This window comes from Pimephales promelas, chromosome 8 (genome assembly GCF_988280905.1).
Source record: "Pimephales promelas chromosome 8, fPimPro1.hap1.1, whole genome shotgun sequence".
Lineage (NCBI taxonomy): Eukaryota > Metazoa > Chordata > Actinopteri > Cypriniformes > Leuciscidae > Pimephales > Pimephales promelas.
The window spans coordinates 10383616-10527794 of NC_142776.1; the positions used below are offsets into that span (position 1 = coordinate 10383616).

The window sequence follows — 144179 nt, forward strand, 5'->3', positions numbered from 1 at the left end:
CATGAAGTCTGCTGTGCTGCTTGGACACTTCTGGTCTTGAAGCTCTCTTTTTCATTTAGCCACTTTTTCAAATAGATATAGGATTATGTTTATTTTCTTCTAATAGGTTTGAAAAATAAGCAGATCTAGCAGCTTTTAAAGCATCTCTTTATGCGATCAAGCTCCCCTTCCATGAAATACAAAATACCTCTAGTTTAGTTTTCTTCCAGCTATGCTCCATTTTTCTGGCTGATCTCTCAAGGGCCTGAGTGTGCTTGTTGTACCACGGCATTGGAATATTCTCTTTAATCTTCTTTAAGCGCAACGGAGCAACTGCGTCTAAAGTGCTGGAAAAGAGAGAGTTAAAAGATTCTGTCACAATATCGAGTTTTTCTAAGCTATCCGGGATGCTGAGCTGATGAAACTGATCAGGAAGATTATTGATAAACCAATCTTTAGTGGCAGAAGACATAGGTCTAACATATTTATATCACGGAGTCGGCTTTGCAGCCTTGGCTAAGTGAAGTTTACACGAGACTAGATAATGATCTGAGATGTCATCGCTCTGCTGCAGAATTTCAACGGTATCAACATCTATTCCATGTGATAGTATTAGATCTAAAGTGTGATTACGACAATGAGTAGGTCCTGACATGTGTTGTCTAACTCCAATTGAGTTTATAATGTCTTCAAATGCCAATCCCAAAGCATCTTTTTCATTATCTACATATTAAAGTCACCAACTATTTGTACTTTATCTGCAGCCAAGACTAACTCTGACAGAAAGTCCGCAAATTCTTTGATAAAATCTTTATGGTGCTCTGGTGGCATATATAGTAGACAGCAGAATTCTCAAATATGATTTATCATTTACACTATACAGGGGTTGGACAAAAAAACTGAAACACCTGGTTTTACTACACAATAATTTGTTAGAATGGTGAGGGCCTCATTTTGCATCCAAATACAGCACCAATTGACAGATAGAAGTCCTTCACAGTGACCAGAGGGATTATGAGCTGTTCCTCTTCCAGAACATTGTCCAGGTCACTATATGATGCTGGTGGACTCGCTCCTCCAAAACACCTCAATAATATTCAGATCTGGTGACTGTGAATGTTCAACGTCACTTTCATCTTCATCAAACCCTTCTGTCACAAGTCTTGCTGTGTGTGTTGGTGCATGATCATACACGGTTTGAGCATCAGGTGCTCATGATCCTCCAGAAGGGTTTGGTAGTCCTCGGCAGTGTCGTGTCCATCAAATACAATCAGGATTGTCATGATATTGGAGCTCAAACCATCACTGATCCACCCGTGCTTCACTCTGAAGATTGGCCGCCAGGCATATAGATGTGAAACCTCCAACATTGGCCAGTGTTTCAGTTTCATTGTCCAACCCCTGTATATTTCTACACTAAGCACCAATACTTCAATAGAAGTATATTTAAAGGAGCATTTCACCCATTGCAACATTAATCTTTATTGAAAGTGGATCATATATGTAGTCAAAATGTAAAATAATTTTTTAATTTGGTGCCCTCTTGACCGAGAAAAGACTAACCAAGGGGCGCATTTGTGTTAAAACTACAGTACCCAGAATGCCACTGCAATGGACAGCTCCGCAAGCCACACCCACTAACCCACCCATCCACCGGAACTGCGCAAACAGAGAATTCACTCTTCCGTCTACAACGCTAACATTAGTGCGCGAGGCCGGTGGCGTGAGTGATAATGAAAGACACCTGTAAGGCGCGCGCCGGTGCGTCTCACGAAGGAGCGAATGCATAAAATGGGGAGCGACGACGGCAGATCGAGAGAGAAACAGGCCTGATTTTATGTTTATTTGTTTCTGTTGTGTGTAACGCTGGCTTACTTTCGTTTTGTATTTGTTCATTTTACTATGAACTGTAATAGGCCTGTGGGTGAGTGGGTGCCACACCCTTGAATAATAATGAGCTAATCATAGTAGTCTGTTGACATTTCAATGAAATGTGACTTCCTGCTTATCGTGACGCAAAATGACGATTTTTACGTCACGATAAGCAGGAAATAAAACACTTAAATCCTTATTTCTCCCATCTCGGGGGGAAATAAGGGGATAAACCATGACCATTCAAAAATATGACTGGGTTTCTAAAGATACAAAGCTTAATGCAAATGGGTGAAGTGACCCTTTAAACTGCTCAATTCATGTGGATTTATTTTTTATCATCTCTTTGTGAACATTTTTGAAGTGTGAGTTTTGGGTGAATATACTTTCAATGGAGGAACATAAATATCTCAGATTTCATTTAAAATATCTTCACTTGCCATGAAGATGAACGAAAGTCTTACGGGTTTAGAACGACATGTGAGTGAGTAGATTACAGAAATCTTTTAATTTTTGGTGATTTGAAGTCTCCGGCTCACAGAACCTTATTTCACCAAGTGCAACATGTTCCTGAATCAGCATTCCAATCAGGATTTGAAGGAAAGTTTACAGTTTATATCAAGCCTGGGTTAGGTGCTTCAATATCAGTGTAATTCACCTATTATTTCGCTCTTACTTTAGGGATAACTTATGGATAGGGTTAAGTTTAAAGGTAGGGATATGGTTATGATTAAATTTTCGGACTGGAATGTTGTTCCAGGATCAAAAAAATATATATGTTTACACAGGAACATGTCTAACTCAGCAAAATCAGGACGTGCCTCTGACTCTGGCCTTGAATGTTTTCTATTCTCTTCACACAGCAAATGAGCTGGAAGCCAGGCCTAAATCACAGATCGCAGTGTCGCAGTCCAAGGCTAAACAGTTTCTATCAGCTCTTCACAGGACTAAGAGAAACGTATGGGACCGAAGCCGTCCCGATGTCCAGCAGTGGATCCAGCAATTCATGAACATGGGCTATGATGAGGCAGTGAGTAAAACAGTAATCACACAAATGATGTCAAATAGCATATGTCAATTGTCATTACGCTATCAAATGCAGTCTGCCTCATCGTTTTGCATTAAATAAAGTGCATTAAATATTCACACTGAATATTTTTTTTTGATATAACCACTGGATGTCTAGTAGCTAAATGTCAGCAAATTTCAAATGAAGCTGAGCCTAAATATAGTTATAATAAGAACAGGGTGATGTCTCAGATAAACCTAGTGTGCTTTGAACACTGTACTGTGTGATTAGTGCAGTGCCGCTGACTACTGATGCAAACTAAAACACTAACTAAACGGATGACTGTAAGTGATAAACTGATTGACTATTCATGTTGAACATTCATGTTGGTGGCCTAACCACACATTTTTTAATAATTTACTTATTTTATTTTCTGATGGGCCATTTACACAACAGTTTTCAACTAAAAACTGAAAACTTTTTTTTTGTTTTGGCCATTCAAGTTTTCTGCAAGTTTTTGAAAACGATAACTTTATCATCGTAGTGTTAACTACAAAAATATGAATTTGTGAAAGGGTGACGTCATGCGCATGCGTATCGTGCTCAGTCTATATGAGCATAGTGTTTCTTTACAAGGTGACATCGCCAATTACTGGTCTACCATAATGTTTTTAGTCGTTTTCATGGATATGTGTGAACTGTGATTGTTTTGACAACTTTTCATCTGAACGCATTTTTCGTATAAACGTACCCTAATACAATTAAAATTGTTCCCCACAAAAGACTATTGGATTCAATCAGAAGACCTGGAATTAAAGTTCTGTTATGCTGTTTTTAAGGTTGCTAATTTTGTATTAGAGGTCTCCAATGATAGGTTTACAAGGCCACATAAAAATGTAATTTTCTCAAAATATACAGCATCACCTCTTTTCTCAGTGTCTAAAAATGAATTGATAAAGTATTCGGTTTTTTCTAAACCCCTTCTTTCCAAGAACGTACTCTGCACTGATTAGTCAAATGACCAAGTCTGTTGTGATTGGTCTACCGCTTACAGCAAGCGTTGATACTGTACCATATCTGAAGCTCTGGATGCTTCCTCAGCACTTGTATACACAGTAATATAAAGAGTATGATTGCAACAGTTTTACTATATCAATTCGAGCCCAAGTCCTTATCCTTGAAGTGCATGGAAAGTGCAGAAAACAGTGTGTGTCTTATCCACTGCGCCATCACCCCCCCAGCATGTCAACAGCATGCACCAATTTCTTCCAGGCATCAGCTCCGGAACTAACTTTTGAGGGTGGGTCAAAGTATATAATGTTTCGCTGGAAGCCAATGAAGACCATAGATTGTTATTATGCACAATTGTTACAACCCATAGATTCATGGAGAAAGACTGAAATTACCAACACTATCTCACGACCAATTCGTACGAATTTGACGCATGATTAAAAAGTGTCTAATTCGTACTAATTCGTACGACCTCACTCGTACTAATTCCTACGATTTGTCTAAACCCACGTGATGGTTAGGTTTAGGGGCGGGGTCAGGGGTAGGTCATTCGTACGAATTCATACGAATTGGCCAATTCGTAAAATATGTACGATTTAGCAAAATCGTATTAATTCGTACGTGTGAGGTCGTATGAATTGTTACGAATTAGCCATTTTTTAATCATTCGTCGAATTCGCACGACTTGGTCGTGAGATCGGGTTGAAATTACTGACAAGTTCAATTTCAGGCATTTCAGAATCGGTAATTTCTTTTAGGAGACAACGACTCCAAATTAGACATTTAGATTTGTGATTTCATTTTTGACACTGAGTGTGAGTCTGGTCTGCAATGTGTACTCATTCATTTGCTGTCCATCTCTGTTGTGTCTGCACAAAAAAACAAAAAAAACCAAAAACAAATGTAACCTAAATCTTTTCCCATACAGTGCAATATCCGCTCTCATGCAACATTTATGTATTTCCAGAGACTTGAGACTGATCTTTCCTATTGGATGGACCAGGCCAGATCAAATGACCAGGGCCGGCAGCATCATCATGATGAGAATGCACCTATGAGCCAACAGGACCCTGGTTCCTACAGACACGGGGCCAATGTCAATTACGATTACTATTAAAACACCTCATAAACTATCTTGAACCTAACATTCGCTGTGAGCAATGTACATACCACACAACCTAATGTCCCTTATATGATGTGTATTTTTTTTTAAATCAATAAATCACATTTGTGTGAGAGGAAGCACATCAAGATTGAATTGTAGAGAGTGGAATGAATGCACATTGAATACATTTTTTTTCTTGTTTGCATGCTTGATTGCATTACATCCTGACTGTGTTGTAAATATAATGGAAGTTTGAAGTGGCTACATCTTGAATAAAACTTCAATGAGGTGACAGCCAACAGACTTGCATAAGCATGTACAAAAAAGGATATTGAATTAAGTTGAATTAAGATAAGCATGACTCATTTAACTGCAAAATGGATGGACTCAGACATAATGATTTCATAACTCGATTCATACAAAGGCCGCAACATCTGAGGCTAAGAGCAACATAAACCTCCTTTACAAACTACCAATGAATAGAGGACAATAGACTCCTGGACTCAGTTAGTCAAAAGAGGTTTTCAGAATTCTTATAGCATGTTCTTTATTTTTTTAAACCAGACAAGAAATGCATTTTAAATATTACATGAGTGGTGTTCCAAATATTATCACTGTGGTAATTCACAGCCATGCTAATACTGGGACCACCAGCACAATTTTGAGTGAATGTGATAATTTTAAGTTAAATAAACAAATAGTATTGTTTTTTTTTTTTTTTTTTTTTTTTTTTTTACAAAATACCAATTACTTTGTTTGTTTTAGTTGCTCCATCAGCAAAAATATATTCAAACAATGTCAAAGCAGAATCTACAATTGAGCAACACAAAATAGTGAGCTTTCCATCCATCCATCTGTTTTGTGGCACACTGGTCAAATATTGTGCTGGTGGAAAATGTCTAATGTTTTACAATTAAGAATAACCAAGAAAATACCTTTTTTATTTAGTTTTGTAAGCCGAAAAGCTTACAGGGCTTTTGAAAGTTATGTTCAGATTTGTTGATGTCTGGTTGGAATGTAACCTGAGGGTAAAAATCAAAGCCCAAGTCTGTCAGGGCAGAGACACAGAAAAAAATAGAGTTCTTTCTGAGGGTTATGTCTGAAACTGGACTTTTTTAACAAACAAATCTGGATTTTTACCTTTTCAGCAAAAGAGTAAACAGGGGAAATGCTATACAGATGTTTCAAGCAAGTGAATGCTTTATTTACAATTACATTTTCCATGTGGCAGATGGTGATTAATGTTTCTCACAGATTTTGTTACACCAGAGCAAAGAGCAGACATGGTAAAAAGCAGACTAGCATAATACTGAATGTTCTCACCTTTTATGAAAAATGTTATCTGTGAGCTGTCACATCTGTCATTGCAGTAATTTTCCTGGTAAATGCATATCGCCTACAACATAGTATAATGAGAGAGTGATTAGGTCTTTCAGTGCTTTATCACTGTGTATAAATGAAAAACAAACAGTGTTTGTGTGGTAATGTCTGTGTGAGCGTGCAGGGGTGAAGTGCAAGACTACAGTGGATCAGAGCTGTGGTTTAGCCATCACCCTGATGTTATTGCTTCACAATCCCTCATTTATGTCCAGCTCTGTAAACTAATACTGTAGGTTTCTATCTTTAGCACTGAGAGATTTGTTATATAATACCAGTACGTTTGAAGATCAAACACACCTGTGGAAAACCTTTTCTATCGCTATAGACAATATTTCGAACAGAAATACTGTTTAGATGGTATTTATTATATCCAGAAGTGAAGCATTACTCTGTCATGTACTCTTTTTATCATGTTGAGCATTCATCTTTCCCTTATTGTATGTCTTCATTTCACTTGGTATTCCTCTCAATGGGCTTTTAATAATGTTTTTTTTTAATAAAAACTAAACCCCAAAAGGTAAAAGAACGTTTCACAAGGGTTTTTTGCACTGCACATAACCCTGGGTTATTGTTCTAAAGCCCACTTTTAAACCTAGGTAAAGGAATGTTGGTAACACTTTACAATACGTGTGCACTAATAAGCATTAATTGATGCTTAACTAATGCACAGATAATACTGAATTAATGTGTATATGATTATTTAAGCTATTCATTAATGATTACCACATTAGGAACTAGGGCTGTGCAAAAGTTAATTGCGATTAATCGCATCCAAAATAAAAGTCTGTGTTTACATAATATATTTGTGTGCACTGTATATAATTATTTTGTATATATAAATACCCATGCATGCATGTATATATTTAAGAATTATTTGCGCTTAAATTCTGTATATATTTATAAATACATAATCTATATTATATAAATATAAATATTTTATATATGAATAACACATTTTCTTAAATATATACATGCATGTGTGTGTATTTATATATACAAAATAATTATATACAGCACACACAGATATATTATGTAAACACAGACTTTTATTTTGGATGCGATTAATCGCAATTAACTTTTGCACAGCCCTATTAGGAACTAATTAAGAGTCTGTAAGGTTAATGTATTAATTCATACATTAATTGTTATTAATTAAATATTTAATTGTGGATTAATTCCATAATAACTAATTTTTTTAACTAATAGTGTTAATTACCAGAATGAGCCAAAGCCTTGTATTTCAACTTCCAAGTAAAATGACAGGTACACTAATATGCATTAATTCATGATTAATTACTTCATTGTTAATGCAAATTCATGTGCAAATTACTATAATTACTAAATGCCTAGTTAATAATGATGTGCCTCAACAAGTAAAGTCATAACATAATGATACCTTTGCAAATCATTAGCTAATGATTAATTAAAGCAGACAAGTGGAAGTTGAAGTGCATAGCTTTGACTAATTGTGATAATTAACACATTCATTTACACTATTAGTTAAGAAAATATGTTATTAAGGAATTAATACACAATGACACATTTAATTAATAGCAATTCATCTATTACTTAATCTAGTAATCATATTGACTCTTTATTAGTTGCTGATGCAGTAATGATAAATTAATGGTTTAGTTCTTCATTAGTTATACATTAACTCATGATTATCTGTGCATTAGTTAAGGATGAATTAATGCACATTAGTGCACCCGTATTGTAAAGTGTTACCGGAATGTTACATACTTGTAATGCTAAAATGCGACAATTGGTGTAAAGAGGAGACCATTTCATTCTTACCTTTATTGTTCTACAGTAAGACAGAACTGTGGTCATTTGCATGGCATAGGGCAGGGTTTGCTAACCTTCGACAGTGTAACAATGATCGCAGACAATTGATAACAGCTTAGGGGCAGTGATAGCCAACATGGCTCATTAGTGTTCTCTGCATTGTGCTGGAAACAATTCCTGTCAACTCACACCCACGGCATGTCTGATCTACTCAAATGCTCCTGAAGACATTAATGAAACTGAGAGCTTCATTAATGAAACTGAGACAACAGCTTGTAATCTCCTACAGCTGTCTGAAATGCATCACAGTAACTCTGCAGAATGCACATCCTACTGGGCAAAGTAAGAGATCCTGTGGTCTGGTTTAATTTTAAAGCACTTCTTGCCTCCTCTCACATCTTGAGATCAGAGGAATATCTGACACCCAGGCTGAGAGAAGTCTCTGGAGCCAGGCAAAAGTTGTGTATGGAACTGACAAAGAAAAGCATTAAATTATACAATATGCTTTAATGAATTCCCCCTGTGACGAGTTCATTTATATTGATATAATTTTGGTATATATATATATATATATATATATATATATATATATATCAAATCTTAATCGCACTTACAGTGGGTTTAAAAAAATCTACAGTTTTACTCAATAAAAAAAAAAACTGGAATAATTAACTGCATAATTGTGCAAACCTCTGATCTAATACTTGTTGAATAGTTGAAGCAGCCTTTGATTTTATTACAGGAATTTTTCTGTTTTGACATGTGTCTTATAAGTTTGGCATATCTTGACTTGGGAATATTTTGCCAAAAACGTGCAAAAACGTTCCAGATGTGTTAAATTGTGAGGGTAGCTGAATGATTTTGAGGAAAAGATGATATATCTGAACTTGAATAATTACACATCAGAAATCAATGACCACAGATCAGGCATTAGAATAAACATGGTTACTTAAAGGTTTGTGGTGTTGCTGGTAGATTCATATCTAAAAATCTGTTTGCAAAGCCTGCATCAAAATTGCGACTACCAAATAATCCATTGTGAAATGCAATGAATACAAACGCACTGCTGAGACATTCACATTGTTGATAGGATCGTTTGGAAATTGATCCTGTGTCGATCTTTACTCGTTCTCATGTCACAATTCACTAACGATCCAGTGGCCGCTGCCAACGACGTGGTGATGTAGACGTAGGTATTGATTGATATTACTTTATTAATGTCACTTATTATAAAGTGTTACCAATTAGTACCAACTATTTTTAATGAATATTCATGGAAAAGTTTTCCTCAGTTTAATCAATTTTATTTTTTGAGTGCAGTAAGCTAGGAACTACTCACACTAGAAATACTTCCCCCAAATGCTAGTGTGAAGAATAACAGGTCCTCTCAGTAATGCAAAAGCCATGTTCTAGATCCCCCACTGATACTAGACATGACAGCATGTCACCATTTCTGGCCTATAGATGGGAGAGAGACTCGTGAAAAGGAAACAGTTGATAGAAAGACACTGGCATTTCTCTCAGTGAGCTTGTCACAGGTCAACATGCAGTAGGTCAACTCCAACTGTCTTATCTCTCATGTACTGATAATGTCAGCGACAGTGTGAATCAATCGCTTTACATTTCCTCAAAAAAATAACTTTTCCTCTTTTGTAAAAAAAAGCCTTAAACTGAGTAACGTATCTTTTTCTCTCACAGCATAGATAAAAAACACAATGACTGTGTCCAGCATAGAAGTAACAGATACATGTTTCTGTGAGTGACTTGACTGTAGCACACAGAAAAGAAACACAGAGTATATATGATGAACCAGCACAGGACTGAAACCACAAGGAGAATAAATAGGGGGAGCAAACAAAGCAGGCAATGAGGAAGGACAGATGGGCAAATAAATCAATAATCAGGTCACTAGATGGGAGGGGCTAGACAATCAACAGGAGAGCACATACATGGTAGAAATCCATAATAAAGGCTATATATCTTATGACGTCTCTATCGTCCTCAACGGTGGCCATGTTGTTGTCACAAGCAAGCTTTCTGGCAGGCTCTGTAGTATACCTGATGTAAGATGAGTGATCAGCACGAACACAAATACAATCATCTCGTTGAAATCTTGACGGATTTACAAACGGTTTGAACGTTATTAACATAGCTAGTATAATTCTGGATGAATAATAATTTATACACTTATTACGCAGTGTCATAACTACATCTCTGATGTAACAAACCAACCCGTTAATATTTAGCAAGTTATGGTTATTTAAAAAGTACATGCACCATTAAAACACAACGTTACGATTGAGAAAGCTGCCTGTGACAAGATGGCCGCCAGGTGCGGACGTCAACCTCCATTGGCCAGCAGCGCGGATGAGAAATCTAGCCTTTATTATGGATATCTATGCATGGTACAAGGACAGCCCATTCTCACTCCCAAGGCGTCACCTAACTGACGCCTTGGGAAGCATTTGGACATGCTTCAATATCTGACGCTTTAGGCGCCCTTTAGCGTCAGTTAGATGACGCCCTAGGATCGCGTGTACCCTACCCCCACCCCACACCTAAACCTAACCGCGTCCTCTAACTGACGCTTTCCTTTAGCGTCAGTTAGATGACGCCGTAGGATCGCGTCATGTAAGTGACGCTAAAGGGCGCCTAAAACGTCAAATATTGAAGCATGGTCAAAGGTGACGCCTTGGGGTGAGAATGCGTTGACAAGGAAACATAACATGACAAAACTAGCACATGGCCAGTAAAACAAATCATAAGCCATGTCCTCACACAAAACAAGGCATGAACATGCAGCTAATGAGAACACTCATAAGCCACGTGTTCACACAAATTATGACAACATAAAAGCACACAGCTAGTGAAAACACAATCTGCTTGCTACACAGCACAAGACAAAACATGACATGAAAGTACATAACAAGGCACACAGACGAGACAAAACAGGAGTGTCATGGCTCTGTCACAACCAAGAAATAGACTAGAAAGAAGTGACAGAAGCCTGACATTCTGAGATGACGTATGCTATTATGTAGTAGAATTCACTGTTGTCAACACTGTTTACATTACATGAATGTAACTAATGTAAATAAACATATCTACATAAAGTAACTAAACATAAGTTACCTATTTTATTTCTCCATTAGTACTGTTGATAAATTAAGGAACATTTGTGTTGGATAAAAAGCGAGTTAACACATCAGCAACCGCCTCAACATTTAAATGTAGTATTGAGCAAATAAATCAGGTCAATGTTGTTTGGATGTTACACGGACAGATGAGCACACACGTGTTTATTGAGCACATAAATCACAGAGAAAATGGGAATCTTTTTTGGATGTTATAGGGACAGATGAGCACACATGCAAACTTATCTGGTGAAGAATGAATGCTGCCATTAAAGGCGTTGAGTGAGTATACTACAGAAATAAATAAAAAAAATCTATATCTTAACCTTCAAATGGTCTTCGTTTCCTGTTTACACTTCTGGGCTTATACAACCCCAACAACTGATTGAGTAATTGTACAAATAATATATCATTTTTTTTGTTTACTTCTCATCTATTCATTAATGCTGTGTTTTTGGAGATATAAAGTACGTTTGTATCCACCACACAATTCCTCAACTGCACCATTAGCTTTAGCATTAGTAAATTAAATATAATTTTTTTATGATACATTACATTTATGCTCTTGTACTAGACCTTTTCTGTGTAAAAAATTTCAGATTTCTGCTGGATTTTTTTTTTTTTTTTTTTGACACATGAAGAAAATATAATTCGTTTTTTTTTTTTTTTTCACATTTCCCTTTCATTTCAATGTGGGGTCATATTGACCCCAAAGACCAGAAGTGTAACTTTTTTTTTACATACCTTCAGAACAACCGAATCAAGCCCAGTTTGTGTGTGTGTGTGTGTGTGTGTGTGTATAGATAGATAATGTATGAAAAATCACAAAATCTTATTCCACTGAGATGAAGGGAACTTTTAATACTTTTTATTAAGTAAAATTTGATTGGGGTTGTATAGACCCCATGACCCCATGGCTACGTTGTGGTTTATTTTAATTACTGTAATTTCAAACAAAGCTATTACAGCACTTTTTAGATTCTGGATTTCTTTGCATTTTCTGCAGAGCTGTTGTGGTGGACTATGGCTTGCAATGCGGCGGCATTTGTGAAAAAAGGGGAAAACCTGAAACAAAAGTCTTAAGTAAGATCATTGTGTTACTTCTAATCAAATGACATTGTGATATTAAAATGACTTCTTTTGTATTGTGTTTGTGCATTTTTGTAGAATAAAATGTCAGCAGACTAGATGGAGAGCAATCACAGTAGCATCCTGGAAATGGTATTGTGCCAGGGATGAAGCCCTCCATCACTCCACCTGCCCTTATTGTCTCAAGTGACTTTCTCAAGGACACACTTGTGGTGGAGGCTGTAGAAATCGAACCAGCAACCTTCTGCGTATCAGTTCAGTGGTTTAACCAACAACACCAACAACAACCAACAACAACACAAGTTATTAATTTAGTCCATTTATATACTGTATATAGCCACTCTGGAGAAAACCATGATTTCATCATCCATATAATTGTGTCAATGCAGGCAGATCAGTAGTATTGTTGGATATTTAATGTCCCCAACTAATCAAGACAAAAGCCAAAGGCGACAAAGGCAACAGTGGCAAGGAACCAAAACTCCATCAGGTGGCAGAATGGAGAAAAAACCTTGGGAGAAACCAGGCTCAGTCAGGGGGCCAACGAACAAACATTATTATGATTCAGGCAGCATTATAGGCCAGACGTCAGAATGGATCGGAACATTAAGAATATTTATCCAGTTCCATCTGGTTGAAGACCGAAGTCATCACGTGGCCGAGTGTGAAGACGGGTTTGTTGAGGATCAGTGCCGATGGCTGTCATGTCGATGAGGCCTTCAGTGTATTTGACAATCTCTGCTGACACTTCAGGGAGGCGTTGTGGCCGTGTCTAGGCGCAGGTCCTCCATCTGATTTAGATACGTTATAGCAATAACAAAAAATAGCATGAATGTAATTGTAAAAATATTAAACATTTTAACCTGTGTAAATCTTTGCAGGAGGAGTAGTTACACGAATGTTTGGAGCAGACACAGGGGCAGCCAGATTGTCCTGCACACGTTCTCCCACTCTTGCTGGTTGCGGGGTTCAGGAGGGGCAATCATCATGGTCTTCCTCATCCTCTGACCTCAACGATGTCCCCATTGAGAAGAGCGAGATTGTGAAGCACAGCGCAGCACGCTACAACCTCAGGAAACAAAGGCATGGCTCACCTCTGGCCGTGAAGAAAATAAAGCACCAGTGTGTTTTCAGCATACCAAAGGCTCTGTGCTTTGCACATTGGAATGCTTGCTGTTGAAATGAGCCTGCACAGGGTTCTGTACAGGCTCTCTATGTGGAGTGATAAGGCATTGGACTGCAGCAATGAGCAAGACATGCGAAGGAGGGCCCGTTGGTCAGTTGATTCATCCAAATAAAGCACAGCTGTGTTGAGAAGGCAGTATGTAGGATTCACCGCCTAAATACGTAATTGTTAGAACAATAATTTTGAATAAAGCTTTGTTTCATGTGTTGTTGACTTGCATATGTATGTATTATTTTTACTTTATTCATTCTAATACTCATTTATTTCCTGTTGTTGTCAATAAATTCAATATTATTCTTTTTTTAGCCTAATTTATGCATTATGCATCATTACTTGACTGAAAATTGAGATGTATTCACCTCGGCTGCGTTTATTTACTGTGTATTAATGCATAGCTTTCCAAACAACAACAACAACAACAAAACATTACATTTTGTTTGTTTTACTAAAAAAAGGAATATAATTAAGTATTTCTCAGTATTAATCATTATTATTGTACGTAAGTGTTGGGGTGGGCTAGCAATGCAATTTAGTAAATCTTATTATTTAAGTATAGTGATACTTAAATTTTTTGAGTATAAAATCAACAGTCTTCTTCAAAGGTGAGATCTTTGAGCTGCACGACATCTCCTTTGTGCAGACATTACAAACGCTGAGGAAAACCCTATAGGGTTGTTGAGTTACTGATGTTGTGAGGTGTTCACTCATATCTTTTTATTATTATTATTGCAGAACTTATCAAATCAGTGAAAGTTACCATGTTTGTATCTTTAAAAGAGAACAATCATAATGACAAAAAAAGAGAAAAAGAACAAACATCATGGGTTTGCATACATCAAAGTAAGAGATTATATACACAGATAAATAGCAAAATGACAAGGTTAAATATTTTTGAATAATTAATCATAATGCATAGACAAATGCTTTTTTGTTATTTATAGGATGAAATGAGAGTTAAATTCAACAAGGAAAATAGGCAAACAAAATAGATTTAAGCCGCTTTTGCTTGTGGTGAGCATTTTTGTATATAAATAAAGAAATTAACAATATATTCAAGAGATAAAGATTTTGGGTTTTCATAATAAAAATAATATTTTTAAGGATAAAACTGTGGGTCACATTAGTATCAAGATATTTACAGATAGATGAATTTAACCTGTCGCTTATTACGTTTAAGTTGTTGCGCTTGTGACAAAGTTGTAGGTCAATAAACGTTAACATGGCGGTTGATTTATACGTCATGCTTTCAGGCTATATATTACATACTCTTTAAAAGGTTAGTTCACCCAAAAATGAAAATTCTGTCAGTATTTACTCACCCTCATGTTGTTCCAACCCCGTAAGACATTCGTTCATCTTCGGAACACAAATTAAGATATTTAAGATATTAAGATCGCTCCTGCATACTAGTCCATAGGCTTCTTGAGGGAATGACTCTTGCTGGCATCGAAAAGTCATTAAAGACATTGTTAAAATAGTCCAAGTGACTACAGTGGCTCAATTTTAACTTTATCAAACGACGAGAATACTTTTTGTGCACAAAATCAAACAAAAATAACGATTTTTTTTCAACTATTCACTTCCTTCTCCATGAGCCTGTAGTCAGTTAACGTAGTGTGATTGCGTAAAGCTACGTCACACGTAGGCTCACTATTGGCCGACGCTGGTCATGTGTGTGATGCGTGTGACGTACAATAACAGAAGCTTACGCTATTATAGTAACCTGACTCGCGCAGAGGGAGAAATAAACGAATAGTTGAAATAAAGTCGTTATTTTTGTTGTTTTTTTGAGCACAAAAGTGTTCTCGTCGTTTGATAAACTTAAGATTGAGCCACTGTAGTCACTTGGACTATTTTAACGATGTCTTTAATGACTTTTCGAGGACAGCAAGTCATTCCCTCAAGAAGCCTATGGACTTGTATGCAGGAGCGATCTTAATATCTTTAATATCTTAATTTGTGTTCCGAAGATGAACGAAGGTCTTACGGGGTTGGAACAACATGAGGGTGAGTAAATACTGACAGAATTTTCATTTTTGGGTGAACTAACCCTTTAAGCGCTCTTTAATGTACTCATTGAAATTAAGTATCTACTGAGTATGCGGTTTCGAGGCGTTCCATCTTTGACAACATTACATTCAACAGCCACAATGTATAGTAAGCCAACATGCTTACAACTGCTTCTTCTTTTGGTATGTTAAAAGTAAAAAACATCTGTACAATACTGTTTAAAATTAGGCAACACTTGGGATCAAACATGGGATATGTTTGATTTCTCAGTTGAGCTTTGATTTATATTTTCAAATATGGACACTGGATTTAGAGATGCCTATAAATTATTAAAATAATTTATCACACAGTCACTGAAAGCTAATATTTTATTAACAGACCAATATTTGCCTGAGGAGATATAGCACATGTGGGATAGCTACATTCACTTCAGGCCAAGTTACATGATGCACATGTCCATTACAGCAGAGCTAAAAAATGTATCACCAGACACCGTGATGAAATGGAAGAATTTGAAATCCATTATATTTGTCAAGATGAGACTTATCAAAGTCACCTTGTCAAAACAAGAGTGAGAAACCATAAATATCTTCAAGCTGGATGCATCTTGGCAGTGTTTTGAGGAAAGTAAGAGGCAAAAAATGACGCGTCGCAAAGCTCAATTAAAGCTCATCCTACTCCCTGCAGCTGGATGGCTCCGAAAGTGCTAGTGTGGGGGCAAGAGGAACAGAGGTGGATGTGGAAGCGGGGGATCGGCTGTATGGATCACTGTGTTGTATAATATCTCTCAGACTCAGCAAGCAGCCACAAAATTGCTTTCCACCATGCCATCACCTCACACCCACGTCCACCATTGTGTGCCAATAAGGGCTACTGTTACTTGTATTGTTTGTATCTATTGGTGTTCACTGATTCCTTGAGGAAAGATTTTAACTGACCTCTTCTGTAACAGCAAACTACTAATAACAATTTTAAAATTGACTTTTTTTTCACAGAGTTTACATAGTTTAAACAATAGTGTTTAAATATGTAAACTGTCAGGGAAAGTTATTGCTTCCTCTATCTGGAAATCTGCTGAAACAGCACTCAAACAGTATCTATTTTAGTGCATTGAGCAATATCCGTATACCAGCACTTCAGAATTTTTCAATTGGGAAATTATCTTCCCAGGAGTTGCAGAGGCCAAAGTGCACGGGAGCTTAGAGAACTTTTGGCTTGTCTTACGGTGGCTGAGAGAGCTCAACACACTGCAACTGAAGAAAACACATGTAAATAGTAAAAACACCCACAAATTAAGAAAACATCTTCATCAGTTTCACAAAACACGTGTGCTCCATGAACCTGACTGGGACGTGCTTACAGCTCAAATGTTTTTGTTTTTTTTAAACATACAGAGATGGCATGTTTTGGACATACAACTTTGTATACAATATACAAAATTAGTAAGAACAATGAGCTGAAAGCTAAAATAAACAAATAAGATGGGAAAGTTATTATTCTATACATCAGTTACATTGTACAATTTGTGTCATGTTTAAATAAGTTTTATACGAAATGTTAGGTATTGCAGGGTCTAAAGATGAGACGGCAAGTTTTAAAGTTGAGACACTCACATACAGATTTTTAACACATATTTTAAAACTTTTTTTGTTTAAATTTGATGATATCTGCAAGGATTTTCAATCAGGATTTAGACCGTACCATAGTACTGAGACAGCTCTCATCAGAGTCACAAATGATTTGATCTTATCATCCGATCGTGGTTGTATTTCTCCATTTGTGGTACTTGATCTTAGTACTGCATTTGACACAATTGACCACAACATTCTTATAAATTGACTTTAAAACTATGTTGGCATTAGTGGAATTGTATTAACATGGTTTAAATCATACCTTATCTCACCGTTATCAGTTTGTAGCAGCAAATGAAGAGATGTCTTATCGATCACAAGTTCATTATGGCATACCACAAGGCTCAGTACTAGGACGGCTGCTGTTCACTCATTGGAAACATGGAATTAGCTTTCACTGTTATGCCGATGACACTCTGTATATTTCTTCAAAAACTACCAATTCACAAAATTAACGGAATGCATTGCTGATATATAAAAAAATGGATGACTAGTAATTTCCTACTACTAGATTCTGAAAAAAACTCAAAAAACAAACAAAAAAAAACCCAGAGATTCGACTTATTGGACAAAAAAAAAAAAAAAAACTTCCATATGCAATAAACTAGAATACTGTCACTTGATGGCTGCTCTGTTACTGTCTTCATGGTAAGTTAGGAATCTGCTCTTTGTGCTCTTTGATACCAATCTTTTATTTGTAAAATTACGTGCCTAGTATCTGTAAAACTGCATTTTTCCATCTTAAAAAATTGAAATGGTTGATAATACCTAGAATATCAAAATCGACTGCTGGCGGTAGATCCTTTTCCAATTTAGCACCAAAACTCTGGAACAATCTTCCAAACATTGTCTGAGGAAGCAGACACACTCTGTCACTTCAAATCTAGACTAAAAACATATCTCTTTGACCTAGCACATAACACACTATAGCCTTTTATAATTCAGATCAGCCGGAACCGGGAACATGTCCTGTAAATCCTGATGTACTTGGTATGTACTTGATGGTCTCTCTGTTTATCTGAAGTGCCAGCCTCATTAGCCATGTGAAGGCCTCATTGACACGACAGCCATCGGCACTGATCTTCAACAACTCGTTACCATACCGACGTGGTTACGTCGACATCAACCAGATGGAAATGGATAAATACTCTAAATGTTCCGATCCAATTTGACTTGTAATGCTGCCCGAATCACACTGTTCCTTCGTTGGACAGAGGAGAACTGGCCCTCCGACTGAGTCTGGTTTCTCCTAAGGTTTTTTTCTCCATTTTGTCTCCTGATGGAGTCTTGGTTCCTTGCCACTGTTGCCTTGGCTTTTTGCTTGCATAGTTGGGGACATTTAATATTCAACAATATTATTTATCTGCCTTACTTAAGGTGGACGTTGACGCAATTTTCATCTAGAAACAAACTTTGTTGTATTATTTTCATGTAATCACTGTAAAGCTGTTTTGATACAATATGTTAGTGCTATATAAATAAAGGTAACTTTACTTGACTAAAATGTATATTTATTTGCAATAGTTATGTTAACAGGAATGATAAGATATTTCTGGTAATAACAGCTATTCAGCTGATGGGCTGATGCCGCATTGTCATGGGAACAACCCAGGAGAAAATAATGAGAAAATTATGTTGTCTTTCTTTGCTCCCTTCAGCAAGTGTGTTCCAAACTGCAACATAATGGCACACAAATTACCTGATCACTCCAAAGTCTCACTTCAAGGGCTCTGCTGTCTGCCCTTTGAAGGGAGTAGGATATAGTGATGCTCTATATTGCTCACATTGCTCACGAGCAATAAGCATGTCCCAGCTGGGTTCGTCACTTTTGGGTTCGGAAAGTTTTCTGTTGTGATCTGTGCTATTCGCAGCACGTTTCTCTACTTGGTTGTGTTGTGAACTTTTGCAGCATGTTTCTGTGTTTGGTTGTGTTGTGAGTATTTGGAGCACACATGTGTTGTGAAACTGATAAAGAAGTTTTCTTAATTTGTGGGTGTTTTTCTACTTTCATGTGTTTTCTTCAGTAGAAGCGCGTTGAGCTCTTAGTATTATCTACAGGTTTAAAGCACCAGGAGGGACCGTGTGTGTGTGTGTTCAGTCCAACTGAGCGTAACATTCTGGGGCGGCACCCAGCTGTATCCCCCAAGCAGTTGAATTAATTAGCCAACATATTTCTGCTCTTGCTCTTCTGAAAAAAAAAAAAAAAATGTATGTGCCATTTTAACCCAAAACTATGTGCTTAGTTATTGCTTATTTTCTTATTTAAAAAAAGATATACTGTATATATATATATATATATATATATATATATAATATTTAAAATATATATGCCCTCCGCACATAGTATATCTTCATCAAATACTTTCACTTCAAACTCACTAAATCCCAGCCTCAACCCATTCAGAAATGCGGGTACTTGGGTATAAACCTATACATAGGAGCCTGATGAAAATGTTAATCTTAAAGGGATAGTTCACTTTGACATTAAATTGTTGATATGTTTTATCTTACCTCAAGGGCATCCAAGATGTAGGTGTCTTTGTTTCCACAGTATTTTCAATTTTGACATTTTTCGGTCAAACCGTTGTTGTCTGTCAGTCATATAATTTCGATTTTCATTTAGCTTTGAAGAATGCCGCGTCTGACGTTGGTTCAACGTTAATTCGATGAGCAAAATCAACGTTGTTTCGATGTCATGAGACGATCGTTTCCACGTTGATTCAATGTCAGTTTGCTGTCTGGGTTTAAAGAAAAACTTTAGACGGACTTAGAGGCTTTTGCATCTGAAGTCTTGTATATATATACGTATATATATATATATATATGTATATATATATATATATATTATTTCAGATTTTCAGAAATTCTGGCTTGTATTGTTAACGTGAAAATCAAGTGACTAATGACAAATGAGGCCTCTGTTTGTGTGGATACGTCTTCGATTAGGTCTGAGTGTCGCTTCCAGGTAAAGGGGGGTTGAAACTCGTGCCACCTTCTGAGTTTTGTCAGGAGTAGTAGAAGCAGGTGTAGTAATGTCAGAGAGTCAGAGAGTTAGAGAACTACTCTCATTGTCATTGTCGTTATTGTGTCATATACAGTATGTGTTAGGGCTGTATATTATTACATTATATCAAGTATATAAACAAATACTTCGAGTATTGTTCTTATTAATTATAGTAGCTATTATAGTCTTGTTATATTATTTAGATTAGATTATTTGGATTGCTTTGGATTTTTGAATCTGGTCTGGACTGATTTTTGTTTTGCCTTTTTTGTTTGCTTTTTGCGATTCTTCCTTTTTCTGGTAATGGAGCCAGCAAGAATGAGGAGATTCCTCCCCCGTCTGGGCTCAACAGAAGCATCAATATCCTCATTTATACCAGCTGGCACTGGCCTTTTTATGTTCCCCTGAATCCTCTGTTCCTTGTGAAATGATCTTTTCCAAGGCTAGAGAGGTTTTGTCCAAGAAGAGGAGGAATCGTCTAAACCCCAAACACACTTGAAAAACTTCTGTTTCTCAATACAAATCTATTGTAATATGTATTGTAATATTGATTTGTTTTTGTTTTGTTTTTTTGTTGTTTTTTTGTTGTTGCAAATTAAAGGTTTATTTTAATAAAGAATCAACAAAGAAACAAAATATTTGTGAAATGAGATACTAGTAACAGCCTGGTGCAGCCAAAACACTCACTGTAAAAAATATTGTTGGTTTAACTTAAAAAAAGTAAGTAACCCGGTTGCCTTAAAATTTTATGTTCATTGAACTGGAAAAAGTGAGTTAATACAATAAAGGTGAATGATTAAATCATCAGAAACTCAAAATTATATGTTATCTGAACTAAATAAATTATTTAAGTTGATTTGACAAAAGAAAAAATGTTGTGATTACTAATCATGAAAAGATTTTTTTGCGCCCATAGCTAGACGATTTAGCTGACTAAAGGCCATTGCACACTGAGTCCGAAATTCGCATCCGAAATTTTCGCACGTTAAAAAAAAAAATCGATGTTATGTCAATCACGTTACGTCAATCTCACCTCACGTTATGTCAATCACGCTTGCACACCGCCTCCGAAACTTTCGTCTGTCATAAAAAAATTCGGATCGGGTTCGATTTTCTGCGTTTTTCGCATCCACAGCCAGCATTTTTAACTGAGCAGAAACAAAAAAAAAACAGAGTTTTTTTTGACAATTCAGGGCCGGGGGGAGCTCGTTTACTGTCTATAGAGCTCGTTCCGCACATCATTGCACATATGCACAGTACTTTCAGTTTCGGTTTTCAATTCGATCAAGTATGTTCTCTTCTCTCGATTGGATTATGAAAGGAATAAACCTTCCCTTTCAATCAGATTGAAATTTCGGATCGAATAAGGTGTGATTGAGCAGCCAATTTGATAATGTATTATTTGGGTACAATATATAACAGCCTATACAGCTGTTCTGTCTGCCCAGCGCTTCCACCGGGCCACGCGTGTGTTTGTCCTGTCCATACCTTAGACACACTGCCAGTCTCTGTTCAGGATCGATTGGTTCACGGAAATTGATGGTCTTGTTTTTAAAATGTGGCTCCAGAATCGCAAGCAAAGCATCAAACTGTTCCACTGACATTCTGTGGTAAATTCTGAATCGCTCGGGATAAATTCGCAACTCATTGATAAGGAGGTGCTTCCTCTCGGCGCAATTTCAGGATTGGATGGACGTAATATTTTCTCTTCTCTTTTCAATAAGAGAGAGGACAACAAAATCATCCTCACTGCTTGAGGAATCCATTTTGTATTTTTGCGTTTTTTCCCGCAAAGGTTTAATAAATACGCATCGGACTCAGTGTGCAAGGTTTCTGTGCGTGACGAATTTTTAGGCTGACGAACACGGAAAAAACGTATACGAAAATTTCGTACTCAGTGTGCAATGGCCTTAAAGCTTTGGTGGACATGCGTCCTAACTCAGAGAGACCCTTTTAAAAAGGCCAAGCCCCTCCTACTTGGACGAAACCATTTCAAAATTAAAGGTAATAAAGAAATTTAAGAAAGATAAAAACGAATATTTAACATTAACAAAGAGATTATATAATCATAATAATACAAAACTATATACACATTGGGAATAAAACAACCTTGATTAACATGATTACTGGTCTTCACCAGTATTGACATTCAACAGAGCAATATATACCATTCAATACAATTTAGAGTGTGTTTAGTGTGTTTTAAAGTACAAAAAAAGCTCTTTGTAAAGCAAAGGTTTGTGTGCAAAGGTATGCAGTGCAAGAACCTGGAGTATACCGTAGAATAATTTCTGTCGTGGTTTATGATAAGATATGCAACAAGGAGTTAAGTATGCGTTACAGTGTGTTAAGGGTTCTGATTGCCTGTAGGTAAAAGCTGTTCTTCCATCTGCTGGTTCTGGATTTAATACTCCTGTACCGTCTGCCTGATGGCAGTTTGTTAAAAGGATTGTGTGCTGGGTGACTGGGGTCAGCAATAGTTTTGCGAGCCTTCCTCGTGTGGAAGAAGTCCTGTAAATTTAGGGAGTCTGGTATCTATAATGATCTCAGCTGCTCTCACAACTCTCTGAAGGGCCGTTCGATCGCTGATAGCACAGCTTCCATACCAGACAATCAGGCACCCTGTCAGAATGCTCTCAATGGTGCATCTGTAGAAGTTTGTGAGGATTTTGGGGGGAGGCCAAACTTCTTGAGCCTCCGTATGAAGTAGAGTCGCTGATGAACAGACTTCACTTCTGAGTACAGGGAGTACAGTAAGGGGCTGAGAATGTAACCCCGTGGAGCAGCCATGCAACAGAGTTCATGTGGAAGACCTAGTTACCAATTCTCACCACTTGGGGTCTGTTCGTCAGAAAATCTAAAATCCAGTTGCATTATTGTCTGTTCAATTCTAAGTCTTCAAACTTTATGCATCAATTCATGTTTAGGGATAAACTAAATCAATCAGGCTCTGTAAGAATAAATAGGAAGTGATCTAAATTTGAACTAAACAAATGATTTAATACTGCCATAATTTAAACTGTAATATCATAATCTGCCATCTGCAGCTTTGTGACAAATAATTAGAATGGTACATGATTATTTAACCAATAATCACCCCATATCTGTCTAAATAAATGTGGAAAATAGACTAACAACTTCCACTAATAAATTTAATTTGATCAAAACTGTTTTCTGATTTTTAAGGCCTTTAGTAATAGCTAATATATATGTTTAGTAATAGCTACTTTTCTTCCCAGAATGACAGTATGTAGGGTTTGTTTCTGATGGGAAATTCATTAGTGGCACACTCGGTTCTCGCTTGGCATATTATTTGTGTTCCTATGTTAATTCTGGCATTTTAATCTCATAAAGGTTGACTGCTTTGATAAACAAATTTAATAATTAAAGACATGTCTGCATGTGGTGTATTTGGGAGTTTTCAGGAGGTTATGTACAGTAATTAACAATTTTTTGTTGTTTAAATGTATATGCTTCAATTAGCATTATCTTATAGCTTATGTCCATTTTACATGTAAGCATGCATGTTTCTTTACAGGTATGGGCTTTCTTTTAAGTACATACTGTATATGTTTAATTGTATAAATACTGTTTTGCACATAGGTGTAAAGGAATATGGATGGCACTCTTATTGTATATGTTTATTCATATTTTAGTTAATGATTTGTAAGTGCATCATTGTGTCATGACTTAACTTGAGGGGGCACATCATAATTAATCAATTATTAACTATTCCACATGGTGCAGGGACAACAACCTCCTGCTGAATGTCAGCAAAACTAAGGAGATTATTGTTGACTTCCGGAGAGGCCACACCCAACACCTGCCACTGACCATCAACGGTGCTGTGGCTGCCCCTTCATCTAATATCTCCTCTCACTCGCGTCCTCTGTCTACTCACTAACAGTGTTTCCCAACCCTGTTCCTGGCGGCACACCAACACTGCGCATATTCTTTGTCTCCCTAATCAAACACACCTGATTCAACTCATCAGCTCATTAAACCATCTGATTATGAGCTGATGAGTTGAATCAGGTGTGTTTAAGGGACACAAAGAATACGCACAGTGTTGGTGTGCCGCCAGGAACACGGTTGGGAAACACTGCACTAGAAGACCACATTTATATAAACCAAGCATGTCGTGACAAACTGAGGCTATGGTTAACATTTCTTAAACAGTGGAATGGCCTTTCCTTTTTCTACAGCAACCTTGTTTTATTCCCCACTGACATCCAATTGTTCACAGATGCCGCCCCCTCAATCGGGTTCGGGGGATTTTATCAAGGTCGTTGGTTTGCGCCTTCGTGGCCACTTCAGCTCCAGGACATAACTCAATCCTCAGCTTTATTCGAGCTTTACCCTCAAATATTATTTTGCAGCTTTCCTGTGTTTTTCCATACCAGTCAATTCTGGCATATTTGCAATGGAGAAGTTCCCAGGCAAAATCTCCCCTTCCAGAACCCCTGTTTTTAGAAGAAACCAAAAAAGAACCTGTGACACGTTTTTGGTTCTGTGACACGTTCAGGCCAGCTTATGCCGCATCGGGGCAGCAACTTCAGCAGCCCAAAAAGGCCTTTCCCAACAGCAGATTCAAGCCCTTGCAAGGTCCACCAAGCATCGGTCTCACAGCCGACGGAATGAGAGCTTTCCCAGTGGAACACTTACATTTTCTCTCTCATCATGCAAGCATTTGGTCTCACAGCGGATGCAGTGTGAGAAAATCTCATTTGCAAGCCCTCATTTTCTCTCTTTTCAGGTTTTCTATTTCCGTCCAGCGAGGATCGGTCTCACAGCGGATGAAGTGTAAGAAAATCTCCTGGGCAAGCACTCATTTTCCTCTTTCTGTCCAGCGAGCATTGGTCTCACAGCGGACAGAGTGAGAGCTTTACCAGTAGAGCACTTACATTTTCTCTTTCATCCAGCGAGCATTTGGTCTCACAGCGGATGCAGTGTGAGAAAATCTCCTGGGCAAGCACTCATTTTTTCCTCTTTTCAGTTTTCCTCTTTACATCCAGTGAGCATTGGTCTCACGGTGGATGGAGCAAGAACATTCCCGGTAGAGCACCCACATTTTCTCTTTCATTTCAGCGAGCATTTGGTCTCAAAGCGGATGCAGTGTGAAAATCTGGGCAAGTACACTACAACCGCTCCTCGTTCGCAGACAAACAGGGGCCGTCAGTCCAAGCTGTGAGCCATCATCACGGGCCTCCTGATCAAGCATCCAGGCCACTTCTCGTGTTGCCAGCCTGCCAATCTCGGCACTCATTTGGGGGTCTTTAGTCTGGCGGCTGTCCTCTGCTCGTTAGCCTATTGGGGGGGCCTACCTCGATCCATTGACAGTTTGCAACATCCACCTCTTCTCCACACTCCTAGTTTTCCACACTCCTAAATGCTTAACGTCATGTGAGCGCCCAGTTTGGCATAGTTATGATGCCACTCAACGGCGTATTTATGCGGGTTGATGTAAATGACAACTTTTCTGAAAATGATGTTGTGTGCACAATGTTTTTATTGAAAACGGAGGGGGGTAAATATTATTTTCTCTAAATGCCCGGTTATGTGTAAATGTGACCTAGTTTGATGGGAGGGAGAACATCACAAAATATATTAGGACCTTTTAAGTTAAATTAGTGTATTTGGTATTTTCTATGTTTGATAATGAGGATCAGTGACATGAATGACAAACTAATGTGCCTTTCAATAATGTTTATGACAAAGCTGCTGACGTACAACCAGTATAAGCGCTGCACAGTTACACAACGTGAACTATCTCGAGGCCCACAGAGAAGGAAATGTATAGTTGAATAAAGTTTGTTGAAAAATGTTTGTTTTTTGCACACAAAAAGTATTCTCGTCGCTTGATAAACTTAAGATTGAGCCACTATAGTCACTTGGACTATTTTAACGAGGTCTTTAACTTTTCTGGGCTGGCACATTTCGATCCCTTAGAAGCCTATGAAGGAGTGATCCAGCTCTCAGATTTAATTAAAAAATATCTTAATTTCTGTTCCAAAGATGAACGAAAGTCTTACGGGGTTGGAACAACATGAGGATGAGTAATTACTGTCGGAATTTTAATTTTGGGGTGGACTAACCCCTTAAATGTGTGTGTATAGACAGCAATGACAGCCATGTATATATAATATATATCAACTTTCGTGACTGCCTTCATCAATAATTTACCTAACTTTTAGCCTTCCAGTGTTCCAAAACGGAAACAAGGGAACATGATGTGAGTAGCATATAGTCTGACACACCAGATTTGGTCTTAGGCTTTATCTTTGGTCTTATGTTATTGTCAGCAGACAGATATCCATAAGAAATGCAAAATCTGCTGACCAGGACATGCAGTGGGTCTGGAACTCAGCAGGGTTCTCTGGAGCTGTCTGGAATTATCTCTGCTCTGCTCACATCTAGATGATGTGATTGACAGCCATGCCAGAAAACATCAGTCAAATTATCATACTGGACTAATGATAGTGCTCAAGCGATGGAAATGGTCCCCTGGCCAGGGAGCTAATGATGAATGTGCGAAAGACAAGTTTATGGGTGTAATAAAATGTTCTTGATTGTAATTAGGGACGGAAAGAAAGAGTTTATGTTTCTGATTATCACACAATGGTTTGCCATGATGATTGATTCGTTATCCCTATTAGAGCTTGAAATGGAGAACCAGGACTAAATAGATACAGAAGATTATACAGTACACAACTGACTGGATAGTGTTTCTAATCAACATACACCATGAGATGCTAAACCACAAACATTGCAATGCAAGCATCTACTGTATAGCCAAATACCCCACAGGGTCTGGATAACTTAGCTGATTCTGTCCTTTTAAATGCTTTTGCTCACACTCAACTCATCCAGCCAAACATATTTATGTTTATGAAGAAAGTATGCTTAAAATAATATTGGTTTAATGGCTGGTACTATCAAGAGTTTTGCCAATACAAATTGCAAAAATGGATTTTAGTTTTTCTAAATCTTCAAGATAATACATTAATTTTGGCCAATTCAACAGTATTTTAGTATTTTTGTGTATATATATATATATATATATATATATATATATATATATATATGAAGAGTTCAGATGCAAAAGCCTCTAAGTGCCATTTGAAATTTTCTTCTAGAATGATAATTTTTATCAAGCTTGTATATTTAAGTTCAGTAATTTCACTTAAATGGCAATGAAGATTACCTATTAATTGTTATTTAAGTAAAATTACTGAACTTAAATATACAAGTTTTATAAAAAAACATCATTAAAGAAGAAAATTTCAAATGGCATTTAGAGGGTTTTGCATCTGAACTCTTCATATATATATATATATATATATATATATATATATATATATATATATATATATATAGATACAAAAATACTATACATACTACATATATATATATATATATATATATAGAATACTGCAATTATCAGATGACAATAACAGTACATGGTTCATTTTCATTTTACTTTGTATAACAACTTCTCATTTAATTTCATTTAATTTAATTAAACATAACATCCCATGAAAATTATAATAATTTATGAGAATTAATATTAACTTTGATATTGAACTAGACCATAATGTGCTAAGAGTCATATACAGGAGGATGTAAGCAAACGTGACGATCATGGCACGTGTGAATCATCCTCTTACCAGCATTATAATAGCATTAGCGTACTAGCCTCAAGGAGTGAAAAAAAAAAAAACGATGCTACATATTTACTTCAATTAATCGCAGAAATTACAACTGCATCTGTTTCACACAACTGTCAATGAAGAACATGCTAGAGATAAAACACATCCATGTGATGGGTGAAGAAAACCAGGAAAAATCAAGGTAAATACAACATATTTTGTACCATATTTTATCATATTTTGTTACATTTGTGCATAATTTCCAATCAATCTGTTATTTTGTGTGACAAAATAGTGCACACTGTGAGATTAGCCATGGCAAGACAAAAATAATTCAGCCATTGTATTCTAAAAATGTTAATGTCATTTCCATAACAGAATGCCGTTAAACATAAAAAAACTAAACAAAGTAAGGCATGTGCAATATGAGCAAGAACATATATTGGTAGTTGTGTGATATCGGAAAGATGCTTGTATTATGCTTGATCATTTGAGTTTTTATTTTATTTTTACATTACCAGTAACTACTGTTTTGTAAAACACAGCTCTGATTTACATCATCTTGATCTCTGGCTGTCTCTTGCTTTTAAGAACCAGAGAAATATTTATGTGTGATTCATCCATGAAAAGATGATTTTTACTGAGGCTGATAAAGGATTTACTGCATTCAGAGGAATTTCCTTAAACCCTCATGAGTGCAACAACAAAATGCACTAAACATTTGTTATACTGGCAAACAACTTAATAGGAAACAGACAAATTCTTTATAAAATCGTTTATGCAAAAAACAGATTGATTATTTCTTAAGTGTATAATGGTGTCCTCAGCTGTGTTGCCCTAAGGAGTTGTACCCTCTTGAATGACGGCTAATTAAACACTAACATGATTGATGATTTGTTATCCTCGTCAGCGACTGATACTGTTTATGAATGCGCTTAACCTGAAGAACACACTAAGCAGGAGGTATTCGGAACAGATGCCTATAGAATCAACCTATAGATCTCTATAAGCTCTGGTTGTAGCAAGCATTACATTCATTTTTGCACTTCTTTATTTGAGTTATAAAAAATAAATCTCTCCAAGTGTCACCACAACTCCAGAGCAAACTCTTAAAACCCCAAGCACAATTAAGCACGTGTTCTTGAAAGCTTGTCTTGGGATCCCCATAAAACATGTAAAGACAATAATACAGTATAAAAGTCAGAAATTGACTTTTATAGTGTATCATAAGAAACTGCAAGACAAGTCTCTCTGAAACATATGCTGCATCAACAAATTAGGATGGCTGTTTGCAGTCCAGGTGGTTTTGGATAAGACCACCAGGTGTGACCTAGTTTTTCCTTTAGTTATTTTGATAGGCCAAAGAACAAGGATCAAAGGAGCAGAAATATTTCCTTAAATAACCTCTTGCTATTACCACTTCAAGACATTTGCATCTTCCTCTCTGCCCGCTGGCAACGTTCTGCTCCCAACATCCTGCCAAGTCTACTGCCTCAGGTTCTCAATATGTTTCGCTTTATGTAGAATCAACCTATTGGTCTGTATAAGCTCTGGTTGTAGCAAGCATTACATTAATCTTTGCACTTCTATAATTATTTGAGCTATACAAATAAATCTCTCAGAGTGCCACCACAACTCCTGAGCAAACTGCTAAAACCCCAAGCACAATTAAAGCTGCAAGCAGCGATGGGCGGGCCCTCGCACCTGTAGCGCGTCGGGGTGTGAGGTGGCCGCATTACATATTTTGCAGTTCAGCTGTTGTGGCTGTGAATTTGCCACACTGCTTCGTTAAAGGCCACTTCCTGTTGCCAGCAGGTGGCGCTATGACTGTGGGTGAATGTCGGCATGTAGATTTGTTCAGGGCGGGACTCTTGTCAAATGTGTTAAATTTCGTGCAGATCTGGGCATTTACAGCCAAGTTACTACAACTTCCTGTTTCATGGCGAATCATCGACGCCACGGACACGCCCATCGACGAAAACGCGCAGGTAGCACAACTTTTCATCGTCAATGCCTTTAGAAGGCACAGCAGAAATTTGAAGGCGATCCGACTAAAGCCCTAGGAGGAGTTAGTTAAAGTACGTAATGAGTAAATCATCCAAAAATGGCGGTAAAATTAGAAATGGCTGACTTCCTGTTGAGTTTAGGGCATCGCTCCAAGAGACTTTTCTGTGCGTCTGGACATGGTAGATGTACCACAGAAATTTCGTACATGTCGGTCAAACATGCGACGGGGGATGCTTCGTTAAATGTCACTTCCTCTTGCCACTAGGTGGCGCTATGAATGTGGGTGAATGTCGGCATGTAGATTTGTTTAGGGCGGGACTCTTGTCAAATGTGTAAAATTTCGTGTAGATCTGGGCATTTACAGCCAAGTTACTACAACTTCCTGTTTCATGGCGAATCATCGACGCCACGGACACGCCCATCGACGAAAACCCGCAGATAGCACAACTTTACATCGTCAATGCCTTTAGAAGGTACAGCAGAAATTTGAAGTTGATCCGACTAAATCCCTAGGAGGAGTTCGTTAAAGTACGGAGTGTGTAAATCATCCCAAATCGGTCGCCGAATTCAAAATGGCGGACTTCCTGTCGAGTTTAGGGTATGGGTTCTTGAGGCTTTTTTGTGCGTCTGGTCATGATAGATGTACCACAGAAATTTCGTACATGTCGGTCAAACAAGCGGCGGGGGCTGCTTCGTTAAAGGTCACTTCCTGTTGCCAGCAGGTGGCGCTATGACTGTGGGTGAATGTCGGCATGTAGATTAGTTCAGGGCGTGACTCTTGTCAAATGTGTAAAATTTCGTGCAGATCTGGGCATTTACAGCCAAGTTACTACAACTTCCTGTTTCATGGCGAATCTTCGACGCCACGGACACGCCCATCGACGAAAACGCGCAGATAGCACAACTTTACATCGTCAATGCCTTTAGAAGGCACAGCAGAAATTTTAAGTCGATCCGACTAAATCCCTAGGAGGAGTTCGTTAAAGTACGGAGTCTGTAAATCGTCCAAAAATGGCCGCCAAATTCAAAATGGCGGACCTCCTGTCGAGTTTAGGGTATGGGTTTCATGAGGCTTTTTTGTGCGTCTTGATATGATACACGTCCCCACCAAATTTCGTGCATGTAGGTTGAACGTGGACGAGGGGCTAATTTTTTCCAATTTTCTAGGTGGCGCTAGCGTGCCATTTTGCCCCGCCCATCTGCGAAACCCACAAAATACGAAATTTTTCACCAGTCCTGACATGCGTGCCAAATTTGGTGAGTTTTTGAGCATGTTGCGGCCCCGAAAATGGCACTTACTTTGCAGAAAAAAGAAGAAAAAAAAAAAAAAAAAAATTAAAGCTGCAAGCAGCGATGGGCGGGCCCTCGCACCTGTAGCGCGTCGGGGTGTGAGGCGGCTGCGTTGCATATTCTGCAGCTCAGCCAGTGCGGCTGTGCATTTGCTACGCTGCTTCGTTAAAGGTCACTTCCTGTTGCCAGCAGGTGGCACTATGACTGTGGGTGAATGTCGGCATGTAGATTTGTTCAACGCGGGACTCTTGTCAAATGTGTTAAATTTCGTGCAGATCTGGGCATTTACAGCCAAGTTACTACAACTTCCTGTTTCATGGCGAATCTTCGACGCCACGGACACGCCCATCGACGAAAACGCACAGATAGCACAACTTTACATCGTCAATGCCTTTAGAAGGCACATCAGAAATGTGATGTCGATCCGACTAAAGCCCTAGGAGGAGTTCGTTAAAGTACGGAGTGAGTAAATCATCCAAAAATGGCGGTAAAATTAGAAATGGCTGACTTCCTGTTGAGTTTAGGGCATCGCTCCAAGAGACTTTTCTGTGCGTCTGGACATGGTAGATGTACCACAGAAATTTCGTACATGTCGGTCAAACATGCGACGGGGGCTGCTTCGTTAAATGTCACTTCCTCTTGCCACTAGGTGGCGCTATGAATGTGGGTGAATGTCGGCATGTAGATTTGATCAGGGCGGGACTCTTGTCAAATGTGTAAAATTTCGTGCAGATCTGGGCATTTACTGCCAAGTTACTACAACTTCCTGTTTCATGGCGAATCTTCGACGCCACGGACACGCCCATCGACGAAAACGCGCAGATAGCACAACTTTACATCGTCAATGCCTTTAGAAGGTACAACAGAAATTTGAAGTTGATCCGACTAAATCCCTAGGAGAAGTTCGTTAAAGTACGGAGTGTGTAAATCGTCCCAAATCGGTCGCCGAATTCAAAATGGCGGACTTCCTGTCGAGTTTAGGGTATGGGTTCTTGAGGCTTTTTTGTGCGTCTGGTCATGGTAGATGTACCACAGAAATTTCGTACATGTCGGTCAAACAAGCGGCGGGGGCTGCTTCGTTAAAGGTCACTTCCTGTTGCCAGCAGGTGGCGCTATGACTGTGGGTGAATGTCGGCATGTAGATTTGTTCAGGGCGGGACTCTTGTCAAATGTGTAAAATTTCGTGCAGATCTGGGCATTTACAGCCAAGTTACTACAACTTCCTGTTTCATGGCGAATCTTCGACGCCACGGACACGCCCATCGACGAAAACGCGCAGATAGCACAACTTTACATCGTCAATGCCTTTAGAAGGCACAGCAGAAATTTTAAGTCGATCTGACTAAATCCCTAGGAGGAGTTCGTTAAAGTACGGAGTCTGTAAATCGTCCAAAAATGGCCGCCAAATTCAAAATGGCGGACCTCCTGTCGAGTTTAGGGTATGGGTTCTTGAGGCTTTTTTGTGCGTCTTGACATGATACACGTCCCCACCAAATTTCGTGCATGTAGGTTGAACGTGGACGAGGGGCTAATTTTTTCCAATTTTCTAGGTGGCGCTAGCGTGCCATTTTGCCCCGCCCATCTGCGAAACCCACAAAATACGAAATTTTTCACCAGTCCTGACATGCGTGCCAAATTTGGTGAGTTTTTGAGCATGTTGCGGCCCCGAAAATGGCACTTACTTTGCAGAAAAAAGAAAAAAATAAAAAAAAAATAAAAAAAAAAATAACCCTAACAGTTTCAATAGGGTCCTCGCACTGTTAGTGCTCGGGCCCTAATTAAGAATTATAAAAAATATTGAGTAACTGCAAATATATATGGGCATTTCTTCAACTAGGGGCATTTTTAGCATTGTGCATTTAGCAAGTTGAATAAAAAAACTTGTTCAAAAGTCACACAGTCTGTAATTATAATTATCAATATATTTGTCAATGAGATTACTAAATGCCCTAAGCACCAAATGCTGGACAGTACACCTGTCACCCACAGAAATGTAATATTGGTTTGGGTACATGCTGACTTTTTGAGTTAATCCCCAGAGTTAAATAAGTCCATACATACCTTTTTCATCTTTTTGCTTTCTGTAACTCTGTCTGACACACCCACTGCTAGCCTAGCTTAGCACAATGACTGAAAGTAAATGGCTCCAGCAAGCATTCTACTCCCAATTAGTGACAAAATAACGCCAATATTTTTCTATTTATATGTTGTGATTTGTACAGTCACGGAGTGTAGAAATAACAAGTTCATATGGGACACAGCCATCTTTTAACTATATTCTCTGAAGGCGAAGCACTGCTACTTGGGTGGAGTGATTAGTGCAACACTCTGAGTGAACTCTCTGCTCCTCACAACTGGGCTCATGAGCCCCACTTGAGGCAGGAACCCTCCACCAACCTGAAGCGGGCAAACCATCCTTTTCCAACTCAGAACCATGGCCTCGGACTTGGAGGTGCTGATTCACACTCGGCTGCAAACCTTGGTCTGATGAGGCCAACATGACAACATGATCCACAAAAAGCAGAGATACAATCGTGTGGTCCCCAAACCAGACAACCTCCGGCCCCTGGCTGTGCCTAGATATCCTGTCCGTGATATCCTGATTTAAAAATTATGAATAGAACCGGTGACAAAGAGCAGGCTCCAGACAGCACATAGGGTAACCGGTTCCCATACTACCAGAGCACCCTCCACAGGACTTTGCGAGGGACACAGTGGAATGCCCTCTCCAAATCCACATGTGGATTAGTTGGGCAAACTCCCATGCACCCTCCAGCACCCAGGAGAGGGTATAGAGCTGGTCCAGTGTTCCATGACCTGGACGAAAACCGCACTGTTCCTCCTGAATTCGAGGTTTTACTATCAGCCGACTTCTCCTCTCCAGTTATGGGAGAGTCCACCTCTGAGCCCTCGGCCTCTGCTTCCTAAATGGAAGATGTGTCGGTGGGATTGAGAAGATCCTCAAAGTATTCCTTCCACCATCCGACGATATCCCCAGTTGGGATCAACAGTTGCCCACCTTCACTGTAAAAAGTGTTGGTGCGGCACTGCTTCCGCCTCCTGAGGCACCATCTCTTCGAGGCCAACTGATAGTCTTTCTGCATGGCCTCACCGAACTCCTACCAGTGCCATATAGCCCGGGACAAGATTTCCATTACACGAGAGTAGATGTTAAAACTTCATGCTGATTTATACTTGGCTTTCGCCAAGGTAAGCTAAGACGTAGCTTTACAGTAACCTATGCTTCTCCATCCATTTACGCTTCTTTCCATATGGTGGTGTGACTCCCCTTCTGTCCGGCGTTAGCGGCTGCAGTGTACTTGCCATGTCAGTGCACACGACAGCTGCAACTACAGTGTGGTCTCCCTAGTGGACCACCACGATAACCGTCTGGATTGAGCCGAGTAGGGGGCATCTCTAGGGTCTTCAAGTGGGCACCTTCCGTCTGTCCTGTTTCGTCGACTAGCCCACGACACCTCAAGAGGGCTCGACAGTGACCCTGGCGTCCCAGAGTCCCCCCCCCTCCGTCCCCCACTCAACTCAGCCCAGCTTACTGACCCCTACAGAGACCTAACCACAATCACGCGCAACCCAACCATACGCGCCAACCCATTTGATAATGGCTGTCGAGCCCCACTGGTGCGTTATAAAGCAGTTTCAGTGGCAAAGGGTTCCGTATGGCATACCAACTACCGCAAACCACAATATCTGGCCAACCACCGTCATTCAAACAATATACACAGGAACGTAATGACTGTAATTTTAGTGCAACCTATACAAACAGACTTTTCAAGAATTCTACGAAACCGTCGCATGGTGGCCTGTACATAGCCAGCTAGAATCTTTCCTTCTCAACCACAGCCAGTTGCTGCTCCTTTCTGCTGCTTCAGATTAGTTCTTTACTGTGCGACGCAACTCTTGGCCACTGAATCCGACATCTCTGAGGAACCGGGTTGTACAAAGTGTGTACAAACCGGAGTGTTCCACAAAACCTCAACAACCCACTTCCACTGGAAAAACTTGGACTCTCCATCCTCGCTGCTCTGCCTTAGTGGCCAGATGAGCATACCACAATATCTTCCTCTCATATGCTTCATCTACCACATCCTCCCATGGCACTGTTAGCTCTATCAGCTGAACAATGCGTGCTGATCCAGACCACAAAACAATCTCAGCAATCTCTGTTGGAAAAATAAGCCGTTGATCAGCCAACATCTTCCAGTCCCTAGCAGTTTCCAGTTGTCCTGGGCGAGAATTGGTGTTAACACCTTTTCTTGTTGGTTGCTCACCTGGGCGGAGGAATATTGTCTTCTGCGTGTAATGTTTTGCAGACGGCAACTTATTGGTCATACTACGCTTGCCCTCCAATGCTAACATCGCAGAACTTGGTCATGGCGCCAAGCCATCACAGTACTTGGTCATGGCGCCAAGTAAACCGACCTTGGCTAAGAGCCACCTTACATCCTGTCAGAATGTGCCTTAATGTGGCAGATGATGAACACAAAGGACAAGAGGGATCCTCTCCTACCCAGAGGTTTAGGTTCTGTGGTTATGGGAGGACATATCCATTGTTGAGGAAGTATAGCGTCCATGGGAAGTCCGAAACACAGAAGACCTGACAGCTGCGTGAACAACACACTCGACGAGTCGACGTGCCTCAGAAATATACGCATGCCATTTTCTGTATATTCTGAAGGAGGGGTTGATGCAAATGTGCGGGTTAGTGACGTACCATAACCCAGCTGTAGTCCCAGTCGAGTCGTTTTTGTAGGCAATTATACTTCCTGATTTTTAAAAAAGACGATATCTCTGCTTACATTGAACTTTCAGCGCTGCAACTTTGCAGATACTGTTCATGCACCAACAGCAACATTACACACGATTTAAAATCAAAAAAGTGAAATCGCAGTCAACCCGCCCTTTAAGTCCCACTTCAGTCAGCACTTAAGAATCAGTCTTATGCTGTAACTGAGAGGCTAAGGACTGTAAGGTGCTAGCTGTTGCTACTAAGATGAAGCTGATACGGGTGTGCCGGTTAGAACACCAAAGTTGGAGAAGGAATCCAGTTCAACAAATTTATTTGAAGATCCTATCAGGTTGAGTTAAACAATGCTCTCTGTGCACATTTCACTGACACTCTGTATCGTCTCGTGCTTTATGTCCTTAGAAGTGAATCAGCATATGTGTGTGGTCTGTAACAAACAAATAAAAGATATGCTCAAACAAACAATGGTTTTTCATTATCTCTATCACATTCATGACAACATAAATAGCATTAAAACTACTGGCTTCCCTCAAACTTCAACACAGTGTTTCTTTTAAATACAGAAGAACATAAACCATAAAGCTACACAGCTTACATGATTACACCATACTGGATGATAACTCAAATACTGCTATAACGTAGACTCACTGTATTCCGGACATCACGGTATTCCAGACCTTTTTTTGCAAATTTTATAAATAAACACTTTCAGGTCACGCCATATATACATACCGTGTCATCGTTGCCTCCTCCTCTTTCGATTCCGACCAACCTTATGCTTCCAGAGCCAGTCGTTTCATAGAAATCAACGCGAGTTTCTAACGTACACCATTGACTGTTCAGAAAATGATGAGGGGAAGGTTTTCCGGCAGGACAAATGGACGAGGGGATAATATACCTCAATAGAAAACGGCTCTTAAAAGACGATCACCCACCAGAAAATTACGGGAAAAAAACAACATTCTTATGGTCTTATAAAATAATTATGAGTTACAATTTGCAAATATTTGTACTTTAAGGGATTCAAAAAAATAATAATATTTAAAATTCTTAAATATAACTTTAGAATATAATGCTCAAATGAGCAATTGTCGATTAAAAGAGTGTATAGACGCTTATACAACAAAGTTATGAAGATTAATATGATTACTTTACCAACTTATAGTTGTTAAAATGTATGCGTTTTATATTAGAAATGACTGTCCGAAACACAGCGAGTAGAAATTTTCAGCTGTCCGGAACACTGTGACTCCTCATGGTAATTCGACACTGCGTCTCCAAGCAGTTTTTTCAAGATTTCTCTAAAATGATTAGCTCAAAATGTGTCAAACAAACTTTGAAACGTGTGGAAGGCGTGTCCCCAGAGACAGACGAGCAATCAGGTTTATCTTTCAGCAGGTTGATATCTTAAAGGACGTTTTACTGTGCAAAGTGTCCGGAATACAGTGAGTCTACGTTACTTCACATTAGCATCCATTTGTGTCGTCACTCTCTTAACTTCTCTATACAGTAAACAACAATCAACTTAACTCGAGTAACATAGTGAAATTTACAAACTCACTTTCTCTCTGGACGCACACAACTTCATCACTCGAAGGAACACAACGACGATCTTAAAACGGTGTTCTGACAATTCATGCTACCCATCGAGATTTGCTACTTACCGGTTATGCGCAGACTCACAGATTTTTTTCTTCTTTTTTTACAAAAGGTACATTTTCCTGTTATAATATATAATTTCCCTTTAAAAAATGCTTACTACCATATGAATATTTGTACGGTCAGCCAGCTGAAAAAGAATAACTGAAATTTTCAGTTACTATGAGGAAAGGTGTACTTTGACAAGTCAAAGATGAATATTTTATGATAATTTTTACTTTTAACACCGTTTTAAAAGTAAAAATAGTCGTCTACAGTATACAGTAGCTAGAATTGTATTATAATTGTATTTCATACGACTTTAATCGGCATTCTGTGATCAATTCGCGCTACGGTAGCATTTTTCGATAAGGCAGCAAAAATCGACAGAACAACGGCATTCAGTAGGGGAATTTCACGCGCACTGCGCTCTGAGGTAATCCACCGAACGAGCTGTATTCCGCCAAAATAAGAGTCCCCTCGAACGGGAATAGAAAGCTCTTATATATTCATTTCATAAATCAGTGTCATTAGTGAGACTTTCTCACATATGCTTTACTGAAAGTTGCTTTTAGCTGCTTTATAAATGTCTCCTACTCTTAGAAAAATCTTACTAAGTCTTTTCTGACACTTAAGTCAAAGCTTAAGACTATTCTAATGAGCAAAGGTCCATGAACGAAGCGAATCGATAATAATCAACATTTATTCAGCAACAGTTTGAAATGTTAAGATCGGGTTAATATAAGATATTAAGGGAACTCGATTGAAACTATGCTCAGCGTGAAATGTTGATGCTAGACTTACCTCAAGTTCACCGTGACCATGTGACACAGAACAGGATCGAAAAGGGATGATTCCAAGTCAGGAATCATGGCGGTGAGTTTCACCCAAAGTTGTCCACACGTCACTCCAATGATGAGCTGCATGTGTGCTGACGCTTTCTGTGATCCACCATTGTTAAACGAGTCAAAGTTAACAAAGTTGTATGCCTTCAGGTGGCAATTAAAGTGACTTGGCCTAATTGCGGTTGCCAATGCTCAGCCGTGACTGCCATCAACATGACTGCAGTGCGAGTGTCACCTATAGCGGCCGGCCAAAACAGGGCTACTAGAAGTAGACTGACTCCATCTCGACAGACCCTCTCCAGAACTCCCGGGAGCAGATCGAGCGATCGGGGAATACCAAGTTCAGATCAAGTTCAGCCTTGGCCTGCATACAAGTGCAGTGGGGCTGGATGTGAGAGGGAAATGGGGAAATGTGTGTCCCCTCCCGTAATCTAGGGCATCTATCTTGTGCAGGGGTGCACACATCTCCTGAATTGTTCACTCGCCATAACAAGATTCTCTTGATACGTGACAAACAACACCAAATAGAACAGACAACAACAGAGAGCGTTTGCTGAACAGCGAAAGCTAATGCGTGTATGCTGGCGTCACTTTATCCTTCCGGGTATGCCGTCACATGTTACGTCATGACACAACACCAGTCAGGATTGGAATAGTTTCATTCATACTTCAGAGACGTATGCTTTGGGAGCATCCCCAAATAGTTGTTTCTAACGACGCAGTGCGAGTTTCCTCAAAAGGGAACTTGAATTTAAGTATTTTTCAAGGACTTTTTATTATAAAATAAATGTTCTGCTTTTAAATTATTAAAAGTGGGGTCATCTGACCATAACATAGATCATGACAACATCTTGTGATGAATTTGTCTGAAAATTTTTATGTAATTGTGTCTACATTTTCTGGCATAACACTTCTTTACAAACATTTCATATAGTATATAGCCCAGTTCAAACTATCCACAAGTTTCCGAGGGGCGCTCCTGTTAAAAATAAAGTGGGTGAAACTTCCGGTAAGGCAGCGGAAGTAGCATTCCAATGGTTTTTTGTGTGTTAGATAGCGAAGCTGTTTTTCGGAGAATTATTTTACTATTAAAAGACGCAAATCTTTATGAGAGATGTCGTTACGGAGCTCAGAGACAACATGCTGTTCGTGGTTGTATGTATAAGCAGACTAAACTAATTCAGTGGCTTAAACGTGATTGTTTTGAACATAAGCCGAAAACGAAATCAGAGTGATCCTGCCAACGACTGTAACGTTAGTTTCCATCACCTCCCAAAAGACGATGAATCTTCCTGTGTACATTTGTTTAAATGCTTAATATTCCATATTCCATATTCCACACCTAAACTCAGGATCAAAGCCTGAGTTGACAGAATACCAAATGTGCCAGTTAATGTATAAGTAGCACATTCATTTATAATTTTGAATAAACTCCAAAGCACAATGACTAAGTGTGTATTTTTTATTTTAATTGTTTGTCAGCTCACACAACCGTCTGTCACCATGCCTTGATGAGAATTGATTATTAATAATGTTATTAATACAGGCAATTGGTTGAGAACACATTGATCAAAATTAAGATTTTTATATTAAACAAAAATCTTTTAAAAAGAGTCTTTCTACAAAACAAAACACAATGAAGTGAGTGGTTAAAATCATGTCTCTCATGATGCATCTTTCTCATGCTGCATGCTCACTTTCATAATCAACATTGATTAAATTAAAAAAAAAAAACATTAGTCTATAATATTTAAACAAATATGATACTAAATATATTTACTTTATTGGCTACAACACGTAACGTATACTGTACAGAGAAATTACATGTTTTTTGTCATAATGACATCATATTTTTCAACCCAGCCCTCAGCTCCCCTCACCTGAAACAGCTTCCCACGCGCCTGAGTACCTGCGGAGGGTAAAGGTACTGTTATTTCACCCTTTTTAATTTCGTTGAGGTTGTGTTCCCACATCGTTAGCTAGTTTGGATCGCTATAACTTGAATGACTGTCAACTGTTGAATGAACGAGTGTGAAGTATGTCAAGTTGCGCTTTGTTTACTTCGAACTGGAAGACGCGCCCACTTTTGACGCAAGGCCTCATGGGGCGTAGGAAACTTGTGGATAGTTGGGTCAGCTAGAGTTCATGGTCATCTGTGACTGCCTGTATATGATTCATTGTTTTTCCTATAGTAGTGTAAATATTTGTTTGTTTGCTGGTCTCTCAAGGGAAACAGATCCCTCCCTGAGCTTTTGTAATCCATTGAATATCCCAAAGAGATTAATTTTAATCAGCCTTCAATGGGTCAATGAGCCACATGGGTCACTGAGTCCCTAAAGATTTGGATGCAAACCTTGTTACTCATACTGATACAAAAATGTCCTTTATTCATTCAATATAAAACATAGTCATCTAAAAGAGATGTACTGAATGTTTGGAAAATCCTAAAAAAAAAAAAAAAGTCTAATTTTGTGCAATTTGATTATAATAAATGTCTACATCTAGCCTGGCTGCGCCCTCCTACGCACTTCCGCTCAATTTCATTTTTCTTCAGTACCATGTATGGGACTGCTGTATATTCTTAGGTTTCCAGGCAGAAAAACATTTTTTTTTTAGGACCAATCAGCGAATTACGGAAGCCCTGAACCGCAACCTAAAAAAAAAAAAGTCAGTGAAAAAAAAAAAAAAATCTGTAAAAAAAAAAATCCAGCATTTCGAGATTAAAGTCGAAATGTTTCGAGATTAAAGTCGAAACATTGTGCATTCATAACATTGCGGGTCCACTGGCTCAGAGCGCGCGCACGCGTGTGTGTGTTTGTGTGAAGTCGAACTGCCATGGATAAACACAAAATAGTAGCTTTTTACTTTTATCTGGGCTTTCAACAAAATTCTACACACGTCACACGTGCTAGTGGCAGTGTTTCTGAGGTGTTTTCGTGCTCGTCTAGTCAACACTATCTGGGTCGAGACTCGAGAACACAACAGTAACTGCTCGGTCTCCCTCTTCACCGTAAATACGCTCTGGATACATTTTAAGTGCATCATTCTGTATCCAATCATTTGGCCGGATCCTGTGATTTCCTAAGATTTAATAACCACTTATGGTTGAGGAGAGATTCTCTGATATGATTGTAAAGCACTTTGAGTGTAGGCATATATGAAAGCGCTATCCACAAGTTTCCGAGGGGCGCTCCTGTAAAAAATAAAGTGGGTGAAACTTCCGGTGAGGCGGCGGAAGTAGCATTCCAATGGTATTTTGTGTGTTAGTTAGCGAAGAGGCTAGCTGGTTTTCGGAGAATTATTTTACTATTTAAAGACGCAAATCTTTATGAGAGATGTCGTTATGGAGCTCAGGGACAACATGTGCTGTTTGCGGTTGTATGTATTGTTTTGAATATAAGCTGAAAACGAAATCAGAGTGATCCTGCCAACGACTGTAGTTTCCATCACCTCCCAAAAGACGACGAATCTTCCTGTGTACATTTGTTTAAATTCTTAATATTCTATAAACTCTATCAGCATGTGATTGGCTGTTCGCTACTGATGTTACACCTAAACTCAGGATCAAAGCCTGAATTGACAGAATACCAAATGTGCCAGTTAATGTATTCAAGAAGCACATTCATTTATAATTTTGAATAAACTGAAAAGCACAATGACTAAGTGTGTATTTTTTATTTTAATTGTTTGTCAGCTCGCACAACTGTCTGTCACCTTGCCTTGATGAGTATTGATTATTAATAATGTTATTATAATATTAATACTCCCAATCAACTACTGCGGAGGGTAAAGGTACTGTTATTTCACCCTTTTTCATTTTGTTGAGGTTATGTTCCCACATCGTTAGCTAGTTTGGATCGCTATAACTGACTGTCAACTGTTGAATGAACGAGTGTCAAGCATGTCAAGTCACGCTTTGTTTACTTCCAACCGGAAGTCGCGCCCACTTTTGACGCAAGGCCTTATGGGGCGTAGGAAACTTGTGGATATAAATGCCCTATTCATTCATTCATTCATAAAGCTGGATTTCTCCATCCAGTCTGAAAAGTGTTTTCCGTGTTGGTTTTCCTATAGGCTAAAGTCTATTCCGGCGCAGTATATTTTATAACGTCCTATAATGGTAGCCTGCTGGTAGATTGGCACCTGTTGAAGTTCCTTTGATGAAACAAAACACACACACTCACACAGTGTGAAACTCGCTATTGGCCATTATGAATGCCTGTGTGTGCGGCAATGTGAGACAATGGAATGGAAAGCACACACGCGCAGCTTCTACGGAAGACTGTATTCTCGTACTCTCGTCTCTCGAAATGTTTCAACTTTAATCTCGTAATATTTCAACTTTAATCTCGAAATGTTTCAACTTTAATCTCGAAATGCTAGATAGGTTGCGGTTCAGGGCTTCCGCAGCGAATAGAGGAAGTGGCTGAGAACGATGACGTTGATGTAGCGCGTCAGATTAAGTAGCAATATCTAACAACATTTTACTGTCAGCGTTAATAAAAAATAAAAAAAGTTAATAGGCAAAATGTAATTGCATAAAGCTACCACATTCGGTAAGCACAATGATCATCGTGGTTATCTGTAAGAAAATGTAGGCTATAACACTACCAAAAACAATAGCATGTAAACTACACGCGACGCGATAAAATTCCAGCGACAGCAAGTGTGTCTGTCCATACTAGATGCGACGCGACTGTGAGACGCCACACGTCAAAAAAAAACAAAAAAAACACAGCCATTCAAAACAGCGTGAAAGCGCACTGCTGGCCCGCAATCGCATTGGAAATGGGTAAGGACATAATCAAATCAAGAAATAACATTATTAAAAATCAAAACATTAACAAAATATACTCATTTACTAATTTTGTTATGAAGTACAGTTGTATGTTTGCATAGAATTCATTTTGAACGCTATATTATATGCTTTCAAAATCTGAGGTAAATTATCCGTTATCGCTTGTGGCACAGTGACCTATTTTTAACTAAAAATAAATAATGTGTACTCATAACCAGTGTAATTTCTTGATTCTGTCAGTGTAATTTCTTCATTCTGTCAGCCGCGACGTCGCAGAAATAGGAACCGTTTCTAAATTAGAAACTTCGCGTGTCGCCGTCGCGTCTGGTTAGGACAAAAACTCTAATTAACATGGAAAAGATACCTTTTATCGAGTGTCGCAGCGTTGCATCGCGTGTAGTTAGGACAGTGTATTTCTGCGACGTCGCGGCTGACAGAATGAAGAAATTACACTGGTTATGAGTATACATTATTTATTTTTAGTTATAAATAGGCCACTGTGCCACAAGATAACGGATAATTTACCTCAGATTTTGAAAGCATGTAATATAGCGTTCAAAATGAATTCTATGCAAACATACAACTGTACTTCATAACAAAATTAGTCAATGAGTATATTTTGTTCATGTTTTGATTTTTAATAATGTTATTTCTTGATTTGATTATGTCCTTACCCATTTCCAATGCGAGTGCGGGCCAACAGTACGCTTTCACAGAGAGACTCTGCTCACACCATAGGCTCACACGCTGTTCTGATGTGTGGCATCTCACAGTCGCGTTGCATCTAATGTGGACAGACACACTTGCTGTCGCTGGAATTTTATCGCGTCGCGTGTAGTTAGGACACGGTGTTAATGTCTTTTATTAATTGATTTCTTTAGTTGTACATTTATGGTATTGACTACATTTTGCTTTCCTTATCTTTATTTACTATATATCTCTATATATAATTGTTTTCCCTACTAATTTGTAATGGGCCCATCCTTTCCTCAAGTTGTTGCTTGTTCATTTGAGCAGGTCAGTTTTAGTTTATTTGGTTGGGTTTTGTTTGTTTTTTGACAGTATTTTCTGTTTGTTTGTTTGTTTTATTTTTGTTTCAAGAAATGTATGAGTTTGTAAAGTTGATTTTTTGGGGGGTTCAAATAAAGACCCATTTTTGATAAAAAGCTTGTGTTCCTTGTTCCTGACTCCCGGTCCCTCACACTCCTGTTCATGAGACCACTGCAGTGGTGGCTGGGGACCAAGGGGTTTTCTCAGAGGGGAAATCTGTTTCGCATGATCAAGGTCACAAGGTGATTGATAAGGTCACTACGTGCCTTAGACATGTGGAACAAACCTTGGTTCCTGGCCCAAGGCCCAGTGTTGGGGGATTCTTGACGACATGTAGCTATCGACGGATGCTTCCCTCACAGGTTGGGGGGCGATCGTGAGTGGTTGCTCGGCGAAAGGTCTTTGGCAAAATCTACTTTCTTGGCACACAAATCGGCTAGAAATGATGGCGGTGTTTTGATCTCTCTCTTTCTCTCTCTGTAGCACTTCCTGCCAGACCTGAGAGGTCACCATGTGCTTGTCTGCATGGACAACACATCAGTGGTCTCTTACATAATCCAGGAGCAGGAGCCCAGGGAACGGAGACTCCACCCCGAGGTGTTGGAGCACCAATGAAAAACTTTGGTTCGAGCAGAACCTTTTCGCATCTTAGAGAACACACTTTCCACTATGGTTCTCACTCAGTCAGCCAGCTCCTCTGGGGCTGGACGCTACGATGCAGAAGGGGCCGAGGTCACGTCTGTGCGCATTTTCCCCGATCTCTCTGCTCTAGGGAGTTCTGGAGAGAGTTCGACAGTACGGGGCCCATCTTCTGTTATTAGTCCCATGTTGGCAGGCCGAGTATGGTTCTTGGACTTAGAGTCTCTCCTTGAGCTTCTCGAGCTATACTAGGTACCAGTCTTGTGAGACTGGTTCCTTAAGTAGTCTCAGCTGTAGTCATCTTGGGATAAGACAGATGTAAGGACAGTGATTATCTTGAAAAGGCTTAGAAAAAAGAGGTCCTGAGGCCAATGGCACCAGACCTATGAGGGGCGTTCTTCTTCTGGGGAAAGTGGTTAACACCTCATTATATGTTGTCCATTTCTCTTCTGTGCCCTCCAGCGAGCATATATCTCAGGGTTTACCCGGAAACATAGTGTTCCTGGGACTCTCAGAGCAGTCAGTTTGGTCGGCTTGTCGTTACAGGGCGTTGGGCTGATTGCACAACAAAAAACCGAAGCTAGGCTGATACTACTAGTATAATTTTTGGCAGCATGGAAGCTACTGCCAAATGTTTCTCGTTGGATCCTGCAGACCATAGAAAAGGGCAGTTCTGGTAATGGAACAGTGAAAACCCCATTGGAGAAAGGGGCCATAGAACATGTACCCCCCTCCAACAGGGAAACCAGATTCTACAGTCGGTATTTCATAGTTCCAAGAAGGATGGGGGGCTGCGTCCCATTTTGGATTTGAGTTCTGAACGAGTCAGTCATGCAGCTAAAGTTCAAAATGTTAACTTTGAGACAAATCCTGTCCATCCTTCCATATCACAGGAAGTTCCTGAGGTTTGCTTCTAGGAGAAAAGCATACCAATATTGAGTTCTTCCATTCGGCACTATCAAGCACTATCACCCCGCACTTTCACAAAATATGTAGATGCAGCTCTGGCGCCTCTGCGCCTGCAGGGTATTCGCATCATAAATTACATCGACGATTGGTTGATTCTGGCTCAGTGACATCAGTTGGCGATCAAGCATCGAGATGTCGTTCTCATCCACATGAAAGAATTGGGGTTACAGCGAAACGCCAAAAAATGTGTGCTTTCTCCAGTACAGAGGACCACTTTTCTAGCCGTGGTTTTGGAGTCAATGTTGATGCAGGTAGCTCGGGACCAAAGGGTTTTTTCAGGGGGGCAACCCCTTATGCATGATTAGGGTCATCATCAAGTGATGCGCACGTGCCCTATAGTTATGTGGAAGAAGCCTTTGTTCTTGTCTCAGGGTCCTGTCCTGGGAGCTTTTTGTCCTTGTAATGCTTACGACTGATGCTTCCCTCACTGGCTGGGGAGCGATCATGGATGGTTGCTCTGTGTGTGTTGACGGGTCATCATCTCACCTGGCAATCGCCTGGTGATGATGGCTTTAGCTCTACATCCCTGGGCATCAGATTCAGGGAGCAGACATCCTGTTGAGGCAGGGGCTGAGTCCCAGGGAAGGGAGACTCCAACCCAAGGTGCTGAAGCAGTTTCAGACGTGACTGTGCTGCATCTGTACATGTTTCTGTATCCCTACAAGAGATCTATGGTGTGGTGGGCTGTTCCTATCTGCCCACACTCGTCGGGTTTATAACCTAGATTTGGGCTTCACCTCTGGGTCCCAGGTGATTCTGTCTTTATTGTATTCACTGAGACAGTGCCTGATCACTATGGTGGTGTTGATTTAGATATTCTCACAGCGTCAATCTCGATGCAATGCAAGTTCCCTTGAAAGGGAATGCCTCAGCCGTCAGTGTTATTCATCTATCATTTACATAATTTCCCTCTAAATTTTGGGGATAACTTATGGGTAGGGTTAGGTTTAGCATACAATTTTCCAGGCTCAACAAAATTTGCTGACCCAGGAACACTTCCATCTCTTCAAAATCAGGATGTGCTTCTTACTACACAATACTTTCTTTAGTTTCTCATTTACATTGAATATACTATTAAATCCTGCTAGTCTTTTGAGATTTGTGACTTTTGGCCTGTTTTACATTTCTTTCAGATACGTGATGCCAGTTACTCCACACGATCCAAAGTGCTGCAGATAGACTCATTAATGGACCTGTGTATTAGCTCAAATGCCAAGCTTTTTATAATATAAGATCATTGTCATTGTCACGGGTGTGGTGGAAGTGCAGGTAAACGAAGAAGACAGGTGAGCCAGATACTCCAATTCAAACACTTTACTTAAACTTTAACATCCAACGGAACCAAAAACAGACAGTAAGACTCTCACAAGCAGATGACATGGGTACACGGGTACATTCACATTCAACGATCGACAAAGACTGAAGGAAACTGAGGGAACTAAATACACAGGGGAATCAAACATAATGAGGTGCAAACAGGTGAAAATGATGAACAGACGAGGAACAGGTGGCTGATGAGGGAGTGAGTTCGGGAGTAGAGACAATAGGATCCTGGGAAGTGTAGTGCAGATGATGAGACAGACTGGTGCAGACGACAGATTGTGACAGTCATATTGTGCCTTTTCAGAGGCCGATGAGTCATGGCCCTGAGGAATCTTAAGAGCTTAGTTTCATGTGCAGAAACCCTTTCTTTAATGTGCTGTATACATCCGTAAAATTGAAAGAATATTGGATCTTAAAGTGAGAGCATTTTTATTATGTTGCAATAAATAGACATGGATGGGTAGATATTCGAATAATTCTTTTGATACAGAGGTCCTGTTGGAAACCTTACTGCCTAAGTGATGGTGACGGGACTATAGTTACTACATATGTATGGATGTACTGTACTGATGTCTGGATGTCAGACAGTGGGAAGACATGAAACAAGGTTAATCAATGCATTATGAATTTACAGTCCTTTGAACAGTCCTTCAGCAAAAGAGTTTAGCCTTAAATATTGAAATACTTGCCAGACCATGACTAAACAGACAGGGTCTTGGTGAGCATAAATCCATGCATTAAAATATCTCGTATTCAAGTGGTTGGACAAGGTCAGAGAACTTGTGTTGGAATACATTTTTCCTTGTATGCAGAATATCAAGAGGCTTTACAATTGTACAGAAGAAGCAACTTCAATATCTAATCAGTTTTTAATCTCCCTAATAATTGTGCATTAACTAACTAACAAGCAAAAATAAATAATACAGTGCCCCTGCTAACAGAGTAGCATAACATAATCCGAATCCATTTTAAAGGAGTAGTTCACTTTAAAAAAAAAAAAAAACTTTTGCTGATAATTTACTCACCCCCATGTCATCCAAGATGTCCATGTCTTTCTTTCTTCAGTCGAAAAGAAATTAGGGTTTTTGATGAAAACATTCCAGGATATTTCTCCACATAATGGACTTTAATGGGAACCAAACGGTTCAAGGTCCAAAGACACTTTCAGTTCAGCTTCGAAGGGCTTTAAATGACACCAGACGATGAATAAGGGTCTTATCTAGTAGCCTACCCTTCGAGTCATGACTCGAAAAAAGATTTGCTCATTTTGATGAACGAGTTCGAACAGGAGAGTCACGAACGCGCATCACAGAACAGAGCAAGGCGAGCATTTGTGCAAATAAAACTTAAACTTTTGTATTTATTTTTTAAATGGTCAGCCATTTAAAAAAATAAATACAAAAGTTTAAGTTTTATTTTCGCTAGATAAGACCCTTATTCATCATCTGGTGTCGTTTAAAGCCCTTTGAAGCTGCACTGAAACTCTCATTTGGACCTTGAACCCATTTGGTTCCCATTGAAGTCCATTATATGGAGAAAATCCTGGAATGTTTTCATCAAAAACCTTAATTTCTTTTCAACTGAAGAAAAAAAAAAGACATGGACATCTTGGATGACATGGGGGTGAGTAAATTATCAGAAAAAGTGTTTTGAAAAGTGAACTACTCCTTTAAGTCAGTACAAAATACATCATTCACTCTAAGTATTATTGTCCATTTCAGGTGATCTGATCATGTGGACATTGAGTAGTCAGGTCCAAAACAATTTCTGATCACCACTATAGGAGATGAGAATGAGATTGTTTGGCCAATGTTTCTCGCAAACTTTCTGCATCAACAGACCAAACTGTGAATGACCACATAGTCACCTGTCAATCTTTAAGCCATCCACAGCCAGGTGCAAAAGTAGTTTTAAAGTACACTTTTTTTGTTGTTACACCTCTTTGGTCTTTTTCTACCTCTTTGGGGTAAATTAGTAACTAAATAGTAGTACTTAAATGTATAATTAGTAATTTCAGTATAATTACGAAACCTTAAAATAGGTGTAGCCAAAAAAATGTTATGTAATTCATTCATTATAATCTGTGCTGTTCTTTGGACGTTAATATTTGTGATCGTTACCATTAACGTTTTGCACTTTAAAAATTGAATAACCTATTCAAATATTAAACTCAGCGTCTAGATAACATATTTCAGTAGCTTTAACAGGACTGTCTATTAGCCCTTCGTGCAAATAGTCCGCCGTGTCCAACATGAAAATGTAATGCATAGGCTACTTATGATGAGCTACTTTGGAGTGTCGACGTCACTCTCAAGGCTTCTTCCACACACAAATGTGCACTCACGCTCTCAAAGTGCTCTGAAGAGGTGGCAAACTCGAGATGTGAGCGCCTCGACGTTTAGCAGCAGGAAAAACAAGGATGTGAAAACCGTCACTGTTTATTTTACTCAGCATTTCAAGATACTATTAACTTCCTTTTGTCGACTTTTGGCTGCATCTACTGTATGTAACTAGGCTATAACCAATTTGAGAATCTGCTTTACATTTAGCAGGGGCAGACTTGAATGTAGGCTATAACACGTTGCGACAGCGGCATATCCTCCGAAATGACCAACGAAGCTTATCACACACGCTTAACCTACATAGCCTATTTGTTTGTGATGGACTGTGAGGCTTTTTATGTGGGCTGCTGAGCCCAGCAACTTTATTCTCGCGCTGTGTGAGGATTTAGATGAAGCATGGATTGCGATTCTTCAAAGAACTTGTAAATGGCAAGGTCTACGCTCAGGTGTGTGGAAGCTCCGGAAGAATTTACTCCATGTATCAAGCATGCAATAAAAGTGATATCAGCTGAACTGAGTAAAGCAAAGATGTTTTCGGAAGAAGCCAATTTCAGTTACACTTCGAACGGCACGGATGATGATGAAACGCTGTCCACGTTAGATCAAGATTGGAGCGACTCTCCTGCTGAGAAACTGTCACGGACGGGACATAACGTGGTCGCCGTTATTTTGGGATCTATTCTGGTATTCGGGATCCTAAACAATTTAATCGTCCTCGTTCTGTTTTGTAAATTCAAGACCCTACGGACTCCTGTGAACATGCTTCTGCTCAACATCAGTGTGAGTGACATGCTTGTATGTCTGTTCGGCACCACGCTCAGCTTCGCGGCCAGTATCCGCGGCCGGTGGCTGGTGGGGAGACACGGGTGCATGTGGTACGGATTTGTAAACTCGTGCTTTGGTGAGTAAGAAACAATCTAGCTAGTTAAACATCCTTTAAACCATTAATTCAAAAACGTATTCATTAAGGAACTAAACGCAACTAATGTGTGTTGACTGCAACAGTTTGCTTGCTTGGTTTGTTTATCCTATATGAGCAAAACTAGTTACACAGTTTTAGAGCTGCATGATACATTTTTGGCATGATGGATACATTGATTTTTTTTATTTATTTTTTTTGTAGTTGCTTAAAATAGAGATCAATATTCTCTAAAGAAAAAAAAAAATGTCAGTCATTGCTCTCTACAAAACCTGAATCTAAAGATAGCTACTGAACAAAACATGTAGGCTAATTTACCAAAGGTTCTGAGAAAATCTTATTTTTCAGTCCAAGTAAATATATATATTTTAAATATTTTAGTGAAATATTTTAATTAAAATTTTACATAAAATATTTAGCTTCCTAGCAAGTTAGTTTGCCACAACTTAAGAGAATCAGGGAAGAGACGATTCAAACTGATGTACTAATTTTATTTTATTTTTTTTTGTTGAAATATTTTTTAACAAATTGATTAAATCAATTGATTAAATCAATGACTCACTCTTAAAGACATTGTTCCTGATTAAATTAGCATTTTTGAATTAATTTCAGAGATTTTTTAGAAAATGCAACTTGCAATGCAACTTTGACCGACCAAGAACGTTTTGTGATACAATTTCCCCCCAAAAAATAATATGAATAAAATCATGTAGCCTATTGTTAAAAATTAAACATGATTATAGTAAATAAAAGTGGGAAAATAAAATGTGTTTGCTGAACATCTAAATTTGTTTAGACATGTGAGTAAATCCAACACGTTTTTTTGTTTTTCCAATTTTATTTACTACAATCGTATAATTAAAGATAGGCTACATTATTGTATTTATTATTATTATTATTTGGAAATTGCATCATTTGGTTCAACAAGTTCGTACTCAGTTTGAATGGGTATGATGCTTCAGTGGTGCACATGTCCCATAAATAATATGATTTAGGATGATGAAATGATATGATCTTTCATAACATCTCTGTCTTGTTCTATTGCATTTGTGCTATAATGTAATTTCTTCAATGTCGTTGCTTTATTGTTTTTGATCCGCAAAGGAAAATGAGATGATTGAGTTGAACAAATGTATAACAAATGTCAGTGAGGAAGTAATGTTATCAGTCCAGGTGGCTGTTATGGATGACATACAACACTGCACAGAAGAAATGCAAAAGTAGTTTAAGTTCCCAGTTTTTTGCCAATAAGAGTGTTGAGTCTTAAACCTTGGGTCAGGTGCTGATGATTTGTAACATTGTATTAGTCTTGTTACTGTAGGGGTGAACTGGAAAGATCAAATGATGTACTGAAAAGATGCAAACAAATACAAAGTTTTTTTTATGCTAACATTAACTCATTCACTAACCGATTTTTTGTTTAAAAAACAATAACAAAAAAACTGTTGTACTCAGTCTACTGCCTTCTGTCATCTGATTAATAGTTTACTTCTTTTGCAAGAAAGGTACCTTTTAAAATAATTCCAAAAAATATTCACCTTCACAGCACAGGTCGTGTACATGCCTTTTTTGCTATGGAATTCTAACAGATTAAGAGAATAACTTTTGTATTCTTAGACAGTCATATTTCAAGATGAACAATGTCCTGGACTGAAGCAACGCATGTTTATCAATATAACACTTTTTAGAAATCATGTTAAAATGTGATGCATTGCATTTTCTTTTGCCCCCACAAAAACTAAACAAAAGCTTTGATCATAAAACTAAGAATTTTTATTTTATCTTATCTTTTAATGATTTTAATATCATCTTATCTTACAACATATTATTGGATCTAGATTGACAACTGATATATGTATAAGGTAATCTGATATAGCCTATCCCCCTGTTATACAGATCTCAATGATATACATTACAAAATATCAGAACTTTAAATGTTTTGGTCATATAAATATAAGCCACTGCACCAAATTGGAGATTTTTACTCAGTTGGTAACTCTGAATATTTTTTTTTCTTCTTGAGTATGAGCTCCATATTCTCTTATTTCATGTATGAGCCATAAAAGCCTGATATAAAAACTTTTTTTGGGGGACTGTCCATAAATAATGATGTTTATACTGTAAAAAACTATATTCTAGCCATTAACCCTAAACCTTTCCATCACAGCAAATCTTAATTTTTACATTTTCATAAAACTTTGCTGATGACTTTTAGTCCCCATGAGGATGAGCTTTAGTCCCTACAAGGGCAAGGATTTAGGATATGGCCATCTTTCTGGGGATATTTTAGCCCATAACATAGGGTTTACAACACGCACGCACGCGCACACACACACACACACACACACACACACACACACACACACACACACACACACGCACACACACACACACACGCACACACGCACACACACACACACACACACACACACACACACACACACACACACACACACACACACACACACACACACACACACACACACACACACACACACAAACATACAGAGAGAGAGAGAGAGAGAGAGAGAGAGAGAGAGAGAGAGAGAGAGAGAGACAGCTAGACTGCAGTTGTTATATTAAATGTCAGTTGAGCATTGTTATTTAGAACTTTATTTATTTTTATAAATCCCCATGTAAATCAGACTGCAATCTTTGAAAAGAATTTTTAAGTTTCACATGTATAAGTGATGCCATTTAAATCATGTAGTAACTAATATATTTTGAATTATTTTCTGGGAGTTAATCCCTGGAGTGCTTTAAATACTCTATAAAACATTTATTTTGTTAGGTGAAAAATATACTTCATGTTTAATTTCATCACAGTCCCCTGGAAGTTGGACAAGAAAGTTTTAAAGCATGAGAAAAGCAGCAGCCAACGTATAATTGTAGAACACAAGACTGCAGATGGAATTAAATTAGCAGGTAAATAACTTTGTAACATTTATTTAAACACACAGTTGTGTTGTGTTGTTTCACTCTCCCCCTTTTCCTTCCAAGTTGACCCCAAAAAGGCTTTTATAAATGTCAAGATGTTTTTCTCATAATCTGCCAGTCCAGTCTTAATTCACAGGTGATGCTGTAAGCATGTATTTGCAAATGCATGTAGATGATGTCTTGCATGCAGGGCTTGACATTAACTTTTTTGCTCACTAGCCAATTTGGGTAGTGGTTTTCCAAAATTACTAGCCACGCATCATTTTTACTAGCCACATTTTTGTTGTTGGAAAATTACGTTTATATGATTAATGTTGACAAAGGGGCTTAAAACGTGCTAAAATGTACTAATATTATCAATAGCTCTGTTAAGGTTTTTTGAAAACATGTTGTCTATTAAGATACACATAAAATAGTTTCTTACATATTTTTTTTTTTAACAGAAGTAAATACTGTAATACAGAGTAGAATAATTATCTGCATTAGAAACAATGAGCCAAGAATAATTTTTTTTTTTTTTAGAAAAAATCCACAATTAAGGCAACAGGATTGCAACTTCATATGGGCCTAAATGACAGTTTTGGGGACTTTGAATTGTTTGTTTTGCATTAGCATTTCCTCAGAATTCTAACTTAATAATATCATCAACTGGAGACATGTCCACCTGAAACAAGTATACAGTAGGTCTTTATTAACCAGATTATTCCCACAAACACATCTCCTGTTTTTTTCATGGCATGATTCATTTTATTAAAACATTAAATTAACTCTGGAAAGATGACGTGGCATAAGGGCTGCCCTGCTAGTAGTTACACCATGTCCCTTAATCACGAAGATATATTTTTTTCTTTAGGCTATATCGACCACACACACTCACGAATGTGTATGTGCACGCGACCAGTTGCATGTGATGATGGACATGCCTATGTTCTGGATTCTCCTGCTATTAAAAAAGATCGCTATATCATCACATTAAGTAGATAATTAAACACAGACTAAAACAGCCCTCAGTTCTACGGCCAGCCCGCGAGTTTAATCTTCTCTAATTGCAATTTGTTTGTTATGTCAGATGTCTTTTGACAAGACTACAATTTTTCAACACGCCAAAGTGGCCAGTGGGATTGACTGTGTTACCCGCCACGGGTGAAATCCACCCGCATTTGGCGGGTTGGCGGGTGTTAATGTCAAGCCCTGCTTGCATGTACAGTCAGGTCCATAAATATTGGGACATTGACACAATTCTAATCTTTTTGGCTCTATACACCACCACAATGGATTTGAAAAGAAACGAACAAGATGTGCTTTAACTGCAGACTTTCAGCTTTAATTTGAGGGTATTTACATCCAAATCAGGTGAACGGTGTAGGAATTACAACACTTTGTAAATGTGCCTGCCACTTTTTAAGGGACCAAAAGTAATGGGACAATTGGCTTCTCAGCTGTTCCATGGCCAGATGTGTGCTATTCCCTCATTATCCCATATACAAGGAGCAGATACAAGGTCCAGAGTTCATTTCAAGTGTGCTATTTGCATTTGGAATCTGTTGCTGTCAACTCTCAATATGAGATCGAAAGAGCTGTCACTATCAGTGAAGCAAGCCATCATCAGGCTGAAAAAACAAAACAAATCCATCAGAGAGATAGCAAAAATATTAGGTGTCGCCAAATCAACTGTTTGGAACATTCTTAAAAAGAAAGAACGCACCGGTGAGCTCAGCAACACCAAAAGACCCGGAAGACCACGGAAAACAACTGTGCTGGATGACCGAAGAATTCTCTCCCTGGTGAAGAAAACACCCTTCACAACAGTTAACCAGATCAAGAACACTCTCCAGGAGGTAGGTGTTTGTGTGTCAAAGTCAACAATCAAGAGAAGACTTCACCAGAGTAAATACAGAGGGTTCACCACAAGATGTAAACCATTGGTGAGCCTCAAAAACAGGAAGGCCAGATTACAGTTTGCCAAACAACATATAAAAAAGCCGCCACAGTTCTGGAACAACATCCTATGGACAGATGAGACAAAGATCAACTTGCACCAGAGTGATGGGAAGAGAAGAGGAAAGGAACTGCTCATGACCCAAAGCATACCACCTCATCAGTGAAGCATGGTCGTAGTGTCATGGCTTGGGCATGTACGGCTGCCAATGGAACTGGTTCTCTTGTATTTATTGATGATGTGACTGCTGACAAAAGCAGCAGGATGAATTCTGAAGTGTTTCGGGCAATATTATCTGCTCATATTCAGCCCAATGCTTCAGAACTCATTGGACGGCGCTTCACAGTGCAGATGGACAATGACCCGAAGCATACTGCGAAAGAGTTTTTTAAGCGAAAGAAGTGGAATGTTATGCAATGGCCAAGTCAATCACCTGGCCTGAATCCGACTGAGCATGCATTTCACTACCTGAAGACAAAACTGAAGGGAAAATGCCCCAAGAACAAGCAGGAACTGAAGACAGTTGCAATAGAGGCCTGGCAGAGCATCTCCAGGGATGAAACCCAGCATCTGGTGATGTCTATGCGTTCCAGACTTCAGGCTGTAATTGACTGAAAAGGATTCGCAACCAAATATTAAAAAGTGAAAGTTTAATTTATGATTGTTAATCTGTCCCATTACTTTTGGTCACTTAAAAAGTGGCAGGCACATTTACAAAGTGTTGTAATTCCTACAGCGTTCACCTGATTTGGATGTAAATACCCTCAAATTAAAGCTGAAAGTCTGCAGTTAAAGCACATCTTGTTCGTTTCTTTTCAAATCCATTGTGGTGGTGTATAGAGCCAAAAAGATTAGAATTGTGTCAATGTCCCAATATTTATGGACCTGACTGTATTTAATAATTAATACATTTCCCCCATGTTGCATTATTAAGGGCGGTCCTCTGTCATGTGGAAGTAATAAAATACAACACGACTACCACAATGAGTGACAGACTCTATAATTAGAATACACATTTCTTTGTCTCACTTTATTTAATGTCTTTAAATACTATGCACTAACATGAATAATTTTGCAACAAAGATTTTGTGACGCTGGTGGTGCGGTTGAGGCAAGGATAAGGCTGGATCCAAGTGCAGCACACGCTTTATTTAAAATACAAACTCAAACAGACTAGATACAAGACTCTAACTCAGAAACAGGATAAACTCAGAACCCCCCCCCCCCCAAAAAAAAAAACACACAAAAAGTTCAGCAGGGCGGTGAAGCGGAGACGGTCCTGGGAGAGGGACAGAGGGCCAGGCCTGTGCAGGAGAACGGGACCAGGAGGTTGCCAAGGCAGGCCTGGGCCGCAGAGCGTGGACAGAGCAGGGGGAGGCGAAGGCCAGGGCGGAGCAGGACGAGGCGAAGGCCAGGGCGGAGCAGGACAAACTGAAGGCCAGGGCGGAGCAGGACGATGCGAGGTCCATGTCTGTATCGCCTCCATGGCCCTCACAGGGTACCTACTGCCCCCCTCCCCCCAAAAAAATACTTGGGGAAATCCACAGGGATTTGAAGGGCACAACTTGAACAGAGCTTGAAGGGCACAGGCAGGGCGAGGCGCAGAGGCGGGGCACAGAGGCGGGGCCGGCAGGGCGAGGAGTCCTGGTACGCTCACCGAAGCCTGGCGAACCGAACGAATCCTCCTTCTCCTCTTGCGGCGGCGTCTCACTTGAACTGAAGACTCACTCACATGAACTGAAGACTCATCACTCACATGAACTGGAGACTCATCATCACTCACTTGAACTGGAGACTCATCATCACTCACTTGAACTGGAGACTCATCACTCACTTGAACTGGAGACTCATCACTCACTTGAACTGGAGACTCATCAATCACTTGAACTGGAGATTCATCATCACTCACATGAACTGGAGATTAATCACTCACATGAACTGGAGATTCATCACTCACTTGAACTGGAGATTCATCACTCACAGGGCTTGAGTGAAGTGCATGCTCGTCGGGGCTCACGTGAAGCGCGGGCTCGGCTGGGCTGACATGAGTTGCGGGCTCGGCTGGGCTGACGAGAAGTGCGGGCTCGGCTGGGCTGACGTGAGTCGCGGGCTCGGCTGGGCTGACGCAAAGTGCAGACTCTCGCTGCTTGCTCTCCTCCGTGCCCACAGTAACGCAGAGCCGCTCCACAACAGGGCCAGGTCAATATACCACTCTAAAGACCTGTGCGGATCAGGTTCAGGCATCAGAGACCGGAGTGGTTCCTTTAATCCCCCGCGGAAAAAGATCTTCAAGCACTGGGTGCTCATTTGCGCGAGATGAGCCAGTTCAAGAAACTCCGTGACGTACTGTTCTATGGTCCGATTCTCTTGACGGAGACGAAGAATCTGGACGTCTGGACTCCAGAGAGGCATGGCTGCTGGATCACGATGCGGTGAGTTCTTCTGTGACGCTGGTGGTGCAGTTGAGGCAAGGATAAGGCTGGATCCAAGTGCAGCACACGCTTTTGCTCGTCGGGGCTCACGTGAAGTGTTAGAACGACGGGATTCACACGTTGTGTGGATTCAGAGGACCCTTATCGTAGCGCTGTTTCAACTGGGCTTTCATGTAGCGCAAACTCGGCGGAGCACGTGTTTCGTCGTGAAAAATGCCGAATCGTCGGGTCCTCTGTGAAGCGAAAGTTCCAAAAAATCCACAGTAAAAAGCGAACCGCTCATGGAAAAGGCCAGATCAATATATTAGGAAAGAGTACAGCTTAAACTCGGAAACAGTATAGCAGAGCCGAGCGGTTCAGACAGTCCTCCCCGAAAGAACATCATTAAACAAAAATCATCCAAGTAGGACTGACGAGAGAGCTTCAAAAAATCCATCACAAAAACCTTGAGAGGACATTCTCCTTGGCGGAGGCTTACGATCTGTGCTGTGGGATCCATTACGGGGTCCGTGTTCCTCTCAGCCGCTGGATCAGTAATAGTGGCTCAGTATTCTGTCATGAAACTGCACATGGAACAGGGACAGGTGATCCAAACGCAGGCTTTATCAAAGCCAGGTTAGCAGTCCAGATCAGCAAACACACGATGCAGGGAATAGGCTAACGGGAAGACCAGAAACAATAGCACTCCAATGCTAAGACCAGAAACAGGCAGGGAGTCCAGAAACCGTGAAACTCGGAAACAAGAAACCAGGAAAACGCTCGAAGCAGTCATACACTAACAATACTGAGCCCCGAACAAAGGGAAAACTCAGGCTTAAATCAGGGATCTCAAACTAAAACAGGTGCAACAAATAAACCATAATCAGTCCAGGGTAAAAGGCCCTCTAAGGAGCGGCTTCCAGACGCTCCCAAAACGATCCAGGCGGGAGGCAGAGCGAAGGCGATCCTGGGGGAGAGACGGAGGGCCAGGCCCATGCAGGGGAACAGGACCAGGACACAGGCAAGGATAAGGCTGGATCCAAGTGCAGCACACGCTTTATTTAATATACAAACTCAAACAGACTAGATACAAGACTCTAACTCAGAAACAGGATACATGAACAACCGACATCAACCATCTGACATTAAACAAGAACAAGTCTACGAGTCTGTTAGATCACAACACTAGAGTAGAGTCAGCGCACTATAATTGTTCTTCATGCGTACAGTAGCCTAACTGAAATTTAAAACTGTTAAAAGAAAAGGCTGAATAAACTATTGCATAGATACTGTATAATACACTATGCATCGATATGTCTTTCTCTTTCCTTGGTGCTTTTAACTTTTCAATGCGGCAGACTCGAAGAGCTGCGCACCACCCTGTGACTCCGTGTTGCTTCAAGCGCATCATTCAGTGCTTGCGGTGCACATAGGCGCTGTGTTCAGCACTATTTTGGAGTCTTTCACAATCATGTCATAATACTTTTGCGCAATGAAAGCTTATTAATAGCCTTTCTTGTTCTGTCCTATCTATTATATGTTGCTGCCTCACTAAACAGCCGTGCTTTACATTTAAAACAGCTGTGCATCTTATTTTTACGTTGTTATTTTACAACAATACAAAGAGCAATGTGTACCGTTTTACCAAATTTAGTGCTACACTTCTTGTCTCTTATTTGTTCCCCACTAAGAATGTTTTTTTTTCACTAAATGTTCAGATTTTATACAATTATTGTGCACTTGTGATTTTTCTAGGCTAAGTTTTGCTGAGTTATCCACTAATCTTGTTTACAATAGAATTTTTGTCATAGGTTATGGTCATATATATATTTTATTTGTTGTTTTTCTTTATAATAAAGTTGTCTGTATTAAGTAGATTGTTTAACACACAAAATAGTGATTATCAGATCAATGAGGCCTCTCCCTGCTCACCACAAACCTGATTTAGGGTTTTATTTAGTTATAATAAACAAAACAAAAAAATAAATATAATTTTTATCCGATTAATCGATTAATCGGACGATTATTTTTTCCGATTAATCGGATAAAAATTATTTTTAATTTTATTATCAAAATAATCGTCAGTTTGGGTGACTTATGTGAATCGTGCAGATCCAAAGAGATTTTTTTAGAGGGGGGGGGGGGTCTGATTATAATTTCACCAACAGTTATTTGGATTGCCTCCACCAAACAAAACAATAAGCAAATCAGAACACTGCGCGCCAAAACAGCAGTATGCGCACAAGAGTGAACCAGTAACGTTAGTGTTTCTTCGCGTGAGGATGCCATCGGGCGCGCTCACTGTGCAGAAATGCGCCCGCGCGTGGATGGCATTCTGCCCGTGTATACAGTTTTTTTGCTCTCGTATCCTGTGCGCGAGTTTTGAGACTAAATAACCGCTCCCACCACGCGCATCACGCGCTGTGCGTAGGGCTCCAAGTGCTGAGGGGACGCTAAAAATAGCCTAATGAAAAATCAATCATCAATCTTCTTGTTATAATCAGCGCGTTCTTCATCTTCAATCCGCAGCGACGCCGAGCAGAGAGCACATCAGAAACAGAGGACAGGGTGTGTGTGTGTGTGTGTGTGTGTGTGTGTTCTGAGCCTCATTGGCCTGTCACTGCTCGTCAATGTCAGAATATTTGAGATGACCAATCAAATCAAAGTAGGCGGGCTTTATGTTCACAGACGCTGAGCGCGAATTTTAACAGTGCAACTCGACGCTTCAGTGTACGGTCAAGTGCGAGATAAGATGTAAGTAAGTAGCTAAAATTACATTTATATATTTGATAGTTTTTTTTTAGGTCATAAATGACAATAAATAATTAGGCAAACTAATATAGTTTTGTCTAATTTCGCCATTTTGAACTGAAAATAGGCCTATTATGTAACGTAGGCACAGGATTAATAATGAATGTGTACATATTGAGAATAAAATATAAATTGTAGCCTTTAGTAAATTAAAAAAAGCCAACTTTAGGAGGGCAAGATAAAAACAGAGAAAAGAGTGTGATGCTGATGAGGAGAGAAAAATAATCAGCTCACTGACATGGCTTTAAAGCTGTTGATATCGATTTTTTTTTTTCTTTTTTTTGCCTTCACAATATCTTAAAATGCACATCTGTAGTTTAGAGAAATCCAAAATTTTCTCGGGGAAACCCCGAACCCCCCTAGCTGCCCTGCCTCAAATTTGGGACCATAGTGATTATAAAACCATGTATTTACTTTAGTAACTACAATTACTGGGTAATAACTAGTACTAACCCTGGCCTACCCCTAAACCTACCCCTGTTCCATGTACTCACGTTATATTAGCCAGTACTTTCTAGGTAAGTACACTGTAAGTATACTGTAAGTACTGTAAAAGGAAGCGTTACCCATCCGTTAGCTACTAAAACTTCTTTGTCGTTGTGGAGAGCGCAGTGCATAGATGCTTAGCAACAACACAGACGGCACGGGAAAATGGGACCGGATTTTACTATTAATAAAAGATAAGCTTTTAGACTCACTCTTTTTATAAAAAATGATTTAAATGCTGAAATATTGGAGGTTTATCTTTTTATAACACATTTTGTTTCTGTGAAAAATGATTTAAAGGCTGAAATATGTGAGGTTTGTTTTTATAAAACCCTTTTTTGTGTGTGAAAAATGGTTTAAAGGCTGAAACATATTTACTATATGCCTAGGGGTGGGCCGGGGATAGCAGGGGTTGGTGGCAATATATGTATCTGGATATTTTCCGCGGACGAGGGTTTCGATTACCTATCTCTTTTTTGACCATACATGTGTTTGCATCCCTGATTTTTACTGTATCTGCATCTCATATAGAGGCTAAAAAGGGTGCCATGTGCGTTGGATGTCTACGCTTTGACAAAAGCGTCGTATATGACGCCTTGGGATGATAACATTGTCTAATAGTTGTCATTCTTACAGTATATTGTGATAGCTCATTTGTATGTGTGAGAGACCCGGTCAGAGAGCTGCATACAGTGTATCCATGTTAATCTCAAATTGTGCTTATTTCTTGTCTTCACTCAAGCATGTTGGGACTAAATCCATATGAGAAGATCATCTTAAGCACAGATAAACATGATTAAACAGCTTTAAAGATTAGAACATGCTGTCCTGTGAGAAGAGAGGCCTGAGAAGCGATTTGAGAACATTAGGGAATTGATTGCATAACTCATAACGCATAACCTTCCTACATAAAGCCAAGACTGAGGAACTTCAGATCTAAGGCCAAGAAGAAGCTCAGGATCGGCACTGGTGACAAGAGCATTTATGAATATGTGAATCCACCTGTCTCCACCGTTTAATTAGAAATTGATTAAATCAGGTGATTAATGCTGTTAGAATTTTCCTCACCAGAATTATAATAATGACAATTACAGTATCATCTTCAATAGATGACATTATGTATTATCATGACACCCACATGGTTTCCATGGTTTCTGATCAGTCTCTCTTATTATAACTATAATGGGCAGGGTATCAGTTTTGATTTTCCAGGCCTTTGTAATTACTCGAATGAAAGAATGTTCCCCTGTCACAAATGAGAAATGAGTCAAATTCTCTGTCCAGACCTATTCACCTTATTTTTCAATGTGAAAGCTATATCCTGTGAATAAGCACGATTTACTATTCATTAGCCACCATAGGTGAATTACAAAAAGTGCAGTAAACATAAAACTATATACGATTTTGAAAATAAAGTAAAATAATATGATAGCAAATACCCGTTTGCAACTTCAAGCAGCAAAATAGACTTTTTTTGTACAGTTCTGTACAGACTGTTTTGTAATATTGGAAGTGTCTGACACTGTAAGCCTTGCACATTCAAGTAAAAACATAGCAGTGTCTGCTCTTATGTTAAATAGAAAGTGCATAAAGTGCGTTAGTATGTATTTGTAGATTGAGTACTTCTGAAAGGTCCCTGAACTATCCAAGGGAGGTACTGTGTCCTCAGGAGAAAAAAAAAGAACTGGTTGAGAAAATTATCGATATTACACAAAATAAAACAATGCAAGTATTAAAAAAATTACATTAAAAGTGTAAAAGTCACTTTTTTATATAATGTAACAGTGTCAAACAGAAACACCTGCAGATAGTTACAGCGGCAGTGTATAGTGCCTCCTCTGCTTCCATTGACTGCTGCCAAAACAGACTTCATTCAGCCTGAATGAAGACAATGATGGCATTTATGGGAAGACTAATTAAAAAGTAAGTAAACAACTTAGAAAAACTTAGATATCACTGCTTTGTCACATCAAAATCAAACTTGAAATTACCTGAAACTAAGATAGGGAACGAGACGATGCTTCGATGACGCCTTGGGAACGCCTCCAACGTGAGTCCAATGGAAAGAATGAGCGTCACGGGTGGGTGACATCATGACCAAGAAGAGATAAAGTGCATCCGGTGCAAACCGGCATTAGCTTCGAAAATTGTCAAAGCAAGTTGATCGCAGAGATGAAGGAAGTATGGCAGGGCGATGCATTGTCTCATTCCCTATCTCAGGGAACTATGGTTATAGACATAACCTGAGATGTTCCCTTTCGAGGGAACTCGCGATGCGCCAATGAAGCTTTGGGATCGTGAATACCCAGATCGCCAAACTTTCAAGTACCTGAGTGTCAGCCTGTTGTCAACTAAGCACTAAGCACCTGAGACCCTGGAGCAGCATCCAGATCTATGCTGTAAAACCTCATGAATGTGAGAGGAGAAGACCAGCCTGCCACATCACAAACGTCTTGGAGAGACGGTTTTGGTTTTCGAAACCCCAAACAATAAGGCTTTAGAGGCTGTCATAATCCTCATAGAGTGAGCTCTGACTGCCAAAGGCCATGGCTGGTCAGAGGACTCATAAGCAAGTTAAATAGCCTCGACTGTCCACTTGCCAACCATCTGTTTATAAGCAGGAAGAACTGTCTTTGGTGCTCCAAAACAATCAAATAGCTGGTCAGAACTTCTCCACAGAGAAGTCCGATGAACATAATACACAAGAAGTTAAGCTTTTCCTGGTCCGAAGAGGTAAAAGGAGGAGGACAAAAAGCCTGTTGCCCAATAGGCCTCAGAATCATGGTCGGCACCTTAGGGACGTATCCCTGGATATAAGAATGCCTTGACCATCCCTGGTGCAAACTCAAGGCAAGTGGGAGAAACCGAAAGGGCATGAAGGTCTACGACTCTTTTGAGGGACAAAATTGCTAGCAGAAAGATGGTCTTAAAAGTAAGACATTTTTCTGAAACCGAATCTAGGAAACGTGGGACCAGGGGGTCTCGACACAACAATGCCACCACGTATGCCTTGGGCGTGGATGGACATAAACCTGACGTAAAGCACTCTTGCAGAAACTCAAGTACTGTGTTCACTAAACAGTTAACTTTTAAATACAGTTAATACATACATAAGAATAATAATACAAATACATAAGGAATTGCCACTTTTCATATAGTGAAAAAAGTGACAAAATATTTTCTAATATATCATAATGTATGTAATTTAATATTCAGAAATATTCATAATTTCAAGCTAGTTAAAAAAAGCACAAGCACACCTGCATGTACTTAGGTATTTAGCCAAGATACTATCACTGTGCTGAGGAGCGCACAGCCATTAACTTTACAAATCTCAAGTCTTTTTTTGTGACATTGGGTTGCACAGTTTTCATTTAGGGCACTTTTTTCATACACGCACACATACAAATCATAAGCACGCACACATACACATGCATACACCACATGTGAAGATATGTGAAAGAGTAACAGCCACCCGCCTCCCAAGTTTCATTAAAAATCATCCGAATCCCCTCTTCTGCTGTCTACCACTTCTTTCAGCAGTTCGGTACACAGGTTTACGTCGGTGGGCGTGACGTAAACAGTCTTTGGCTTGACGGGCGTGACGTAAATAGTCTCTGGCTCGGCGGGCGTGACATGACGCACAGGCTCAGGAAGGGATTGTTATGAAGTGCAGGCTCATCAGGACTGCTGTAAAGAAGCTCAGGCTCGGCAGGACTGACGTGAAGAAGCTCAGGCTCGGCGCGGCTGAGCTCAGGCTCAGTTGATATGAAGTGAAGAATCATGAGTTATAACAGAGACTGATAATGAAAGACACCTGTGAGACACGCGCCGGTCCCGCGGCTCTCTCGGAGAAGCGAAAGCATAAAACGGGGAGCGAAGACGGCAGAGAGAGAAACAGGCCTGATTTTATGAAGTTTTGTTTCTGTTGTGTGTAACGTTACAGCAGTCGTCAATGAGGGGCCGCTGGCTTTGGCTTATACTTTCGTTTTGTATTTGTTCATTTTACTATTAAAATGTTTAAATGTTCGCCGGTTCCTGCCTCCTTCTTCCCACAAGAACAAACCCCGTTCACGTTACATTGGCAAACTTTAGGTGAATTACTCCTTGTTTCTATTTATTTCTGTTTGGTGAATTATTGCATGTTACCTGGATGTTTAGTCAGGCGAAACTATCACAACACAAACGTCCGTGTGCTCGTCTGATTCAGAGATTTCCTCCAGGAGAAATTGCCATCGTTGAAATTCTATGCAGCAGACGGACTCTAGTTTGTTTTTCACTCTAGTAGTTTATGGCCATACACTCCCCTTCAGTGAGAGCAGTCAATTTCCTTGTCTTGTGTGTATAGATCGCAGTCCTACTGGCAAAGGATGCGATACAGCCAGTCTCTCCAGCCGGAGTGAGGTCAGGACACTGCAGTCCCTACTAAGTTTTGAATAGGAGTCTTCACAAGCTACCATTTTCGATTGCATCCGTCCCCGAGATAGGTTTGCAACAATCAACGCGTTCTTTCATGTCTCGATTCTTCCTCTACACAGCCGTTTCTGCGTTTTGCGTTTGAGGGTCAAGCATATCAGTACAGTTGCATCTTAAGATCAACTGGGAAAAGAGAAAAATTACCCCGTGAAGAGCGTCTTACAGAGGAACGCCTCACAGTCGGTGCTGAACTGCTTGAACACATTTAAAGGCAAGACGGCGGTCCCACTGAACATTTGTCAGAGACTCCTGGGGCATATCCTCGTGACAGTCCCTCCCCCGGCCTATTCTCCTGAGGAAAGATATTTTGACTCCTGGACGGGGCACCCCATGGCACCCATGTCCGGACTTCTGGAAATGTCTGGTCTATAGACGGGACGTGGAGGTTCTAGGTGCCTTACCCCCAGAGGTACTTAACACCATCACTTCTGCACGGGCATCGTCCACGAGATGTGTGTGTGTATGCCCCGATGTGGAACCTGTTCGTCAAGTGGTGTTCTTCTCGCCGAGAAGACCCTCGAAGATGTCTGTGCTTTCCTTCTTGCAGCAAGGGTTTGAGCGAAGGCTGTCTCCCTCCACCCTCAATGTACATGCTACAGGTATTTCAGCATATCATGACCACATAGATGGCAAAAGACTAGGAAAGCATGACCTGGTCATCAGGTTTCTTTGGGGCGCAAGATGATTAAATCCTCCTCGACCCCCAAGCTTCTTTCCATGAAGACTTTGCTGCTGGTTGCACTGGCCTCTGTTAAGAGGGTAAGGGACCTGCAGGCATTTTCGGTCTGCGAATCTGCGAACCTAGAGTTCGAGCCGGGTGATAACCACATAAGACTGAGACCCTGGTCTGGATATGTGCCAAAGGTTCCTACCACTCCCTTCAAGGACCAGGTATTGATCCTGCAATCAATGCCCCTGGAGGAGGCAGACCCAGCCCTGACTTTGTTCTGTCGTAGACAGAACCCAAAGTCTCAGGACCTCAGACCAGCTCTTTGTCTGTTACGGAAGTCAGCAGAAGGTAAAGGCTGTCTCCATGCAGCAGATGGCCCACTGGACAGTGGATGGCATCGCCTTGGCTTACCAAGCACAAGGTGTGACCTACCCACTCAGGTTGCATGCACACTCCATGAGAGGCGTTGCATCCTCCTGGGCGCTGGCATGTGGCTCCTCGCTAACAGATATCTGTAGAGCTGCAGGCTGGGCGACACCTAACATGTTCGCTAGAAACTATAGCCTACGTGTAGAGCCAGTCTGCTCCCGAGTAGAAGCACTGAGAGGCCTGGCTCTATCAGCTTGCTGCAAACTTCTGTGCACGCTTATTGCTCCAGAGTGAAAAACCGGTTGAGTCCTCTAAACACCTTTGACCCAGACATAGCGGAGCGTCTGGCGCCAGGCCTTTATCCACTGAATTCTTAAGAACCGGGTCTAGGCTGGGTCTCATATGTGTGACACTACGGGGATCCCATATGTGTTTATTTCTCCACTGCTACTCCTAGCGGAAGCCTGTGTCTTTCTCTTGGGCTAAGTCACCCACTATTCATATGTAGTACAGCCTTCGGGGCTATTCCATATGTATTCTCCACATAACTCCTTGAAGAAAGTCGCTTCCCCAGCATTCTCCTTCCTAACAGATGGGCACGCTTTTCCAGTGTTATTCAATAATCTAACTGTATGGGTTATCACAGAACAACTGTGACAGATACACTCTGTGTAAGCCTCCTCCAATTGTCCTTCCAGGCAAGAAGGGTTAGAGGCTTGCACAGGGCGCTAGATGAGGTGCAGCAGCTGTGGCTCTTTGGTAAGGATTCCTATTCGTCGGTCACAGTGTACGTCATAGTGAACGACTGATAGGGAACATCTCGGTTATATGGTAACCCTCGTTCCCTGAAGGAGGTAATGGAGACGCACGTCCCATCACCACATCCGCTGCTGCCCGCTGGGGCAGACATCTCATCAGGCTTGGCTCCTCAGGAAAAAAACTGATGTGCAATTGCACCTCCTGCTCATTATATACCCACGCTGCAAGGCTGAGCAGCTGATGCAAATGATTGCATGGCTTGTGCATTGGCTTGTTTAGTTTCACTCGAAGTAGATTGGCCTCTCTAGCGAGATTCCTATTCGTCGGTCACGACGTACTCATTCGTTCCATCCTTCAGGGAACAAGGGTAACCTATATGTGACCAACGCTTGACTGGACTGCTTGGATGCTTGCTTAGTACTGCAGGGGTTAAGGCCAATAAACACTTTTTGAATTTTTTCAAAAGTTATTTAGGATGTTCAGGCAATAAATCAAGGCAATGAGGCCTATGAGGAGTGGATGAGGAGAGCAATGAGGAGAGCAACAGCAGTGGTAAGGTCTCGCACATTATCCAGCACAACTAGCTCCTCTTAAACTAGAGATCGGCACCTAGAGTAAAATTTGGGTTGGAATGGATGGTGGCAACATTGTCTTTTACTATGCTTAAGATTCCCATCTTCATTGCCTTTGTGTAATTGTCTATTCTGTGTACTTGAGTAAAGCCATTATTTATTGATTGAATTCTGTGCATTTGTTAAGTATCTTCTCACACACACTTCCTACACAATACATCAACTGGTATTTAGTTGATAGCACTGAATTCCAATGTTAACAACAGCTCTGTGTTGAAAATGACTTTTTAATAAGCGGGGTTAGAGTAGAATTATGACTGGTTCAAGTATCTCTGAATGCAACATGTCAAAACTTAAAGAGGATAACTTACAGCAGCAGATGTCTGATCTGGGCATTACTAGTGCTTTGCATATCTCATAGTTGTTTCTGAAAATTCAGTTAATATGAGGATCTGTCGGTGAATAACTAGGTGTGGATGAGGGGAGTCTACCCCTCATAGCTTGCAGAGATGAGACTACCCCTCATAGCTCTGCATAGTGTAACCCAGGGAAAAATTCTGTCCAAAATTTAATTAATTTTGCCCGGTCACCTGAACACACCCTTCATTTAGATTTTTCATGCAAGAGTCACATGATAGTTCAGTGAGCGCTTCAACCAATCCTAGCACTCAAGCGCGGGTTTAGAAGCTGCGGTGAGTTCCCCAATCAGTAGTATGAAGGGGAAGCCACCGGAGCAGCTGCACTCGGTACGTCTGCACAAATAATGTTATTTTCCATCTTAAAGGCTCGGTTGACTCTAGCGTGCGATTTTGTATTTGTAGTGTCCATTACCGTTGTTTAGAAGCCGACTGGTGCCGCGGGGTGTCAATTATCTGCGGGAATTGGTGAGTCTGTTTGTTGCTGTGTCCGATAGCATGTTGTTGTTAGCATTTGGCATTACTGTGTATGTGTTCACTGGGATTCTCCGCTAGCTTAATGCTAATAGCATTAGTCATGCTATGCATCTTGTTAGTGAAGTTCTGCTGGTTTAATGCTAACAGCATTTATCTTTGAATGTATTTCTATGGGCTGTTGTAGCTGGTAGTATTAGGTTCCCAATTGTTCCTTTGGAGTTCTTTTGGGTTCAATGAATTATGTAAATCATAAACCATGCACTTTATTCAATGTTAAGTATTTAAAGGCGATTAAAGGTCTTAAGTATTTAAAGGCGTTATTTATATTCTGAATGACAAATTGGATTGAGTGAAATGTAAATAATCCTAAATATGTGTGTTATTTATATGCATTTCAGTTTGTATTATTTTTGTCATTTAATATATTTATGACAATTATTTATGCAGTATTTGAATACTATTGTATTGTGTACACAAGATATATATTATTATAAACCTAGCTAGTAGATCAATTTTATGAGTAGTGACTAAATCATGGGTCCTGTTTATTTAATACAGGCCAGGTGTGACCAGTTGCGGGCCAGTTGATGGCGAGCCATTATTTACCTGGAACAGAACCGGCCCAGTAACATCATTGCCTTGTGGGGTTGGTAGGAGGCTGTTGTAGTCTGCTCACCCCTTCTACTCTTATTCGTACACACACACTACTACACACTTAGAGCCATTAGATGAATTCTGGCTCATGGACTATTGCATCCTATGGACAATACTTGTGCGTTGTGGACCGTTTTTTTTATATGAATATGTTCTCCAGTTATGAGTAATATTTTGCCTGGGGTTCTATGAATTGTTGAACCTTTCTGCATGATTGGAAAATTTTGGGTATTGCGTTGTCGTTGTAGTTTTGTCTTTGTGTTCACTTAATATATGGTACCAACACCAAACTGAACTGATCTGTTTGTGTCCTTATTTACTCTCTCAATGCCTCCTTGAGACGAACCCTTATCTTCTGTAGCCCAATCTTTATTTACCACCTTCTATAGCGATAGAAATGGTTATGCAATAATACACATTTCCCTACGGGAATATGTTACAATAGCTTGCAGAGATGAGAAAAACTCAGTTTTGTAAAATCAGAGTTATGAATGGGTGTCATTTTCCACAGCTGTGTCACAGCTATACATTGCTCTCTAAGGCAATTTAGACAAAAATAATTGGATAGTGAATTAATTTTGTGCATTTACAGCTATAGATATGTTGATATGTACAATATGTTGCATTGTTTTGTCAAACTGCATGGGGGTTTAGCAATGATCTAATTCAGATTAATATTAGCAAGTTTTTTTTAGTGTGAAAAAAATCCCTAGATGCTAGATGTAATGAGCATGTACTAATCAAGAAGACATTTTAGAACCTCTTTCCAGCTGACTGAATCTTGTCCCTTTTGAAGAAGAATTGCTAGAACAGGTACTTCATAATGGAATATGAAGATAAGCTAAACTTTTATTTAATATTAAACACCTTTTTTGAGGGTTCACATTGGTGGTCAGTTGAAGTGGTTTGTGCAATGTTTAAACTCCAGTCCTCCCATTTATTTTATAGAGCTTCTAAAGTGAGTTACTAGCACACATATGCTATTACAGTATTATGCTATTATCCCCTCGCTAGCTTTGTGTATGCTGTATGCAAGTATGTCGAAAATCCCAAAGGGGTACAGAAGGACCAATAATAGAACTGAAAAAGAAAACATTAAGAAAATATTAAGAGTATTAAGGGTATCATTCCAAGAGTTTAGTCCACTGGGACTTTTCATAGTTTGTGCTTGTCTGCATGTGCATGTTCCATACAGTATACGCTGACTGTCTGTGCATTAATGGTGGGGATTTTTCATTGACTCTTACTTTATTACACCAGTAACTAGTCTTTATGAACAAGTCCCTGAATCATTCACTACAAAAAGTAGTGTAATAGCACACTAAAAATTATGCATTATGTCATAATTGGAAGTGGAAGTGGAAGAGAAGGAAGAGGAGGAGGTGGAAGATACAGAGGAGGAGGAGGAGAAGGAAAAGACAGAGAAGGAGGAGAAGACAGAGGAGGAGGTGGAAGATACAGAGGAGGAAGAGACAGAGTAGGAGGAGGAAGAGACAGAGGAGGAGGAGGAAGAACAAGAGCCATAATTTCCAATGAAATTAGAGCAACAATCATACACCATGTTCTGGTTAATGGAATGAGTATGAGGGAAGCAGGACTACGTGTTCAACCAAATATAAGCAGGTTCTCTGTGGCCTCCATTGTCAGGACATTCAGAGAACAGAACCGGTAAGTGTACTATCATTTGTAGTCTCTCAAACTTATAGTACAGTATGTACAGTTGTGGAACGTCTCAGTAAATTACTGTAACATCTCTAAAAGTTGGCCCTTTTCTTACAGTATTACAGTAAAACTAATAATAGTAATAAAATATATATGTTATGTATTGTACATATTTGGTGACATTGCTTTAGTAAGCCTGTCTGTACAATTCTAACAAGAGATGTTATTTGCTAGAATTGAAAGACTGCCACATGCCGGTGGAAGGAGAGGTATATTCTCACAACAGCAGGAGACCATTGTCAATATGGTCCTTCAAAATAATCTCATTCGTCTGTGTGAAATACAACAGCGAGTTAAAGAAGACAACAAGAATAACTTTTAAGGAATCAAAAGTGTGAGTCTCCACAATTGACCGTGTCCTGAAACGCAACCCGATAAGTCTCAAATAAGCCTACAGAGTACAATTTGAGAGAAATTCTGAGAGGGTAAAAGAGCTACGATATCAATATGTACAAGTAATCATGTTCAGAGATTATACAGCACTATTGAGTAACTGTACATCTTTACTGTGTTGAAGTCAATGCTGCACATGTATACAGAGTCATGAAGCCTCATTTACATAATATCAAAAAATTAACTTTTTTTTTATTTCTATAGAGAATGTTTCAACTGGATTCCATGGAGAGGCCTCATGAGTGCATCTTCTTGGATGAAGCTGGCTTCAATCTCACCAAGAGGAGAAGGAGAGGCCGCAAAATTATTGGTCAACGAGCCATTTTAGAGTTGCCAGGGCAGCGTGGTGGCAACGTTACCATATGTGCTGCCATCAGCAGCTACGGGGTTATTCACCGCCATGTGACTTTAGGACTTTATAACACTGCCCATCATATAACGTTTCTGTATGCTCTACAGGAAGCATTACTGAGACGTGAATAGAGAGTTGATGATCAGGCAGAGCAACCCATGTACGTTGTAATCTGGGACAATGTGAACTTTCACCGTGTTCCTAGAATATGTGAGTGGTTTGAAAATAACCCACGGTTTATAAATGTGTGCCTCCCACCATACTCGTCCTTCCTTAATCCCATTGAAGAATTTTTTTTCTGCATGGAGGTCTATGACAGAAATCCTTATGAGTCAATTGAGTCAAGTTAAGTTCAAGTTCAGTTAGTTGATGCAGCATGTGACAACATTGGAGTGAAATCGATTCAAGGTTGGATTTGTCATACTAAAGGATTCTTTCCCCATTGTTTAGCAAGGGACAGGATTGCCTGTGACGTTGATGAGGTCCTGTGGCATGACCATGCCCAGAGGCATGATGCTGAGCCAGAATGATTCCAAGACATTGCTATCGATCTGCTGCATATTTTGTTTGTGACGATATTTGTGTGCCGGATTGTGCAAGTACTTCATAATAAATTTATTTTTTTCCCCCTGCTCTGCCTTTAGTGCAGTGTTTTGCATTTATCTCTGTAGTGTGTAATGACTGCTGTGTAGTGTTTATGCATTAGCTGGATGTGTGTGATATCTGAAAACAGTGTTTGGTTTTGGGTAAAGATAACATAGTTCTGAAGCAATTGTTTGATATAGCAAGACGAGTCAAAGGTTTTGACAGTGTAGCTTAAGTTTGGTGATTGGTGTTATAAGAAAGCGAAAGAAATTTTCAAAAAATGTGTTTTAGCAACTCAGAAATACTGTAATAGCTTCGTTGTGTTCCCCGGACATTTCGACCATGTCCATAAAAGAGGGCTTTTATACACTTGCTGGTAAGACGAAGAGCTCTTTTCCAAAACGCGATAAACCATTAAACAAAAAAATTAGTTTGTCATGTCATTTTGCTGTGTACTGAACCTATTCACCGCTCCATCAACGTTTCATAACAAATTGCTATATTTCCCTGTTTAAAATGTACTGCAAGATGCAGTTCCTTTCCAAAACGTGATAAGCGCCAAACCAGCCTAAACGCGATATATCCTCTCGACTAATCACAATTCGGTGCTCAGAGGCGGTATCCTGAGGCGACCGCTGAACCTAAACAAAGGTTTGTTTATGTTCATTCATTCCTTAAAATGATAACTTTAAACTTTATTAACACCTTTGATGGCATTGATGAGCCAGTAAGACCTACACCTGGGGGTAGAAAACAACGACTGGAGAAAGAAAATCAGGTGGCACGTTAATCTCAACAGTGGGATGTCAACACAAAGCTGCTGCCAAATGTTTCTGTCAGGATGAGAGGCTTTCGCCGGATGATCTGATGATAAATTTCAACTATTTTTATGAAAAAAACCCAAAAAAAAACCAAGGTTGACCAGGACCAGGCCATACTTCATCTCTTTGACATCACTCAAGTGACAAGGAGCTTCCGAAAATCCAGGACGTAAACAAAAAACAAAAAAAAAACAGGGCGTATCTGTTAAGTACAGTCTTTTGTCCAACAGTCATCCGGAGAAGGTTCCCGTTTGCAAGGTGACCTTTGTAAAAGTGTTTGGTGAGTACAACTTTTGTTTAAGAATAGGCTAGTTTAATATCATTTTGTTGGTTTCACCCTCGTAATAAATATATGTTCCTGTTAAGAAGCCTGCTAACGTGACATGGAAAGTACTGAATAGATCTACTAGCCTACTGATAGATAGACTGACTTTTGATACTGTAACCATGATAAAGTGCTGTCTTAGATTGTGTGTAGTCATGGTAGTGCCTAAGTACAATATGTAGCCAGTAAACAGTGCAGGGATATGTGCAATGCTGTGCTTGTTACATATGATTGGACATGTGCTTGTTGTTACATGGTATGTTCATTGCTATATAGCATGGTTTGGGGAGCTGTAAAGGAGAGAAAGATAGGGAGAGAGAGAGAGAGAGAGAGAGAGAGAGAGAGAGAGAGAGAGAGAGAGAGAGAGAGCGAGAGAGAGAGAGAGATGTGTGTGAAAGGTGATATGTTAAGCAAAAGATGTTCCTAAGGCCTGCTAAGGAGAAAACTGAAATGGGGGAGGGAGTAATACCAAGTTAGTTGTGTGTAATTCTGTTTATTTTATACTGGCTCCAATGTATATGACAATCTAAATAATTTATTTTCACAGGCATCAGCAAAGACCGTGTCTGGTGAAGCTCAGAGGCTCGCCCAGACTGCAGAGGCTCGCCCAGAGAGAAGAGGTGGTGCACGACACAGTGAGGAGCATACACAGTGATATTGATTGCTTCTGCGCTAAATGATTGCCTCAAGGTTCAACCTAAGGACAAAGTCAGAAGATCTGGGGGGCTTCGGCTGTTCAGAGACTCTTGTTTTGATCAGAATAAGAACATGAGCATGGTGTCCATGCTGATGGAACTTCAGCAGGTTTTCCCCAACCTTGGCATAGAGCACACCTTTCCAGTATGGGGATTCTGTTACAACACAATTCTGTTACAACAGGAATAGGCTACCACTCCATCCTGCAGCACTTCGGCAATGTTCATGTTTATGGCACAGAATGGGGAGTATTGTTTTCATAGTGTGTTAAAGCGGGGCAAGCGGTGGGCTGACGTGAAACCTGAGGTCGCAAAAAAAGAGATGTGCTGGCACTATTAGGAGTGATAGGTGTGTCTGACAATGCAGGTCTGAGTGATGAAGAGTGATTCAAGCAAGTGATGAAGAATGTTTTTTTTTTATTTATGTATAGCAGACAATGGTCCTTTTACATGTTAACAGGTTCAACACTTTACTGTGTGCCTTACTGAATGTATTGCACTATTGAATGCATTATTGAATATTGGATATTTTTCATGGACAAATTGGTCCTCACTCACTCACTCTCTCACACATACTCTCCCACTCTCTGTTCTCTCACATACTCAAAGGACATCTCATACACACACACTATGTGATGTGTTTTAATGTAAAGCGGACAATGGTTCTACTTTTTATGGGTTTGACCCTTTACTGAATGCCAATGTTTTTATTTATTTAATTGATTAATCAATTTATTTCATTGGTCCTACTTGTTACAGGTTTGACACTAATAAAAATGAAAAATGAATATTGTTATCATTATTATCATTACTTTTTTCAGGCTCGACACCGAATGACTATTAGCCTAAATGTATTATTAAAGGAGCTGTATGTTAAAATAAATTTATTTCAATTAATCATGCATTTTCCCTGATATGTCACTAGACATTAAGAAATCTTGTTCATTTCAAATACTTATATCACTGACAACAGTAGTCAGGCCAGGATATTGTCATTTAAAAAGTGAAGTCGCAGGCCTTTTTACTGATGTTGATGTTGTCAAGTTCCCTATCGAGGGAACTCCAACTGCATCAAATGACACTTTGGGGGAAGCCCCTCAGCGTAGTGCGTCTGAAGCATGAATGAAAACTAAGCCAATCTCCGATTGGAGAGCGTAATGACGTAATGTGTGACGACATGTAAGCGGAAGCTATATAAGGACCCGCCACACATGAGATGTCAGCTTTCTGTTCTTCAGCAAGTGCTATCTGTTGTGTGAGTCTTATTTATTGTTTTCTGTCTAAGCCACAAAAGTGAAAAGAAATATCATGGCGAGTGAAGCGAGTTTCAGGAGATGTGTGCACCTTTGCCCTCGTTTTATCATTGGCGGGGACACACATCAACTGTGCACGCACTGTTTAGGGATGCAGCACGCGCAGGCAGCACTCAAGGGGGCTGCTTGCGAGCATTGTGAGAGATTAACGCTCCGCGTGCTGCGTTCCCGGCTTGCCATTTTCAATGATGATGGCCAGCCTCGCGAGCCCCGTGGTGCGGGACCCGCACCGCGCTCTGAGACGCTCTGGATCTGTCCAGGGATCTCGAGGCTGCTGAGGCACCTTCTCGGGTTTCCTCGGGCAGTTCCGATGTTCTCGATCCTCGCGTGGGAGCCTGCTCCGTGGCTTCTTCCGCACGAGACGAAGACCCGATGCTTGAGCTGTCTGCCTCTAAGGAGGTGGATGTGCTCAGCATCGAGGGCGGGAATTTCGGGGATGACTCGCCCCCCCGTGTCCCCGTGTCTGAGGAGCTGGTTAAGGTTGTTTCTCGTGCTGTGGCTCGTCTTTATATCAGTTGGCCAAACGAAAAAAAGGAAGCGCAGTCTAAAAGTAAGCTTGATAAGCTCAGCACAGAGAGCAACCTCATCAGCGGGGCGTAACGTTTTTTTCCTGATTTACATAACGAGTTTTTTGGAGAAACTCCAGTACTGAAGCCATGATGTCCGAGAACCGTACTCGGGCCGGCCAAAACGGGGCTTCTAAAAGAAGGCTGGCCCCGTCTCTACGGACTCTCTCCAGAACAGCTGGGAGCAGAGTGATTAGGGGAAAGGCGTACAGACGCAGCCTCGGTGTCGTCTCTCGAGACGCAAATTAGTCCACTTCCACTGGGCCGAACCTCTCGCATAGTCTCCATTCCCGGGCCTTAGCCCCTGCCTTGACAGCATGTCTGCTCCCTGGTCCTGGTCCCCCGGGACATACATCGCCTTGAGAGATGACAGTCTCCGCTGGGAACACTGCAGGAGGATCTGATGCGCCAATGTGCACAGAGGGCGCGACCTCAGACCCACCTGGCGGTTTAAAAAGGACACCTCTGACGCATTGTCGTTTCTCACTAGAACATGGCAACCTTGGAGGTCTGGCAGAAAACTCCTCATAGCTCAGAACACCGCCAACATTTCTAGGCAAATTTATGTGCCAAGAAAAATGATGGTCCTGCCAGAGAACTCTCGAAAAGCGTCCGTCCATGACCGCGCCCAAGCCCGTGAGGGAAGCATCTGTCGAAACAGAAACTCGGTGACATAATGCTCCCAATTTGGGACCCTAGGACAGGAACCAAGGCTTCTTCCAGATTGAAAGGGAACGAAGGCATCTACGCGTAACCATTATCAAGTGGAACCCTTGGCTTTCAACCACCACTGCAAGCGTATGTAGCAGGCCGGAAGGTATCACGCTGGATGCTGTGCCATGAAACCCAACACTCTCTGAAAGTGTTCGACAGTGATGGCCTGGCCTAGCTTCATCCTGGTCACTGTGGTCAGGATAGACTCGAGCAGGAGACAGCTGTGCCCGCATCGTGACCGAGACCCACACCACTCCCAGGAATGTGGTTCTCTGGGCTGGTGTCAACACACTCTTTTTTGTGTTGAGTTTCAACCCCAGGCTCTGGATGTGAGCGAGGACGTCATCTCGATGCCGAATCGCAAGCTCTCTCGACTGGGCCAATATTAACCAGTCGTCGATGTAGTTGAGCACCCTGATGCCCTTGAGCCTCAGGGGTGCCAGGGCTGCATCCATACACTTGGTAAAGGTACGAGGGGAGAGTGCTAGGCCGAATGGAAGAACCCGATATCGGTAAGCGTCGCCCACAAAATGAAACCTCAGGAACTTCCTGTGAGGTGGAATGATGGACATGTGAAAATAGGTGTCTTTTAGATCTATCGTGACAAACCAATTCTAAAATTGGATTTGACTCACGATGATGGGAATAGTGAGCATCTTGAACCTGAATCTCCTCAGAGACCGATTCAGATGCCTCAGATCTAAAATTGGACGCAACCCTCCATCCTTCTTTGGAACTATGAACTACCGGCTGTAGAACCCGGACTACCTGACTGGTGGGGGAACATGCTCTATGACCCCTTTTTCCAGCAGCGAGTTGACTTCCTGTTCCAACACCAGACCTTGCTCTGGGTGCACTGCCGTCCAAACCACCCCATTGAATTTTGGTGGGCGGACCCGGAACTGCAGTCTGTACCCAATTTCTACAGTGCGCAGGACCCATGGAGAAATATTTGTGAGGTTGTGCCATGCCTCTACGCCCTCTGGGCTGGTGTCCAGTGTTTTGTGCGAGTCCTTGACGGCACCCTGAAGCGGATGACCGGCAGGGGAAAACCGACAACGACACACAGTGTGCGAAATCAAACGCTGTTTGACTGCAGGCCTTCGGGGCAGAAAAAGCAGCGTGTGCTCGCTGGAAGCTGCCGCGAACCGAAGCGTCAGAGACGGCGGGATATCGACGCAAGCTTGCTGAGGGCCTGAGGGCCCGAGGAGAGATGGGACCTCGGTCACTCTCTCTCCGGGGGGTGGACCTCGGAGGTCTCACAGGAGTTAGGACCTCTTTCCTTTCGCCTTCCTGGACTGGATGATGGTTCTTAGATCCGTCTTCTCAGGAGGCTGAGGTTTAGAACGCTGCCTAGAGTCCCAAGCTCTTTGAGGGGGACCTCTAGAAGCGACACTCCCTTTATGACTTTGACGGTAGGAGCTGGATGACGGCTGTGACTGTCTCTCTTTAGCAGCCGATTTCCTAGACCTCGGCGAGGGTCTGCTTCATGCAGATCACCCTCTGCGATGTTGAGCACGTCTAATTCCTCGGAATCAGACAGCTGCAACACTGGATCTACATCCCGAACGGGAGAAGCCGCTGAGCGGGCTCCCGAACGGGGGATAGGGGAATCTGAGCTTTCAGATGAGGATTGGGAAAGTGCCTCAGCAGTCCAGATCCCCTCTGAAAGCTCTCTTTGCGAACCCCACAATCTAAGCCGCCACATCGCCTCGACGGATGGGGGACCTGAACAGCGGGGAGCACGCATCTGACCATCTTCATTAAATAAGGCCAGGCAGGAACGCGGAACTCTTATAGACAGAGATTCACCCCTCGAGAGCTGCTTGGGCGTGCTGCATTCCCAGACATGACACACACATCTTGTGTGTGTCCCCCACCATGATAAAATGAGGGCATGGGAACACACACTGTTGAAATTGCTCACTCTCCATGATAACAAGGCAATAGTAGAGACAAACAATACCAAATAGGATGAACTGATTCAAACAACACAGAGCGATTGCTGAATAGCAAATAACTGACTTTGCTTGTGCCGGCGTGCCTTTATACACATCCGTGTATGCCGTCACACGCTACGTCATCACGCAACACCAATAGGATTGGATTCAGTTTCATTCATAAATTCAGAGGCGCTACGCTGAAGGGCGTTTCCCCTAGTAAAGATGATAATTCCGTGAATAACTGCAATTGCAGATTTCGAACAGAGATGGTGACAAAGAGGAAAAGTTGCGGACTGCAGCTTTAACATTCTTCAGAATGTAAGCTGCAGTGTCTTACAATGTTCAACAACACACGCAGAATATGAAAATTACCCTGTGATCCTCTTCTGTGTCTTTCTGCAGTGCAAACATGTTCGGCTCTATTCTTGTGTGCTGTTTCTTGCATACAAAGTCACAAATGCGACAGCCTAAGATTCTGTCAACAGACTTCTGTCAACAGTTAATGTTCCCTTCATATTCTGGTGAATATCTGGTGAATTATTGTCCATAATGAATTTTGATATCTGAATGTTGGAGAAGAATCTGTTTTGGCATGATATGAATGAACTTAGCTGCAGTGTCTGACAATGTTCAACAACACACTCAGAATATGAAAATCACCCTGTAATCCTCTTCTGTGTGTTTCTGGAGTGCAAACATGTTCGGCTCTTCTCTTGTGTGCTGTTTCTTGCGCACACAGTCACAACAGCCTAAGATTCCATCAACAGACTCAAAAGATCTTTATTAACACAGGCTTTTACATTATTAAAGGGTGAAAACAAAGTAACAGTTAATGTTCCCTTCATATTCTGGTGAATTTCTGGTGAATTAATGTCCATAATGAATTTTGATATCTGAATGTTGGAGAAGAATCTGTTTTGGCATGATACGAATGATCTTATTTACATACAAATGTTTGGAAGGTATGTCTCATCACCCAGTCTGAAATATTCCACACTTGCCCTTTGAAGAACATCAGTGAATGAGTGTTGCTTAAAGGCATTTTCATTAATATGTAAAAGCAACAAAATGGGTCTGTATTTTTCCCACTTTATGCTTGAAATAGTCCACTTTGTTTCTTAAAATAGCTATGTACATGGGAGTCATTTCTAAGTAGGTATTGTTTCTTAAATCATAACATCACTTTGAGATTAAGTTATTTTTTGGACGCCAACGTGAATAGAAGGCAGATTGTATTTTATTCCCTGCAATTATTCCCAATTACTTAACATGTCACAACACACCCAAATATTTTATTATATAATGTTTGCTTTTTTTCAGGCTTTTTTTTTAATTAAATATTCAAATATTCTTTATTTTATGAATTTTTATGATGTACATAAATGCAGATAAATACCGGTAGACATTTAAACTAAATTGCTTTTATTAAAAGACTGGTGCTGATTTTATCTTCCTGATCATTTATTATCCTAAAGTTCAAGTGGTGGGTGAATTAAAATAGAGGTTTCACTTCAGGGTGCTCAGTGGGTTTGGGGTTATTTATTTTAGGGGATTTTTTTAACCCTCCTGTTACCCTCAAATCTGATAACACTTTTTACCCTCTGGGGTCAATTTGACCCCAGTAATTTAAACCTCCACAATATGTGTATTTTTTTTTACAAAGTTTTGTCTTAGTTAATTTATGTCTTTGTTGACTACTTAAGTAACGTTTTAATATTTCAATATTTGACGCTTTAGGCGCCCTTTAAAGGAAAGCGTCAGTTAGAGCAGGAGTTCTCAAACATTTTGGTGCCAGGGACCCCTTTCAGGGGAAAAAAATTTCCAAGGACCCCCCTCATATTTATAACCGTTATTAAGCACAAAGTTTATGTCTGAGTGGCTAATAAAATATTCTTGCACAAAATGAATGGTCTCCACCCAGGGTACTATGCAGGAATTTCTAAATAGCCTACTGAGGTCCCAAAAGTGATCTTGCTAGGAATCACTTAGGATCCCTCACTTAGGAATTTTTGATGTTCTTGATACACGTGCATTTTAAGGTGTTTTAAGGCCCCACAATTGGATAACTATAGATTTAGAAGCATGTCAGTGGGCAGTGGCATACATTTTTTTTTTTTGTCAAGATGTCACAAAACACAATCACATATTCCAAACAGGAATGGCCTTAAAAGAGAAATGTTTCAATGATTAGGCATATTCTGCACACAAATAAAGCCTATAAATACAATGATAATGGCATTATGTTTAACAGGTGCGTGCGTTGTTAATTTGAGCTACTGTAATTAGCTAAAAAAACATACAGTATATGTTAAATATATGAATCCATAATGTTAATCTCATGGGCACAGTATGTTTCTCTTGACCTGCGTTTTCCTTGTTAAACTTGAGCTTGATTAATACTTTGCAAACTGATTGTTTCGGTCGTTTTTTAAAACTTTTATCTAAAACAGCTGTTTAGTTTATGTTAATTTAGGCCTACATCTTATCTCGTACTTTATGACCGTTGACTGAAACGTCGTGCGGGGAACTTTGAGTTCACTCCGACTCAAACATTTTGACATTGACGAGCTATCGTTGTTAGTCTGCTGAAGCACCTCAGACGAGAAGGTCAGTTATCATCGCGATGTGCATCCTTGCAACCTCAATTGTGGGTACGGCCCTGTCACTATGCACTTTTATTTTGATAATGATCAGACTTCTAATTTCAAATCTACAGCAGTGCTAGAACTGACTATTGTGCGCGCACGCGAGACGCCGGCGCGCGATTACGTGGGAATTTTTCCTCAGCAGTGGAAACAGGAATACTCTTATTTATGGTCATAGATAAGACAAGAGTGCATCATCCGAAACGGTAAAGTGTCCATTTTTTTATTTGTGTATAGGCTACATTATAAATGACTACAAAATGTCTTGCCTTTTAAAAATACAGAAAACAACCGGATGCGGGTTCATGCCGTCTCTCTGTCTTCTTATGGCGCACGTCGCGCAAAATCAATAGCGAATAGTCTACTTGACGCACAGACATAGATTATCTATCTATAGAAAACGTAAGTGTTTAATTTGTATTGTTTGATGTTAAATGCATTATAAGTAACTTAGGAATAAACAGCATGTTTTCATATGATAAAGAAAACATGACTCATAGCACGGAAAAAAACGTTAGGTTGTTATAAATTATTTCGCGGACCCCCTGGCATTAGCTCACGGACCACCAGGGGTCCGCGGACCCCACTTTGAGAACCACTGAGTTAGAGGACGCGGTTAGGTTTAGGTCTGGGGTGGGGGTAGGGGTAGGGTACACGCGATCCTAGGGCGTCATCTAACTGAGGTCGCCTAAAGCGTCAGTTAGGTGACGCCTTGGGGGTGAGAATGGGCTGCCATGTAACTACCGACAATGGTAGATAAATGAAGATTCAAACAGGAACTTAAATAAACAGATTAATGAGTTTTTAAGTTTTTTTTTGTAAAGTAATGCATTACTTTTAAATTTACAACAAAAGTTACTTTTTCAAATACGTAACACAAGATACTTTGTTTTCCCATTTACTGAATGACTGCTCTCCTGTCCCATGTGGAGAGAAATCGGGAGTATGTTGCAGAGGTGTGCTGTCTAAACATAATGCTTATTGTAGTCATGCATTCATCCAGCAGCCATATCACCCTGTAGCCCAAGACTGGTTGTACACTGAAGCTAAGCAGGGTTGAGCCTGGTTAATACCTGGATGGGAGGCCTCCTGGGAAAACCAGATTGCTGCTGAAGAGGTGTAAGTGAGACCAGTGCTCACCCTGTGGTCTGTGTTGAGTCCTAACGCCCCACTGTAGTGATGGGGACACTATACTGTGAAAGAGCACCGTCACTCTGTTTGTTGGGTGTTCTGGCGCACTATGGCTGCCATCGCATCATCCAGGTGGATGCTGCACATTGGTGGTGATTGAAGAGATCCCCTTCTATGTAACTTAGTTTAAAGTTAAACTAAGTTACATAGGGGGGTGGGGTAGAAAGAGTGTTGAACTTTCTTCTCCTGCCCAACTCTTCTGCGATCCAGAATGGCAGCAAAGCTGTAATGTTTGTATGAGCTGTGCCATAATTTACAGGAGTTCATGTGCATTTTATTCAGCATGAGGCCATTCATTTCATTTTTGGTCTGAAAGGGCCTTTACCTTTGTTGTTGTAGTTAAACCAGCCCAGCCCAGGTGAGAGAAAGTAACACAAAATAATGTAATACATTATGTTGCTTAAAAGGTAACTATGTAATGCATTACTTTAAAAAGTAACTTTTCCCAACACTGCTCATCACTGTAATTTCTAAAGGAATATTCTCTCTAAAACTGCTTTGGAACAAAATTTATAAGGGGGTCCCTCATGAGGGAATCATCACATTTGTGATTTTGGCATTAGGAGGAAATTATTACTATATGTTATTATTATTATTATTATTATTATAAAGTCGTTATTATATTATGTCATTATAATAATTATTATAATATTAAATGCACTTGAGTTTTAAATCCTGATGCTAAATAATAACAGATATGCGGTGTCTGAATGACCTCCTATTTAACTGTGGCTCTGTAGCTTAACTGTGAGCATACAGCCTAATTTCTCTTTTCATTTTTTTTTAACAGGGATTGTATCATTGATCTCTCTGGCAATCCTTTCGTATGATCGTTACAGCACTTTAACTGTTTACAACAAGAGAGCCCCAGACTACAGCAAACCCTTGTTGGCTGTCGGGGGCTCCTGGCTCTACTCATTGTTCTGGACGGTTCCCCCCCTGCTGGGCTGGAGTAGCTATGGACTGGAAGGGGCAGGAACCAGCTGTTCAGTCACATGGACCGCCAACACTCCTCAGTCACATTCCTATATCATCTGCCTGTTCATTTTTTGTTTGGGACTCCCCGTGCTGGTCATGGTGTACTGTTACGGCCGGCTCCTCTGTGCTGTCAAACAGGTAAATTCCATAAAAACATATCAATTCAAAGTTAATATTACAATATAATTATGTGTGTGAAATTTCTGCATAACAGGATAAGGAGTTTAAAAAAGTCAGATTTCACAACTCAAAACTATTGCCTGCAGTGCAGTTCCCTTTCGAGGGAACTCGTGATGCGTTGATGACGCTTTGGGATCGCCCCTGCATGATTCTGTCTGAAGCTCATGTGTCAACAAGTCCAATGGCGAGAATGATCATCACAGGCAGGCGTCATGACCAGGAAAGGATAGGTTTTATTAGCTTACAACCACATTAGATTCTGTGCAACTGTCTGAATTAATTATTATTACGATATATATATATATAAATATACAGCTCAGTCTAAGATATTATGACGTCCAAACAGTCTTACAAGTTGTGTGCTTCTCCTTGCCCTCGTTACATCATGGGTGGAGATGCACACAAACTTTGTGTGATGTGTTTAGGAGCGGAGCATGCTCTGTAATCCTTTGAGGGGGCTGATTGTGAGCATTGTGAGAGGCTGTTGCTTCGCACGCTCCACTCTTGCTTGTCACTCTTCGAAGAGGATGTTCAGTGAGCGTTCCCTGCGGATCGGGCCCTGCTGCTGAAGCACTTGACGTGGGGACCCCCGCCCCTTTCTCAGTTAGACGAGTGCTTTTTAACACCTAGCACGGTACCTCCACTGAGGGGACCTCCATTTTTCCATGACCTTCACAAAGAGTTATAGAGGACGTGGAATAAACCTTATTCAGCCAGAGTATTTGGGTCCCAGGTGCAAGTTTATTCTAAAATATAAGGGGGCTAAAAGAATATGGTTGATGGATGTTGCCTTTGTCCCTGAAGTCCCCTATGCTGCCCACTAAGCCGTTAAAAAACATCACCTATGTTAGTGGGTAAAGCATATACGGCAGCAGGCCAGACTGGTGCATGCCTTCACACTATGGCCATATTACAGCCATACCTGGCTGATCTGCTGAGGGACCTGGAGACTAGCAAGGGGGCAGGGCCCCCGATGTTTCTCTCCGAGCCACCAAAGAGACCGCTCATGGTATTGGGGTGTCTATGGCAACTAATGCGGCATCGGAGAGGCATCTTTCGTTAAATTTATGAGACATCAAAGATAAAGATAAATATTTCCTTTTGGACACCCCGCTATTGCCTCCTGGCCTCTTTGGTGACACAGTAAGCATACTTGTCAAGATGGTTTCAGGAGGCTAAAAAGCAAACAAAGGTGTTCAAACGATATCTACCTCACCGTCAACAGGCCCCTGGGGCTGCTGGACATGAGTAGCCCCAGCTGTTAAGCTCCTCATACAGAGAACAGCAGAAGGAGAGAGTCGCTTCTCGCGCCCCAGCCCAAAAACCGCGGGGTGTGGGACGGCACCCTCAGCAGAAGTCTTCTAAGCCGCAGACCAATCTGAGGAATGTTCTGCTTGTGAAGAAGACTTCTGCAAAGAAGAGGTCCTGATGCCTATGGAACAAGAAGTGAAAGCACAATTAGCAAAATAAGCAATAGAGCTGGTGACTCCGTCCAAAAGAGACTCAGGGCCCTATTTTAACGATCTGAAACGCAAGTGTCAAAGCGCAAGTAACTTTGTGGGCGGATCCCGACGCTGTTGCTATTTTCCCGGCGGGATAAATGCCTCTTGCGCCTGGTGCAAATCTAAAAGGGGTTGGTCTGGAGTAGCTTCATTATTCAAAGGTGTGGTTTGGGTGTAACAGAAATAAACCAAATAAGAGAGTCATATCACATTCCCTTTAAGAGCGTGATGAACGAGGTGCGCTTGTTCCATGGCGCAATTCTATTTTAATGGCGCATTTACCAGACGCACTTCACAATCGGTTCACAGCCGAGGAGATCGATGTTCTCGTCAGGGCCGTAAAAGAAAGACAAGGGACATTGGGGATGGGACAAACCTACCCAAATTAGCTTCGGTTAAACATGCATATAATAACTTGGGTAAATGTGTAAGTTTTATGCCTATTTTTCCCATCATCATGGACACAACAATGATTTCCCTCATGTTTTTTTATATTTTTTCTTATAATAATGTATCATTTGCAAAAAGTGCGTCTGTGTAGATGAGAGAATCATCTACAGTGTATGCGCGTTGTTCACTCTCTGTATTATGGCCAAGCAGGCGTGCTTAAAATAGCAAATGAATGTACGCGCAATGCGCCACTGACTTCAGACCAGGTTTTTTCTGGTCATTGGCGCAATTGTTTTCTGGAACTGCAAAATAGCACTAGGGATTGTTTGCGCCGACACATGCCTCCTTTTTGCGCCAACCCGCCCAGGGAACGCAAGTTCATTTCGTAGTTTACCGACGTGTGTCTGTGGAGGAAAAAAACGTGCGTACAAAATAGGAATGATAAATGCGTCAGTGAATTAAGTCATTTGCGCCGGGTGCAAGATAGAGCCCTCAGGGTTCTACAGCCGGTACATCATTGTTCCAAAAATGAATGGGGGGGTTGCGTCCCATTTTAGATCTTCGTCTTCTCCATCTTTCAGTAAAGAATTGAGATTCGTGTGGGATTCAGTGACCTTAAAGGCCGTGCTCTCGCCTGCTCATGTAGCTTCAATCCTCACAGTTGTAAAAGAGATAGTATCTCCAATATGCCCAGTGGAAAAAGTCTGATTAATTGCTGATATGCTTTGGGCCCCTTAAGAACGGCCTTCCTGCATCCAATTAGACGGTTAGCAAGTGGATAGTCAAGGCTATTTCTTGCATATGAGGTTCTGGGCCAGCCTTCACCTTTGGCCACTAGAGCCCATTCTACTAGGGGGATGGTGGCCTCCAAGGCCCTAATTTCTGGGGTGTCCATTCAAGAAGTTTGTGATCCAGCTTGCTGGTCTTCGCCGCTTACATTTTTCAGATTTTATGACCTTAGACATGGATAACCCAGGGTCCAGAGTTCTCATTTCTTGAAAGTTTAACACGACAGGTTCTTGGCTGTGTGGCGTTGAACCACACTAACAGAGCAATCGCACCAGTGTTCAATTGAATCAAAACATACCCTTAATGAGCAGTTCTTAAAGGGGTGGTTGATTGCGATTTCACTTTTTTCATTTTAAATAGTGTGTAATGTTGCTGTTGGTTCAATGTAAGCAGAGATATTGTCTTTTAAAAATCAGGAAGTTTAATGCCTACAAAAACGACTTGAATGGGACTACAACGGGTCGGGTTTTATACTTAACTAACCCATACATTTGCATCAACCCTCCCTCCGGAATATGCAAAAAAGGGCATTGCCATATTTCTGTCACTTAGTTATGCTATTTCGTTTCTACGACAAACGCGTACAAACATTTTGGATCTGAATTTGTATATGTACTAAATTTGTAAATGTATTTTTCATGTATATATATACTTTATGACGTTATTTTTCGATTTGATCAAGAACGTAAACCAATGCCAACGATGTTTGTGCATAGTTAGTTCGATGCTATTTAGTGTAAGACAAACGTGCATAAAGTTAAAAAAAACATTGTCAAATTACTATTCAGAAACGTTTTGTAAGAGCCGTGTTTAGGGAGGTTCAGCTTGACTCTCTTCATTTCCGCTTTCTGGGTCTGATTCTGGCTCAAACTAATAAGGCGACACCATTATTTACTTGACAGGAACACATGCAACTTCGCCCGTAAAGGTAATGGGCGTGAAGTTTCCAGACAACATGCACTACACAGTTTAGCCAATTACAACACCGGCCTAAACTAACCAATCTGAGCCCATTGCCTGTTTCTGAGTGAGTGGTTTCATAGAATCAGGATGCAAACTGGTTGTTCAAATGACAGAGGAGAAAGCGGCTTACAATAAAGGTGAAAATGATGAAAAATAAGACTTTTAAAAAAGAAAAACCTTATATTTTTAAGAATGCACTGTTCTAGATTCTAGCTTTTAAAGTGAACATGAAACATTGTGTATTTACATAATGAAGAAGACCCTATATATCAATTTGTTAAATGTGATTCATTATATTTGGAATGAATTTTACTGTATCTGTTCATACACTCATAAATGTGTGAAATTGCTGAAATCTTTATCAATAAATGATGTTCATGAACCTGATGCGTCAGTGAAACCACAATGTAGGTTAATTATTTCTTTAGGGATTTGTGTATCTTGAAGACTTCTTCTGAATCATCTGATGCTGCAAAGAAAAAATACAATCTAATTTACATGTTTTTCCTCAGGTAGGGCGTATCAGGAAGACAGCAGCAAGACGGAGAGAGTACCACATTTTATTTATGGTCATCACTACAGTGGTGTGCTACCTTTTGTGCTGGATGCCTTATGGGGTTGTTGCAATGATGGCCACGTTTGGACATCCGGGGATCATCACACCCATTGCGAGCGTGGTGCCGTCCCTACTTGCCAAAAGCAGCACAGTCATCAACCCTCTTATTTACATCCTTATGAATAAACAGGTTAGACATTTCCAACGTTTTAATTAGCACTGGATAGGATATGTTTTCTGATATACATTGAGAAATATATATACATAACCACATGGGTGCTTAAAATAACATTTCTTCCACTAAATACATTTATTTCATTTTCTTTATTCAGTATAAACTTACATCCATAACAATGAAGAACAAATTACCACCCTATAAAAGTAACCATGTCAAGTGCTGGAATGATTGTAAGAAATTAAAAATAATATTAAACACTTGGTCGGCAACCATTTAGTCATGAAGTGCCATTTTTAAGATACTGAGTTAAACAATGTGCCACAACCCCCACCCCACATAAACACAAACACATTTTTAATATTCATAATGGCTAACATACTGTAGTAATAGAACCTAAGAATAGAACCCTTAATACTTTTGAAGCAAATTTTCATCAAATTTGTTTTACATTTTCAGGTTTTCAGGTTTAAATTAGACTTTGAAGAACAGATTTCCAAAGGCCCTATTTACACCTGGTCATGCATGCGTTTTAAATGATCAGACGGCTATCTGTTTTGGTATAACTGTTCCATTCACACCATTTACATCTTTATGCAGGTACAAGGTATTTTATCTGAATAAAATGCAAACACCTCTCTTGCTTTTGCTTACGTGGCAGCGATTAACCCTCGGTAAATAGCTGCCATAGGTTGTCGACCCATGCCCTTTTAAAATGTGAGTTCTATAGACAATAACAGCAGATAAGTATTGGTGCAGATTAAAACAAATATTTCATTTTTGGTGAAAATACATTGCAGGTGTTTAAAATACATGTACCAAGTTTATAATTACAGTATATAGAGTAAGTAGAAAAAAAGGACAATAGAATTGCTATGCACGTGACATGAGCATTACATAATTAAATAATTAAAAAAACATTGCTCAATTATCCACAGTAAAAGTCCAATTATTTTGGCTCTATAGTATAATAACAGCTTTAATATTGTCATCTAATTGATGAGAAGTGCAAAAAAATTAATAAAAATGTACCACACAAAATTTTGAGAACAGCACAGAAACGGGAATCTCTTTCCACTTACCACATTAAACATTCAAATAAAAAAAGTTGATCATCCTTTACAAAATCTGAGCAGCCTTAAAGTTGCAGTGTAATTTTTTGCGGCATCTAGCGATGAGGTTCCAAATTGCCACCAACAGTAGTTAAGGTGGCCAACAAGAAAAGTGTAGCCAGTTAAGCAAGTAAAGAGGTTTCTTTACAAAATAAATTAAGAATTTAGGTTTACTTAATTATTTAGTAAATTGTTATTGCGAATATTATTGTTACTTTTGTATTATTGTTCATCATTGTGTCAGCGTTTTATTTGCTGACTTTATCTAGCTTCTTTGTTGAAGAACACCATAGTGATCACTGATAAATGTGTTTGTCCATTTAGTGCTACTGTAGAAACATGTTTGCGCAAAATGGCTATTTCAATATAAGGGGACCCATGGTGTATGTCGATAGAAATGGCTCATTCTAAAGGTAATAAATACATTAAGTAATCATTAAGTAAGTCTTTATACACCACTGAAAACATAGTTATGTATATCATATTGCATAATGGTCAACAGATCCTCCTAAATATTACACAATGAACCTTTAAATGACAAAGATAAAAAAAAAATCCCAACCTTTGGGAAATTTGAAACTTAAGTTATTCAATCCTCTCTTCATTTTTTTTTCTTTGTTAAAATTAGAAAGCAAACTACAATTTGATTCCACTCAGGAAATAGTGTAATTGGATCTTTATATTTACAATCTCTGTGCTAATTTCAGTAGCTCGTTCAAGTAAGAAACTCTCCTCTTGTCCTTCATCACAAACATGTTTTGTATTCACAGTCTTGCATCACAAACATGTTTTGTATTCACAGCATCTGTGAATTGAGGTCAGTTCTGAATATGTCGCCAGTCTTTTAGTATAAGGGCCATATGAGATGAAGCCTCCCATCAAAACTTCTGTGAAAGTACTGTATCCTCCTCATTATGTCTTTTCTCAGATTGTTAAAGAAAAATATATATAAAACCCCTATTAGATGACAAAAGTCTGCGTTAATTTAGATCAGATGGGTTTGTACTGTGATTTGTGTTTAGGGCCCCTATTATGGATTTTTGAAAATTACCTTTCATGTAGTGTGTAACATAGCTCTAAGTGAATGAAAACATCCTGCAAAGTTTTAAATCTGAAAGTGCAAGAGCTGATCGAGGGTATTACTGATTGGTTAATTAATTCGAATATCCCCAACTGAGCAAGCCAAAGGCAACAGTGGCAAGGAACCTAAAAACTCCATTAAGTGACCTAATAGTGTCCTAAAATCAGGTGACCCAATGGAGAAAAAAAAAAAAAACCTTGGGAGAACCCAAGCTCAGCTGGGGGCGAGTTCTCCTCTAGCTTTTATGAACTAGAGGCCTGATTTACACTAACTGTAAGATAAAAATGTATATGAATGTCTCTATACAGAGTTTAAACGAGAACCTGTGATAAACGCTGATGGCGTTCACATGCTCATTAAGAATTGATTTTATGGTTATCTGTTTTTGAATATATGTGCGCAGGTTTGTAATTCCCAACAAAACCATGCCTGAACAAACTACTTGTCTTGTCTATAAATTTGATACAGAATTTTGTTTTATTTCATCACTTAGGGGTAGGTACACATAACGAAATTCTCAACGCTTTATCTGTAGAGTGAAAGGGATCCTCCATAGGGAGAGGCTAGTTGGCTCTTCAGCACTGCACCGCTAAGCTCTTCGTCAGATCTGGATACGGCTTGGATCCGACAGGCTGCGGGAAAGCCTTAAGATATACAAAGAACACACACTCAAATTAGCGTAGATGCCATTCTTCTTATGATGTAATGAGTACATCAGGATTTAAGGGAAGTGTTCCCAGTTCCGGCTGACCTAATCTATGCAGCCTAACATTGAATTATTTGAGTCTATAATTCAATGTTTATTATGTGTATGCTAGGGCAAAGAGATGTGTCTTTAATCGAGCTTTGAACTGACAGAGTGTGTCTGCTTCCCGGACAATGGCAGGAAGACTATTCCACAGTTTTGGTGTTATAGGGAAAAAGGATCTACCGCCAGCAGTCGATTTTGATATTCTAGGAATTATTAACTGGCTGGAATTTTGGGATTGCAATAGACGCATAATGCGTTAAGAGCTTGTTCAAGTACTGCGGAGCTAAACCATTTAGTGCTTTGTAAGTTATCAACAATATTTTAAAATGTATACAATGTTTAATAGACAGGCAATGCAGTGTTGACAGAACCAGACTAATATGGTCATACAGTACTTCCTGGTTCTGGTAAGAACTCGAGCTGCCGCATTTTGTACTACCTGTAGTTTGTTTTTTAAGCGAGCAGGGCAACCACCCAGTAGAGCATTACAATAATCTAGTCTTGTTGTTTTCACGAACGCATGAACTAATTCCTCCGCATTTGTCAATGAGAGCATATGATGTAATTTAGAAATATTTTTAAGATGGAAAAATGTGTTTTTACAGATACTAGACACATGACTTTCAAATGAAAGATTGGCATCAAATAGCACACCCAGGTTCCTAATCAGTGACAAAGAATTAACAGAGCAGCCTTCATTTGTTAGACAGTATTCTAGTTTACTACATGTGGACGTTTTTTTGTCCAATAATCAGAATCTCTGTTTTGTTTTTTGTTTTTTTTCAGAATTTAGTTGTAGGAAATCACTAGTCATCTATTTTTTTTATATCAGCTATGCATTCCGTTAATTTTGTGAACTGGTAAGTTTTCGTTAGATTTTGAAGAGCTGAGTGTCATCGGCATAACAATGAAAGCTAATTCCATGTTTCCTAATGATATCTCCTAATGGCAGCATGTAACTGAGAGAACAGCAGCGGTCCTTGTCCTGAGCCTTGTGGTACGCCATACTGAACGTCATTACCGCTACAAACTGATAACGGTCAGATAAGTATGATTTAAACCATGCTAGTGCAATTCCACTTATGCCAACATATAGTTTTCTAGTCTATTCAAAAGAATGATGTTTTGGTCAATTGTGTCAAATGCAGCACTAAGATCAAGTAACACTAAGAGCAAAGTTTTTGAACAAATAAGAGCAAATAATTTGTGACTCTAACAAGAGATGTTTCGGTACTATGGTACGGCCTTAATCTGGACTGAAAATCCTTGCAGATATAATTTCTTCGTGAAAGGAACACAGTTGCGAGATTACTGTTTCTAATATCTTTGACAGAAAAGGTAGATTCGAGATCGGCCTGTAATTGACTAATTTTTTTTATGATCAAGTTGCGTTTTTTTAACAAGTGCTTTCATCATAGTCAGCTTAAAGGTAGAAGAAGGTATTAAGAAGAGGATGAAATCTGGAAGCATCTCTTTCAGTAGCTTAGGCAGTATAGGGTCTAACATACAAGTTGTCGATTTAGATGAATTAACGAGTTTGCAATATTCTTCCTCTCCTATAGCATCAAATGAATGAAAATTTTCCTCAGGGAGACGATGTATTCCCTGATCCAATACTGTAGTAGACGGTTGCATAGTTAAAATTTTGTTCCTGATATTATCAATCTTATAAGTGAAGAAGTTCATAAAATCATTACTGCTGTGTTGCTTGGACACCTCTGGGCTTGAAGCTCTCTTATTCGTTAGTTTAGCCACTGTTTCAAATAAATACCTAGGATTATGTTTATTTTCTTCTAATAGGATTGAAAAATAAGCAGATCTAGCAGCTTTCAAGGCCTCTGTGTAAACAATCGAGTCTTTCCATGAAACCTGAAATACCTCTAGTTTTGTTTTCTTCCATTTGCGCTCCATTTTTCTGTCTGTTCTCTTAAGCGCCTGAACGTGCTCGTTGTACCACGGTGTCGGACTATTTTCTTTAATCTTCTTTAAGTGCAACGGAACAACTGCGTCTAAAGTGCTGGAAAAGAGAGAGTTTCTGTTGCAATATCGAGTTCTTCTAAGCTATCCAGGATGCGAAGGCGATGAAACTAATTAGGAAGATTATTGATAAAGCAATCTTTAGTGGCAGAAGATATAGGTCTAACATATCTATAACACGGAGTCGGCTTTGCAGCCTTGGCTAAATGTAATTTACATGAGACTAGATCTGAGATGTCATCACTCTGCTGCAGAATTTCAACGGTATCAACATCTATTCCATGTGATACTATTAGATCTACAGTGTGATTACGACAATGAGTAGATCCTGTGTTGTCTAACTCCAATAGAGTTTACAATGGGTCTCTTTACGCGCAAATCACTCTCATATTTACTAGTATATTTACGAATGTTTCATGAATGAGACCCATGTCTTTAAATGCCAATCTCAATGCATCTTTTTCATTATCTACATGTATATAAAAATCACCAACTATTAGTACTTTATCTGCAGCCAATACTAATTCTGATAGAAAATCTGCAAATTATTTGATAAAATCTTTATGGTGCCCTGGTGGTCTGTATAAAGTAGCCAGCAGAATTTTCAAATGTGATTTATCATTTACACTCGTTTCGTTTATGTATTTTTACATTAAGCATGAACACTTCAAAAGAAGTATATTTAAAACTAGATTTCTTAGTGGTTTTGAGGATATTACAATAAATTACAGCAACACCTCCCCCTTTGCCTCTCAGATGAGGTTCATGTTTATAACAGTAATCTTGTGGGTGGCTTTAAAGTAATGTAATCGTTTGGTTTCAGCCAGGTTTCTGTCAAACACAGCACATCTAGATTATAATCTGAGATCATATCATTAATTTTGAGCGATTTTGAAGCACAGCAGTGTAATCCTAAACTTTTACTGTGTTCCTGTGATCCTTTAATTTAACTGATTTGCTTCTCAAATCTCGGAGTTCAATGCAGGATTCGCAAACCATTTGCTCGCTTGCACCGCTTGAAAGATGGTGTTTGAAATACTTAGTTTTCAGTTTTATATTGTGTAGGTCTCCTGCTAACTGGTTAACTCACATTATTACTGTCTTACTGAAATACTTCTGCTGATCAGTTGTGAGCCACTATTACCTTAACTGTGTCTATTAATGCAGATTGTCTGTTCTCACTACTTTGAGGAAATATCTGCTTTGCCAACGTTTTATGTTCATTCACTCTAGTGCAGCTAATGTACATTGCATGCATGCACTGTTGATTGATTCAGTTTCCACTTATTCACCGCAATATATTAGAAAAATACCCTGTAAATAAATTAGTGCAAGTAAAATAATCGGTTTGTTGATGGACATGCACTTGTTAATGTGCATGGTGAGGAATACAGTTGCAACTTCTCATAATGTACCTCAAACTGAGTACCGGCAGTGTATCACTGAGAAACATCCTGCTCAAGTCATCCTTGCGATGGAGGATCAGGTTGAATAACAAGCTCTTCCAGTGTTTTATCATTGGACTTGCGCTCACATTAATATGGTCAAATCGACGTCATTATTCATTACTGTGTTTAGTTTACAGTGTAGGAAGCCTCAAGCACAGCTGACATTGTTATGGCAATGGGCGTTTTTGATTTTGACGCGCTGTACATGGTAGGCCAATCACAACAGACTAAACTTTCTTGCCAATCAGAGCAGAGTAGCTCGCAGAAAGGAGGGATTTAGAGAGATTCATTTGACAAGTCGTTTGATAATCATTGAAAAGGTTATGATGTGCACATATATATTATAAGGAAATTAAACAGGTTTTTTTTTTACCTTTGATGCATGTAAACCTGTAAGCATGTAAACAGACTCGACAACATTAGGAAACTTTAAAATAGCTTAATAGGGGCCCTTTAAATCACAGTGGACAGTTGATCTTACTGAATCCTGGCAGTGTGACCTTTCCCTTTTTCTTGAGGTCCTCCTCAGAAGCTGTGCTCATCTTCTTAACAAGCAGTTTCTCATAAAGCAGAGGGTGGTAAGCTCCAAATGTGCAGCCTGCCTCGTAGTGCTTCTCATGGTAATGGCACAGATCAGTTTTTCTCATAGAAGGAATATACTCGTACACATGGACCTCCTCACAAAGGTTCATCATCAGGGCGATACCTGTCACATACACACACACAGATATACACCAAGTTACTATATATATATATATATATATATATATATATATTTAATTGCTATGACTTCTTTTTAGTAGTCATCTATTTGTGTACGATCTGCTCATTCCCCAGTGACGGTTATATTTAGGGATAAACTTTCATGCTTGCTTTTTTTTTTTTTTTTTTTTAAATCTTGACGTCATTTCAAATAAAATAAGGCCAAAATTAAGTTTGTTTGTGGTTAATTTTTTGAGTTCGAAACAGCTTACCAAATCAAACTTTCCAGAAATGTTTGCTTCAGATGGTAAAGACTTTTGAACGACCATTGATCCGGCGATTACACAATAGGTAGGATTAACCTTCACCGGTTCATTTGTTCTGTTCATTTTGTCGAGGTTAGATGCGAGAAAAAAAAAGGAAAACACTGAATAATTGTTTTATAGTAGAAACTGAAGTTGTAATTACAATTGTAAGTGACAATGACACTGTTTAACTGTAAATCTGCTTGCTATAAAGAAATCCGTTGTACAAAATATTAAATAAACGCGACTTGACGAGTGCTGAATTGCACAGCTGATGCAAACATATTCACATCACTATGATCAGATGCTTTGTTAACTGCTGTTTTCTCTGCTGTCACTTTTGTTGTGTTATTTTGTTATTTAGAGGAAGGTGTGCAGCATATATTTACATATTCACCTAATCGCTGCTCCTATACACAAATCCGGCGAAACACGGAAGTAAAGCAGCGCCGCCATTACTGCGTGCCTTGCTGCTAAAGCCAAGTTCATACTACAGGATTTTAAGCCCGATTTGCAAATCGTTGAGCTCACCGACAGGTCAGGGTGTTATCGCGTGCAAATCGGGGGGGATTAGCGGACGATGAACGCTTGCCAATCTGTTAGTATGAAAGGGCCAACAACGCAGCCAAAACGCTCGCAGACGCCTCGCAGAGCACATCGTTTCTCAGAGCACATCGTCACGCAAACTGTGTGCAGCACTAGTTTCTGTCTGATGTCCATAATTTTGCCGTGTTGTGTTCTCTTCTTCACTGGGTATTGGCGCACATGCTGTTTCGCGTCATTTCTGTTTTGTTTTATTGCGTGTTTTTTCATGACAAAACATGGTTTGTAGACAAGATAGAATCGTTGGGTGACAGAGTTGTTGTCAACTCATTATTTATTTGATTATTTTCAGGATTTAGACCGTACCATCCCAGATAGCAGACTGACATTGAATCAACGTGGAAATATGACATCGAAACAACGTTGATCTGACATTGTTTTGCTCATCGAAATAACGTTGAACCAACGTCAGATGCGTCATTCTTTCATAACTAACGGAAAATCAACTTGAAATCAACGCGTTGTTTCAACGTTATGAAAGCAAACCAATTTTCGATTTCATTTAGCTTTGAAGAATGCCGCGTCTGACGTTGGTTCAACGTTAATTCGATGAGCAAATCAACGTTGTTTCAATGTCATGAGAGACGTCGTTTCCACGTTGATTCAATGTCAGTTTGCTATCTGGGATAGTACTGAAACAGCTCTCACTGAGTCACAAATGATTTGCTCTTATCATTCGATCATGGCTATATCTCTATGTAGTGCGTTGTCAACTCGTGTAGTGAGTTACCTCCTGTTGTGGATCAATCACGTTGTGTTGTGTGGTGTGAACAGCTAAACAACTTGAACACTCCTGATTTCACTGAGAGCAAGTCATGTAGTGTGAAACGCACAGTTCAGCCCGACGTTTTCAAATCATGTAGTGTGAACAAGGCTTAAGGAATTAGCGTGTTGGTACAGTAGGCGGCTGTAGCAGATGTTAGCTGCAAGAAATGGAGTGCCGTGCGGTGCTACGCAGTTTGGAGCACAATCTCTCTAGATTCTGGGAGATTTAATTTGCGGCATAACTAATCGATAACGAGTGGCTCAACAGGTAGATATAAAGATAAACTCATTTTCCAGGCATTTGAGCGACCAGGTTGACACTTCAGCATGAGAAATCGGGGGTGTGGCGTGTGAGACCAATCAAATGCGGATGTCTCACAGCCAATGCGTAAGAGTTGGCAGCACTGTGACTTACATTTAAGTTTGTTCCTCACACAATCGTTTGTGTCCTGTAACTTTAAACATACATCATACATACCTTATTCCTACGCCCCATGACGCTTTGCATGAATTATGGGTGTAACTTCTGTTAAGCTGTCAATAATCAGAGAAAGGCTCACTCCATGAACGCAATAATTTGTTGTTGTTTTTTTAAACTGGGTAGAATGAGATGACATTATTCTACTTACCCTTCATCCATCGAACATTAAAGGGACACTTAAAAGTGTAAAAGCATCAACAAGGTACTTTTAACAGACCATGAACAAAGTGTGACGTTATGACATCATGATGTCAAAAAATAAAACAAAGGAAAATTGACAGTCAAACTGATGGATAAGCTTTATTTGTAGGCCAACCTTATGATTTGAAAATATTAGTTTCTGTCTTTATGAATGGAAGTTCCCCAAAGCGGAAAAGTGCCAGCCATAATTTAAAACGCAGTAAGTTTGTCAGGAATAAGGTGGATATGATTTTAAAATACCACATTAGAAACTTGAAAGCTCAAGAGTCAAGATTGTAAGAAAAAATAACCTAACAGAAGAAATAAATTCATACATGAAATGACATGATGGTGAGTAAATGAAAGAATCTCCTCAAAGATCTTGTGGTTAAAACTATGTTAGTACACAGTACACATTGTCGGCTGCATGTGGTCTAATATTGGCCAACTCTTTGAACTGTTTTACATCAAGACTCTGTCATCTGCCTGCAGGTACATACACAACTTGACGGCACCCTGCCAAGATCAGACACGGAGTTGTCTCACTACATACACAAACACATGTAGAGGACACGCATAAAATACTTGGGAGTGTAGCCACACGCAATATGAAAGCCAATCAGGGGCCTGGATGCATGGGACGAGACCACTCAGCCAGCCAATAAGACGTTGGGTCTCATGAGATGAACAACAGGGCATCCACCCCTTGGGATAGCCAATTACTTTAGACCATTTGTTTGTTCAGTTTACACATCTATAGGTTGTTAAGACAAGTAAGAAATAAAGATTTTAGAGAATGTTTTTTTTAAGTACATAATAAAAAAATGGCACATGTGTTTTAAACTAGATGTTTTAAATGTCTGTCTGTTCCTTTATTGTAAACACTTACTATTAAGATATTCCCACTACAATTGGCCATAAAAAGAATGGAAAAAAAAATGTACTGAGAAGGTGAAATTCAAAGGATGCGGGGCAACCTTTCACACAAATATACAACTTCTTTAATGGCTCTGCATCTTTTTTGTCTCTGAAATGAGTGAATGAGTGGTAATTTACTGTGTTTTGTGCAGTTTTACAGGTGTTTCCTTATACTGTTTCATTGCAAACACAGCTCTCTAGAGAATGGACAGTCCTCTTTGCCTTCAAGAACTACTGTCATCCAGCTCAACCGAAGGGCTTATAGCAACCCAGTGGCTGACAACGAACCACCTTCCATTGGTCTCCAAAATGATTGCAGCACCCCTGTCTCGGGCTGAACCAACACACACAAATCATACATCTACGTTACAGCTCCACCCTACCTTAGTCAAAACACAACATACATATTTGACTAAATTATGACAAAATTGTCTGTGTAGTGTTGTTGAGTGCCTACCAATCAAAAGCTGAAAATCAGAACTGTAGCAAAGTGATCTCTATATCCGTCAAACTGTTGTCTGACTTGACACACCAACCAGTGTTTCTATGTGATTTGTCAATATAAATGTTACAAAGAATGAGACAAGTGCAAACAGCTACTGGTGACTTGTTAAATTGGATGTGTAGATCATGTGCTGGTGCATTACTTATAAATGTGCTTAGCCCCATGTTGTTGTCATGTTCCCAACCCATTTAAGGCCAGATCCGAATATGATGTTGAATAAAGCTGTGAATTTCATGGAAACACGCTCAAAACTGGTAAAATCCTCCACCAATGGCTTCTGTGTATTCTATTTGTACCCTGATCCTAATGCTGGAGATCAAGGATGGTGACAAGTGGATCATTAGTCACATCATTGCGTCAAAGTAGTCCAGTGACCCAAAACAGTATATCCAAACTTGGTCACTAGTGGTGATGTTGAAGGAATAGCTCAAAATACCCCACAGCTATTTATATATAGCATGTCAAAGTTTTCACTTTTTGAGGGTGAGCAAAAACGCATCGTTTTTGTGTCTGTCCCTTTAAAAGCAAATGAGCTGCTGCCCCGGCGCAGAGGGTGGAGCTACAACAACTTGTGTCCTTAGCAGCTTTGATTACCTCTTTTTGATTACAGACATGCACTGAAAATTTCAAAAGCGTTTTGCCTTTTATGTTCAAACCAGAGTGAGAAAGATGAGAGACTCAAGAAGTGACAACATGTAGACAACATTTCTGATTGGTTAGTTGATAAATTAATGTAGCTTATGAGTAGTTATCTTCTAGTCATTGATTAGCATATTCTGTCTTGATACATCATGTTCCGGGGGCAGGGCTTAGGTAAATTTTAGGGTTTGTGATGTCACTAACCTGGGAGGAATGTTGTGTAGTCTCAACCAGCCGTTTGTTGTAGTCTTTAAAAAGCAATTTCTTTAAAAGAAAATATCTCCCTTTGCTTTGAACTTTGAGCGCCGCAACTTTGCAGATGTCATTTATGCGCAAACATCAATATTACACACTACTTAAAGTTAGGGAAGTGAAATCATAATCAACCACCCCTTTAATGCATATAGGTACCTTAAGCTGGCTTATTTTTATACTCGTATAGTTTATTGTATTTTTAAAATATATATTTTTTAAAATATTAATATACTAATATTTGATATTTGTTTATATTACTTTTTTTTTTAACATCCCAAGCATACATACAGACCTATAGAATGGTTTGTAAAGAGTTGTAAGAGTTCCACCTGTAGTGTGCACTTATGCAATGCAAGCAATGACGTACATCTGAGTGAACGAGACGGAGGGAAGTTAGCGAAGGAAGGGCGTAAAAAATTGGACTTAAACGCAGCCCTAGTAAGGCTGCATATCTGGGCTTCCACGTAATAAAGACCTCTGGAAGGCAGCTTACGTTTTTGGCATCCTTTATTCAGATTTTTTAAAGGATGCATTAAGTATATTTTACCATCACCCAGAATCCTTTTTGCAAAAAAAAAAAAAAAAAAAAGAGTTTGCACTGAACTTGTGAAATTTCACTATGTAACGTAAGACAAAAAAAGAAAAGATTTTTGATAAAAGCATCATTTACTTTTGTTTTGTTGTAAAAGAATCACATAATGCTACATTTTGTTCCCTGATGAAGAAAGAACGTCATATGGTTTTGGAATGACATGAGGGGGGAGTAAATGAGGACAATATTCCTTTACGTCAAAACTGTAATGGTATGTTAAAGGTACAATCCAATACTGTACATTCAATACAATGAAATAGGAAAAAAAAAAAGATGAACATTTCAACATTTTTCAACATCGTTGCTCTCTTAGTACCGGCAATATTGGATGGTGCCTTTGATAGCACCAATGATGTTTGGTGGGTGTAGGAATGATGATTATTTGTTTGAGAGCCATCATCTTGTATGAACAGCACAGATTCACACAGATCTTAATTATATGTCAGTCATACAAGTAAATAAACAAACTACCCACAATTATACTAACTGTCATAATATTTGTTCATTTGCTTGTGTGCCTCTCTTAGATCTTGAGTTTTAAGCCAAACTTCCATTCATTCATTAAGATTTAGCAATGAACTTTCAAAGCAAATGGAGACATCAATAAAGTGTGTGTATTTGTGTTTCCATGAACATGCATTGCCACAGGCACTGTTTCTGCCAGTACAGCCTCTGGCAAGGTAAGCATCCTACAGACATTTTATGGAGTGTTTATTTCCCAACTTGAGATGTCTTCCTGATTGAAATCACTCAAACTGGCATCTATCAAAGTGATATTACCTTGTAACACATTTCAGCATTAGCACACACACACACACACACACACACACACACACACACACACACACACACACACTGGACTCTTCAGACATAAATGAATTCATGAGGAACAGTGAATACAAACAGATGTGATTATAATTTGTAAGTCAACAGAAGACGCTGGAGAAGTAGGGAGGGAAAAATTTGATCTTGCTTAAATTCGGGTCGAATGTGTGTGTGAACTGCACAGCATGGCAAATCACTCAAAAATTACTGTCACAACAATTTTCTTGAGTGCAGGGATCAAATATGTAAATGGTGAAAAGACTCACCTATAAATCCTGAAGAAGGAGGGTTGGGTTGAATGTTTTCCAGTGTGTTGCTTTGCAGAATATCCCAAAGTTTCCAGATAAATGAAGGATGCAGGATATAAAAGGGCTGGTCAGGGAAGTTCTTCCTGCGAGTTATGTATGGATTAAAAAGGTCAAATTCTGGATTCTGGTACCACTGTGAACATTGAGAAAACAGTAAAATATTGTGTTAAGAATAAAGTACTGACACTTAGTTGGTTGACATGATGCTCATTTGTCTGGATATACTGATTTATTTAAAAATGCAATCCATAAAAAGAATGGCTTGAATAGACCTACAGTATTCTATCATGAATGTTTTTCATTTCAGAATAAAAAAATCATTTTGATAGTTTTGGAAGACAAAGTAAAAAAGTGGTAAAGCTGTGCTGATATTATAATGAAGAAAAAAAGCCTTATCAAATAATTTAGTAAAACATTTTGTTATTACTAAGATTAAAGGGTCACTTCACCCATTTGCATTAAGCTTTGTATCTTTAGAAACCCAGTCATATTTTTGAATGGTCATGGTTTATTCCGTTATTTTCCCCTGAGATGGGAGAAATAAGGATTTAAGTGTTTTATTTCCTGCTTATCGTGACGAAAAAATCTTCATTTTGCGTCACGATAAGCAGGAAGTCATATTTCATTGAAATGACAAGAGACTACAAAAATTAGCTCATTATTATTTAAGGGTGTGGGACCCATTCACCCTACAGGCCTATTACAGATCAGTGGGTGGGACTTCACTTGCAGAAACTGAAATCAATATCCGCCATCTTGTTTGGAAGCTAAGCTAACAAGTGCTGTGGAGATAGTAAGTTATGACAATGACGGAAGAGACTAAACATGATATTGAAGAAAAGGGTTTTGAATGTCTGCTCCTCGAATCCGATGTCCGTGGCTATCTTTACGAGCCGCAGTATAGCGAAGAGCAGCTGAGGCTGATGGAGGAGCAGGAGGCGGCTGCCTGTCGGTCGAGACGCCCGGACTGGGTCGAGCTGAGCGGTCTGCTGTTTCCTGTGCTCTCGTTGCGTGCTACGGCCTATGGACACAGAGTCCGTCTGCTGCAGAGAATTTCAACGATAGCAATTTCTCCTGGAGGAAATCTCTGAATCAGACGAGCACACGGACGTTTGTGTTGTGATAGTTTCACCCGACAGAACATCCAGGTATCATGCAGTAATTCACCATTCAGAAAGAAATACAAACGAGGAGTAATTCACTATTAATTTGCCAATGTAACGTGAACGGGGTTTGTTATTGTGGTGGGAAGGAGGAGGCATGAACCGGCAAACATTTAAACATTTTAATAGTAAAATGAACAAATACAAAATGAAAGTATAAGCCAGCGTTACACACAACAGAAACAAAACAACATAAAATCAGGCCTGTTTCTCTCTCGATCTGCCGTCTTCGCTCCCCATTTTATGCTTTCGCTTCTCCGTTAGAGACGCGAGACCGGCGCACGCCTCACAGGTGTCTTTCATTATCACTCACGCCACCGGCCTCGCGCAGCGCGCCGTCCTCTTACATCCCTCGCCCTCGATCGTCCAGCTCGCCACAGCCAACTAACTAGACATTTTGTGTGAAATGAATTTCAGACTCTGTTGACAGCTAATGTTAGCGTTTTAGACGGAAGAATGAATTCTCTGTTTGCACTGTTCTGGATTAGTGGGTGGTGCTTGCGGAGCTGTGCAATGCGGTGCATTGTGGGACCTGTAGTCTATTAATACAAATGCGTCCCTTGGTTATTTTCTGTCTTTTCTTGGTCAAGAGGGCTCCAAATTAAAAATATATATATTTTACATTTCGACTACATATATGATCCACTTTCGTTAAAGATTAATGTTGCAATGGGTGGAATGCTCCTTTAAAAAGCATTGAATTAGTGCCGGAAAAATGTCTCGATTACTATTGTAACCCTCGTTCCAGGGGGGAAATGAAGGAGGGAATGGGAGACGTAACATTGACGTGACAACGTAATCGGGATCGCCTTGAGAGACCAATCTATACTTTGAGATACTGTGAGAGTATTAAAACGAGCCAATACTTAATGGCATGCAATAATTGCATCAGCTGCTCTGCCTGCAGCGTGAGCATATAACGAGCAGCAGGTGCGTCGCATATTGTTTTACGCTAAGGAGCCCAGACATGTTCAGCCATACAGCGACGTGGCTACGGGGCGTTACCTCTCCTGTTTCCTCATTCAGTTAATGAGGGTTACACACGTTCCTTTCAGTCGCTCACGTTCGACGTTACGTCGATGTGACAACGTAATTGGGATCCCATGAAACATGCCACGTTTGCTGCCACATCCAGCGACTCTCAGACCCCCAAATAACTGGGGCGGAAGGCCTGCGTAAAGGGTGTTCAAACTGCCTTCATAACCCACACAGTGGAACTCTGGGATAACACTGGGAAAGCGTGTCTTTCCCAGGGGAGAGGGACGCTGCGGAAACCACATCCTGCCCGAAGGGAGGTAACATGGAGATACACATATGGACTGGCCGCTGCCGTGATAGCTTGTTGGCTGCGTGGTTGAGCAGGCATGGAATAAAAAGGGCACAAAGTGACCTCAGATGCTTCTAACTCCAGAGGAGGAGATAGCGGGCGAGTTGTGATGTGCGACGGGAACGTAGACCATCCTGGCGGTTGATGTACGCAACAATCACAATGCTATCCAAGCGGACCAGTACATGCTTGCCTAGTACCAGCATTTTAAAGAGGCCCAGCGCAAGATGTACTGCTAACAACTCGAGGTAGTTGATGTGCCAATGCAGATGAGGCCCCGTCCACAGACCTGAAGCTACTTCTCGAAAAGCTACTTCTCAGTGATACCCCAGGTTATCGAGGGGGTCAGGTTGAGCGGATGCCCAGTCCTTGTGGTGGCCCCCCTCTGGAAATCCAGACCTTGGTTTCCGGAGCTGGTTCAGATGGTGGGCAAAGTCCCCTGGCCGAGCCCATTCGACTACCTACTCAAGCAGGCGGAGGGGGCGATATTTCTTTCACAACCCGATTTATGGGCTCTCCACATGTGGCCCCTCAATGGGTACCCGGGACCTTCCTGAGAAGGTCCTGAGCATGATCAATAAAGCCAGGGCCCCCTCTACCAGGCACCTGTGAGCTTCTAAATGGTCAGTGTTTTCTAGCTGGTGTCTGGACAAACGTTTTGAACCTGTGTCATGTGAGGTACCAGTGGTTCTCTCCTTCCTACAAGAGCTATTGAACGCGGACAGGACCCCGTCCAAGCTCAAAGTGTATGTGGCAGCCATCGCAGCGTTTCATGCTCCGGTGGCAGGCAGGTCACTGGGAAAAAATTACTTGGTGGTACAGTTTCTGAAATGAGCCAGGAGAGAAAATAAACCTGAAATAACCCCTCCAGACCTCCATCTGTTCCTTCTTGGGACCTCTCCACTGTCCTTGGGGCCCTGAAGGGCCCACCGTTTGAACCGCTTCAGTCGGTTGATCTCAAAATACTCTCACTAAAGACTGCTCTCCTGTTGGCACTGGCATCAGTCAAGTGAGTTAGAATTTGGAGGCGCTCTCAGTGAGCCCCTCTTGTTTGGAGTTTGGTGTTGGCGACTCAAAGGTCATTCTCAAACCCAGACACGGCTATGTGCCTAAAGTGGCCCATAGCCGTTGGCCCTTCCCTCTTCCTCAGAGGATGGGGAGGCTAATCTACTCTGTCCTGTCAGAGCACTGAGAATTTATCTGGAGCGGTCTGCGTCTTTTAGAGAAACAGAACAGCACTTCGTCTGCTTTGGTGGCCGGTCCAAGGGGTCACCCGTCACAAAGCAGAGGATATCCAGATGGATCGTTGATGTAATTTTTCTGGCATACACCTAAGAGGGTCAGGTTTGCCCTATTGGTACTAGAGCCCATTCGGTACTAGAGGCATTGCCTCTTCTTGGGCTTCTAGGGTTTCCATTCACGATATCTGTGCGGCGGTCGGTTGGTCCTCGCCTTCTTCATTTGTGAAATTCTATAATATGGAGGTTCCTTGCCTGCAGGCAAGGGTCCTTTTCAGTGGGAATTCAGACCCGACAGGTGTCCGGTCTTACCCACATTATGTCAATGTCATAAGCACACATTCATTCATTCAACATAAAACCCACCTCTGGTCGGTTATCATTCGCTTTATTTTTAAGACCCGACTGTGTCTGGTCTTATGTTAGGGGGTTGAAAAAATTAATGTTTGAACATTACATCATAGAAAGGTATATTATGAGGCCCGATTGTGTCTGGTCTTATTTTTATACACTGGTCTTGTGCTGGCTCTGTAAGTTCTAGAGATGCAGTTCAACCAGCTACCTATGACGTTCCGTCTCGCCATTGGACTGATTTCATACGTGCTTCATGACGCACTCACGCAGGGGCGTTCCCATAGCGGTTACACGCAGCTTGAAGTTCCCTGATTGGGAACAGAAACAGTATTGCTGTTTTTACTGTATTTTTGATCAAATAAATGCAGCCTTGGTGAATTAGGAGACTACTTTAAAAACATTAAAAGCTATATGTTACAGACTGTAAAAGATTTTACTATCATAGTCCCAGTCTAGGGCTCTTTATTTTTTCTTCCTACTCTGTTTCATGGTCATCTTTGTATTCCTCTCAAATTGGCTATACTCTAGCAGAAATGTCACCAATTCTTGTTACAGTACCTCCACCAATTTTTGATTTCATTATTGGTCAGTGAAGTAAAGCCCTGGATCGAATCATTATAAATGATTCCTCTGCCAGCCAGTGTGCTGATAATGTCACTTAAATACCTACAAGGTCACCCAGCTCCTGCCTCACCAAATATATATTTCAAGCAAGATAACTACTCAAGCTAAGTTCAACAGGGCCGAAGAGCATAACACTCCTGACTGATCCTCTGATATGATTTTCATACCTTATGCAGGTCAATTTTATAAGAAGCCGGATCCCAGGCTACCAAGGTGCTGTTCTTATAAATCAAACTGCTGTTGAATCTGTGTTTGGGGTTTGCTAGAATCTGATAAAAAAAGAAATATAAAAGAACATCTCCATTTAATACCTGCACACAGGGAGACAGGGAATGAGTCAGACGGTGACGGTTTGTGTCTCTGAGCATTATTGCAAATGAGCCAAACCTGAGAGTTCATGATTCGAATGGTTGTCTTGCTGCCCACATCTTTTTCGTAGCCCTTGGAGGGTGCAGCATTAAAACGCAGAACTGCATCATGAGAATCTAGAATGGCAAAAACAGCAGTCAATCAAAAGTGGCAATATGGGGTAGCCTGGTTCAACCAGACTCTCGTACATTTCATTTGTACATAGAGTCTGGCCTCTCTCCATTAAGAAACGTTTACTTCCTTAGGCGGGTTCACTGTTAAAGTTCAAAACTATTGGATCTGCCCAGAGTCACTCACGATCTGCCATAGCCAATCGCTAAAATGTGGTCGTGACGTGTCATGCGCCGAAACGGCTGGAAACAACTAGTCCGAATGATCAGATAATTATGTTTAGAATAGGATTTCAGTCAACGAGAGGTGCAGATTTTGTTAATCTAGGAACAATTATTAATTCGAAATGTATATTTGAAAAGAAGGACAGTGATGTATTCATTCAACAGCCGAAGCGGTGTCTAATCATTACAAATACGCCGCTGTGGTTGTTTTCTAATCTGCCGCAAATGCTGTACAGTGAATGATCTGTCTCTATCTGCAGATGTGTAATAAACAACGTTTTTTCATATTATGTCTTATTGTTTCTTAATTACCTTAATTATGGTCTTCAAAGTATGTGTTTGTACATTTTTATATGGCATTTAGTTGTTGTTTTTTTTATTAAAACAAATTAACCATTGACATCTAAAACTGAAAATCAAATTATGGTCTTCAAAGTATGGGTTTTCACATTTTTATTTATGAAAATTACTTTAAAAAAATCACAAACAATTTCTATGATTTACAACATGTAAAACTGACACACCAACCTCCTGCACGAGTAACGTTACACAAAGGGGCTCAAAATGTTCTATTCATCACAAGAATCAGTAAATTTACTCTTGGGGATATGAGCTACTGACATGACTCCTGAGCGGATCTTCAACAATAGTTTAGCTTTAGCAGCCAGGACTCGGGGCTTCCGAACACCAGGCTAAAGTCCAAAATGTCACGATCATCGTGCACACCGAGCTGCCCAGCACAAACTTCCAACCTTTCTTCCTCCTTCACGTGGTCCTCCGTTGTGCAACAAGAGGTGAGACGACAACAATCCGGCTTTAGATTCTGTATATTCTGCAGTTTCTTTTCCAACAACGGACCGAATAGCTTCTCTCACGTCTTTCTCCGCTGCCATTACTGAACTTAAACTGATGCGCTACATCAACGTCATTGTTCTCAGCCACTCCCTCTATTCGCTGATTGGTCCTACAAAAAAATTGATTTCTGGAAACCTAAGGATATACCAAGGGGGTAATCCATCGACCGGAAGTTGAAGCCTCGCGGGAGCTGCCATCTTGTAGCAGAACTTCACTTGCATTAGCATTCACATTGACTCCCATTCATTTTGGCGGAACTTTGACAGTGAATAACTTTACATCTGAGGCGTTTAAAGACCCCATTTTTCATTTATTTATTTCTAAAAAAAAAAAACACGACAATGTATAAAATGCTCCATTACCTTGTAGCTTATGTTATGGCCCCGTAGAAGCGGTTTTAGTGAAAGTAGGCTAACGATTGCATCATACCCACGCGACTCTCTGTCACACAGTAGAGAGATTACCATATGGACAGGAGAAGAAGTTTGCGCGCAATCGGGGAAACGTGGAGGTAAAATGACAAAATAATTAATCAGAATAGCTAGCAAAATTGTCTCCTTCTCCTAGCTCATGGACAGCTCCTATTAACACTCTCCACCTCTGCAAGTTTCAGAAGGGAATGATTCAGATTTCTCCTGCCACAGCCACTAGAAGACAGACGGTTTGCTCTCGTCACATCTACGTCGTCAAGCTCTGTTTGAGTCTCGTCTCAATGGAGTTCCAATGAGATCGCTCTGTCCACTTCTTGTACTGTCTATGGGATATACAGCAGTCCCAGACGTAGTACTGAAGGAAAATGAAATTGAGCAGAAGTGCATTGTCACAGTAAAACCAAACACAAAGTACATTGTCACAGTAAAACCAAAGTCATTATTCAGCTTTTTTTAACTGCTGTAAATTGAAACAGTATAATTATAAAACATATATATATATATATATATATATATATATATATGAAGAGTTCAGATGCAAAATGCAAAAAGAGTTCACTGAAAATGGTTAGAGGGAAAGAAGAGTTATGATCAGGCAGAAGCTTTCCATGTTAATAATAGAAAGCTTTCCAGCACTGGAGAGACTTAAGTGAGAAAGCCTGAAAATGGAAGCTGATGCATTGATTTTGCTCCATATGTGAATAACATTGGTTTTGCTATGTTTCGCAGAACCAAGATTTTCTGTAGTTATGTTAGGAACAGAACAGTTTTGAGTGACACTGTTTGTCAGGAACTGGTGATGCTGGCGACAAAACAACCAACCCTTTCTTGTAAATACTTTTTGTTCCTTCTTCGTTCTTCGTTCCTTAAGTCATCTTTGCTTTATTTTTCTTGAAGCATTATTTTGCTTTGCTGAAGATCCGCTTTATGAAGAGACATCCATTCTTACATTGTCCATGTATTTTGAGGGCAGAGCAATGAAGAGAGGGGTGTGATTGTATTGATTCCAAATATCTTTCTCAGAAATCACTAACTTCATACATTGAAACATCTGACAACTTACCCCCAAATAATTTACCTTGGCCTGAACAGACATGAAACATACCCGTGTCCTAAAAAATAAAACTTTTAACCTTTCAGCCAAAATAAATACCTGCCCAAATTTGACTCTTGCCTGAATATATTGCATAATGATATCAATAATTTTCACTAACATTCACAAACAACTCTTAATTCTACTTTAGATGTGTAGTATTTGAAACCAACATAAAACAATGTGTTAAAGGACATTTGACACATAACCACATGCAGTTATTGAGATACAACACATATGTGACAAACCAGTTGTGTGGTTTGAAAATCTCCCTCCAGTGTTGTAAGGCAAATTCTACCATTAAACTCCTAATGGACAGGAGCCTGATGTACAGGTATATTGGATTGTTTTTCTTCTTCCATATCCCTAGTAAACTGAGTAATTCTGTATTCACTGACTCCAATAAATCAAAACTAAATATGACAAGACAAATCAAAATATGTCTGCTGCTGTGCATTATCATCTTCTTCCTTCAATATATTTTATGTGCAATTCAATCGCCACTAGATGGCAGCAAAATACAATTAACTTGGCAACAGAAACTGTTTAATCTAGACTCACATCACAAGCTTTCACTTTATTGTAATGTAAAACAAATTTTGTGATCAAATAATCAATTCAGAGCTAACGTTTGTGGTGACTTGAAATGTAAAATATTTTGCTGTAATGCTGTAAGTTTCTAGACATAAGTTATCCAGTGTCTGAACTTGTTTAATAGAACATCCAATAAGACAATGACAAAAACATGTAAAGACTGTGTGACAGCATTGCTCTCGTTCTTTCTCACAATGAAGCAGGGCAATGCTGTTTAAGGCATAGCCATAATAGAGAAAAGACGCCCTATCGACTGCTACTGCCTACTGGCGTGGACGAGCCGTGGGGCTGCCATTTTAGACCAGTCACCTGCTCCGCTCAGTGTAATCTGTTTGGCAGGTGAAATGAGATGTCAGCGCATTTAATATCTCACTGAATATCGAACTGATTTTCAAGCAGGATTTTTTTTTTCTGCAAAGGTCATCATGTAGCTATGATACATGACACATGGTACAAAAACACAAAATACAACCAATAGTACGGTAACGTTAAATCTTACTTGTGTAAAGTAAGCCCTATTTGCGATGGTCCGCCGATTTGACGAGGGACATGCTGCACAGTGCTCTGGCATCTTAACTGCTGCTATGCAACGCAATTAGAAGTATGACCAGTTAAAGATGGCGGCTGCATTTCTTGCGCCCAGCGGCCAATAGTGCATCTAGCTCTATATAATGTCTATGGTTAGGGCTTCTAGAGAACAGGGAGCACTGCTCTCATGCTTATCTGCTTTTGGCTGTCAGCTGCAGTATTATGTTCCAACACATTCAAAAATTAGGCCTTGTGCATCAATCCCTGATAGAAATAGACTCCGGGGTGGATCCGCCCTCAAGTCGCCAGGTCCGCTGTTCACTCAGACTTAATTCAGTCGTGCGCGCAGAACATGCCCCACCTCTGGACAGCGTAGTCAAATCGCAGACTCGCTGACCGAATGCGCCTATTTTCAACCGTCGCCATCATTGAATCATTCTCCGCACAGTGGAAAAGCTGCAGACGGCAGTTCAGCAAGGACGAAACACGGCAAGAATAGATAAAATATACTTTATTTTTACAGTTACTTAGCCTGTAACATTACCATTCATACCGTTCAACATACCGATGTTTTTATTTCTATGTGGTTGATTGTGGCAAACCAAGTTAGCAAATTGTCATTGGCTTAGATTTGAGTAAAAATTGATTTGGTAATAATAACTAAAAATCTAAAAAGTAAAAATCTATTTGGATGTAATTCTTTCTTTCTGGGTGGTGAGGTAATTAAATCGAACGAAATGCTGCGTAGTTACGCTATAGGACCACCTCTGTGTGATTGTGTCGTGAAGCACGGGAATAATCAGTCCAATAGAAGAGCGAGACATCATAGGTGGGTTACGTCATAGACCAGGAATCTACAAAGCACCCCCGAAAACAGATTGCGTCAGCTTCTGATAAGCCTGAAGCAAGTCGATCTGAGCATGCAGGAAGTATGGCAGGCGAACACAGCGTTTACGTTCCCTCTTTCGCTCCCTTCGTTACATACGTAACCTGAGACGTTCCCTATCAAGGGAACTCCCGCTGCGTAGTTAAGCTGTGGAAAACCCCATACCCACTACGCCATAATGACAATGCCCGTTCTGTGTGAAGTTCTGTGCACACTAAGAAGCAAGCAACCTAGCCCCAGGAGTGGGGATGTCTAATCATAGAATTTGACAAATGACAATGCCCGTTCTGTGTGAAGTTCTGTGCACACTAAGAAGCAAGCAACCTAGCCCCAGGAGTGGGGATGTCTAATCATAGAATTTGACAAATGTATGCGGTGAGGACCAGTCTGCCACATGACAAACTTCATGAAGGGAAACTCCCAAAATGAATGCCGTAGAGGCAGCCATACTCCTCGTACAATGGGCCCGGACAGCCAAAGGTGAGGGCTGTCCGACCTCTTCATAAGCAAGTGAGATAGCCTCACTTGCTCATAATCTGTTTTGATGCAGGGTAACCTTCTTAGTTGAACCGAAGCAGACAAATAACTTTTCTGATCTACGCCACATGGCAGCTCTGTGAATGTAGGTATCAAAAGCCGGAACAGGACATAAAAGATTGAGTCTTTCCTGATCTGGGGTATTAAAAGGTGGAGGGAAAAAGACCTGCAACACAATTGGGCCCGCAGCATTAGTAGGGACCTTAGGAATGTAACCCGTTCTAGGGTGTAGAAATATGTTCACCACACCAAGTGAGATACTTGGTGAGAAGAAAGAAGAAACAAAGCAACAATCCCAACATCTTTATGTGAGACAGAACGACATCTCAGTGCTGAATTGCTATCTGCTCGGAGTAAGCTAGGATCAACCAGTCATCAATATAATTTAATATGCGAATGCTAAGGAGTCTCAGAGGAGCCAGAACTGCATCCACGCATTTTGTAAAGGTGCGGGGTTATAAACCTAGGCCGAGCGGAAAAACCCGATGTTGGTATGCTTCACCCCGGAAAGCAAACCTGAGAACTTCCTGTGATGAGGATGGATAGATACATGGAAGTAAGCGTCCTTCAAGACTTTTGTGACAAACCAGTCCTCGGACTGAATCTGTAATACAATCTGTTTGAACGTAAGCATCTTGAACTGAGAAATATTTTGCAGTAGTTTCCACACTGCTAGAAATTTTACTAAGGATACCAGTCTCCCGAGACCGGCCTCTGGATTTGGTTGAACAGTCACTTCAGTGCACTGAAGCGGAGAACCAGCAGGGAACAACTGAACTGATCATTCTACGAGACTAGCCTCTCCCGAGACTGGCCTCTGGATTTGGTTGAACAGTCACTGCGGTGCTCTAAAGCGCCGAACCGGTAGGGAACAACTGAACTGACCGTTCTACGACCCTCCTCGGTGGATTGTATGGGGACCCTGTCACCTCGGTGCCCTGAAACAGCGAACTGGCAGGAAACAACCGATGTGGCGAGAATCGCTCCCCAGAGGGCGCAGAGGAGGAACAATTTCTCGAAACTGTGGGGACCACCCTCAGAAGTCTCACACCATTGGCATCAGGACTTCTTCTTAGCCCAAGCCTTCTTACTGTGCGTTCACACCAGATGCGAATAGCGCGTCAAATTCGCGCCTACCGCATCTAGTTATACGTTTGAACACTTTGAATCCATTCGCACGTCAAGATCGAAATTGATGCGTGTAAAAACAAAAGTTTTCAGCGAAATTAACGCACGTTAGAATTGAAACCCGTTGGCGGCCATCTTTTTTATGTTGATCGAGCATTCATCGAGAGAGTCACCGCTCTGCATTTGCTCTGGACAGAGAACAGAAGCAGAACAGCGGCCTGGGGATAATCGTCGCCGTATTTATGTCCACTGGACCCTTCGGAGGTGAACCGTTTGGCAAGTTTCACAATTTGCTCGCTCCAGAAGCTGCACCTGGATGACGGCCACTGTCAGCAGTACTTCCGCCTGTCCCGCGTCCAGTTTGATGACCTGTTGTCCCGCATCGGAGCGAGGATCACCCTCTCCCTCATCCACCTAATCTGTCATTTATTTTTGTTTTTATGATAAATAGAACTAGCCTCCAAAAGTTATTAACCTGTCCTGTGAGTTTTTTTCTCTCTCACATGCAGACAAGAACTTATGCACATGTATGTTGTTGGTTGTTTTTACATTAATATTACATATAATCTAGAAATGGAATAAATAACATTTAATACAAAATGAACATATCTCGTATATTGAAATTAAGTTTTAAGTGATAAAATATTTGCTTTGTTGTGCATTAGAACCACACCAGGCATTTAGTCATATTACAAAATAATTTATTGAAGCATCCAGATACGTCACCCCGTGAGCAAGCAGCTGGGCTCCTGTTTGGTTAACGCGGCACGCTCGATTCGCGCCATTCGCACGAACTTGACGTGCAAATGAGGCGTATTTGCGTCTACCGAGCCACGCTCTACGCCTCATTCACACCGCAGGAATTTTTACGCACGTAACGCGTCTTTGTATTGACCAATGTAACGTGAATGGGGTTTGTTGTTGTGGGAAGGAGGCAGAAACCGGCGAACATTTAAACATTTTAATAGTAAAATGAACAAATTAGTGCTGTCAAACGATTAAAATATTTAATCGCGATTAATCGCATTAATGTCATAGTTAACTCGCGATTAATCGCACATTTTTATCTATTCTAAATTATCTTTTCTTTTTTCTTTTTGTTACATTATTTTTTTCTTATTTTAATGCTCTTATCAACATGGAAAAGTGGATTGGCTTGTTTAGTGCAAATGTTTTTTTTTATATTATTATTATTGAAAATAACATTGGAATAGTGTTCAATTTCACACTAACATATATAAATAATCTCTCACACAAAATAATCTCTCACACAATGTAACACTGTCCATCAATAAAAGGGTGAAAGAAATGCTGACGGTTCTGATATTGACGAGGGGGTGGAGAATTCGCATTATCCGTGTGTGTTTGCTTGGCCATCATCAAGTGGTGTTTCAGACTGGACGTGCTGCGATGATGATAGCTCAGTTCACAGCGACAAAACACAGATCACTTTGGTCTTGTCAATGGGATAATTTGGCAACTTTTTACAAGTAAACTTTCCATTCAGAATCTTCTAACGGCATCCATTTCGGCGTCTCGCACTCGTCATCCACTCAAAACGTAACATTTGGCCGGCTCGCAAGCCGAAACGAGTGTGTGCGGCACAAAACGTCCTCGCGCTGCGCTCTGAAACCCATTCATTTCAATGTCTGGCGCCGCGCGAGGACGTTTTGTTGCTTCTTCGACCAAAGCGCAAGCGGATCTAGCTAGAACGATAACAAAACAACAGGCACGCCACACACACACACGTTTCGGCTTGCGACTGCGAGCCGGTGTTCGATTTTTGCTGCCTCGCCGAAAAATGCTACCGTGGCGCGAATTGATCACAGAATGCAGATTAAAGTCGTATGTTATACAATTATAATACAATTCTAAGTTATGAGTAGCTACTGTATACTGTAGAGTTTTTATTTTTAAAACGGTGTGAAAAGTAAAAAGTATCATAAAGAATCTTTGACTTGACAAAGTACACCTTTCCTCATAGTAACTGAAACTTTCAGTTATTCTTTTTCAGCTGGCCGACCGTACAAATATTCATATGGTAGTAAGAATTTTTTAAAGGGAAATTATACATTGAAAATGTACCTTTTGTAAAAAAAAAAACCAAACAAACAAAAAAAAAAAACTGTGAGTCTGCACATGCGCATAACCGGGTAAGTAGCAAATCTCGATGGGTAGCATGAATCGTCAGAACACAGACTTTGAGTGGATGACTCAAATACAAATACAAACACAAAACAAAAGTATAAGCCAACAGCCCCTCATTGATGACTGCTGTAACGTTACACACAACAGAAACAAAACATCATAAAATCAGGCCTGTTTCTCTCTCGATCTGTCGATCGTCACTCCCTATTTTATGCTTCCGCTCCTCCGTGAGAGATGCGAGACCGGCGCGCGCCTCACTGGTGTCTATCACTCACGCCACTGGCCTCGCGCAGTCTTAGAAAGCATAAAATACTTCTTCAAAAACATTTTAATATCTAAATTTCAAACTTTTGATTGGTAGTTGTGTACTGTATTATGTGCATATTTTCACCACCCAACTCACCAATTTCGCGCCCCAGCAATGAGTTAAGAATTGCCCCGGCCGAAGTCACCACGGCACATGTCCTGTATGCCTGCTGCAGTTGAGGAGGAACCAGCTGTTGAAATTCTAGGTGAGCGAAGGGTTGTTCAGAGCTATTCAGAGTCCTGAGCTGAGCTTGCTCTTTTATCTGACACAGTATCTCATGCCTACTCTTGTTTGCTTTACGTTGGCCTTTATAGAGAACTTTGTACTTATTAGAGATAACATAGTTCTTCATGGCTTGCTGCAGTCGTTGGCCTAGCAATTTGGAGGACACCTGTCCCTTCCACAGACCACGGACCACCGACCAGGTGTTGGAAAATTCAGTTTCAGGAGGCTTCATCACATTCTTCCTAAACTCTTTCCGAATTTTTCCAAAATTTCTGAAATTAAACTCTTTCATAGCACGAGGAGGTTGAAACACGTGTTGGGAAGGACCACTCTTCTCCGCAAAAATACCCCAGGGGGCATTATGGGATGCCATGATGGACCGGGAACTACGCTGGACATGGGTTGATTGTTGAGATTTATAGTTGAAGACGGAAATCGTCCTATGGGGCAGGTTCACCTGGGAGTCAGTGAAGTAGGAATATACAGCAAAGAAGAGCAGAATCCAGACCAGAAGGACCAGCAGGAGAAGTTGAGCCGACCACTTCATGACATGCCGTAGGCACGGCAAAAGAGAGCCCTGGACTATCATCACCCGTTTCACAACACTCACACTGGAAGGAAACAGAAAGGGGTGGTTAATATGTGTTTGAGGGGACAAATGCAAAAATCCTTGATATAGGGTAAAGTGACACTAATAAAGCCAAAAAAAAAAAAAAGAGATTAATTTCAGAGGAAATGTTCGATTCCATAATTATGTTCGATTCCATAATTATTTGTGATCAAGTGTGGCTACTGTCTGACAGGCACTATAGAAGTTGTGTCAAGACTGTGCTGTTTGTGTAACCAATTTGACATTATTTGACAAAGTTGGCTGAATATTGGTAAGAATTTTAAAATTAAGAAATTAATAATGCAAATACAACTTGACATGATTTTGTTCCGCATTAACAACAACAATATTGGAGTCACTAGCTTCACCGACTGTTTAAAATAGCACTTACGTTTCAGCTAATACCTTTTTAACTGTAAGGGCAAGAAACAAAATATTTTTTCCTCTGAATATACACTGATGTCTAGTATGGAAGCAGCAATCTATTCAAATGCAATTTGCCGATGTGTTTTATTTATATATATACAGACACATAGCGGAACTATAAAGTTTACTCTATTCTTCTCCCAGCTCAACAGCCACTTTCTTTCATGTATTTCGGGAGAAACTGATAATTTCTGGTGCTATATGACAGGACTCTCTAAACTGCGGCGCTCATTTTGTTATATAGGCTAGAATATAGATCAATATTCATTTATAAAGGTTTCTTAAATGAATAATTGGAATATCAGACATGGTAGGCTAGCCTAAATGAAAAGTGGTGTGTCACGTGAAGCATCGCCAGGGAAAGGTCAGTTAAAATTAGTTTAACTTACGCTTGAAAGTTTTGTTTTTAAATATATATATATATATATAGCCTATATATATATATATATATATATATATATATATATATATATGTGTGTGTGTGTGTGTGTGTGTATATACAGTATATATATATATATATATATAATAAACAATAACCCAAGTTTAGTAAAACATTTTTTTTTTATCAAGACTAAAAAAAATAATTCTGCATCCATTATTAGGTGTGCCAGCTGCCACTGTCGGTGGCACTGGCACACCCGGTGCTATGCCAGCACACAACTGAAAATGTTCAGTTTGTTAGCCTATATCTAAATATCTAATTACATTTTGTCATCCAGAAGTTGGTGACTTGAAAATAAAAATATCTAACTCGCTTTTCGTTCATGGATTGTGGTTTTAGGTGCGTATTTTCCTTCTCAACTTATTTAATATAGGCTATTTTATAGGGAACAAAGTAACAAATAAAGTAACGGTATAAAAGAACAGATATTGTTGTAAATGTGCTAAAAAGTGACCGTCAAAAATTCATACCAGTTTTTTAAACATTGTTTGAAAATGTGACAAAATTTCGCTGTTATTTTCAGTGTGAGCCGCTTTACAGACGGCGCCCTAATACCGTACATCTTTTTAGAAAAAATAAATCATGTGAAAGTATGCAAATCTACTGAACAAATGCACATTCAGATTAAAATTGTAAGCATTTAAAGAGCCTAATTGCATAACAAAACATAGTTAGATTAATCTAACAAAAAGCTAAGTTAAAAAAGCTAAATGAATAAAAAAGCTAACTGAATACAATAAGCATTCATAGATTACTGCCACAAGAAGGAAAGAGTAGGTGCACTTACTGCAGCTGTAGTCAGATTGAGGCTCGCGCCGCTTATTCAACAAAACTAAACAGTATTGGACCACAGTCTGTCTCTCTGTCATTACTTTCATCTATGCCAGTTCGCTACGCAACCAGCCTGTTATTGTCTCAAGTCACGCTCCACGTGAGCTCTGGGACCAGATCTAATGAGTGCATACAACGAAAGAAAGACGACAACGGAATCAGCCCGCCCTCAGTGAGTTTTTCCACGCCATTTCTTTTGCACAAAGTGCCTAATATCCAGTGCCAGAGCGCGCAATGTCTTTCCTTGAGCACAAACAGTGTCCGGTCGCCGGTCGGTCGGAGGCTCATATTGTTCAATGCATTTGAACATATTGTAAATCGGGGTGCGCTTCTTTATGCATTCGAATTCATGGAGGGAACGTCACAGATTTTAAAATTAATATAGTTTTGCAAATTACATACAATATATATATATATATATATATATATATATGTGTGTGTGTGTGTGTGTGTGTGTGTGTATATTATATATATATATATATATATATATATATATATATATATATATATATATATAATGTAAAAAAGGGGCACTTTTACTGTGTACTTTTGATACATTATTCTTTATAGGCTTTATAGGCTATATTGTATTTTTAAAGGGATACTCCACCCAAAAATGAAAATTCTGTCATCATTTACTCACCCTCAAGTTGCTGCAGCCCCGTGTGAGTTTTTTTTTTTCTTCTGCTGAAAGGAAGATATTTTTAAGAACGATTGGAACTTTGGCACCATCTACTTCCATAGTATTTTTTTTTTCTACTATGGAAGTCAATGGTGCCGAGCAACTGTCTTTGTGTTTAGCAGAAGAAAGAAACTCATAAAGGTTTGCAACAACTTGAGGGTGAGTAAATGATGACAGAATGCAAATTTTTGGATGGAGTATCCCTCTAAGGGGGTAGGGTGAATTGCCCTAATGTGGGACACCTTAGGTCTAGTGTTTGTAGGTCCCCCATAAATACATGAATGACAGTGAAACTAGGGTTAGACAAAATGTGTGTTTGACATTGGCTGCGGCTGGATGTAACCAATCGGCGAGATAAGCTGCAAAGAGATGTGAAGAACACTTTCTGGTTCCTGTAGTAGTGACCGCTCACGTGGTGTTTGCATACCTTACCACAGCTGAAGTGATATATTTGCCAAACACACAGATGTTTCAGACGCATTTCATTCAATATTTTATGTACTGCTTCATACAGCATCTGTTTGAACAAGAATAAAGTTCAAAATAAGCCTATATGGCTACTATCAATGAAGTAGATTGACATTTTTGAATCAGTTTTATTTTGATAAACATAGCACAACATAACGACTACATGAAAAGAGTGATTACTGATAAAAAAAACAGATTTGTAAGATTTAGTGGAACTAAAGGTGTGAGAATAAACAAGAAACGCACGTTATCATTGTCATTTGCCATTGTCATCATTCTGGACCTTACAAAAACTCATCAGCAACTTTATTTTAGGGACAAAATGGCCTTCTATAAAAAAAAATGCAAAACTCCTTCTCACAAAAGGGCTATAACTTGTCAAGTGACAAAATCAAAAAAAAAAAAAAAAAAACTAGACAACTTGTTTACCACTTATAAAAGAGTAATAGACAGGCGCCGTGCAACTGGGGAGGGGAAGATCACCTTGGAGTACTACAGTCAGTTGAAGACTGCTTTACTTTGTCTCTGAAATAACATTGTCTTACAAGAAACATTTGTTATTTTTCATTTTACATTTGAAATGCACTCCACACCTCTGGGTTTGGAAGAGACCTCCTCCAAAATTAGGCCCACAACATCTTCCCAAGACCAGCCGCAGGTGCTAGTATGGATGAACAGCCAGGAACCTCTACCATACCAAATAAAAACATCACAAGCAGGCAAAGACGATCGCAACCCTTACAATTTCTGGAGGCGTATGAAGAGCATGCCGAGAGAAGGACTGCTGTGCTTGAGTCCCTGGTAAGGCCAGATCTGGAGAGATGGCGGTGACTTAAGGAGAGGCGCAGAAGGTCCTTTGAAAAAAAGATGTTGACCAGCTTGGGAACAATTGTTGAGGAGCTAAAGAAAATAGGAAAAAGACAAGAGCAAATTATGCATCTAAGCAAAAGTTAAGTGTACGGCGAAATAGAATTTCCCATGCCAGCGCACTCTGAATAAGTGCCATGAATCCGGGTGGATGGGCATCACTTTAAAAGCCGAAGTGATGTCAATTTTTGCAAGCCAGGCACCCCGACCCACGATTTTTATCAGATCTACATCGTGGTATTTGAGAGAAAATTTGTCGAGTGGGATCAGGCTGGGGAATGATTGGGAATTAATGCTTGGGAAAAGAGATTTATGTGGAGCTGACAGATCGACTATGAGGCGTTTCTTACCTGAAATCTTTCTCGTAGCCACTCCAATGGGGCTAATGCGAAAAATTTTGAAAGGAGGCTTGTCAAAAGGGCTAATCGTGAAGCCTGACTCGACTTCTTTTTTAATCAGGTTGTCTATCACGTCGGGCTCGGCGAGAGCCGATTGGAGATTATTGCAGATGATGATTTGGGAGAGCGGACAAACCACTCCAGGTTTAAAATCGTGTTGTAGGCCAGACAGCATATATTCGGTGAAGTCAGAGTCCGGGTGGTGAGCTAGTTTGATAGAAAGGTGAGAAATATTCACGGAATCTTTAAACACAGGGCATACATGACGGGCATGAGCACCGCCGCAGAAGCTGTGGCGGTGCAAGTACCGACAACGCTGCCTGGTGGACTTGCAGCTGTTAAAATTGTTGCAAGGCTGTTTACGGTCCGTAAGTGGTCTGGAGCTGAAATTAGCCTTGTGTGGATATAGGTTGCTAGTCACCAGTCTTGGTGTGTAGCTGGTTGATTTGACTGGTGCTGTTTCCGGGCATGGGGGAACGGAGGGGATGTGCCACTGACCTGAAAACTACGCAAGAAATATTCCTGCTAAAAGTTCCCTCCCCCGTAGGACAACGCGAGCTCGGCTATCAGCGCTAAATAGGCGTTCGGTTCGTGTCGCCTATGAGGGAAGGCAAATGATCTCTGTGAAGTGGCTGAAAACAATTGAAAACTCAGAAAAAGAATGTAAACGTGACAAATGTGTGTTTGATTTTTTAAAGTGACTGAATGTTGTCATATTCTCCATAAATGTTAAAAGAAATAACGACGAGTCGACGTGCCTCAGAAATATGTGCATGCCATTTTCTGCATATTCTGAGGGAGGTGTTGATGCAAATGTGTGGGTTTGTGACGTACCATAACCCAGCTGTAGTCCCAATCGAGTCGTTTTTGTAGGTAATATACTTCCTGATTTTTAAAAGACGATATCTCTGCTTACACTGAACTTTAAGCGCTGCCACTTTGCAGATACTGTTGACATATCATTAACATTTGAAATGTTCCATCTTCTTTTCAAAAAGACAGCATCATATCCATATAATAAACCTTCATTACTCTCTAGTTTTTCATATTATTATATTGAACAAGCTAGGACTAACAACACTCCCCTGAGGATTTCGACAGTGAGCTGTGGTGAAGTGTGTGGTTAAATTCTGGCAATGATGAGGGTGATATGATATGGTTATATGGTGCAGGTGTGAGTGATTGGAAAATGACATGCAGGTGGAAACCGAGGAGAAAAATGTAGTACAAAGGTGACTAGGCTAATCTGTGATAGTCACTGGTAAAAAAATACTCGTAAATTTACAGTAAAATACTGGCAGCAATTGTTCCAGCCATTTACCGTAATTTTACGATTTCAACACCGTTTTCCATTTTACAGCTGTGCTGAAATTTCCCGTGTATTCCCGTGTATTGAAGTGGCGGGGTTAGCATAACGGTCCCCAGAGGGCACCAAAGGGCAGCGGGCACCGTATAATGAGGTGTTAACCGCTTTACTTCAGAGGAGACTGCCCTCATTAGCCTGACCCCTTGGACGTCAGGACTTTTTCCCCGCAACCTTCTTGGCAATAGTGATGGTCCTCAGATCCGTCTTACTCCTCGAAGGCTGTGAGTGAGAGCGCCAACCCGACCCCAGTGTTTTAGTAGGGGGTCAGGAACAGACACTCTGTTTCTGTTTAGATCTGTTTGGCAGAAGTTCCCACACTGCCAAAAAAATCTACTAAGAGAAACAGGCTCTTAAGACTGGTCTAGGTGTTACTCAAGCAACCAATTTGGTGCCATGTACGGTGAACCGACAAGGAACAACCGAACTGATTGCTCTGAGACCCTCATCAAAGGGGGCGAGCATCCCAGTGCCGCTACGTTTCCAGGCGGACACTGAGATAAGGGCTCGTCTGAGACTAGAACTCACTGGAGATTGCGCTCCGAAGCACACAAGATGATGGGGATGGCAGGGAGATGGTCACCGTATAGAGAGGTTTTATCCATTTCCCCCCAGGAAATTTAACATTTATTTCCTCAGAATTAAATGCAGCCAAAGATCAATCATACAAGTAAACATGGTCTGGATGAAAAGCTGAATACTATAGTAATATAAACATCTAACTCGTAAGAGATCAAATAAGTACATATTTAATTTTCTCAAAAATGAAATAAAGCCAAATAGAAACAGTCTAGGTGAAAGGCTAAATATAGCATATTAATACAGACATCAGCTCAGATGAGTAGGCCTAATTAACCTTTAATTTCATCACAATTAAAGGTGCTTTGCGCAACATTTCATGTTAAAGCCATTTTCTAACCCATTCATGCTTAAACAATCGCCTGATGGGCTGAATGAGCCCTTCTCTGATCAACTGCAGTATCAGTTTGAGGCAGAATCAGACCGAGAAAGCGGCGATGAAGAGAGTACAGAACCTCACCACACACAGATCGTAACGTGGCCACTGTTGACGTTGTTGCGGCAGCGCGGATTGATAGAAATGGATAGAAAATAGTGCAGCATTAAAACTGAGGTATGAATTTTGAGCGGCGTGTTTTTTGTGTGGTAAATTAATCAAGCTGGGTCAGTGTGTATGGACTATAGTGATGGTAAGGATTGCATACAACTTCATGTCTTAAATGGGCGAACTAACCCTTTAAAGGTATAGCGGAGGATCTTTCCGAATTTTAGAGAAGACCCGCCCTCTCCAATTTTTAAAAAAAAAATGCACATGGACAAACACAACACTCTTGCTCCCGAGAGGGAACGTCTATTACGCCTTACACAATTATGTTGCAAATTATAAACTAACTCAAAAACATTCATAAGAAAGACAACATGTCAAATGCCCTTCCGTGTTGTATTTACTTATTATACTGATCGATTGAGTGACCGAGGATCAAGACATGATATGTGCAACCCTGTATCACACGAAATACGTTCTGAGGAAACTATTTTGCAAATCGCAATTACGTTACATGGCAACATATAAGAAGTGCTTTTACGTTGGTCCTTAACCTAATATGTCTCATTGTTAATAATACGTTATTTTTATACATAGTTGCATATGTAATGGAGAAGTAGCTTGTTGCATTTGCGTAATAATAAACACACAAGCTTTTAGAATATGAACACATGAACACACAAGGTTTTAGAATATTTCAGGGTGATACCATTTATCATTTGGTCAAAAGGCTACTTTAGACAAATTGAGATGTTTGCCGTGAATATGCGGTGCATGACTTACGTGACGACGTAAATGACGACGGCCTTACGTAAACATATCACCAGAATGATTGACACTTAGGTGGACCAATAGTATAGACTACCCACCCGGAAAAAGAAAATCCTCCGCTATACCTTTAAGGGCTAAACTGATAGGTACAAGTCAGACTTGATATTGTAAGGTATGATACTAGGGATAATCAGCTTGGGGGAAGTTTTCTGTTCTGAAAATTACAATACATTTGTATAGTACAATTAACTTTTATCTCAAAGAAATATTGAATTCCCTTTTGTAATATTCAGAAATGCTCAAACTAAAATAAATGTATTTATTCTGTGTACTACAGTTTGTCCACAAACATTTTTACTTGGTATATACATTTTAAACTAATTCTAACTTTATTTGAAGTAGGCTAATAAACTGAAACAACTATAGACTACTTTTACTTAAATATGTATATAATGTCATAACAAATATAATTTTCTTTCCATCAGGCTCTTAGTGATCGAGGCACAGTTAGCACTTGGAATTTTTGAAGGAAAGCAAGGGCAGTTTTTTTTTTTTTTTGCTACAACCAGTCAGTCTTAGAACTGAACCAGTTTAACATGTTTGGAAAACTAATTGTTTGGTCACTGATTCATGGAGGCCTAGGCACTAAAGCCCTTCATCCGGCTGTGTATTTGTTGATGTGTGGACAGGAAGGGCAGTTGTTTGATTTTCATGACTTGCCAGATGATGAAGTGCAGTTAAAGTTGCAACAGGTAGCCTTTTATCACCTATATGTTTAACCTAATGAACAATTAAATGGTAATCAAATATTGCCTAAAACTGGTCTTTTTTGTGGGAGACCTAATTTCACTGAAGGCCTCTCTTGGAGACTGGATTGCAGAATGTGGGGTACCCTCGATCAGTGCTGGCCTTCCTGAAATGCCAAGAGTTTACAGCCTGGTCATTAAACACTTTATTTATCTTGGGTCAAAAAAGAAGCCAACATATCTCAAGTTAATATCAAACTGCAATTTAGTAATCAAACCTAAAGCAACTTTATAACAGTGCAGTTAAACATAAATAATGCCCATCAAGCATTTTATAACAGTGCAGTTAAACGTAAATAAACACCTTTATTTTGATTGTTATCTGTTTGTTAACCCAATCCTGCTAGCATGATTTCAAAGTTTAAGGCAGGCAGGAATGAATTCATGTGGATCAATTTGGCAGACAGTGGAAAACAACTGGATGGCATAATTCAAACCTCTGTTCATTAACACTGAGTAGCATCTGACGAGAAGTGAGTTTAATTAGGGTTGGAGTTAAACTCTGCAGGACAATGGCCCTTCAGGATCAACGGCCCTCCAGTATCAACGTTTCCCACGCCTGGTTTCTAGATAAAGCCAGGATTAGGCCTTTGTTCCTTTTAGGGCATTTAAGTAGATTTAAAGGAGCTGTATGTAAGACATTTATTTCAAATAATCATAAAATTGCCCTTATATGTCACTAGACATCATGTTAATTTCAAATACTTATATCACTGACAACAGTAGTCCAGCCAGGATATTGTCATTTAAAAAGTGAAGTTGCAGCCCTCAACTGATGTTGATGTTGTTTTGTTGTGTTCTGTTGTGCACCCTCCACCTTTCTAGCAATGGGCTCTATGCACGGCGGTATTTCCGGTGAAGGTGTAAGGATGCTCGATAACTTCCGCTGATCGTAGAGTCCAATGCAATACCGAGAATTTATAATGAATTTCATACTCCATAGTTATACTAAAGATACGTTAGTCACAAAAACAGACAAAACAGACACCCCTCGTTGTAAATGCTTCTTTTTAAAATTATATTAAATAAATACAACTATATATATAATTACATCTAAACGTATGAAAGTTTAGTTTCAAAGAAGGGAGGACAGTAAATTTTGAAGACTCTGCCATAATCCTGTTTTCCTCGGTTTTCCTCCGTTTTAATCTCCCCAACCGGAAACTGACGAGCATCCTTGCGTCAAATGCGAATTACGAAGTCAGTAGTGTTGCAGCATCTGGCTAGCCAGCTCTGCTCTAGTTACCACAGCTGCAGCTACAAACATTTTGAACATTTATTAACAGAAATTCATGACCGGTGCTGATGCTGTCTTTCGTCTTGGCTTTCCCAAAAAAAGCTGAAATTGACTTTTACAGTCAAGAAGAGACTGCCTTATGCATCAACTTGCTCAATGGTGCTTTTCGTTCCAAGAGGGGTGTTTGATGAATCAGAATTAGAAAACCTGCTGAAAGATGCCGTAAAAGGCTCAGCTGGGTTTGGAAAAATCTAGATCTGGTATAATATTCTGAATCTTGCTCTTGATCATGTTCTTGATCATGCTGCCATGGTTTTCCAAATGTTCAATATATTAGAGTAATAGTTGTAAAAGTAATACCACAGCAAGTGATTGGGATCACTTCACAGGGCGCATATACAGTGGGGTCAAAAAGTATTTAGTCAGCCACTGATTGTGCAAGTTCTCCTACTTAGAATGATGAGAGAGGTCTGTAATTTTCATCATAGGTACACTTTAAAGGGTTAGTTCACCCAAAAATGAAAATTAAGTCATTAATTACTCACCCCCATGCTGTACCAACCCCGTAAGACCTTCGTTCATCTTCGGAACACAAATAAAGATATTTTTGATTGAATCTGAGGGCTGGATAACTCTTCCATAGACAGCCTGAGGGACTGCCTCTTGACGGCCCAGAAAGTCATTAAAAGAAAAGGTTTAAATATTCCATGTGCCTACAGTGGCTCAACTATAACTTTATCAAGCGACGAGACTACTTTTTGTGCGAAAAACGTAAATAACGACTTTATTCGACTTTCCATTACTTCCTTATGGGCGCATGCGCGAGAACTGAGATGAGACCGTTCTTCTTCGACTACTTTTTATTACCGGCTGCTCACCGCTTAGGAGTTTTACCGCCCCCTACCGTATAAGATGACGTACTGCTTGTAAACAGAACGTTTTGCGCCTCTGGCTATATCAGTACGTCATCTTATACGGTAGGGGGCGGTAAAACTCCTAAGCGGTGAGCAGCCGGTAACAAAAAGTAGTCGAAGAAGAACGGTCTCGTCTCAGTTCTCGCGCATGCGCCCATAAGGAAGTAATGGAAAGTCGAATAAAGTCGTTATTTACGTTTTTTTTTCGCACAAAAAGTAGTCTCGACGCTTGATAAAGTTATAGTTGAGCCACTGTAGGCACATGGAATATTTAAACCTTTTCTTTTAATGACTTTCTGGGCCGTCAAGAGGCAGTCCCTCAGGCTGTCTATGGAAGAGTGATACAGCCCTCAGATTCAATCAAAAATATCTTTATTTGTGTTCCGAAGATGAACGAAGGTCTTACGGGGTTGGTACAGCATGGGGGTGAGTAATTAATGACTTAATTTTCATTTTTGGGTGAACTAACCCTTTAACTATGAGAGACAAAATGAAAAAAAAAAAATCCAGGAAATCACATTGTAGGATTTTTAAAGAATTTTGGTCAATAACAAAAGTTCAACTCCATACTTTGTAATATAACCTTTGTTGACAATGACAGAGGTCAAACATTTCCTGTAAGGCTACGTCCACATTAATCCGGATACATTTGAAAACGGGGTTTTCGTTTAAAAACGTTCTCCGTCCACACTAGCGTTTTCAGGTGTTTTCCGACATTTCAGTGTGGATGAGAAACTTCTAAATTCACTTTACTGCGCATGCGTGAAACTTCACAAAAGCTCACTGAGATGATACAGATGGGAAAATAAATAATAATGTCATCACACAATAACAGGATAATTTTATTTAGCAAAATATCTCACCATCACGGATGCGTCCAGGTCGCATTCAGTCACCATATGTTTGGTCTAAAACGCAACTGCTCTCCTGTTTTGCTGCAGGACAGCAAATGTGAGTAGACTACATTATCTGTTATCTTTGCAGTACTGTGCTATGAAGAATAGCACATATTAAGTAACATAGAAAGTAACATATTTTAGCAATAGTGTAAAAATGAATATCACATAACAGGCACAATACCGATAAACATGAATATCTATTGGTCCTACATGGATCACATGATTAAACTTACGTCATCGTTTTGAAATCCCTCCGGTTTCACTGTCCACACAACAACGCGAAAACAGCGTTTTCAAATTTATCCACTTTGGAGAGCGTTTTCCAAACGATACGTTTTTGTTGACTTAAAACGGCGTCTCAGTGTGGACGGAAGGCCAAAACGGAGAGAAAAATATACATTTTCAAACGAAAACGTATTAGTGTGGACATGGCCTAAGTCTTCACCAGGTTTGCACACACTGTAGCTGGTATTCTGGCTCATTCCTCCATGCAGACCTCCTCTAGAGCAGTGATGTTTCGGGGCTGTCGTTGGGCGACACGGACTTTCAACTCCCTCCACAAATTTTCTATGGGGTTGAGGTCTAGGCCACTCCAAGACCTTGAAATACTTATTACGGAGCCACTCCTTCGTAGCCGGGGCGGTGTGTTTGGGATCATTGTCATTCTGGAAGATCCAGCCATGTTTCATCTTCAAGGCTCTCACTGATGGAAGGAGGTTTTGGCTTAAAATCTCACGATACATAGTCCCGCTCATTCTTCCTTCAACACGGATCAGTTTTCCTGTCCTCTTTGCAGAAAACAGCCCAAAACATGATGTTTCCTCCCCCATGCTTCACAGTAGGTATGGTGTTCTTGGGATGCAACTCTGCATTCTTCTTCCTCCAAATACGACGAGTTGAGTTTTTACCAAAAAGTTCTATTTTGGTTTCATCTGACCACATGATATTCTCCCAATTCTCTTCTGGATCATCCATATGCTCTCTGGCAAACTTCAGATGGGCCTGGACATGTACTGGCTTAAGCAGGGGGACACTCCTGTCCTGGCACTGCAGGTGTCACATCGGGTCAGGAACGAGACAGAGAGTGAATCCAATCGCAAGCATTTATTAATTACACTAACAGATAATCCAGGGACCTCAGAACAGGACAGATGAACAGGCAGGAACCGAGTGACATTAAACAACAACCGACAACCAACAACTGAAACACAGGGGTATAAATACACAGACAAACAAGCTAATCAAGCTAACAAGGGGGTGTGGTAAATAAGAAACACCTGTGGACACTGAGCAACATCATAACAAAAGACAAGACACATGGTAGGATCACATGACAAACAAGGAAACACGTGATACACAAAGCAAAACAAAACCCACAACGTGACATAGCCTCCCCCCTATGGGCGGCTCCCGACGCCCCTAGTGTAACACCCAAAACAAAACCCAAAACACAAGTTCAGGAGGGTGGTGACGCGAAGGTGGTCCTGGGGGAGGGAAGGAGGGCCAAGTCTGTTCAGGGGAGAAGGACCAGACTTGGAGCAGACGACCAGGCGAAGGCTAGGGCGGAGCAGGACCAGGCGAAGGCCAGGGCGGAGCAGGACCAGGCGAAGGCCAGGGCGGAGCAGGACCAGGCGAAGGCCAGGGCGGAGCAGGACCAGGCGAAGGCCAGGGCGGAGCAGGACCAGGCGAAGGCCAGGGCGGAGCAGGATCAGGCGACGGCCAGGGCGGAGCAGGACCAGGCGAAGGCCAGGGCGGAGCAGGACCAGGCGAAGGCCACGGCGGTGAAGACCCCTCGGGCGGCCACGGCGGTGAAGACCCCTCGGGCGGCCACGGCGGTGAAGACCCCTCGGGCGGCCACGGCGGTGAAGACCCCTCGGGCGGCCACGGCGGTGAAGACCCCTCGGGCGGCCACGGCGGTGAAGACCCCTCGGGCGGCCACGGCGGTGAAGTCCCCTCGGGCGGCCACGGCGGTGAAGTCCCCTCGGGCGGCCACGGCGGTGAAGTCCCCTCGGGCGGCCACGGCGGTGAGAGCCCTTCGGGCGGCCACGGCGGTGAGAGCCCTTCGGGCGGCCGTGGCTGGGACACTGGGCCCCCCCCCAAAAAATATTTGGGTTGAGTCCCCGGGTGAAGGGCAGATGGGGAGTGGATGGTCTCGGGCTGGACGGTCTGGCCGGTCTCTGGCTGGACGGTCTGGACGGTTTCTGGCTGAACGGGCTGGACGGTCTCTGGCTGGACGGGCTGGACGGTCTCTGGCTGGACGGGCTGGACGGTCTCTGGCTGGACGGGCTGGACGGTCTCTGGAGGGCTGGACGGAACCAGCAGTAAAGAGCATCCAGTCTCTGGAGAGCTGGACGGAGCCAGCAGTGAAGAGCCTACCGTCTCTGGAGGGCTGGACGGAACCAGCAGTGAAGAGCCTACAGTCTCTGGAGAGCTGGACGGAACCAGCAGTGAAGAGCCTACAGTCTCTGGAGAGCTGGACGGAACCAGCAGTGAAGAGCCTACAGTCTCTGGAGAGCTGGACGGAGCCAGCAGTGAAGAGCCTACCGTCTCTGGAGGGCTGGACGGAACCAGCAGTGAAGAGCCTACAGTCTCTGGAGAGCTGGACGGAACCAGCAGTGAAGAGCCTACAGTCTCTGGAGAGCTGGACGGAACCAGCAGTGAAGAGCCTACAGTCTCTGGAGAGCTGGACGGAACCAGCAGTGAAGAGCATACAGTCTCTGGAGGGCTGGACGGAACCAGCAGTGAAGAGCCTACAGTCTCTGGAGAGCTGGACGGAACCAGCAGTGAAGAGCATACAGTCTCTGGAGGGCTGGACGGAACCAGCAGTGAAGAGCCTACAGTCTCTGGAGAGCTGGACGGAACCAGCAGTGAAGAGCATACAGTCTCTGGAGGGCTGGACGGAACCAGCAGCGAAGAGCATACAGTCTCTGGAGAGCTGGACGGAACCAGCGGTGAAGTGCATTCAGACTCTGGCGAGCTGAACGGAACCAGCGGTGAAGAGCATTCAATCTCTGGAGAGCTGGACGGAACCAGCGGTGAAGAGCATTCAATCTCTGGAGAGCTGGACGGAACCAGCGGTGAAGAGCATTCAGTCTCTGGAGAGCTGGACGGAACCAGCGGCGAAGAGCATTCAATCTCTGGAGAGCTGGACGGAACCAGCGGTGAAGAGCATTCAATCTCTGGAGAGCTGGACGGAACCAGCGTTGAAAGCTCGGGCTCGGCAGGGCTGACGGTGAGCGCAGGCTTGGCAGGGCTGACGGTGAGCGCAGGCTCGGCAGGGCTGACGGTGAGCGCAGGCTCGGCAGGGCTGACGGTGAGCGCAGGCTCGGCAGGGCTGACGGTGAGCGCAGGCTCGGCAGGGCTGACGGTGAGCGCAGGCTCGGCAGGGCTGACGGTGAGCTTTGGAATGAAACTCTCTTCACAAACGAAGATCGCCTCTCTCCAGTTCAGACCCGAGAGATTGGGGAGCTCCCTCGGGTTGACCTCCTTAGCCCCTAGCTGGTAACACAGCTTAGCCTCATCACCGAGAGAGCAGGAGGCAGCGAGAGGAACAAACCCCCAGGTATACTGGAACAAATCACAACTATTCAGGGCCAAGGCCGCGATCTGACCAGCAAACTCCCGGATTTGTGCTGCTGGATTCATTTTTTTGGTCGGTTGTTCTGTCACATCGGGTCAGGAACGAGACAGAGAGTGAATCCAATCGCAAGCATTTATTAATTACACTAACAGATAATCCAGGGACCTCAGAACAGGACAGATGAACAGGCAGGAACCGAGTGACATTAAACAACAACCGACAACCAACAACTGAAACACAGGGGTATAAATACACAGACAAACAAGCTAATCAAGCTAACAAGGGGGTGTGGTAAATAAGAAACACCTGTGGACACTGAGCAACATCATAACAAAAGACAAGACACATGGTAGGATCACATGACAAACAAGGAAACACGTGATACACAAAGCAAAACAAAACCCACAACGTGACAGCAGGATTTGAGTCCCTCTCGGTGTAGTGTGTTACTTATGGTAGCCTTTGTTACTTTGGTCCCAGCTCTCTGCAGGTCATTCACCAGGTCCCTCCATGTAGTTCTGGGATTTTTGCTCACCATTCTCATGATCATTTTGACCCCACGGAATGAGATCTTGCATGGAGCCCCAGATTGAGGAAGATTATCAATGGTCTTGTATGTCTTGTATTGTATTGCTCCCACAGTTGATTTTTTTCACACCAAGCTGCTTGCCTATTGTAGATTCACTCTTCCCAGCCTGGTGCAGGTCTACAATTTTCTTCCTGGTGTCCTTCGACAACTCTTTGGTCTTGGCCATGGTTGAGTCTGGAGTATGACTGTTTGAACCCATTATTTGTATAAAAGACACCTGTCCACAGCCTCAAACAGGTGCCAATAATACAGGTAACGAGTGGAGGAGAGAAGAGCTTCTTAAAGAAGAAGTTACAGGTCTGTGAGAGCCAGAAATGTTGCTGGTTTGTGGGTGACAAAATATTTTCCAGCATAATTTACAAATAAATTCTTTAAATATCCTACAATATGATTTCTGGGATTTTTTTTTCTTTCATTTTGTCTCTCACAGTTGAAGTGTACTTGTAATGAAAATTAGAGACCTCTGTAAATTCTGTAAATTCTATTACAGAAAAGTAGGAGAGTCAGCGCAGTAATATCATCACTCTGGAGAGGGAGATGATTTTTCGCTAGTGATGATATTACTACGCCGAGTCGAAGTGCTCCCAAGCACTTGCTGTGGTATTCCACCATACATTATAGTTCAGTCAGGACCACTTGAGTCAAAAATACCAAAAAGCAATTATTTTCCAAAATATTTATTTGCATGATTGTTAAAGTTACATTTGGCGGTATGGCTCTGTTCTGAATTACCATCCTTTTCATGAGCTCCATGAAAGCTAGTCAGGTAACAGCAGCAGCTTCTGGGGACAATTTCCCATTTACTGGGAAAGCAGCAAACAATTCCCCCAACAGACCATACCAGGCAATCATCCCTGGCTCTTTTAGCCAAAAGAGCCAGGAGAGGATCGAATGAGCGTTCAATAAGCTACCTTATTTAGTTTATAAGAATAGCTAAATAGAGAGATAAAAATAATGTTTACAACAAAAAAAAAAATTTGAAGCTCGATCTAAAGAACTGTAAAAGCCAATTAATTACTGAAGCAATATTTATTGACTACAGATCATAAGCATCACTCATAGCTTTCTGAGCGTCAAGGATAGCTCGCGTATCTGGCCGGAGATACCGTTCATAAGCTGCCGAGGACCATCTACCCATAGCTTTAAGGGTAGAAACGGGAGTAGAGGAAGCAGCCGTTGTAGCAGCCCCTATGCGCAATGAATGAGCTGAATAACGCCCTGGGGGAAGCCAGCAGTATAGACAAAGCAGGCGGAAGCGGGATGCAAACCAGGCTCTGGACATAGGCTTCCCCTCCTCCGTAGCAAATAATAGGTCCTCCGGACGAGCTTGAGGACGACTCCTCAAATATGCCGACATAGAAGACAGAGGACAAAAAGCAGAATTAGTTTCAGAAATATAAACAGAAGCTCCTCCAAAAAATCAGATTTTGAGTGTTTCAAAAAAATAGTGAAGTGGTGAGAAAAAACTGAAACATCAGATATGGTGAGGTCATGTGACGGGTTAAAGGAATCTGTGCGTGTTGAGAACTCACCACCTCTGAGGAAGCCATAGAAAGCAGTAAGCAAAACAGATTCTAACATCATATCAGTGTGAACCTCAAAGCATCCCGCTCTCAGATGTGATATTAATTTTCTCAAAAGTGTTAGTGTGAGAGGGAGGCGATGATCATTGCCTCTAGGTTTCTCTTTTTTAAGTCCATTAGCAGGAGACGAATTGATGAATTTTCGAGCAAGCTGGAAGTAGATGGATCCAAGCAGCGCAGGTGGAATTGGATGCCGGCGACCATACTTTTAATGGATGATGGCTGTATTTTACGGGACTCAAAACAGTGAACTATAAAAGCACTAACATATGAAACATTGACATTACGTACATTTTTAATGTCGATGTTGCTAGACCACTGCGCATGTACTTAGCTGCTGAATCAACATAAGATTGAAGGGTCATGTCTAATCTATTACGGTCTGGCTGAAAGGAGGGCAGACCAAGCTGGTTGATGCTGAACCTGGACACAGGAGGTGGAATTTCTGAAATTTAAATCGAGAAAGTGAATCAGCAACTTGATTGTTTAAGCCTGGAATGTGAGCAGCTCGAAAAATGAAGTTATCCAATATCGATGCCCAAGTAAGGCGCCTGACGAACCGGTTGATAAACGGAACTGATGAGCGACCCTTATTAATAATATTAACAGTTGCCTCATTATCACAAAAGAACAGAATTTGTTTTCTGGACCATTGTTTGCCCCACAATATACAAGCTATCACAATGGGATAAAATTCCAACAGAGCGGTAGACAGATTATTATCAGGCATGGAAATCAGCTCCTTTGGCCATTTACTAGCAAACCACTGACCATTAAAACCCCCCCCAAAACCGACAGAAGGCGCAGCATCTGTATACAATTTAAGGGCTGCAGAAGACTACAGATCGTCATGATGAAAAAAAGAAATGCCATTCCAATTATTAAGGAGCAAAGACCAGAACCTGAGATCTGATCTGCAGCCTGCATCTAGAGTAACTATGTCCTTAAGATCTTTAACTGATTTAGATATATCGAGGAGTCTGGCAATGAAAGACCTGCCTTGGGGAATTATACGCATCTCAAAATTAAGATGGCCTAGCAGAGAAAGCAAATCTCTTTTTGAAAAACATGTGGACATCTGAGCATTTCTCATGATTTCTCTAATGCGATTTAATTTTTTAAGGGGCAACGAGGCTTGCATTAAATTGGAATCTAAAGTAATGCCTAAAAACTCAATAACTTTGAGAGGACCTAAGGTTTTTTCCTCAGAAAGGGGAACACCTAAATCGGCAAAAGTGTGTTTTAACGCCGAAATGCATCTCTCTGGCTTTGCATTTTTATAATCCACTAGCAGAAAATCGTCTAAAAGATGGAGCACATGCGGTATTTTTGCAATTATTAAGAAGAATCCAACATAGCGCCTCTGAAAGTGTATCAAATATTTTTGGACTACTGCGACAGCCAAAAGTAAGCCTGACCGAAAAATAAAATTTTTTCCTCCATTTAATGCCAAATAAATGCCACTGTGATGGATGTAAAGGCATGATTTTAAAGGCGTCTGTAATATCTGCCTTTGCGAGCCAGGCACCCCTACCTGTTTTTTTTTGATAATTTTAATTGCATCGTCGACTGTTGCGTAAAAGAGAGAAAACGGAGTTAAAGGAATAAGACTATTGATACTTTGAGTGGCATCATTATGAGGGGCAGACAAATCAAAAATTAAGCGCTTCTTCCCTGAATATTTCTGAGTAGCGATCCCTATAGGATTAATCCGACAAATTGAGAAAGGAGACTTATCGAAAGGCCCAATCAGGAATCCTTTCTTAACTTCCTTTTCCAACAAAAAATCAACAATTTCAGGTTCTTTAACAGCAGAAAGCAAATTATTACAGGAAAATGATAACTTAGGCAACCATAACAATCCTGCAAAAAAACCTTGAATAAGTCCAGTTATTAAATAATTGACAAAGCAGCGGTTAGGATGATTTTTTAGTGCCTGTCCCAGCTTAGGAACATTGACTGGAGTTGTTGGCTTTATTTCTTTTTGTCCTTTCTCATAAAGCGGGTTTGTCTTGGGCACACAGATTTTGGGTGGCCGTCCCCGCAGTAACTTAGAGTCAACAGTTTGAAAGCCAGGCTTAGAAGTAAAAGGAGACACAGATTTTGGGTATAGATTGAGAGTGTGAGAATGAGAGCCACAGATCGAGCAGGAGAGAGCTTGATGACCAGTGAAATGTCTGCTTATGAGGGTTAAGTCGACTACGGACCAGTCCAATCTCTGATTAAAACGTTGAATAAACATGGCAGCTTTGGCAGAGAATGATTTGTGATAGTCATAGAAGAGAGTTCCTCCATAAGTCAGAGCCAAGTCAGAAATTATTGCCAAATAAGTGTCCAGCTCGGCTCTACGAGACGGATAGATTTCGCAAATGACATCTCTGTAAACCCCAAATGCCACGTTAAATTCAGCTAGTGTTAACATTTTTGAAAGCCGGGGATCGCTGTCTTTCAGCATAACGGACACATCACCGCAATCGACAACACGCTTCTCACTCATTTCTGAGCACAGTAATATTTTTATAAGATTGACATCATTACCTGCCACGATTTGGCTTCTCAACTGATGAGAAATCGCCGCAGCCGGCGGAAAGAATGGAGCGCCTGAAGACACGGGAACTGCACTTCCCATCGTTCTTCGCGGAATAGTCGCTGCGGCCGTATTTGTGACGTCATCATCCAGCTGCGGAGTAAACACGGGCAGCCGCGCCGTGCCTGAAGTGGAGTTCTCGAGAGACGGGCCAGAGAAGAGAAGATTTGCCGAGGACCTAGAAGATGGACCGGACTCCAAAGCCTGAATTCTGGAGTTCATGTCGGAGAGCGAAAACTGAATGCTGGACAATGCTGATAACACTGGGTCATTGCTTTGGACTGAAGAAGAGTGGACACCTCGGTTTGAGACAACAGGACCACCTGTCCGCTTGGGTGCAACATCAGACAAAGTCGGGTCGAGGTTCTTTCTCTTCTGCGGCTGTTTTCTGCCGGAGAATGGAGGAGGAGGAGGAAGATCTGCTGTCGAGACGTCAATTTTTTCACAGAGCAAAGCAAATAATTCTTTATGCGAAGCTCCAGTCGGTGCCGAGATATCGTGCCTATACAAAGTTTCCAATAACTTCGGCAATGGCCAATCATTGATGCTAGGAGGACTAGAAGATTTACTCGCAAGACGAGAGCTCCGACGAACAGAAGCGTTGCTTTCGTCTTGAAAGGCTTCCTCTGCTTGACTTAGTTGTTGCTGGGATTCTTCAATGGATTCAACTTGCCTTTGGTCTTCATCATGTGCGGTGGTAGACATGATCAGCAGTTGAGTGAGTAACGTTACAGCAAAATATATGAGTAATCTCATCGTATTGCGAGAGCTATGTTTGCGAGCATGCAGTGGAAGCAACTGAGCAAACAGACTAAAAGATGCCTTTAAATAAGGCCCTTGATTGAAAAACTATAATTGAAGGCGTATCCATCGGATCAGCTGATAGACCGTTATCAGCTGATAGCAGAGCTTGACTACGCGGCCTGCCTGAACTAACGCTGTACGCTAGATTTATCCACTTTACACACTTAGGGTGTATTCACACCTGCCTTGTTTGGTTCGATTGAATCGAACTCTAGTTCGTTTGCCCCCTTGGTGCGGACCTTTTGGGCAGGTGTGAATACAGCAATCGAACTCGGGTGCGGACCAAACAACCTGGGGACCTGAACTCTGGTACGGTTCGTTTACGGTGTGAACATGAACCGACCCAATTGCAAGAAAGCACTGCGTCGAAAGAGAATATTGCGCGTCTTTCTGCACGTCCACGCGTCTTGTGTGAATGTCTAATCGCGCAAAGATGCAAAAAAAATATCATTTGCAGTTCATAAAGCATTTGCAGTTCACCACCTTTTGGTGGTGGTTGACGAGTTTCCCCCTTAAAGCGAGTGCCGAGAAAAATTCTATATAAATGTAATGAATTATTATTATTATTATTATTAATGTAAGGATAGTTACAATACAAGGATGATGATGCGTTAATTTACGTTAAACTGGACAAACTTAATCGCAAGCGTTAACATTGACAGCACTTGTTAGTACACAATAAGAATCTCATTATTTGAATGAGTGAACATAGCCCCTCTCTATGAATGAAAACTTTATACCTTCTCCGTCTTCTGTGCAGTGCCACTTGTAACGCAAAGTTGAGATGTTGCCCAGAGATAAAAAAAAACAGTAGATGGTCGAATGAAAAGATGCCCGAGAGACGAGAGTTGTTGTATTTCCCCGGGTTTATAGAGCCACTCAAACGTTACACTCGTCGTCTTCTCAAAATCCGAATTACAACTTCGTATAGATGACATTGTATCATTGATACTCATTAGTTTCTTCATATTGCGTTTGTACAGAATTAACACAAAATTAGTAAAAGAACAAATATTGCAGTATGAAATATATGGAAATATCTCCATGCTGAGCCTTTTTTGCACTTCCTGATTTCCCTTGAGAATCCTTGTCCAATGAATGGACGACCTTAGCACACGTGTGGTTTGGTTTACAAATTTTGGTTCACTTGCAAAAAGAGCAGTGTGAAAGCGAACCGTACCAAAAAAAAATAATAATAATTTATTTGGTCCGGACAAAAGCAAGTGAACTATCGGACTTTCCTGGTGTGAATACACCCTTAGAAACATGTAATGTTTTATTTTGTGTCACCATTCTTGGTCGAGTTACTCTACTTGTGTAACTGTATTTAAATAGGGAAAATGTGGAGGTGTTTGTTTGCTTCTCTGCTTGGCCCCTATTGAATAAACTGGGCTAGTTAAGTGCTATCCAAGTGTCTTGCGTGCCAGAGCGAGAGAGGTATGTATCAACTCATCTTAGCATTGGGCGTGGCATGGGAGCATTTCACCCATTTAAATATTAATCTTAATTTAAAGTGGATCATACATGTAGTCGAAATGTAAAAGATTTTTTGAATTTGGTGCCCTCTTGACTGAGAAAAGATGCATTTGTATATGTACTACTACAACACCCACAATGCACCGGAAGCTCCGCAAGCCACACCCACTAATCCGGAACAGCGCAAACAGAGAAATCACTCTTCCGTCTACAAGGCTAACGTTAGCTGTCACCAGAGTTTGAAATTCATTTCACACAAAATGTCTAGTTAGTTGGCTGTGGTGAGCTGGACGATCGAGGGCAAGGGACGTAAGAGGACGGTGCACTGGGCAGGTCCGGTGGGGTGAGTAATAATGAAAGACACCTGTGAGGCGCGCGCCGGTCTCGCGTCTCTCACGGAGGAGCGAAAGCATAAAATAAGGAGCGACGACAGCAGATCGAGAGAGAAACAGGCCTGATTTTATGTTGTTTTGTTTCCGTTGTGTGTAATGTTACAGCAGTCGTCAATGAGTGGCTGCTGGCTTATACTTTCGTTTTGTATTTGTTAATTTTACTACTTTTTATTTATTTTTATTTTTTTTATTTAACAGTCAGACATACATACAAACCAACATAGTGCAGTAGTAAGCAATCTTGTAATTCCATAATTCCAGAAGTGACATAAGAGTGATTTAAGTGTTTGATCTAAGTGTGTGAGTGGGTGTGAGTGTGGGTATGTGTATGTGTGTGTATGCGTAAACAAAGTAACCATTTATTATTTATTACCATTGTCATTACCATCACCACTAGCCTGGCTGCGCCCTCCTACGCACTTCCGCTCAATTTCATTTTACTTCAGTAACTACGTTTGGGATCGCTCCATATCCTTAGGTTTCCAGAAATCAATTTTTTGTAGGACCAATCAGCGAATAGAGGGAGTGGCTGAGAACGATGATGCGCGTCAGTTTGAGTTCAGTAATGGCAGCGGAGAAAGACGTGAGAAAAGCTATTCGGTCCGTTGTTGGAAAAGAAACTGCCGAATATACAGAATTTAAAGCCGGATTGTTATCGTCTCACCTCTTGTTGCACAACTGAGGACCAAGTGAAGGAGGCAGAAAGTTTGGAAGTTTGTGCTGGGCAGCTCGTGCACGATGACCGTGACATTTTGGACGGACGGTTTAGCCTGGTGTTCGCGGTGTTCGGAAGCCCCGAGTCCTGGCTGCTAAACTATTGTTGAAGATCCGCTCAGGAGTCATGTCAGTCGCTCATATTCCCAACTGTATCCACAAGTTTCCGAGGGGCGCTCATGTAAAAAATAAAGTGGGTGAAACTTCCGGTGACGCGGCGGAAGTAGCATTCCAATGGTATTTTGTGTGTTAGTTAGCGAAGAGGCTAGCTGTTTTTCGGAGAATTATTTTACTATTTAAAGACGCCAATCTTTATGAGAGATGTCGTTACAGAGCTCAGGGACAACATGTGCTGTTCGCGGTTGTATGTATAGCCGGACTAAACTAGTTCAGTGGCTTAAACGTGATTGTTTTGAACATAAGCTGAAAACGAAATCACAGTGATCCTACCAACGACTGTAGTTTCCATCACCTCCCAAAAGACAACGAATCATCCTGTGTACATTTGTTTAAAATCTTAATATTCTATAAACTCTATCAGCATGTGATTGGCTGTTCGCTACTGATGTTACACCTAAACTCAGGATCAAAGCCTGTGTTGACAGAATACCAAATGTGTCAGTTAATGTATTCAAGTAGCACATTCATTTATAATTTTGAATAAACTCCAAAGCACAATGACACAAAGTGTGTATTTTTTATTTTAATTGTTTGTCAGCTCACACAACTGTCTGTCAACATGCCTTGATGAGTATTGATTATAATGTTATTATAATACTCCCAATCAACTACTGCGGAGGGTAAAGGTACTGTTATTTCACCTTTTTTAATTTCGTTGAGGTTGTGTTCCCACATCGTTAGCTAGTTTGGATCGCTATAACTTGAACGACTGTCAACTGTTGAATGAACGACTGTCAAGCATGTCAAATCGCGCTTTGTTTACTTCAAACCGGAAGTCGCGCCCACATTTGACGCAAGGCCTCATGGGGCGTAGGAAACTTGTGGATATTTACTGATTCTTGGGATGAATAGAACATTTTGAGCCCCTTTGTGTACTCGTGCAGGAGGTTGGTGTGTCAGTTTTACATGTTGTAAATCATACAAATTGGTTGTGATTTTTTTAAAATAATTGTCATAAATAAAAATGTGAAAAACCATACTCTGACGATATTTGATTTTCAGTTTTAGATGGCAATGGTTGATTTGTTTTACTAAAAAAAACATAAATGCCACATAAAAATGTACAAACACATACTTTGAAGACCATAATTAAGGTAATTAAGAAACAATAAGACGTAATATGAAAAATTGTAGTTTATTACACATCTGCAGATAGAGACAGACTGATCATTCACTGTAGCTGCTACAGCATTTGCGGCAGATCAGAAAACGACCTCAGTAGCGTATTTGTAATGATTAGACACAGCTTCCACCGTTGAATGAAAATATCACTGTCCTTCGTGTCAAATATACATTTCGAATTATTAATTGTTCCTAGATTAACAAAACCTGCGGCGCTCGTTGACTGAAATCCTATTGTAAACATAATCCTCTGATCATTCGGACTTGTTGTTTCCAGCCATTTCGGCGCATGACATACGTCACTCACGACACCCCGTTAGCGATTGGCTATGGCAGATCGTGAGTGACTTTGGGCAGATCCAATAGATTTGAACTTTAATAGTGAACCCGCCTACAAGGAAGGAAACGTTTCTCAATGGAGCGGTTCCAGACTCTATGTGGAAATGAAATGAACTAGAGTCTGGTTGAACCAGGCTACATCACCACCCCCACTCCCCACTACCAGCTAGTTAGTGAGGCCAGCAGGGGGTGCTCACCCTGTGGTCTGTGTGGGTCCTAACGCCCCAGTATAGTAATGGGGACACTATACTGTCAAAAAGAGCACCGTCCTTCGGATGAGACGTTAAACCGAGGTCCTGACTCTCTGTGGTCATTAAAAATCCCAGGATGTCTTTCGCAAGAGTAGGGGTGTAACCCCGGCATCCTGGCCAGATTTGCCCAGTGGCCTCTGTCCATCATGGCCTCCTAATCATCCCCATATATATACCAATTGGCTTCATCACTGTCTCCTCTCCACCAGTAAGCTGGTGTGTGGTGAGCGTTCTGGCGCACTATGGCAGCCGTCGCATCATCCAGGTGGATGCTGCACACTGGTGGTGGTTGAGGAGATTCCCCCCTCTATGTGAAGCGCTTTGAGTGTCCAGAAAGGCGCTATATAAATGTGATGAATTATTATTATTATTATTATTACCACCATATTGCCAATATTGAGTTGGTCGATTTTTATTTCCATCCTTCCTCCTATGTAACAATTGCCATTGTCAACCCTGTATAAAATAAAAGATTGTGGAAATTGCAGTAAATTGCGACAGACAACTTCTCACTTTGAGCACACGAATGCGTGTGTCGTTTATTATTAGAAAGAAAACATAATAATCGCAAATGGCGCTGACATGCGTCCCACGTGAACACACGTTCAGAGCATTTAAAGGGAACGCGATCCCTTAACAGTCGTGAAGAACAGAGTGCTGTGTTTACAACCAACAGTGTATAGAACTACACTTAACAAAGGTGAATTATGTATCTTGCATTCACCACACACGTCCCCCCAGAATTCACCGTATCAGGAAAAGAACTAAACAGTCAACGGGGAGGTGGGCGTATCAGCCGGCCACAACGGCTGCGCTGTGCCGGAGGTCGAGGAGACCCCACTGCAACCTGCGTCCCGTTATGACACGGGTGTGGGGCACTGAGTGTGGGAGGTAGGGGAGCAAGGGGTGGGGGCAGAGCAGGAGGCCGTCCACGTCGTGGGGGCTGAGCCAGGTCAATAGGCCTAGCTATGTCCAAGTGAGCGGGTTTAAGGCGATCAATGGAGAGTCGCTCCGGTTTGCCGCCCCTGTCCACCACAAAATGTTTGTCCCCTGTCTCCAGAACCCGGAACGGGCCCTCGTAGGGTGGGCGTAGCGGTCCCCTGTGGGCATCGTGGCGAATGAAAACGTAGTCAGCCGTCTGAAGACCAGTAGGAATGTGCGACTGAGGGAGGCCGTGACAGGAAGTTGGGACAGGTGCGAAAAGCCTCGCATTGTCCAATAGAGTAGATCGCTGAAGAGTAGCAGACCAGGGAACTGTGGTGTTAGGGACGAAATCCCCTGGCACCCGCAACGGCTGTCCATAAACAAGCTCAGCGGATGAGGACTGAAGGTCCTCCTTAGGTGCAGTCCTGATGCCCAACATCACCCACGGGAGCTTGTCGACCCAGTTGCTGTCTTTGAGGCTGGCACGCAGGGCAGCCTTCATTGCCCTATGAAAACGTTCACAGAGTCCGTTAGCCTGCGGATGATATGCGGTCGTGTGGTGGAGTTTTACTCCGAGGCTCCGTGCGACAGCGCCCCACAGCTCAGACGTGAACTGCGCACCTCGGTCAGAGGATATGTCCGAAGGGGTGCCGAAACGGGCAACCCAGGTGGCAATAAATGCCCGTGTCATCTCGACGGACGCCACTGACGTCAGTGGCACAACCTCAGGCCAACGGGTGGTCCTGTCAACCATGGTTAACAGATACGTGAAACCATGAGAGGAGGGCAGAGGACCAACCAGGTCCACGTTTACATGGTCAAAACGCCTCTCAGGAACCGGGAAAGTCTCTAACGGGGCTTTAGTGTGGCGGTGTACTTTGGCACGTTGGCACTCAACACAGGTGTTAGCCCAGTCCCTAACATCCTTCTTGAGACCGTGCCAAACGAACTTTGCTGCAACCAGTCTCTGTGATGCTTTTGAACCTGGGTGGGAGAGACCATGGATGGCATCAAAAACTTGTCGTCTCCATCCTGAGGGAACGACCGGCCGGGGACTACCTGAAGAGATGTCACACAGGAGTGTAGTGCCAGCATCACCAAAAACCACGTCTTCGATCTGCAGCCCTGTATTTGAGGTCTTCAGGAGTTGCACATCCGGGTCTGTGGACTGAGTCGCCGCCATGCGTTCGTAATCCAAACCAAGATGGACTGCTCCTGCCACAGCTCGTGATAGGCAATCCGCCACACAGTTGTTCTTACCAGTAACGTGCTGCAAGTCCGTGGTGAACTCTGAAATGTAGGACAGTTGACGTTGCTGGCGGGCGGACCACGGCTCAGCTACCTTGGCCATGGCAAAAGTTAGTGGCTTGTGGTCCACAAAAGCAGTGAAATGTCGGCCTTCCAGCATTGAACGAAAGTGTCTGATGGCTAAGTAGAGACCCAGCAGCTCCCGATCGAAAGTGCTGTACTTCCGCTCACAGGGGCGCAGCTGACGGCTAAAGAAAGCCAGCGGCTGCCAGGCCCCACCTACCCACTGTTCATAAACAGCACCCACGGCGTAGTCTGAGGCGTCTGAGGTGATGGCGATGGGGGCTGTAGGAGAAGGATGTGCCAGCATGGTGGCGTTCGCTAGGGCAGCCTTAGTGGCAGCAAATGCCTCGTCCCTGCTATCAGTCCAGTCCACATCTTGCTTGGGTTTACCTTTCAAAGCCTCGTGCAAGGGCCGCATGAGCTGAGCAGCCCGAGGAATGAAGCGGTGGTAAAAATTCACCATCCCAAGGAACTCCTGCAGGGATTTGACAGTGAGCGGACGTGGGAACTGTGTGACTGCCTCCACCTTTGATGGGAGGGGGACTGCCCCGTCCTTAGTGACTCTGTGTCCCAGGAAGTCGATGGTGGAGAGACCGAACTGGCACTTGGCGGGATTGACAATTAATCCATGTTGGCTAAGCCGCTCGAAAAGGGTTCGGAGGTGTGCCAGGTGCTGAGACTTGGACGTGCTCGCTACCAGGATGTCATCCAAGTACACAAAAAGGAAAGGCAGGTCCCGTAAAACAGAGTCCAT

The 144179-nt window shown here is 40.8% G+C and overlaps 3 protein-coding genes across 3 annotated transcripts in view; 2 read left to right on the top strand and 1 right to left on the bottom strand.

The window, feature by feature from the left end:
- ecrg4b (ECRG4 augurin precursor b) overlaps positions 1 to 5672 on the top strand; it is an 8858-nt gene extending 3186 nt beyond the window's left edge. The window contains exons 3-4 of the mRNA XM_039667606.2: positions 2715 to 2881; positions 4839 to 5672. Coding sequence (XP_039523540.1) covers positions 2715 to 2881; positions 4839 to 4988 — 317 coding nt within the window. The 3' untranslated portion in view covers positions 4989 to 5672. The remainder of the gene's footprint in view (positions 1 to 2714; positions 2882 to 4838) is intronic.
- Positions 5673 to 49575: 43903 nt separating this feature from the next.
- On the top strand, positions 49576 to 101355 carry tmtops2a (teleost multiple tissue opsin 2a). Its single transcript, XM_089133896.1, has 4 exons — positions 49576 to 50414; positions 83465 to 83790; positions 87989 to 88222; positions 98683 to 101355. The coding sequence occupies exons 1-4, from the start codon at positions 49940 to 49942 to the stop codon at positions 98866 to 98868; spliced, it is 1221 nt and encodes a 406-aa protein (XP_088990022.1). The 5' UTR covers positions 49576 to 49939; the 3' UTR covers positions 98869 to 101355.
- Positions 93361 to 118189, bottom strand: st6gal2b (ST6 beta-galactosamide alpha-2,6-sialyltranferase 2b). The gene is made up of 6 exons (XM_089133897.1): positions 118062 to 118189; positions 115668 to 116407; positions 106748 to 106845; positions 106528 to 106629; positions 101613 to 101787; positions 93361 to 95282 (listed from the first exon to the last, which is right to left on the bottom strand). Exons 2-6 carry the CDS (start codon positions 116383 to 116385, stop codon positions 95035 to 95037), a joined length of 1341 nt encoding a protein of 446 aa, XP_088990023.1. The 5' UTR covers positions 116386 to 116407; positions 118062 to 118189; the 3' UTR covers positions 93361 to 95034.
- Positions 118190 to 144179: the final 25990 nt, after the last annotated feature.

Bases quoted from the DNA above. Each gene is read 5' to 3' on its own strand.
- tmtops2a (XM_089133896.1), top strand. From the start codon at position 49,940: ATGGCAAGGTCTACGCTCAGGTGTGTGGAAGCTCCGGAAGAATTTACT. The intron at 50,415-83,464 runs GTGAGTAAGAAA...TTTTTTTAACAG, and splicing joins ATTTGTAAACTCGTGCTTTG to GGATTGTATCATTGATCTCT. The intron at 88,223-98,682 runs GTTAGACATTTC...TGTTTTGTGCAG, and splicing joins ACATCCTTATGAATAAACAG to TTTTACAGGTGTTTCCTTAT.
- st6gal2b (XM_089133897.1), bottom strand. From the start codon at position 116,385: ATGATAGTCCAGGGCTCTCTTTTGCCGTGCCTACGGCATGTCATGAAG. The intron at 106,846-115,667 runs GTGAGTTGGGTG...TTGCCATTCTAG, and splicing joins ATTGCTGGGGCGCGAAATTG to ATTCTCATGATGCAGTTCTG. The intron at 106,630-106,747 runs GTTTGGCTCATT...TTTTTTTATCAG, and splicing joins TTCGAATCATGAACTCTCAG to ATTCTAGCAAACCCCAAACA.